Raw genomic sequence first — 144179 nt, forward strand, 5'->3', positions numbered from 1 at the left:
TTGACGGAATTAGGACAGAACAAAAAGAGATGCGCTTACACGTCCTCCGCGCGGAGATACTGAGGTAAGGAGAGGAGCTCTGAGGGCGAGACTTCGGGCGTCCTTGGGGACCGCTCCCGTCCGGGACCTTCTCTTTGGCAACACTCCAGAGTCCGAGGCCCCAGGGCTCCCCCCTGCGGGAAGGGGAAGACTCGCGTGGCCAGGGCGCGCACGCGTACATTCACGTGTACACACACACACATCCGCGCGCGCGCACACTCTACACACACACGGCCTGTTCCCTCCGCTCCCCCTTCCCCGGGGGGCGGGGCCTCTTTCTCTTTAAAGAGCAGACGGCCTCGGCGCAAACCCAGGCTCTCTAAGGCCCCGGGGGCCCGGACCCGAGTCGCGGGCAGCCAATGAGCGCGGCGGAGCGGCTCGAGCGCGGCTGACGCGGCACCAATGGGCGCCCGCGGGGGGCGGGGACAGCGGAGGAGACACTATTGTTGATGAGGAGGAGCGGCGGCGGCGGCGGCTGCACCACCACCTCGTTGCTGCCGGCCGCGGCCCGGGCGCCCCCTGCTCCCCGGATTCCGGCTTCGTCACCCCGTCGCGGGGAGCTTCCCTCCGGCCTCGAGAAGCCGAACCCTGCAGCCCAACAACAACAAGCCCCCCCCGTCTCGCCCCGTCACCAGGGAGGGGGGGACCATGTCCCAGCGGGTGAGGCGCAATGGGTCCCCCACGCCGGCCGGCTCCCTCGGGGGCGGTGCGGTCGCCACGGCCGGGGGAGCCGGGAGCCGCCTGCAACCCATGAGGGCGACGGTTCCGTTCCAGCTGAAGCAGCAGCAGCAACATGGCAGCCCCACGCGGAGCAGCGGCGGCGGCGGCGGCAACAACGGCGGCTGCTGTGGTGGCGCCTCAGGCCCCTCAGGCGGCGGCGGCGGCAGCGGGGGCAGCGGGGGCGGCGGGGGCCCGCGCACCGCCTCGCGCAGCACGAGCCCCACGCGCGGCGGCGGGAGTGCGGCCGCGCGCACCAGCCCCACAGTGGCCACGCAGACGGGCGCGTCCGCGACGTCCACGCGAGGCACCAGCCCCACGCGCGGCGCCGCGCCCGGGGCTCGCGGGAGCCCCCCGCGGCCACAGCCCCCGCCGCCGCTGCTGGGCACCGTGTCGTCGCCTTGCTCGTCGCCCACCCACCTGTGGACTGGCGAGGTGAGCGCGGCCCCACCCCCAGCCCGCGTCCGGCACCGGAGACGGTCCCCGGAGCAGAACCGTAGCTCGCCGGAGAGGAGGAGCCCAAGCGCCCCGGTTTGCAAAGCAGGTACGTGCTGGGGACCGCGCGGCGAGGGGAAGGCGGCGGGAAGGGGTCCTGGGCGCGCGCGGCTTTCGCGCGGGGACTGCGGCGCTACCGCGGAGCGGGGCGGCCGGGGGGCGGGGCCGGGGCGGGGCCGCGGGGCGGGGCGGGGCGGGGCCGCCCTCCACACACCCCGCTCCGTGGGCGTCTTATTCTTTGCTCTACCGACCTTGCTCCGGTCCGGGATGGGGCAGGTGCAGCCGCTAACCTGGTGGCTGTGCCGAGACGTGTTAATGATGAACCTGGGATTCTGGTCACCCGCTGGTTCCTGCTTACCCTCCCTTGGGAGTGAGGCTAGGCGTGGTTTGTCACTTGGGTAATGTTAGTATAGCACATGTCTGCTGCTAAGTATTTCTTTTTCTCAAAACAGTTTCAGATTGTAAAGACTGAATTCATTAGCATAGCAGATTTGGATTCCTGTAGAGACGTGAGTCTGGGAGCCTTGAGCATTTCCTAAGACTTGGTAAGAGTGGGTAGCAGGAAAGAAGTAAGTTACAGAAGATTCCTTTAGAAGGGTTATGGGCTTCCTCCTAGAGTCCGGATGTATTTCTGATATACAGATATTGTTTAGATGTAAAACCATTGATTTGTTTTATTAAAAAACGAATCTATCATTTATCCCTTTGTTATTATTTTAGGGATCCCTCAAAAAACCCTGTTGTTTTTCTATGTATTTGGGAGCTTTCTTGGAAAAGGTTCTGAATGAAGCTGTTGGGTTCCACTGGAGTCATTCATAAAGAGTAACTCAGAAAGAAATTCACATTGTGAAAGTGGAGAGATAAGATTTGTCATCGAATTGCCTTCGTATTAGAATATAGTGAGAAAAAGAAATAGGTGGTTTTTAGCTTATGCAGTTATACTACCTTTATTTTTCCCTAGAGAATTTCTTTAGACTCAGGCAGAATTACTGGAAGTTTCAGGAAACTTAACACAGTACATCTCAACCAAATAAGAGATTAAGTAGTTTTAAGGGTCCCTTCAGAAATGCAGGGAATGGGATGAATCTTTCTTACTATTTTATCAAAGATTTTAGACAATGGATACGTTTGGAGAGATCGCTCTGAAAAATGATCAATAGTCTTTTCTAATTAGAAAAAGAATACTGTTTTAAACCTTTTGAAAATGCAGGTTTTTTTTTTAACTTTTACATTGTTAAAAGCACTAGAATCTCCTCTCCTTCAAGTAAATAGTTGTCACTTTACTAAATTCCTACCATATGGTTGGTGATTTACCTACAAGATCTCATTTTAACTCTCATGACAGGTTTTGGAGAGGTTAAGTAACAAGTGGTAAAGTCGAATTTGAATTCTGCTGGATGGTACTCCAAAACCGTGTCTTTTATATCAAGGAGGTAGCCTCATGATGTATAAGAGAGAATCTGGATATATATGATGCAGCAAAATTACACATGCTTAGGTTTTGAAGCAAGTTTTAGATGTATTGGTGAACAGAATTACTTCAGTTTGCCCTCCATCTTCTGGAGCCGGCACAGTGTGGAAACTGGAAGCAGAGCAGCAACCTGAGGAGAGTCTGGTTAAATTAAGTATTGGTAAAAAGTGGAAGAAGATGTTCTTTTCTTCTGCTCTTTAGGACCCTGTTTTCCAGGATGTGCCCACTGTTCATATGTCCCAAAGCTGCCATGTCTCAGATCTGCCTTCCATTCATAAAAGTAACCCTTCTCAAAAGCTTCCCACCATCTCCCCACCAATACGAGAACAAAACAACCAGAAACCCCCCAGAAAATAAAAACTTTTTCCTCCAGTGCAGCACTCTCAACTAGATGTTGAAAGGAATAATGTTCATCGTTAAGTCATACTGAAGTGAATGTCCGATAGCTTCCTTCTTGGAATGTCTGGTTTCATTCTAGTGAACTTTCATGCAGAGTAGGACTTTTCAGATTTCGGATTTCACGTCTTTATAACACAAACACAAACACAAAATTTGCTGTTCAGACTAAATCTGGAGGGAGAGAAAGGGAAAAAGAATCTCTTTAATCATTGAAACTCCCTTTTTGCTTTGAGGGAAATTTTCTCCAATTTCCAGCCTCTGTGAAATCCTTACTGATAGAGGAGAAGGGCCTCTACTTCTGTAAACCTCATATGACTCAAATTCCAGGGATCATCTAGATAAGGCTGCCATCTTCAAGGTGTCTGTCACATGAATTGGATGCCCTAACCTTTATTAGGGAACCCAGTATCTGGAAGCCTCGGATTTGGAGGGCTCAGAATCTTCAGGGGCATCTTATTCTGCTAGACCCCTACCCAGTTGCTTTATTCCTCTAGGGTCAGAGATAATCATTGGTTAATCCAGAACTTCCTTCTTTTCACTACAAGAAGGTAACCCAGGCATCTAGCCCTGACACATTTTAAACTTCTCACCTTCAGCGCCTGCCATCTCCATGGCAAAGTGGTTTGCCATTAGGAACTGAGATGTGCTTAGAGAGGGTAACTAGGCAACAGTGTTAACTGCAGATAAAATAGGGAAGAAGGTGAGGTTTGTTTTTGTGCTTTCCCCTCCTTTTGTCTTAATAAAATGTCAAATAGATGTATTACAAATAGAGAGGTGGCATATTAGCATAGGCTTTGGATAGACAGTCTGGGTTTAAATTTGTTTTCTACCACTTAGAAGCCATGTGATATGGGGAAGTGGATAACTTTCTAACCCTTAACCTTTTTATCTGTAAAATAGGTGATCATGTTGATATATACTTCATATGGTGGTAAGGATTAAATGAAAGGAAATGGAAAAATACTCAGCACAGTACCTCAGTATAAAAGTTAGCTATTGTGTATCACATTAGTTTTGCTTCTAGTTCTAATGGATGTAACATAAATTGCCAACATAGGCTTAGTTTTCATGGTTGTATGAAATTTCAAATTGGAGAGAACACTGCCTGTCAGCATCCAGAACTGTAGCTCAACTGTGGTCTGGGTCCCCCCCCCCCCCCCGGGTTTATCTGTATCAGAATTACTTAGGGTCCTTGCTAAAAATGCAGGGTTTGAAAGTCCCCCATAACACCCCCTCCTGTGATTTTGCTGTAATCTAAATTTGAAAAGCGGGCACTAGAAGCTCCAAAGGAAAATAGTTTCATTACAGAAAAGAACGCTAGTATAGTATGTATAAAAATTAGTTTTGCAGTGTGGCTCTTACATATGTAGCAAGTTGTGTTTTTACTAATTTTTCCCTTACTTGGTATACATTATGTTATGTGTGAATTTGGTTGTTTATTGGGGTGGGGGAGTGGTAAGAGCAGCAACAAGAGATGGACTTTTCTGGACTAGTAATCGGGAAGTAGGTTACCAGGACTTGATCTCTATGGCATTTGGGTCTTCTGCTTTCTAGTACTCTATGATATACACAGCTTTAAGAATTCAGTGTTTCTCTAACATTTGGAGGATTGATTCTAACTTCATACCTTTGGGGGAATTGAATCATTTTGGGTTGTTATGTGTATTTAATAGTTGATGATGAGGCAAAGTGGAACCTTACTATTAGTTCAACATCTTGGCTGGTAGACTTTACATTTAATTCAGTTCTGTAAGCAGTGATGGAACTACTATGTGTGTTAGTAACTGTGCAGTACAAAGATGTAGAAGACACCGGGAACCCCAGAGACTCACAAATCAGCCATGTAAGACATGTACAAAAGTATATAATACGTTGAGCACTCTAGGCTCATAGAAGAGTAACTAATTCTGTAGGGAATGGGTATAGAAGTTCTGCCAGAGGAAGATGGCTTTAGATTTGGGTTAGAAAAGGAAAAACAGAACTTTATACTTGGATCATAGAGGTGTGAAAATAGGCATGACATATGCAGACTTATGTGTTATAGAGTATAGGATTTAGGAGAAAAGGGGGATGGAACAGTAGAAAGGAGAGTAGAAACCTAAGTTTTCAGGAAAGCTTTCAAGATAATGTATGAATTAGGATGTATTCCATGGTTCATGGCTCTGCAGTCAGACTTCTAGGGTTCAAATCTTGGCATTACTGCTTATTTAATTTCAGCAAATTCACTTCACCTTCAAAAAGACTGCTATCGGGGTGCCTAGGTGGCTCAGTCAGTTAAGCATCTGCTCTTGGTTTCAGCTCAGGTCATGATCTCAGGGTTGTGAGATTAAGCCCAGTGTCTGGCTCCATGCTGGGAGTGGAACCTGCTTAAGATTCTCTCACTCCCTCTCCCTCTGCTCCTCTCCCCCCTCCCTCTCCAAAAAAGGGGGGGATACTAATAGTGTTTATAGTAGAGGATTATTAGAAGGATAAACTCCTTTTAAGCTCTGTGGTAATAGAAATCTCTCAGTATTAGCTATTTTCATATCATCTTTATCATCCTCGTGATCCAAGGGTTTAGACATTTGGGGTAATTTGTTAGTGGTAGTAGCATTTGTATTCTTAGGATGTGTAGAGTTTATAGTTACTTAGATGAGTAGAACATGAATTTGAGATGAGAGAGACTTTAGGATAGTAACTAAGGCATCGAGCATGTGAACATGTGAATTTAGGAGCAGTGGAAATGGGGATGGCAAGGATAAAAGAGAGTAAGGAGGCTTTGATTTGGTAACCTGATAGAATAGAGATTGAGAAAGAGGCAGTTGAGGATAATTGGTTGGTTGGTGGTACTAATTGTGATAAGCAGCACCATAGGGAATACAGGTTTGTGAAAAGAAAATGAACAAAGTTTTAGACGTGCTTAGTTTGTGCTCTGAGGAAATCCAGGCAATTTCTTAGACTGTGGAAAATACAGTTTTAGAATTCAGGATGCAGTTTGATTTAGGGACAAAAAATTGGGACTCATTGATTTCAGTTCAGTAAACATTCATTTAATATGTTCTTCATGCTAGGCATTTGCATGTGGGCAATACTTGAAATGATCAGAATGGATAAGATGATGGGGAGAATGCTGAGGATAGAACTCTGGGAGAAAATCAAGCATTTTAAGGGTAGAAAAAAAAAAAAGCCAGTGAAGAAACCTGAGAATATGGAAGAAGGAGAACTAGTACAATAGTGTTGAGGAAGCCACAAGGAAGATTGGATTTCAAGGAGGGGATGATAAAGATTTTCAAATTCTGTGAAGAGAACAAGTAGGCTGACCCTGGAAAATAGACTTTTGAATTTGGCATTTGGGTCAGTTGATGATCTCTGAAAGACAGTAGTTTGTGGGGGACAGAAATTGGACTAAAGTAGTAGGTGAGGACGTAGAGGTAATAGAAATTACTTTTAAGGAGTACAAATTACTCTTATGTCACTGAAAGGAAGGAAAGTGACAAAACAGGATGAAAAGTCGAGCTAAGGTTCCTTTATTTATAGAATGGAGAAAACTTAAGCATGTTTTTTAGATATGGGGAAAGGATTCAGAGGAGAATGAGACCACAAGTATAAGAGAAAATGGAAATAGTAGATGGGCAAGGTCATGGAAAATGTGAGTGGCAGTGGGATCTAACACATGGAGAGTCTGGAAATCTCAGAAACGACTAAGGACACTTCTTTCTCCAAGGATGAGATGGTAGTAAGGGTGGGTTAAGATGATACATAACTTAGCAAGAGAAGGGAAGGAAGCAGTAGAAAGGAAGGAAGCTGAGAAAGTCAGCTACTTCTATCTCCACACTACTTAAAAAAATAGCATATTTGTCTTAAATACTTTATTTTTATTTTTTAAAGATATATTTTTAAAAGATTTTATTTATTTATTCATGAGAGACAGAGAGAGGCAGAGACACAGGCAGAGGGAGAAGCAGGCTCCGTACGTACGGAGAGCCTGATGTGGGACTTGATCCCAGGACTCCAGGATTACGCCGTGGGCCGAAGGCAGGCGCTAAACCGCTGAGCCACCCAGGGATCCCCAAATACTATATTTTTAAATTTAAATTTTGTTTTTATCAAAGTATATTTATGTAATTAAAAATATCAGCACTGGGGTACCTGGCCTGCTCAGTCAGTGGAGCGTGTGACTCTTGGGGTTGTGAGTTCAAGCCCCATGTTAGGTGTAGGGATTATTTTATTTATTTTTTTATTTTTTTATTTTTATTTTTTTTAATAATTTTTATTGGTGTTCAATTTACCAACATACAGAATAACACCCAGTGCTCATCCCGTCAAGTGTCCCCCTCCGTGCCCGTCACCCATTCACCCCCACCCCCCGCCCTCCTCCCCTTCCACCACCCCTAGTTCATTTCCCAGAGTTAGAAGTCTTTATGTTCTGTGTTGTAGGGATTATTTTAAAAACCTTTCAAAAATCAGATAACACTGATCTTATAATCAAATAAAGTGTTTTCCTGATACATCTCTCTCCTGTCTTGTGACTCTAGAGACACTTTCAATTCTTAGTGCTCGGGATCCCTGGGTGGTGCAGCGGTTTGGCGCCTGCCTTTGGCCCAGGGCGCGATCCTGGAGACCCGGGATCGAATCCCACGTCTGGCTCCCGGTGCATGGAGCCTGCTTCTTCCTCTGCCTGTGTCTCTGCCTCTCTCTCTTTCTCTCTCTGTGACTATCATAAATAAATAAAAATTTAAAAAAAAAAAAATTCTTAGTGCTCTTTATTTCTGGGGAAATTTTTTCTGTCATTTCTCCTTTCTGTTTGTTGTATATTTTTGGAATCCCTGCTCTGTGAGACCTCTTGAATTAAACTAATACTTTTCTTATTTCTGTCTTAGTTTACATCTTTGTTCTTCTTTCTAGCAGATTTATTTTATTCTCTTTCCTTTCAATTGATTTTTATTTTTTTTTATTTTTTTTTTAAAATTTTTATTTATTTATGATAGTCACAGAGAGAGAGAGGCAGAGACACAGGCAGAGGGAGAAGCAGGCTCCATACACCGGGGGCCCGACGTGGGATTCGATCCCGGGTCTCCAGGATCACGCCCTGGGCCAAAGGCAGGCGCCAAACCTCTGCGCCACCCAGGGATCCCCTCAATTGATTTTTAAATCTTGGTCATCATATTTTCATTTTTCTAGAGAATTTACTTTGCTCTCTGTCAACGTCTCCTAAAAATGTTTATAAAAGGTATAAATATCCTCAAAGTTGTTTTTCAGCCCTCTGCATTATCTTCAGAGCTCTTTTTGTCTTGAGCTTTGTCTGTCATGTTGAAAATTGTCATTAGCTTTCTGTTAATATTTAAAGAAGACCCAAAAATTCGTCTGGCTATTCGTCTGGCTAAGTCACTGATGGCAGACTAGAGGATCTTACAGGAGAATAATGACAAAAGGATTCTCTAATGCAGAGTTTTTTCCTGCCAGGTTTCCCAGAGAAGAGTCTTAGAGTATCATGCCTGAGGATATGTCTGGTGTCTTTAAGTCCAGAGCCTGCCTAGTTAATCTCTCTAGACCAGTTTTCCCCAGTCTTTTTGCTCTGGAGGTAATTTCTGTTTCTCAAGGAACCCCTGCTTTCAAGATCAATAAGATATGATGGTATGGTGGTAATTAATGTTCTTTTGAGTACAGACTGGTTTCTCTGTGGATCTATTTGACCAGTGTGTTACAAGCTTATTTATTTTGTATAATTTTCCCCTCTGCCTCTTGGGGGGAAAACATGGTTTAGCTTACCTTTCTTGAAATCAACCTTCCTTCCTTCCTCTTTCTCTCCTGCTTTCTTTCTTTTTCCTCCCTATTTCTTCCTTTTTTTCTCTCCCTGTTTCTTCATTCCTTTCTTTCCATTCTTTCCTCCATTCTCCCCTCCTTTCTTTTCTCCCCTCTTCCCTGTCCCCCCTCTCTTCCTTTCAAGCTCCATGCCCCATGTGGGGCTCGAACTCATGACCTGGAAATCAAGAGTTACATGCTCTACTGACAGCCTGCCAGGCGCCCCAGTCTCTTTTCTTTTCATATATATTTTTAAAATTTCTAAGCCAATCTCAGTACATTTTGCTTAAATAATTGGTTTAAACCAAATGAGATTTATTTTTTCTAAAGGTAGACTCAATAAATTTATTTTTATTTCTTTTTAAAGATTTTATTTATTTATTCATGAGAGACACACAGAGAGAGAGAGAGAGAGAGAAAGGCAGAGACACAGGCAGAGGGAGAAGCAGGCTCCCGGCAAGGAGCCCCATATGGGATTCGATCACGGATCCTGGGATCACACCCTGAGCTGCAGGCAGACACCCGACTGCTGAGCCACCCAGGTGTCCCTCAAAAGATTTAATTTAAATAAAATTAGTGAAGTTAGTTTTTTACAATATGAAAATTTATTGACAAAGTTGTATAATAAAGCTACAGAAACCATAAACCAAGATAATCTGAAAAAAAATTTAGCCTGAGACACAGTTTGTGTAATAGTTAGAAAAAATTCTTTCTGTAACATGATCTGTCTCAGATGTAAGTCATGCAAAATTGTACACTTCTGTTGGTTTCATGATCTCTTTTATAGACTTATACCTAAAAAGTGATTGTTTCAAAATTTTAAAAATTATCTCTTTAAGGCAATACATGTACTTGAGTGTTTTTATTTTATTTGAATAATTCTGGGTTGGACTTGAAATGAACACACCCACATTTGAAATGAAACAAAACATTTCTTTCCTTGCTCTATGCTTGTTAAACAAGAAAAAGTTTGTTTATTCATATAAGAAGTTGAAAATGCAGCAAATTATTCATTGCTTTCCTGTGAATGGCAAGACACTTTCTTTGCACAGAAATCTAGAACTTCTGTTGGGCAGTTCACGAAATCTTGGATTGAGTTTACAATCAGACTGCAACTAATTTATCACTTAATATATTTGCTCTGAAAACTTGGCTGAAACATCTTTTATGTGGTTGTCGTTTTTCCTGTATGTTGTCCTTGTGGGTTATACATTCCTATTCCTTCAGTCTTCTTAGAAATATAACAGCCTTTCTATCAAAGGCTTGCGTACAGTGGAGGTGAAATTACCTTTAGTGTATTCCAAAAAAAAGACATGGATTTTTTTAGTTGACCATTCTTTGTAAACTAGTATAAAATTCTTTAGGAAGTAAACTTAAATATTTTGTTTGGCGTTCTTGCTCTTAGAGAGCTGATTTTGTAGTTGTATGTTATAGTCTACCTACCAGCAAGTATTCCATCCCCTCCTGCAGATAATATATACACATGATAAAAAAGGTTATAAATGGTAAAAGAAAATAGTAAGAGGTCTTCTCTATAGTTGTCTTTAAGTTCATTATTCTCAGAGAAATTCAGTTAGCTGTTTTTCTTATATTATTCCAGATTTATTCAATGCATGTACAAATATGTATATATGTGACTAAACTTATAGGTTTATTTACTACACATATTTCATCAGGCTTTTTAAAAAATATTTAGATCATTTCCAATTTTTTGCTGTTCTTACTATATTGCTGTTCATATACTATGTTGAATATTCTTGTTTATACTTTGTGTACTTATGAATATCTGTAGGGTGAATTCTTAGAAATGAAATTTCTAAAAAAAAATGAAATTTCTTGTTCAGAGATACGCATTTTTCTATTGTCAAATGTATTTCAGGGTTTTATATTAGTTCATACTTGACTTCCAGGAGCCTATGTTCTTTTCCCCCATTTTGCTTTGGATTATTATTTTTCTTATTCCATTTTATCTCTACTATTAGTTGTATCTCGTTTTACTACGTTGTAAGTGGTTACACTCAAGCAGTGCTGTCCAAAAGAACTTCCTGCAGTGATGGCTATGTTCTGTATCTATGTTGTCTAATATTTCATGTTAGAATCTTCTATTAATATACTTCCATTTCCTGCCTCCCATCCTTTGTGCTCTCATTGTCAAATATTTTGCTTCTCTGTTGTAAATCCTATAATACATTGTTGCTATTTTTACTTTAGATGATTATCTTTTATAAGCAATTAAAAATAAAAAATCTTTTATATTTACTCCTTTTTACTGTCTTCAGCACTTCTAAATTGTGTGAAGTAGAGTGGTTGTAGTGTGAATGAAAAAAGGGCTTATTTGAGAAGCAAGTAATTGATGGGACTTGTTAACTGATTGCATTTGAGGGATGAGGGAAATGAGAGCATAATGATGGCTGAGATTTTTAACCTATTTGGGTTATTAAGTTAATGTTAATGGCAACTGGTTTCTTAAGTGCTACTTTATTCTGTATGCATACAGGATAGACCACAACTTTTGGAGTAGGGTGCACTAATATTTTTAATAATAACAGACTTTTTGGAAGATAAAGAATATTTTTTTTCTTACGCATGCCCTTCTAATTTACCATTCTTAAAAATCGTTATTTTTACTTGGTGTTATACTGGGATTTACTGAACTCTAGTAGTTTCTGGTAAACACCATTTCACATTAGTTATGTTTTCTCTTTGTGCATGTACTGATATTTCTAAAGATAAGGATAAATGATGTCTGTTTATATTATTTTAGAACTTGAGCTCACTCTGTGCAGAGCAGCTTAAAAGGTATTAAGAAGACATCCCTGGCCTTAATGGATTTTAGAATTAGAGAAGCAACATAGAATTTTATAATATTCACGATTTAATAGTAAAACAAGGAAACATATAACATTACTAAGAAGAGTAGTATTTAATGGCAAAAGCCTGATAATGGCTATATGGGACTCTATTGTGAGTCACTCTTTATGTACAAGGATTGCCAGGTGATTTGTAGGTAGACCATCTTCTCCAGAAAGCAGTTGCCATTCATGGTATGCCTAAGAATTCTTGTAATGTCTTCTTCTGGAAATTGATATAGTGTCATAGGAATGCACCTGATCTACTTCAAAAATGTTACGTTTTTTTTGTATAGGAAAGGCATAGGACCACAACTTTGGACAGTCTCCCTACCAATTTTTTTTAATACCGTGTGGCCCACTCGATGCTTCTGGTTATAATTAATTTGTTCCTTTCTCCCTTTAGTTGGGGGAATTGGGTTAGGTAGAACTTGCAAGATTTAAATGACATCCAGTAAAAATTTTCTTCAAATGAATGAATGAAAAAAAAATGAATGAATGGTTGGATTCTTGTCTTTGAAAAAATATTGTGAAGACCCACACCCCATCCTCTATTTGTCTTCTATTTTTCCCTGTTTGTTTGGAAGCCTTGGGTAGCATTGGGTTTTGCCTAGTTTGAGTACTATTTTTTTGTCTTATAAATGAATTTTTTGGATGAAGATTATACTGCTAGCTCACTACTAAGTATAGTATCTTTGAAAATCCTTGGAGTCCTCCTATTGGAAATTCCTTTAATACTCTAAAGTTGCATATTTCTAGTAACAGTTGATTAGATTATTCTGGTCCATCTACACATTCTTGACTGATACTTTTCAAATGAATAGCTTTTTTTCTAAGGATTTTATTTGTTTGTTAGAGAAAGAGGGCGAGCATGCATCAGCAGGCGGAACAACAGAGGGAGAGGGAGAAGCAGGCTTTCTGCTGAGTAGGACCCTGGGATCATGACTTGTGCCATAGGTAGATGCTTACCTGACTCAGCCACCCTGGTGCCCCCCCCCAATAGTATACTTTTAATTTTTTAATTGCTAACTGTGTTTAAAGCTTAGTTGGAGATTATGGAACAGTTTCCCTCTTTGTAAAGCTTTTTAAAATGTCGTGTTAAAAAAATAATAAAAATAAATAAAAAAATAAAAATGTCATGTTAAGCTCGGCCCTGGGCCGAAGGCAGGCGCTAAACCACTGAGCCACCCAGGGATCCCCTGCTGTGTGAATTATTTTTTAAATTTTTTTAAAAAATTTATTTATGATAGTCACAGAGAAAGAGAGAGAGGCAGAGACATAGGCAGAGGGAGAAGCAGGCTCCATGCCCTGGGAGCCCGACGTGGGATTCGATCCCGGGTCTCCAGGATCACGCCCTGGGCCAAAGGCAGGCGCCAAACCGCTGCGCCACCCAGGGATCCCTGCTGTGTGAATTTTGATAAATAACACAGTTGTATAACCACAACTATGATCAACATATAGAATATTTCTGTTACCCATAAATGTTTCTCACACTGTTTAAGCATTCTCCTCCTTTTACCTCTGGGCCATAGCAACCACTGATTTGTTTTTGGTTGCTGTAGTGTTATTCTTTCAGAACACCATATAAATGAGTTACACTGTACTTTGTCTCTTGAGTCCAGTTTCATTTACTTAGCATAATGCAATTGAGATTCATTAATGTTATTGCATATATCAGTAGTTCATTCCTTTTTATAGCTGAGTAGTATTCCATTATACCCCAGTTTGTTTATTCATTTACCAGTTGAAGGATACTTGGGGATTTTCATTCCTGATATTGGGAATTTGTGCCTTCTCCCTCTTTTTTTTTTTTTTTTTTTTGATAGTCAGCCTTAGGTTTATCATTTTTGTAGATCTTGTCAAAGAACCGTTTTTGGTTTCATTTACAATGTTATTTTTCTGTTTCATTGATTTTTGCTCCTGTCTTTATTATTTTCTTTGTTTTACTTACTTTGGGTTTAGTTTGCTCTTTTTCTAGTTGCTTCTCTGATGGAAGCTTAAATTATTTGAGACCTTCTTTTCTATTAGAAGCATTTAATGCACATTTTTCTCTGAGCAGTTGTTTAGCTGCATCCCGTAAAATTTGATTTTTTAAAAATTTTAGTTTTTATTTTTATGCTTTGTGAAATAGTACTGTGTAGAAAGCATCTTCCAACTAACATCTTTCATGAAGAAAGAAGTACTTTCAAATCCTTGTGTGGAGGGGTCCCTGGCTGGCGCAGCGGTTTGGCGCCTGCCTTTGGCCCAGGGCGCGATCCTGGAGACCTGGGATCGAATCCCACGTCGGGCTCCCGGTGCATGGAGCCTGCTTCTCCCTCCGCCTGTGTCTCTGCCTCTCTCTCTGTGTGACTATCATAAAAAAAAAAAAAAAAAAAATCCTTGTGTGGAAATATAAGGAAATTGCCATATTCTTAATTCTGTGAACCAACACTATGTAGAAAGTGTCTTTTTAAATTTTTTCTTTTTTTGGGGATTCCTGGGTGGCGCAGTGGTTTGGCGCCTGCCTTTGGCCCAGGGCGCGATCCTGGAGACCTGGGATCGAATCCCACGTCGGGCTCCCGGTGCATGGAGCCTGCTTCTCCCTCCGCCTGTGTCTCTGCCTCTCTCTCTCTGTGTGACTATCATAAAAAAAAAAAAAAAAAAAAAAAATCCTTGTGTGGAAATATAAGGAAATTGCCATATTCTTAATTCTGTGAACCAACACTATGTAGAAAGTGTCTTTTTAAATTTTTTCTTTTTTTGGGGATTCCTGGGTGGCGCAGTGGTTTGGTGCCTGCCTTTGGCCCAGGGCGCGATCCTGGAGACCTGGGATCGAGTCCCACATTGGGCTCCCGGTGCATGGAGCCTGCTTCTCCCTCTGCCTGTGTCTCTGCCTCTCTCTCTCTCTCTCTCTCTGTGACTATCATAAATAAATAAGTTAAAAAAAATAAAAAATAAATAAATTTTTTCTTTTTTTATTTAAATTTTAGTTAACACACAGTGAAAGTTTAATATTATATATTTAATATATATATTTCAGTTCAAAATATTTTCTACTTTCCCTGAAACTTTTTTGGCTCATGAGATATAGTTTGTTTGGGAATATTCTAGATAACTTTCTTTTATTGATTTTTAGTTTCTTTGTCAGAGAACATGTTTCTTATATATAATTTCATTTTTTCTAAATATATTAAGGTTTGTTTTATGCCCCTGCATATGATCTGCCTTGAAAAATGTTTCATCTGCCTTGACAAATGTGCCCATATGTATTCTTCTTCTTAGCTGTTGTTGGGAGTGGAATGTTCTATAAATTTAAATTAGGTAAAATAGATTGATAGTAGTTTTCAGCTCTTCTATATTCTTGCAGATTTCCTGTCTACTTGTTTTATCAATTACTGAGAGAGAAGTTGAATTCTTCAAATACAATAGTAGATTTTTCTTCCATTTTTGTTTGCTTTGGCTTCATGTATTTGACACTTTTTTTTAATTTACAGAAATATTTAGCATCATTATGTTTTTTTATATTGACCTTATCATTATGAGTTTTTTTTCCTTATCTCTGGTGATTTTCTTTGTTCTGCGATCTACTTTAATGTTTGTGTATGGTGTACTTTTTCCATCTTTCAATATTATTCTATATTATCCTATATTTCCATGCTATCTGTATTATATATGGTGCGTTTGTCTTATAGAAAGCATATAATTGGGTCTTGTTTTTTTAAATAGACTTTATGCCCATTGAGGGACTTGAACTCATGACCCTGAGATCACGGGGGGGGGTCCCCAGGATCTGGTTATTTTAATTTAGTCTGATGATATCTGTTTTTTAATGTGTTTCGATCATTTACATTTAGTGCAATTATTATGTTTGGCTGTTTTATTATTTGCTCTCTGTTTTCCCTTCTGTTTTTTTGTGTCACCTTCTCCTCTTACCTATCTTCCTTTGGATTACTTGACTATTGTTTAGTAATCCATTTTAAGTTATATATTGGCTTTTTGGCTATTGGTTTGTATAAATTTTTTTGTTGTTGGTAGCTGAGGGGATTACAATATAGATAACTTTTTATATACTTGAAGTAAAAGGCAGAGATTCTTTAATCAGCTGTGTCTCTTTAGACTCTTCTTTTATGTTATAGTCATGTCATATATATTACATCTTCATGCATCAAAAGCCCTATGCAGATCATGTATATAATCTTATGTATGTATCTGCACAATATACTCTTATAAAATTTTACATGATTGTTTCAGAAGAAAATAAAGGTTCTAATTGATTAAAATTAGATATAGTCAAAAGCAGATTGGGTCTTTATTATAAGCTCTGTATTAAAAGCAATTGAAATGGGAGAAAATTATTTTAGGAAAATAAATATGAAGATTGGAAAAATAATTTATGTTCTTTAGGAAAATAAATATGAAGATTGGAAAAATAATAAAAAATTAATAAAAAACTAAGTGAACTGACTCAGAGTTTGTATTGGAAAATACCTTATTTGTAAAAAATTATTGTTACATTTTTTTAATTGTATATACATTTATTTATTCATGATAGAGAGAGAGAGAGAGGGGCAGAGACACAGGCAGAGGGAGAAGCAGGCTCCATGCCGGGAGCCCAACACGGGACTCGATCCTGGGACTCCAGGATTGCGTCCTGGGCCAAAGGCAGGCACTAAACTGCTGAGCCACCCAGGGATCCCCTGTATATACATTTATATTCTGAAAAGTATCAGGCATTTTTACCTGCTAGCTGGGTCTCCACTGATGGGAAGGGGGAATGCAATATAGATAACTTTCACGTTCTACTTAAAACAGTTCTATTTTTTTTGAAGACTTTATTTATTTATTCATATTCATGTGTGCATAGAGAGAGAGAGGGAGGCAGAGACACAGGCAGAGGGAGAAACAGGCACCATGCAGAGAGCCTGGCATGGGACTTGATACAGGGTCTCCAGGATCACGCCCTGGGCTGCAGGCGGCACTAAACTGCGCCACCGGGGCTGCCCAAAACAGTTCTATTTTTTAAATACTTTGAAGTAGAATGTTTCATTTCTGTAGTAAAAGGTCTAATAAAAAAGTTGCCTGGGTGGCTCAGTTAAGCAGCCAACTCTTGCTTTCTGCTCTGGTCATGATCTCAGGGTCATAAGATCGAGCCCTGCATGGGGCTCTATGCTGGATGTGGAACCCGCTTAAGATTCTCTCTTCCTCTCTCCCCAACCCCCAAGCATAAAAGTGCTTTCTTTTAAAGAAAACAAAAGAAAACAAAACAAAACAAAAAAACCCATCTGTATTATGGCAGTGATTTACAATGGAATTGAATGTTTAAGAAAAAAAAAAGATTAAAAATAAGGCAATAATGTTAATTCCACATGCTCTGGGTCTCTATTTGGACTGTTCTGGTAAAGTTTTCTCTTTGAGCTGGCTTAGAGAAAGTTTCTTCTGTGTATGTGTTCTCTATTTTTGTAGAGTGATGTTCTGTTCTTGAATTCTCTGAAAAAGTAATTTACATCTAGAGGAACAGCTTTATCATGGTGCCCTTGGGTGGTACTTCTTGTATTATGTTTTAGACCAGTCTCAAGATGAACCTTAGCCATTGAGCCCCTCTATGACATTTAGGGATCTAAGTAAAAGTAAATAAATAATGGATTATCTAGTTGAAGAGGTATGCTGGCTGTTTATTTCTGTAGGTTTCCATCTTTCGGATACTGGTGGATGAGGATATGATGTAGTGAAATCACATTTGGCATGACTGAACCACAGAGAAGGTGATGCAATGAGGATGAGGAATAATACAGAGGATAGTGGATGAGTTAGAAGTAAAATCACAATCAGATCAGCATATATATTACTAGTCAAAATAACTAGGTTCTAAAGATTTTATTGAGAAGCACCTGTCACATCAATGGGCAGAACTGTACATGCATGAAGTTAGTTTATCTAGAGTATCTAAACATTTAGGAAGTACAATTTTTAAAATATTTTGTTTTATATTTTTAAAGAGAGATTAGTAATAATCCTCATCCGACATAAGGATCTGTTTATTAAAAAGAGGCATTGGGGATCTCTGGGTGACTCAGCGGTTTAGCCGCTGCTTTCAGCCCAGGGCGTGATCCTGGAGTCCCGGGAACGAGTCCTTCATCAGGCTCCCTGCATGGAGGCTGCTTCTCCCTCAGCCTGTGTCTCTGCCTCTCTCTCTCTCTCTCTCTCTCTCTCTCTCTCTCTCTCTGTCTCTCATGAATAAATAAATAAAATCTTAAAAAAAAAAAGAGACGTTATTTAGAGTGTAATACAAAACTTTGGATTTGGGATGCAGTTTTCTTTATTTTCTGTATAAGCAAAGAAAGAAGAAAAGAAGTATGTTTGAATTCATACCTCTTGCATTAGATGCATGCCTCCAAATTAGGCTGTATTTAGTCCCATTTCATAAATGAGCATTCTTGAGCCCGGAGAGTTAAGTCATGTAGTATTTCAGAGAGTCACTAAATGTGGGATTTCAACTCCTATTTCATTTCAAGATCATTTTTCCCCCCGAAGATTTTATTTATCTATTTCAGAGAGAGGGACCAAGAGAAGGCAAGCACAAGCGGGGGACAGGGAGAGGGGAGAGGGAGAGGGAGAAGCAGGGCTCTATCCCAGGAACCTGGGTTCATGACCTGAGCTGAAGGCAAATACTTAACTGAGCCACCCAGGCATCTCAAGGCCTGTGTTTTAAAATCTTGTCACAATTATTATGTAATATAATTTAGTTGACATTGACTAATTATTACAAATAGACACTATACTAGGGTGGATGTTTCAAAAGAACATAAAAATAAGGCATAATATATATGAGAAGTTCTCCATTCTTCTAGTTGGAGGAGTCTCTAGTAGTGAGTTCCTCTAAGATTGTCTGGCATGAGTAATCTTAGGGGAAACATAGAGAGTAAATACACCAATAGTGGATAGAATGGTTAGAGTGATCTGGAAAAATTGGTTGAACAAGTTGGAAAACAGGGCATTTCAAGTAGAAGTATTTTTCAGTGTTTTAAAATCACAACCAATATTTTGTAAACACAGAACTATAATGTTAGAAATCTTAAAACAGACATGATTTCAAAAATAAAGCAGTGGTGATTCAAGGAGAAAACATTGTCATTGATAAAGAAAAGTATGTCTTTTTAAATAATTATGATGTATCAGTGTGTTTACTTGCCAACAGGTTTGTCGTCCCACATAGTATGGAAATCAGTGAGATTTTTTACTTATGGAAATCTTTGCTTTTATTGCCAGAAGTGCAAGAAAAAGTACCAGCTTTGCAAAATAAATAATAAAGACAGAATAAAGTTTGCTTATTTTGGAAAGTAGGGGGAGGGGAGATGAACCAGAAGATATTTTCTGCCGAAATTATTCAGGTTGATTTTTTTGAAAGTTAATCTGTTAACTGAATCAAGCTTAAATTATAAAAACTATTCTTGGAGGTATTTTGGCCAAGAGGGAACAAAACTAAGAGAAATGTTCCTCACATTGTTTTAGATGGAATTTTCAGGCATGTCATTGTAAAAGTATTTCCTTAAATCATCCTTTAGAAAAAGTGGTAGATGACTTGCTTTTTTTCCTTTGGAATCCTTATTTTTCAGTGTTTTATGAGGTCAAAGATGAAGAAATGTTAAAAAGCACCAATTTGCTTTATCCATCTTTTTGGATTTTTCCTTTGTTTGAGGTATATTTTTCTAGACTTTTGGTTGCCAATAAGAACCCAACTTCTACTAAGTAGAATGGCAATAGAATTAATGAAATTCTGAATAACCAAGAACCTGCATAGATCTGTCCACAAGGATGAAATGTTTTCAGGATACTTTGTCATAATCTTTCATCTGTGTCTGTTAGCATCATTCTGTTCTACTGTCTCAAATTAACAAGTATTTATTGAGTTTCTGCTATGTGCTAGACAAAATTTTAGTTGCTGGAGAAACAATTGAAATAAATGAAATAAGACAGAGTAAGTCTGTGTCCTCAAGTTCATATTTTCTAGTGTAGTAACTTTCTCTCCGTAGCTAGGAACAAGGCCGCAGACCATTCCAGACTCATGTTTTCATCTGCAAGACCCATGAGACAGGGGGGCTTCTTCTCCACCAATTCTAGGTAAAAAAATTCCAAGGGACTGTGTTAGGTTTTTTTTTTTTTTTAAAGAGAATTTTTTTTAAGCTTTTATTTATTTATGATAGTCACACAGATAGAGACAGAGACATAGGCAGAGGGAGAAGCAGGCTCCATGCACCGGGAGCCCGACGTGGGATTCGATCCTGGGTCTCCAGGATCGTGCCCTGGGCCAAAGGCAGGCGCTAAACCGCTGCACCACCCAGGATCCCTGTGTTAGGTTTTGTGCTCACTCCAGCACCAGTTACTGCACCCAAAAGGAGAGGTACTATTGTTAACCAAGTCTGGGTCTTTTATACATGCTATTCAAGACCAGAGTCTGTTGCCAAAAGAAAGAAAAGGGTGGGGAGAGAGTATATACTAGACAGGCGAAGATGTTAGCTCTTCCTTGATGTTTGCATTTTGAAGTTTGAGTCCTTATATTCAGTGTTTCAAATAAACTTACCAACACTTTACTAGCTTTGAAAGCTTGAAAGTGTTGGTTTTTCTCCTCGTTTCTTTTTTTTTTTTCTCCTCGTTTCTAAATCAAGGGTAATTGTGATCTTCAATTTGATGTCCAGAGAGACAAGTAATTTAATGATTCAGTGTATTCCCACGTTATTTGCCATACTGACAAAAAGGTAGTTGTATAAAGATGTAGTTTTATTTATTTATTTATTTATTTATTTATTTATTTATTTATTTATTTATTTATTTATTTAAGATGTAGTTTTAGAAGTTAATGTTCCATGGTACTCTAGTTTAAGTTCTCCAGAAGGTGATCCTGAAATAAGGAAGGACTTGTTTGATTGAGGAAGTAGGGAAGACACAGGGGGACAAAAGCCAATAAGAATGCACTGAAAAGTAGTATACTATAGTGTGGAACTGGAGCTCACTTGATGAGCACCTCTGATAGATTATGTAGAAATACCTCATTGAAGGAGAAAGCTAGGATATTTATCCACCACTTCTTATTCCTTAGAGGTTGAGAGTTTGAAGGATGTTGACTCCCAGGCACTTTCTGCTTGCCCTCCTGCCAAGTTGAGTTTGCTCCGTCAGTTAGAGAATGCTCCCAGGCAGAGAGGTACAGAAGCTTGAGAAACTGGAAAACTGTCCATAGAAACTGTAGGTGCTCTCCTTTGTGACTGTGAATGAATTTGGGTAGGGCATTGATAGATTCAGGTATAATTTCTGAAAGATACTGTATATCCTCAAAGTAGGTAAATTTGTCCTTTGAGTTTTCACCAATATTCCCATGTATTGCTAGAACAACATAAATACCTACACTAACCAATGTTCCTCCCACCTCAGTTTCTCTTATACTATGTTATGGTAGTTAACACTGTCTGCTAAAACATAGACTAGAAATTTCAGTAACTTAACACAGCAGAGTCCTCTCAGGCTTTTGTATGTTGAGTGGCTCTCTCACATAGCTGCCCTCCAACCAATGACTCAGAGACCCGAGCTGAAACTTCACGAGTCCTTTCTGTGCACCACATAGACAGGGGAAAACTTAGAGATGGTACACTTATTCTTACATCAGCTTTGGTCATGTCACTTTATTCATAGCACATGGCAAAAACCAGTCATGTGGCTCCAGCCTAACTGGATGGGAGGCATTAACTGTCCCTGACCTATTTGACAATGAAGAATTGTCACTCAGCTGTCAGGAAAACAACCAGTAGAGGAGAGCATGTTGACTATGAGGCCTCAACTCAGGATACATTTTTGTGTTTCTTTTAGATGACTTCAACATTAAATCCATTTTTTTTTTTAAGATTTGAGAGAGCATATGTGAGAGAGCATGTGTGTGTGGGTGTGTGTTGATGTAAAAGAGAGAGAGAGGCAGAGGGAGAAAGAGAAGCAGGCTCCCCACTGAGTAGGGAGTCTGATGCAGGACTCTATCCCAGGACCCTGGGATCATGACCTGAGCCAAAGACAGATGCTTAACCAGCTGAGCCAGTGCTCAGTGCACACAGGTGCACTAAATCTTATTTTTATAGGAAACATGTGCTCTTCAAAATAGAAAATATTTATAATTACATTAAGAAAGTATAAACCGTTGGGGCACCTGGGTGGTTGAGTTGGTTCAGCACTGATTCTTGATCTCAGCTCAGGTCTTGATCTCCAAATTGTGAGTTCAAGCCCCACTTTGGGCTCCATGCTGGATATAGAGCCTACTTAAAAAAAAGTAAGAAAAAAAATGTAAGTATAAACTGTCCAGATTTTAGTAGGATTTTGGTTTCTGTAGGAGACTATAGTTATGAAAATAATAGGTATTTATTTTATATTCAGAATAAAATTATAATATTAAGTGTGCATTACTACCCTAGAATTTCTTTTCTTCCCCCCCCACCCCCTAAAATTTCTGATATCCCTTAGGTCAATCAACTTTCAAATAGGGAGACTATAAAGAAAGTTCAGGGACATTATGCCAGATATAAGGCTTACCAGGAGTGGGTAAACCTTTTATGGAAAGGGCCAGACAGTAATATTTTAAACTTGTATGCCATATAGTTTCTGCCACAAAAATCATCTCTGACATTGTAGCAAGAAAGCAGCCATAGGTGACATGTAAATAAATAAGTATGGCTATCTTCTAACAAAATTTTATTTATGGACACTGATATTTGAATTTCATATAATTTTCACATGTCATATTTGAATTTCATATAATTTTCACATGTCACAGAATACTCTTGGTATTTTTTCCAACCTTCTAGAAATGTAAATACCCATTCTTAGGTACGTGGCCTATGGTCATAGTTGGCTAACCCCTGCTGTATTCTATAACTGACAAAGGAGACATGAAATCCGTTCGTTCAAGGATCTTATAGGCTAGTGTGAGAGACAAACAGTTGAGTTCAGTAGACTGTGTCGCAGGTGCTAAAGTGTATACTCAGTGCTTCTACAAACACAGAAGAAAGTTGGGGAACGTTTCTTGGATATGGTACTTGAACTGGGTCTTAAAAGGGTGGGATTTGGGGATCCCTGGGTGGCGCAGCGGTTTGGCGCCTGCCTTTGGCCCAGGGCGCGATCCTGGAGACCCGGGATCGAATCCCATGTCGGGCCCGGTGCATGGAGCCTGCTTCTCCCTCTGCCTGTGTCTCTGCCTCTCTCTCTCTCTCTGTGACTATCATAAATAAAATTAAAAAAAAATTAAAAAAAAAGGGTGGGATTTCATTAGGATAATAAGTTAGCCATACTCTATCTCTGTGGCCTTACCATACTGACTATATTTTGATTTCTTGAGCAAAAATACTCTTTTCTGCCTCATATCCCTTGCACATTCTTTCCTTTTAGCTTGAAGAACTTTTCCTCCTTAGCTAACTCATGCTAATTCTTCAGGTCTGAGCTTGATGACACTTCTATTCCATAAGCTTTCAGAACAATCTGTTCTTCTTCCTTCTTAAGTCTCATTAGGTTCCTGATTACTTGTGTAGAACCTGCCTGTCCCAACAGACTGTAAATGAATATAGTGCCTGGCATGTGTTGGTTTCAAATATTTTTAATTTTTTAAAGATTTTATTTGTTTGTTTGTTTATTTATTTGAAAGAGTGAGTGGGAGAGAGCATGAGCGAGGTCATGGGGTAAGGGGCAGAGGGAGAAGCAGGCTTGCCATTGAGGAGGGAGTTGACATAGGGCTCCATCCCAGATCATGGGATCATTACCTGAACCAAAGGCAGCACTTAAAACCAACTGAGCCACCCAGGCGCCCCCAAATATTTTTAATTTTTTAAAATAATAATACATGATTAAAAGAAGCTCATGCTTCATGGAAGGATTTTAAAATGGAAAATAGATATTCTTCTCCATGGCTTCTTATTAACAGTTTTTTTATTTTCTTGAAGAATTTTTATATATTGATATACTCCTACACATATAACTATTTGTATACATATATATTAACTTTTGACAAATTTTGTAGAATGGTATCATACTGTATACAAAGTTACACATTTTTATTGTTAAAGTTGGAATGTTTTTTTATACATAGAACTACTTCTCTTTTGGAAGGATTATATGATTTTTAACTTTTTTTTTTGAGGTATAACTAACTTATATAGCGTAGACCTCACTCGTTTTATTGAAATCGTATTTCATATGTAGATGTACCATGATTTAATAAGTTTTATTGAATAAACTAGGAGATCGCAAGAGACATATATAAATATTTGAAATTATTTTCTTATGAAATATGTATGATTTACCAGAGATGATTCTAAATGCTGCACATAGATATTTTTTTAAGCAATCTTCACAACAAATCTTAAAAGGAGTATCTTAATTATCCCCATTTTATAGATGGGGAAACAAAGTACAGAGATTTAAGTAACCTGCAGAATTATACATCTGGTAAATGATAGGTCAAGGTTTTTTTTTTTAATATTTTATTTATTTATTCATGAGAGAGAGGTGAAGATACAGGCAGAGGGAGAAGCAGGCTCCATGCAGGGAGCCCGACGTGGGACTCGATCCCAGGTCTCCAGGATCACACCCCGGGCTGAAGGCAGTGTTAAACCACCAAGCCGCTTGGGCTGCCCCAGGTCAAGGTTTTTAATTCAAACTTTGGACAGAGCCTCTGTTTTAAACACTGTATTCTATTGACTCTTTCTAGGAGCAGTAGGAAAAATAGGGAATACAGGTTGGGATAGATTTGGAGGAGTGCTTAAATGCCAAACTAAGATTATAGATTTTTTTCAATGTGTATTGTGGAATCATCGAAAACTTTTAAGGGAATTGGTAACATAAATGGTAGCAGAGTGTAGGATGGAGGAAGGGAGAAGCTGTAGGCAGACTAGTTTGGTGGAAGTGTTAAAGCAAGAAGTGACAAAGGCTGAAATTAGGACTGTAGTATTGGGTATGGAAAGGAAAGAACGACTAGAAAGGTATTGTTTGATTGGGAGGGTAGAGGAGAGGAAATGGTTAAGTGATTTGGGGGAGGCCAAGAATACTTGTACCTCAGGGCTTTTCAGCTTGTTCTACAGTAGGATCCCTCCCCTGATGCCCTTGTCTTTTTCCCCTGTCTGTCCTAAAGTCTCTATTCACATATAACCTTACCAGAAAGGCTTTCCTTAACATCTGTATAAAATGGCAACCCCTCCCAGGGGCTCCTGGGTGGCATCTGTTAAGCATCTGATTTGATTCTTGGTTTCATCTCAGATTGTGATCTCAGGGTCCTGATCTCAGGATCATGAGATCCAGCCCCGCATCCAGCTCAGCATAGAGTCTGTTTCAGACTCTCTCCCTTGTTCTCTGCCTCTCCACACTGTGCTCTTTCTCTCTCATAAGTAAATAAATATTAATCTTTTAAATTTATTTTTAGTTTTTTAAAAGATTTTATTATTTATTAGAAAGAGAACATGAGTAGAGACAGAGGGAGAAGGAAAAGCAGACTCCCTGCTGAGCAAGGAGCCTGACGTGGGGCTCAATTCCAGGCCTCTTGAGTTCATTACCTGAGCCGAAAGCAGACCCTTAACCATCTGAGCCACCTAGGTGCCCCATCTATCTGTCTTTTTTAAAAATTGGCAACCCCTTACCTCATGCTCCCTAACTCCTTCACCCCACTTTTTTTTTCTATTGTTACTACCTAACCTATTTGTTGGTTTTATGGTGTACTTTCCCTGTTAGTATATATTTTCCAATAGCAGGGACCTTTCTCTTTTCTTCATTCCTGTATCTATAATAGATACTTAGTAAATGTTTATTGAATGAATTCTGTGGAAGGTAGGCAACATAGGATGAATAGAGAAGGCAGTAGAAATGATAGGTTCAGAATTGCTTGTAATTCATTGCAGATGGATCTGTTTATTTTAGTTTGGGGTGGAGTTTTTTTTGTTTGTTTTCAAGAGAAGTGAAAGACCACAGTGGGAGCCCAGAAAGGAGCTATGACATATTTATGAACTAAAGTAGCATGAATTTTGTTTACAGCTAGCTGGTACTGTATATGCTAGAGGGCTAAGTCCATGTTTCACCACAAAGCATTTCCTCTGTTTGTTTTGGACTTGATTTTAGTGTTAAAAAAGGTTGCAATACTGGCTTTAGAGTGATGAATTAAAGGCCAATTATTCCTTTGTACGGTTTTTAGTTTATTTCTTTCCCCTCATAAGGAACTTTTATTAAGGGATCATGTCTAACCTTTCGCTTCTTATACATGCCTCAGACTGTCCAGTGTGACTTCTGACTGTTGGCTTTATTGAAATGGCTTTTGACTTTTGAAGGGAGTACAGTATGCTCTACATACTAGTGTTTTATGTTTTTTTTTTCTTTTTTAATACTCACAGCAATCCAGAGGCAGGGTCTTTCTCAAACTTCTCTTTCTTTGCAGGTCCCTGGAATATTCTTGTTTCCCAGGGTTCCAGTCAATATTTCCTTCTCTTATGGATCATCAATTGTTTGTGTACCAATAGTTTTTTTACACAAATTATTTTCAAATTTATCCTTCTGGCATGGAACTCCATACATACTCTGTAGCCACACTAATGTGTAAAACATTCTATACCTATATAAAACTTAGTGCATTTCTCAACGAAATATCTTACAGTTGCCCAAGCATGAAACTTTTGGAAGTCATAATCATGCTAGATGCTATTCATTGTGTCTTGGCTTTGTGCATAAGCATTGTCATGTAGCCCTCATAACAACTCTATTTATTTTACAGATGCATTAAGAGAGATTCAGAACAGTTAAGTAACTTAACCAGGTGGCATTATAGCTGATGGAGTTGGATTTGAACAGGGTCTAGATAGTTTCAAATTCCACATTCTTTCCAATCTGCTGCACTTCTGTCTCATTCCCTTCATCATGAACACACTGCACATAGACACTCCTAAGTGGACTCAGAACTATTGATCTCTTGAATTGCTCAGAAATATTTTGTGTCTTGATTCTAGTTGTCTTACTCAACTTGGATTATTGCAATAGCCACTGGATAGATTTTCCTGACTTAGTTTATTCTTCATCTGTACTGCTGCCAAAAAATTTATTCTAAAATGCAAATCTGATTATGTCATTTCCCTTAAGAAATCCGAAATTTGGGGTGCCTGGGTGGCTCAGTCAGTTAAGCTTCAGACTCTAGATTTTGGCTCAGGTCATGATCTCAGGGTTGTGAGCCTGAGCCCTGTATCGGGCTCCACACTGGACATGGAGCCTGTATTAAGATTCCCCCTCCCCCACCCCACCCCATGTGCACTTGCAGGTGTATGCTCTCTCTCTTAAAGAAATCCAAAAATCTTTGACATGCATTCAAGGCCTTCTCTGGTCAATTCGTGGTCATATTTAATCATCCTTTTGTTTCAGCCATTATAAAATACGTGTAACTTCTAGAGCTATATTTCACCATTTCTTTTTCTTTTGGCACATCCATTCCTATTCCCTTACCATCAAAATCCCATTTTTAAGAGTTGGTTCAAGTGCTACCTCCTCTGCTCTTCTAGTCATTTCCTCTTCCCTTGGGTATCTCTCATTTGTGATTACTACTACTTTCATCATACCTCTGAGATGGCTCTCAATGGACCCACTTTCTGGTATTCCCCATGCCCTTGTGTAATACCCTCCCCTTGACTGTGAGCTGGACCTAGTGACTCCATTCTGATGAAAGAATACAGCAAAAATGGGATGCCATTGCTGAGATTAGGTTACTAAAAGATTGTCATTTGCATCTTGCCTTTCCTCACTTATTTGCTCTCTGTGAGTCCTTTCTGTTGAACTTGTTATATTTAAGTAGTCCTAGGGAGAGGCCCAAATGTTAAAGAAATTGAGGGCTCTGGCTGACAAAAGTCAGCAAGGGCTTGAAGTCTGCCATTAGCCCTATGAATGAGCTTGAAAGCAGATCCTTCTCCACTTGAGCCTTGATAACTGCAGTCCCAGCTGACATCTTGATTGCATGCTTGTGACAGACCCAAGTCAGAGACTTTCAGGTAAATCACACCTAGATTTCTGACCCATAGAATCTGTGAGATAATGAATGTTTGATGTGTTAAGCCAAAAGTTTTATAGTAACTTGTTTTGCAGCAATAGTTAATATGGATTTTGGTAACTGCAAAGTGGGGTGTTACCATAACAAATATATATAAACGAGGGAGTGACTTTGGAACCAGGCAGTGAGTGGAGGTTGTAGGAATTTTGTTGATCATGATAGAGAAATTTCTTTGAACAGATATTAAATTTGTGCTTTGAGGAAGCTGCAAGTGAGGGCTCAAAAGGAAATGAGAAATGTATTGTTGAAAACTGAAGGAAGGGTGTTTCTTGTTATACTGAGGCAGAAACTTAGCAACACTCTTGCCTTCAGTAGCATGGAAAAGTAGGAAATGTGCCTAATGAACTGGATGATCTAGCTGTGGAAATTTAGCAAAGTGTTGAAGGATTTCTAACCAATGTGGGGGACAGATTTCTTCTTTCTGCCTCTGATAAAATGTGAGGTGCCCTGTGAATTCTCGTCTTAGCACTGTGGCCATAACCACTCTTCTAGTATTTGTCATACTGTTTATGTACTTAATTATCTGTGTTTCTTAGTAGACTTTGAGTTCTGTGTCAGGCCTTCTAATACAGTAGGTCTTGCTCGGAGTCCAATTTTAAAGAGATTTACACTCATATCTTGGCTCTGCCTCTTACTTTGTAATGGTGACAAGTTTTCTAAACCTCAGTTACCTTATCTGGAGGATGGGATTAATGATGATAAACTCCTAAAGATGATGTCTTTTGACTTTTGTGCACACTGCCATGTCACCAGTACCTAGAAGAGTCTAGTAATAGGTGTTAATAAAGGTTTATTGAATTAATGAATTAAGTAGTCCCTGCCTCAAAGTGTTAAAATGAGAGAATGCATGGAAAGCAATTGCACAATGCTTGATATGTATTAATTGCTAAGTCAGTGTTGTATTTAGATATTTGTTTTCTCATTTTTATTTTCATCTTTTCCCTCATTATTTATATAGTTCTTTATGCATCAAAACCAATCCATGAATAAAACAACTCACTAAGCAGAAAATACATATATGGTTCTGGATAATAGCTCAGGAATAGCTTGAGTTTAAAGTATGATTATTTGGACATAAAGAGACTTCTTCTGGCCATGATGAGAAACTGTCTCTGGAGTTAACCTCCTATGGTAAACAATGAGAAAATTGGACAAAAGATATCAAACAGCTCTTTTTAGATATTGGATAACAAGCAGTGAGGGAATATGATTCCTGAGAAAAAGGGAACAAGTAAGATGAATGCTATAATTGCCCTGGATTTCTGCTAGAAGACACATTTCAAAGCATGCAGGGGGAGTCTTGGTCAGTCTGTGATGTCTGGTTGAATTGATGAGATAGAGATTGTAGTTCAGAGAGGTTGAAGTGGCTGAAAATTGCTAGACAGAACTTCAGAAAAAAGGGAGCCATGTAGAAAAAGTATTAGAGATCTGCATAGGGGTTTCCCTTAGCCTTTATTAAAAGAGTGTATAGAATGTGTGTATGTACAGTAAAATTCCATGAAGCTGAACAAGGATTGGGGAGCTGTAAGTTGAATAATTCCTAAAGCTGAGGAATTGCTTTTTTTTTTTTAAATCACCCGGGATGCTCAGTAAAAATCCCGAGAGGGCCATGCCTTAGTAGTAGGGCTAAACTAGCCAAGAGTAAAATCTTCCCCAATCTGTCCTAAAACTTAAAAACAGACTTCAAAGATCAAGCCAATCTGCAGGCCACTTGATTGACTTTCAGAACAAAGCCTAACAATCTTTAAAGGAGATAACAAATTCCAGACATTTAAAAGTATATCACTGAGTATAGCATCCAATTAAAAATGACTAGAATCAGGGAAACGGAAACCAGGAGAAAACTAAGACTAAGATAACACTGTGAAAACAAGATAACAAAGATGATAGCAGACAAAAACTTTAAAAAGATGGGCATTATAAATGTGCTCAAAGATTTAAAGGAAAACTGTAGTGAGAAGAAAAAGTAAATTTAAAAAAGAACTGAATGGAATTTGTATAGATGAGAACTACACTAAGTGAAATGAAAAAAAAATCACTGATTAGGATTAATAGCAGTTTTTTATCTAATGAAGGAAAGATCAGTGAACTTGAAGACAGCAGTAGAAACTATCCAAAAATTAAACAGAGAAAAGAAAGACATAAATGAATAAATGAACAAGAGCTTTTGTGACCTGTGGTATAATGTGGGTGTAATTTTACTCCAGAAGTAAGGGGGAGGGGGGAAAATTTAAAGAAGTAGTGACTGAAAATTTCCCAACTTTATAGACATTGTAAGCCTACTGATCCAGAGGGTTCAAAATCCTGAGCAGAATAAACACAAAGAAGACCATACTGAGGTACATCTTAATCAAATGGCTAAAAAAACAGTGATAGAGAAAAAAAATTTTAAGGAGCTAGAGGAAAATGATATTTTATGTACAAAGGGAAAAAAAGGATAGCAATTTTTTTGCTGGAAATAATATATGACAACAGAATGGAATGATACTTCTTTTTTTTTAAACTTGAACTTTAACCTTTATTTATTTTTTTATTTATTTACGATAGTCATACAGAGAGAGAGAGAGAGAGGCAGAGACACAGGCAGAGGGAGAAGCAGGCTCCATGCACCGGGAGCCTGACGTGGGATTCGATCCCGGGTCTCCAGGATCGCGCCCTGGGTCAAAGGCAGGCGCCAAACCGCTGCGCCACCCAGGGATCCCTAACTTGAACTTTAATTGACATACAGAATTATATTAGTTTCAAGTCTGCAACATAGCGATTCAAGAATTCTATACATTACACAGTGCTCACCATAAGTGTATACTTACCATTTGTCACCATATAATGTTATTACAATATTAATGACTGTATTCCCTGTGTTGCACTTTTCATCTCTGTGACTTATTTTATAACTGGAAGTTTATACCTCTTAATCCCATGGAAGACCCTCTTTAGAATGTTGAAAGAAAACTGTAAACCCAGATAGAATTTTTATACCCAGCAAAACTATCCATCAAAGTGAAAGCTATATACTTTTTCATATTTACAAAATCTGATAGAATTCTTTGCTAGCAAGCTTGCACTACAAGAAATATTAAAGGTAGAAAAAAAAGAAAAATGAAACAAAAAATATTAAAATATTAAAGGCAGTTCTTTACGTGGGAGGAAAAGGCTATCAGATAGAAAATTGGATCAAAGGGCGCCTAGGTGGCTCTGTTGGTTAAGTGTCTGCCTTTGGCTCAGATCATGATCTCAGGGCCCTGGAATGGAGCCCTGCATTGGGCTCCCCACTTAGCAGGAAGCCTGCTTCTCCCTCTCCCTGCTGCTCCCCTGCTTGTGCTCGCTTTTGCTCTCTTGTTCTGTCAAATAAATAAATATAATCTTAAAAAAATTGGATCTATTCAAAGGAATAAAGAGCACTGGAAATAGAAAGATAAAAGACTTTTTTTGTCATTTGATTTTTTTTTAGAGAATAATTATTTAAAGCTAAATAGTAATATTGGTATAAATAACATATACATAAAATATATGACAACAGTAGCACAAAGGACAGTAGGCAGCAATGAAAACGTACAGTCCTAAAAGTCTCAGGTTATATACAAAGTGATATAATTTGAAGGTAGAGTGTGTTGAACTACTAAAAATACTCATGCCAAAATTATTTAGGAAAAGAGGGAAAAACAACAGATGAGACAAATAGAAAATAAATTAGGTAACCATATCAATATTAAATGGTCTAAGCATTTATATTAAAACACAGAGATTATCAGACTGAGCTAACAAAGAGCAAGATTCAATTATATGCAACCAAAAGACTTTAAAAAGTGGGAAAAATACACACTGTACAGAATTGAACATAAGGTAGAGTATTGATTACTATTTAAAGTACACAAGAGGGCAGCCCCAGTGGCTCAGCGGTTTAGTGCCTGCCTTCGGCCCAGGACCTGATCCTGGAGTCCCAGGATCAAGTCCCGTGTCAGGCTCTGTGCATGGAGCCTGTTTCTCCCTCTGCCTGTGTCTCTACCTCTCTCTCTCTCTTTCTCTCTGTCTGTCTAATAAATAAGATCTTTTAAATAAATAAATAAATAAATAAATAAATAACAACAGACAAGAATAAGGAGAAAGATATTGCATAATGACAAAGGGATCAATTTATAAGAATTTTTTTTATGATAGGCACAGGAGAGAGAGAGAGAGAGAGAGAGAGAGAGAGAGAGGAGAGGCAGAGACACAGGCAGAGGGAGAAGCAGGCTCCATGCACTGGGAGCCCAATGCGGGACTCGATCCAGGGTCTCCAGGTTCGCGCCCTGGGCCAAAGGCAGGCGCCAAACCGCTGCGCCACCCAGGGATCCCAAGAATGCATTTTTTAAAGTGTGTGTTTCCATTAGTAAAGCTTCAGAATTCCTGAAGCAGTGATCAGCATTCCTTTCCTAGTAATTGATAGTACAAGTAGACAGAAAATCAGAAAGTAGTTAGAAGACAAGTAACATTACGAACAGACATAATCTAATTTGCATTTATGGAGCGCTCAACAGCAGCACAGTACACATTGTTTTCAACTGCACATGGAACATTCAGCAAGATAAACCATATGCTGAACCATGAGATAAGTCTCATTTACTTTAAAAGGAGTGAAATCATATAGAAATGTTTTCTGAGTGCCGCAGAGTTCTTTTTGTTTTTGTTTTTTTTTTTAAAACTTTTTTTTTAATTTTTATTTATTTATGATAGTCAGAGAGAGAGAGGCAGAGACACAGGCAGAGGGAGAAGCAGGCTCCATGCACCGGGAGCCCGATGTGGGATTCGATCCTGGGTCTCCAGGATCGCGCCCTGGGCCAAAGGCAGGCGCCAAACCGCTGTGCCACCCAGGGATCCCTGAGTGCCGCAGAGTTAAATGAGAAATCAGTAACAGAAAACTCTATGGAAAATATTTGGAAATTGAAAAAACATTTCTAAATAATACATGGGTCAAAGAAGAAACCACAAGGGAAGTTAGAAAGTATTTTGAATTGAATGGTAATGAAAGCAACATAAATTATTTGGGATACAGCTAAGACATACCTAGAAGGAAATGTATAGTTTTGAAAGATGCTTATATTAGGAAGAAAAATCCAAAATCAGTAATTTTCTAAGCATCTATCATAAGTTAGCAAAAGAAGAGCAAATTAAAAAGAAAGAAGGAAGGAAATAAAACAGAAATTGGTGACTTAGAATATTGATAAAGTAATAGAGAAAAATTAGTGGAATAAAAAACTGGTTCTTTGAAAGGATAAAGAAAAATGACTAACCTTTAGTTAGATTGATGAAGCGAAAAAAAGATACAAAATTACCAATGCCAGGAATGAAAGAGAGGGTATTATTACAGATCCTGCATAAACTAAAAGTATAATAAAGGACCATTGTGGACTTTATGCCAGTAAATTCAACAATTTAGATGAAGTAGATAAATTCCTTGCAAGAGACAAACTAACAAAGCTGACACAAGAAGAAATAGAAAATCTGAATATCCCTTTATCCCTATGTCAATTAGAGATTGACTTCATAATTAAACCTCATAAAGAAAACTGTCCAGATAAATTCAAACGTGAATTCTATAGAACTTTAAAGAAACAAATAATACCAATTGTCCCTAAGCACTTCCAGAAAATAGAAAATATTTCACTCTCATTTTATGAGATAATGTAACTCCAATATCAAAGCCATACAAAGCTATTTTAAGAAAACTAACATCCTTCATAAATGTAAACACAAGTTCTGGAATTTATGCCAAGTATACAGATTTGGTTTGATTGTAAAAAAAAAAAAGTATACAGTGAATCCTTACTATTCATAGATTCCATATTTGAAAATTTGTTCACTATTTAAAATTATTTGTAACTCCAGAATCAATACTTGTGACATTTGGTACATTCAGTGAAAAATTTGAGTCACCTGATGTATATATTCCTAGCTAAGATTGAACAAAACACTCTGCCTTCTTTCAGTTCTCATATTGTAAACAAGTATTCTTTTCACAGTCTACTTAGTATTACATTTTTCTCATTTTTTGCTTTTTCGTTGATTTTTTCTTTAAAATAGCCTCTAAAAAATAAATAATAAAAAATAAAATAAATAAAATAGCCTCCAAACTAGTGCTGGCATGCTGTCTAGTGTTCCTAAACAAGAATGTCATGTGCTTTATAGAGAAAATATGTGTGCTAGGTAAACTTTGTTTAGGCATGAATAATAGTGATGTTGGCCATGATTTCAATGTTTATGAATCAATCCTATATGTTAAATAAGGTGTCTTTAAACAGAAACACATGAAACAAAGCTGTTTATTAATTGATTGATGAAAATGTTGCGATCAGAAGCTCATAGATCTAACCTTGGATTTCCCCTGAAAACAGTGGTTCAGGGTTCACTATTTTATTTAATTTTTTAAAAAGATTTATTTATTTATTTATTCAGAGAGAGCGAAAGAGAGGCAGAGACACAGGCAGAGAGAGAAGCAGGCTCCATGCAGGGAGCCCGATGTGGGACTCGATCCCGGGTCTCCAGGATCACACCCGGGCTGCAGGCGGCACTAAACCGCTGCGCCACCGGGGCTGCCCAGGGTTCACTATTTTAATGTTCACTAGAGACTCTATAGAACATAAATACTATGAAAAAGGAGAATTGACTGTAATTTGCCGTTATCTGAGAGCAAAGTTGGAAAATCATGATGATTCAGCTTATGCAGAAAATGTATTTAACAAAATTAAACACCCCTTCTTGCTAAAAACTCTTAGGAAACTAGAGCTAGAGGATAACTTTATTAATGAAAGGCTATTATATATATATGTTTGTGTGTGTGTGTAAGCAAGCCTATAGCTAACATCTTTCTTTCCTCATAAGATCAGGAATGAACCAAGGATTTTAGCTTCAGTGACTCCTATTCTGGTCTTAAAATTTATATCAATACGTAAAATTTTATTTTTTACTATTAAAATTAAAAATTATATGAAATTGCAAGAAAATTTATATTGAAATGCAAGTAGACAAACTATTGAAAAATAACTAAAGTTGAAGAACTTATGCTATACTGCATATGGACAGGGGCTATAGATCAATGGAATAGAGTAGAATATCCAGAAATAGCCCACATTTCAGTAAATGTTCCTAAGTTAGTTCAGTGGGGGAAAGTATAGTATTTTCAAAAAATGTGGTCTGAAATAAATGTGTGTGTGTTTGGGGGGGAATAATCCTTGATCTGTTCCTCAGACTATACACAAAAAATATCTAAATGAATCAAAGATAAATGTCAAAGCTAAAATTGAAAAATGTCTAGAAGACAACTTAGGAGCGAATCTTGATCTTAAGGTTGGCAAAGAATTCTTAGGAACTAAACTGTTAGAGTTGATAAATTTATATTATATTGAAATTAAAAATTGCTTCAAAAAACATCATTAAGAAAATGAAAAGACACACCTCAAACTAGGAAAAAATTTCCACCTCCATATATTTGACAAAGGATTTATGTCCAGGATACAAGCATACCTTGGAGACATTGTGGGTTCTGTTGCAGACCACCACCACAAAGTGAATGTTGCAATAAAATGAGTCAGATTGTTTATTTCCCAGTGCATGTTAAAAGTTATGTTTATACTACAGTGTAGCCTATTAATAGCATTATGTCTAAAAAAAATCCCAAGGTATATATCTTAATTGAAAAATACTTCATTGCTAAAATATGCAAAGCATCATCTGAGCTTTCAGCAAGTCATCTTTTGCTGGTGGAGGGTCTTCCTCTGATGTTAATGGCTTCTGACTGATTAGAGTCTTGGTTGCTGAAGTTTGGAGTGGCTATGGAAATTTCTTAAAATTAGACAACAGTGAAGCTTGCCACATTGATTGATTTTTCCCTTCATGAATGATTTCTCTGTAGCATGTGATGCTTTTTGATAGCAGTTTTACCCCAGTAGAATTTTTTTTCCAGAATTCAAGTCAAACACTGCTGCTGTCTTATCAACTAAGTTAATGTAATATTCTAAATCTTTTGTTGTCATTTCAACTGTCTTCATAGCATCTTGACCAGAAGTAGATTTCATTTCAAGAAACTACTTTCTTTGCTCATCTGTAAGAAGCAACTCCTCATCTGTTCAAGTTTTATCATAAAATTGCAGCAAATCAGTCACATCTTCAGATTCGACTTCTAATTGTAGTTTTTCTGTTTCTACCATACCTGCAGTTACTTCCTCCACTAAAGTCTTGAACCTCTCAAAGTCATCCATGAAGGTTGGAATCCATGCATACTCCCCTTCATGTTGATATTTTGACTTCTTCCCATGAATCACGAGTGTTCTTAATGGCATCTAGAATAGTGAATCCTTACCAGAGGTTTTCAATATTACTTTGCCCACATCCATCAGAGGAATCACACAGCAATAGCCTTATGAAATGTATTTCTTAAATAAGACTTGAAAAGTCAGAATGACTCCTTGATTCATTCGCTGTGGAATGGATGTTATGTTAGCATGTGCAAAAATGACATTAATCTTGTATATCTCTTCAGAACACTTAGGTGACCAAGTGCATTGTCAGTGAGCAGTAATATTTGGGAAGGAGTCTTTTTTTTTCTGAGCAGTAGGTTTCAACAGTGGGCTTAAAATATTCAGTAGACCATGTTGTAAACAGATATGCTGTCATCCAGACTCTGTTGTTCCATTTATAGAGCATGGGCAGAATAGATTTAGCATGATTTTTAAGGACCCAGGGATTTTCAGAATGATCAGTGAGTGTTGCCTTCATCTTAGTTACCAGCTACATTAATCCCTAATAAAGAGTCAACATCTCATTTGAATATTTTTTTTAATTAATTAATTTATTTATTTATGATAGTCACAGCGAGAGAGAGAGAGGCAGAGACACAGGCAGAGGGAGAAGCAGGCTCCATGCACCGGGAGCCCGATGTGGGATTCGATCCTGAGTCTCCAGGATCGCGCCCTGGGCCAAAGGCAGGCGCCAAACCGCTGCGCCACCCAGGGATCCCTCATTTGAATATTTGAAGCCAGGCATTAACCCCTCTCTAACCAAGTCCTACATGGCATCTTTTTTCCTATATAAGACTGTTTCATCTATGTTGAAAATCTGTTTGGTATTATCTTAGATCTTCTGGATAGCTTGGTACAGCTTCTACATCAGTACTTGCTGCTTCGTCTTGTACTTATGTTATAGAGATGGCTTTTTTCTTTTTTTTCCCCCTAAACATTTTTTTTTTTTAAGTACGTTCCATGCTCAACATGGGGCTTGAACTCACAATCCTGAGATGAAGAGTTACTGACTGAGCCAGCCCCAAGGTGGTTTTTTTTTCTTAAACCTCATGCACCAACCTCTGCTAATTTCCAACTTTTCTTCTGCAGCTTCTTCACCTCTCTTAGCCTTCATAGAATTGAAGAGAGTGAGGGCTTTGCTCTGGATTAGGCTTCGACTTAAGGGAATGTTGTGACTGGTTTGATCGTCTCTCGAGACCACTAAAATGTGGTCCGTATCAGCAATAAAGCTGTTTGGCTTTCTTATCATTCAAATGTTCACGGGAGTGAACTTTTAATTTTCTTCAAGAAATTTTCCTTTGCATTCACAGCTTAGCTAACAGTTTGGCACAGGAGGTCTGGCTTTTGGCCTTCTTTTGGCTTTGGACACATCTTCCTCACTAAGCTTAATCTTTCTAACTTTTGATTGAAATTGAGAGCTGTAGGACTCTTCCTTTCATTTGATTACATAGAAGCCATTGTAGGGTTATTAATTGGTCTAAGTTCAACATTGTTATGTCTCAGGAAATAGGGAGGCTCAAGGTGAGGGAGATTTGAAAAGGCAGAAGCTGCTGGTCAATGGAGCGATCAGAACACATACAACATTTATGTTCACCGCCTTGTATAGGTGTGGTTTGTGGTGCCCCAAAGCAATTACAATAATAATATCAGGGATCACTGATCAGAGATGCTATAGCACATATAATGATGAAAAAGTTTGAAATACTGCAAGAATTACCAAAATGTAACACAAGAGACATGAAGTGAGCAAATGCTGTTAAAAAAAATGGCACAGATAGGGATCCCTGGGTGGCGCAGCGGTTTGGCGCCTGCCTTTGACCCAGGGCGCGATCCTGGAGACCCGGGTTCGAATCCCACGTCGGGCTCCTGGTGCATGGAGCCTGCTTCTCCCTCTGCCTATGTCTCTGCCTCTCTCTCTCTCTCTCTCCCTGTGACTATCATAAATAAATTAATTAATTAATTAATTAAAAAAAATGGCACAGATAGACTTGTTTAACTCAGGGTTGCCACAAACCTTCGGTTTGTAAAAAACACGTAGTAAAGCAAAACACAATAAAATTAGGTATGCTGGTATTTCTTTCCACAGACATTTTGAAGGAAGGGAAGTGTGTGTGTGTGTGTGTGTGTGTGTGTGTGTGTGTGTGTGTATGAGGAAGTTTAGACAGTGGATGAATAGGCATATACTTTTATAGGAATTTAATCAGACTGTGCATACTATTTAACACAAAATTGACTACATTTTCCTGAAATTTTTTTTAAAGATTTTATTTATTTATTCATCATAGACACACACACAGAGAGAGGCAGAGGGAGGAGTAGGTTCCATGCAGGGAGTCTGACGTGGGAATCGATCCTGGGACTCCAGGATCACGCCCTGGGCGGAAGGCAGGCGCTTAAACTGCTGAGCCACCCAGGCTGCCCCATTTTCCTGAAATTAATGAGAAAAGCTAAAATGAAACAGAAGGAACTCCTTTAATTTAAATGTTTCTTCAGAAAAAAGTTCTCTATAAAATTGAGAAAAGGAAGGAGTAATATTTTTAAAATACTGGTAATGTATAAAAGAATGAGTTGCCAGTAAATGAATATTTTATAAATAATAATTGAAATGCAAATAAAATGTTATTTTTCATTTTTTTAGATTGGCAGAAATTAATAAAATATACTGTAGAATGTGGGTAAATGAATACTCTTGTGAGGGCAAAATCCTTTCTGGTGGGAAGCAATGTGGCAGTACTTAAAATTTTAACCTAGGTATGTCCTTAGATATACAATTTGATACCTAGAAATTTTTTCACTGAGAGATAATTAAATGTAAAAAGACATATATCTGCCTCTGGAAATGTCCATCATTATGGGATTAAGTCAAGGTATATCTATTCAGTAGGATAGCATACATTTATTAAAAATTGAATGAATTTGATAAACCTATTAATGAATTATAGGTTTATATTTATTGCAATGGAAATAGGTCCTCAACAAGCCCATTTTATTTCTCAACAATAAGTAATAGCATCCCTAATGGAGCCTCATTTATATAAAATTGTGTGTGTGAGTGGTAGACAAATTTTGATATAAATACTCATTAAAATGGTTATCTCTGAATGGTAGCCTGTTGGGATTGCTTTTATTTGTACTGTTAGGTTTCTTTATGAGGAGTATTTATCATTTTTATACTTGAAAAAGGAGTTTTATAAACCCTCTTTTGGAACAAGTATGAATACAGCCTTTAAGCCAGTACCTGATTAAGTTCTATATATACCTAAATCTAACACAGTCTATAAAAGGGGTTAATGTAATACCTACGGGCTGTGGTTTGGGATGCTGTACTATTATCGTTGAAGTCACTCAGGAACCAGTAGAACTGGTCATAGATAGTTGGTGAGTTCTGAACTCCAGAGCCCAAGGCGCTGACTGCTATTTTTAGTGCCACACCCTGCTGCGGTTAACTTCTTTAAAGACTCGATTGTTAAAAACACAAAGTCAAGTTTGAACCTCTGTTTTGTTTTAATTTACTTTTTTCCCCCCAGCTTTACTGACATATAATTGACAAGGTGGTAAGATACTTAAAGTGCACACCATGATTTGAGATATATATATATATATATATATATATATATATATATATATAATATATATATGATATATATATCCATCACCTCAAATATTTATCTTTTTTAAGTTGTGCACTCAGCAAATTTTAACTGTACAGTGCATGGTTAATCAGCCATGCCACCGTGTCACAAGTTAGATCTTTAGACCTTACTTATTGATTGTATAGCTGAAAGTTTGTGCCCTTTTATCAGCCTCTTCCTATTTTCCCATGACCTGGCAGTAGCTTTTCTATGAGTTTCATTTTTTTTTAAAAGATGCCATATGTGATTAATAATAGGCAATATTTGATTTTATGGCTTTACTTTGGATTAACAAGAATATCACAATTTATTGCACACGCTTGCCCTTGTTGATGAAGAATAGTAACATTAAAAGTCTTTCTCTTCTCTGCATATATATCAGGTACTGTCTTTATCATTGGGATGGAGGGGAAGTAAAATTCCTGCCCTCCAATACCTCATTCTGTAGTGGAACATTTAAGAGACTATTTCTATGAACCATGCTATGGCAGCACACAGTAGGACTTTTTTATTTATTTATTTATTTATGATAGAGAGAGAGAGAGAGAGAGAGGCAGAGACACAGGCAGAGGGAGAAGCAGGCTCCATGCACCGGGAGCCCGATGTGGGATTCGATCCCGGGTCTCCAGGATCGCGCCCTGGGCCAAAGGCAGGCGCCAAACCGCTGCGCCACCCAGGAATCCCCACAGTAGGACTTTTGACTTAGAAGTTGATGTGTTTCTTGGGCTTGAGTATCAGCTGTTTAAGAAAGATTTTCCAGAGGAAATACATGAACTGAATTTTGAATTTCCGTTTAGACAGCTGAAGTTCGAACGTTTAAACATGAATTAGCCAAACCAAAGAAAGGGATCTCTAGGGATACCTAAGTAGAGACAAAGTTGTGGATGCATGCAAGGGCATAGCACTTGTTGGGAACTGCTGGTCATTCAACAGGTAGCAATTGAGGTGGTACAGGCAACAGAGTGAGGCTGGAGAGGCCAGATCAAGAAGGGTCTTGTTGGCTCTCAAAAAGTTTTTTTCGGGATCCCTGGGTGGCGCAGCGGTTTAGCGCCTGCCTTTGGCCCAGGGCGCGATCCTGGAGACCCAGGATCGAATCCCACATCGGGCTCCTGGTGCATGGAGCCTGCTTCTCCCTCACCCTGTGTCTCTGCCTCTCTCTCTCTCTCTGTCTCTCTCTCTCTCTCTCTCTCTTTCTCTGTGTGACTATCATAAATAAATAAAAATTAAAAAAAAGTTTTTTCTCTGGATTTCCTTATAAATACAGCCTTTGTTCAGGTGGGATGGGATTCTTTGAGTTGTCTTTGACTGTTGAGGCTCTCTCCCAACCCTTAAACTCCCTCATAATTAGGAACAAATACTGTCAATTTGGGGAACTTGGATTAAAATGGAATAATGACAAGCTAAATGTAGACTGTACTCTTTACAGCAGACTGTAACTTAGTCTTTTAAATATTTAAGGCTTTGCACTGGCTCACACACCTTTAGTAAATGTTTAAATGAATGGGTTACAGGAAGGGAGTTATAAAAAGAAAATGTTTAGTATTTTTACATGTGACCATGTATAATTTTTCTATTGCCCATTTCATTATAGAAGATTGTAATGGGCCTAGCTGAAAAGTCAACTCTTGGATAATTAAAAATTTTCAAAATGGAATCAGACCCAATAGTAAGGTCTGTTTGATTAGTGTACTGGTGGGTGACTGAATCAGCATCATAGTAGGAAAAAAGTACCAGACAACTTCCAGCAATTTTCATTTTGATGAATGAACCCCAGTTTACCGAATATATGTGTCTTTTCTCCCCCTAGCTGAGAACGATCTTCTCGTGGCTGCCCCATAGAGATTATTTTTTTAGTTTTAACTAAAAAATTGTGGACCATGGACATTTATTCCTTTTCACTTGTCATAATGTGAGACCATGCTTTCTTGAACTTATGGATATGTACTCTTTATTTTCTGTTTGTTATAAAAGGAAGGATACACAGAGATGGTTAGCATTTGCAACAATTAGGCATTGTTTTAGTGAAATAATTGTGCCATTTTGAAAGCAAATTATGTATCTGAGGCATATCTGTGAAGCAGCTTTATGATTATCAGCAACACAGCTGCTGTAACTATTATGTTAGTGGAATTGAATCTTTTGTTAATATGGGTCACATAACCAGCAGCTGAACTTTTATACTTGTAACTATGCAAGACCCTTACTAAGACATAATGTAATACAAATAGAAGAGATGTATCTCAAAGTGTTTTCAAATATAGGCTTAAGATTAGCAAGGTATTTGTTATCATATAGAACTAGAATGATAGCATTATAATGCAGTCTTATTTATGCATATATTTATATTTAATATTTTTAGTGTTTTCTTTCTATATTTAGTATTTTAAAGCTTTTTTTCCCCCTTTGCTGGCATTCTTGCGTCCTTTCTCTCTCTCTCTCGCTTTCTCTCGCTCTTTCACTCTTTCTTCCCTTTTAAAGCATAAATTAGCTAAGCCTATTTCCTTCCCCCATAAAAAGGAGATTAAAAGGTGTTTTTTCTATGTCCCATCTCACTTCCTATTACTTCTAATATTTTTAGTTTTTATTTTTTGCTTACATCTAAATACATATTCTGTAGCTTGAAATGGAAAAGACTTGCATATGTGGCTTCAATGATAGCTCCTGTAGCCTGGTTAATACAGTTATTGTAACAAAATCTCCCTGAGGTATGTGTCATATAGAGCTGATGAAAATGGAACTTTCCTGTAACTTTACCTTAACTGCCTTATATCATTTTGAGTATAGGTGGTGTAATAAGTATTTTGTACGTTATACCTATTTAATCTTAAAACCAAGATGAACATTTTTAAATGGGTATATATACATTTGTCTTATTTTCTGTTTTTCTGTAGAGTCGATTACAGTTGTAGCAAATAATACACATTTTTTATACTTTCTTTGCCCAGTCTCCCTCAGTGATAACATTTTGTAGAATTATGGTACAATATTACAACCAGGATATGGATGTTGTACAATCTGTTGCTCTTAATTCAGATTTTTCCAGTTTTACTTGAACTCATTTGTGCGTGTATATAATTCCGTACTGTTTAATCTTCTCTATGTGTTTGTATTTCTAGCACTGCATGCAGTCCAGCTTATCACAAGGGTCTTCTATGTTGCCCTGTTACCACACCTGCTTCTCTTCTGCTACTTCATTTTCCCTCTTCCATCTCTAACTCTGGGCAGCTATTAATCTTTCCTCCGTTTCTGAATTTTTTTCATTTCAATAATGTTACATAAATGAAATCATACAGTATGTACCCATTTAAGAATAACTATTTTCACTCTAATTCCTTGGAGATTCATCCAAGTTTGTGTGAATTAGTAGCTTGTTTGCTTGTTTTTTATATTTAAGTTAGAGAGTTTCCACATAGTTTAAAACTTAGTTTCTACTTTGTTTCCTTCCTAATCTATTTTAAAAATACATATATTTGTTTTAATCTAGGTGACAAGACACGACCACCATCCTCAAGCCCCTCTAGTATTATCCGCCGTACTTCCTCTCTGGATACACTTGCTGCTCCATACCTTTCTGGGCACTGGCCTCGTGATAGTCATGGGCAAGCTGCTCCTTGCATGAGGGACAAGGCTACACAAGTAGGTTTATTAAAATTCTTATCATGAAATGTTTTACTCTGAAACCATTTCTCATAATATTATTTGTTTTTACTCTGTGTTCAAATACTTAAAACATTAGTGTGTATTAGAATGACCTGAGAACCTTATCAAAAGTACAGATTCCCAGGCCTGACCTCCAGATACTTTGTAGTAGGCTTTGGTTGTGTTTTGGGAATGTGCACTTTTAAATAATATCCAAAGTAATTCCAATACATAAGGATAATTTATGGATGTACTTTTCCCATTTCCTCTTTATTTGTTTATTTAGAACATCAGAATATATTTAATATATTGAGTTTGTAACAGGATTACTTTACTTTCTATCTAACCTTATATTTTTATGCCAAAAATCTTCCCATGTTGGGAGATTGGGATTGTATTACATTGCAGATAGATTCTGTAAATGTAAGTATCCTGACAAAGAGACCCTGGAAGCAAAATTTTGTACTTTTGGATTAATGAAATTTTTTAGTTTTAAGAATCTTAAGAGGGGCACCAGCTAGCTCATTTGGAAGAGCATACAACTCTTGATCTTTGGGGTTGTAAGTTTAGCCCCACCTTGGACATAGAGATTACTAAAAATAAAAGGTTCTTATGAGATTGCTTACATCTACTTCCTGATTTTACAAATGAGGAAGCTGAGGTCCAAGATCAAAAAGTCAAGTGATAACTGCGTCTTAGTTTGGTATAGTTTCTTTCATAGCACTTACTATAATTTAAAGTTAGTTAAATATTTGTCTAATCATTAATATTTCCCATACTCACTAGATGTTGTCTAGCTTGTCCATTTCTGTATTTTTATCTCTAGGATTTAGTACTGTACCTGAGAGAATAAACACTCAAGGATTATTTGCAAAGGAATGAATAAGCAGAACAGTTAAAGCTTTATTGCTGATGAAGAATGAGAATCAGTTAAAGAGTTAAAAGATTCTTTATACTGATTGTTGAAAATTAGCTAAGGTATTATCTTGCTTTAAACTTCAAATTTATATCACTCATGATTTCTTGATCCTAGCACTTTATGAAGAGAATGTCCTTTTACAGAACCAAGTAAATACACTTTGCACTGGTTTTTGGATTTGCATTTTGGTTTCCAAAATTCCACATGTTCTTGTTGTGTTGTTTTTTTTTTTCTATTCTGATATTCTTGAAACTGAGTCCCACTGTTAGGGTAGATGTTTGGGATTTGAGATTACCTTGATGTTTATACTCCAGTAGCAAATACAGAAATGAAAACAGATTCAAAATTAATGAATCTTTTGAGAGACTGACTTTAACCAAATAGTTGTACAAAATTCTCCATTTATTCAAAATCTCTAAGTTTGTGAGATTAGGGCATGTAGTATGGGAAATAAGTCCCTACTTCCTTTCTGCTTAATCCACATGCCATGTTTAAATTACTGTGGATATATTTCCTTGTACATTTCTGCAACCCTTGTTATCTCTGCAGTTTCAGGTTCAGTGGGCTCAGATATTTTGTCTTACCAGTAAGAATAAACAATCTTATAAGTCACTAGGATCCCACCTAGCTCTGACTACATTGAATTAAAGTATAAACCCTATACTCGCTTCACCTTTTTCTAAATGTCCCCCAAATTGGGAATAATAAGGGTATAAATATAAAGAAAACTTGTAATTACCATATTGTTAATCTTGCTTGTAAAGCTCACATTAGAATCTCCTAAGGTACAATACGGCAATAGCTGGGCACTCTGATCTCTCATTTACACTGTGGGCTCCCATCTTTGGCAAGTAACTATAGCACTAATGTGATTAATCACAAGTTCTCAAATTCCCTATTGGTAGGTGTTGGATTCACTAATGTATGTATGTATGCTAGTTAATTAAGTCAGCTTTTTAAAGATTCCTTTTTTTTTTAAAGATAGCATGAGCAGGGAAGGGAGTAGAAGAGAGAGAAAGAGAAAAAGGGAGAGAGAGAATCCCAAGCAAAATCCATGCTGAACACAGAGCCTGCTACAGCGCTAGATCTCATGACGTGGAGATCATGACCTGAGCCAAAACCAAAAGTCGGTGCTTAACTGACTTAGCCACCCAGGTGGCTCTTAGATCAGCTTTTAAAAATTTTGGTAAAATATATATAACATAAAATTTACAATTTTTAAGTATAAAGTAGCATTAATTATATTCACAATGCTGTGCAACCATTGCCATTATCTGCTTCCAAAACTTTTCATCACCCCAAACAAAAACTTTAACTCCCCATTCTTTCTTCAGCCTCTGTAACCACTGTTCAACTTTGTTTCTGTGAATTTGCCTGTTCTAGATATTTTATATAAGAAGAAACATACAATATGTGTAAATCTTTTTCTTTTAAGAGTTTAAGATTTTTTTTTTTGAGATTTTTTTAAGAGAGAGAAGAGTACAAATGAGGGGAGAGGGAGAAGCAGGTTCCCCATTGATCAGGGAGCTACATGTGGGGCTTGATCCCAGGACTCCAGGATTATGACCCGAGCTAAAGGCAGCCACTTAACAAGCACTCAGGTGCCCCCCCCCAATATTTGTTAGCATTATGTGTTCAAAGTTCATCCATGTTGAACCATTTCCTTTTTCATGGCTGTATGATATTCCACTATATGGGTAAACACGTTTATCCATTTATCTCTTTGTGGACATTTGAGTTGTTAACAAATTTTGGCTATTGTTAATAATGCTGAAATGAACATTGGTTTATAGGTATCTATTTGAATCTCAGCTTTCAATTCCTTTTAGTACATATGTAAGAGTGAAATTGCCTGACAGTCATATATTTAGCTTTTAGAGGAACTGCCAGACTTTTTTTCACAGCAGGCTATACCAGTTTATATCCCCTCTGGCAATGTATAAGGGCTCTAGTTTCTATCCTCACCAAAACTTATTATTTTCATTTTTTTCTTCAGTATAGCTATCCTAATAGGTACGAAATTGTATCTTATGGGTTTTATTTATATTTTACTAATGACTAATGATGTTGAGCATCTTTTCATGTGCTTTTTTTGTGTATCTTTGGAGTTCAGACACTTCTGTGCCTTTGTTTCCTCTTTGTAAAATGGGAAAATAATAGTACCTATCTTTTAAGATTATTATGAGGATTAAACTAGGAAATATATGTAAAACACTTAGAAAAGTGTCTGGCACATAGTGCATTTAATAAATGCTCATCATTAAAATTACTACCGTTGATTATTGTCAGAACAAGGATGCACATAGGTTTCATATGTTAGGCAGTTTGTCAATTGCTGTTAGATTCTGGGAGCGTTATGTTGGCAAAGATTCAGGCTAACAGTTACTGGGACTGATTAGCAATTTTTGTCCTTGTTGAGAGGCCTTGGGCTCTCATAAATCACCCCTGATAAAAATCACCCCTGGTCCAGATAGTGCTAGAACAGACAGTATGATGAAAGTAATTTATTTTATATTATAGATGGGTGCTTCCGGGAAGTTCCTGTTAGACTTTTGACAGAACCTATCATGTTACCACTCTGAGCCCTGGTTCTTCATTAAAAAAAAAAAAAAAAAAATGGGGATGCCTGGATGGCTCAGTGGTTGAGCATCCGCCTTTGGCTCCAGGCATGATCTCAGAATCGAGTCCTGCATCCGGCTCCCTGTGAGGAGCCTGCTTCTCCCTCTGCCTATGTCTCTGCCTCTCTCTGTGTGTCTCTTAGGAATAAATAAGTGAAATCTTAAAAAAAAAAAAAAAAAAAAAGTATGATTCTAAGGTCTGTCTCAGCATCTCCAGGATGAGTGGGAATGGAAAGAGGAGGTTCTGGAAAATACAGAGAAAGGCACCCATCAAAAACATTGAGTATGACAGCAAGTTTTTAAAGATGTCAATCTCTCCTTCTTCCTTACCTCTACCCCATTATTTGCATTGGTCATAAGAGTGAGTGGATGAAAAAAAAAAAGTGAGCGAGCGGATGATTAAAATTTTATTGTACATGATTATTTGACACAAAGAGAGTAAAAATATGGCATCATTTCTTTTTTCCTCTATCTTTGGCAGACATTGCTCATTCTCTATGAACTCAAATAGCCTGAGAGTCTCTCAAGTTCAGTGCTTTAGCTTGCCATTGCCAATGGAGCAGGACTGGTCCATGAGACGGTCTACAAAACTTATCTACCATTTCTGCTTTAGAGTCTGATAACGCTGCCTAATACCATGCTGCCCCAAACTTCTCCCTTCTGTCCCCCCACTTCCTATGTTCTTTTAAAGATCCTAAAACTGACCATTTATCAGCTTGCCTTCCAAATTTAGACTATATTCCCAGCATTAGCTGTTTTGCAGTTATATTAATCTAATTTAACACTCCTAATGTTCCAGAGGGGATGCCTTTTGAATTTTCTGACTACAGCAGTTTGTGGGCATAAAATGAAATGTATATGTGTGGCTGGATTATTTGACATTCTTTTGACTCAAAAGTTATTCTCTTCCCAATTTTCCTAACCACCTAGCCTTCTTTACTTACCGGGGGCATGTGTGAGTTTGTGAATTTGTGACTCATGTGATTGGTGTCTGGTTTTCTTTATCATTTCTTTTGTTTGTTTCATAAACCAGTCATCTTTTGTTTTTACAAATCTAACATTATTTTCTCTTGGAACTCCTACATTTCAGAGACTATTTTCCTCCTAAATTCCTCTGAATTTTGATTCAGAGCTTACTTTTTTTTCCATTTTATGCACTGGCTTGAAATTGTAAGCCAAGTTCAGAAACTATAAGATGATCTGTTATTAAAACCGAACAAAATTAAATACTTGGTAAATTAGAGACTAAAATAATGTTGATTTATTGAAGGTAGTTGTTTATAAGTCCATAAACTTGTTTAGAGGTTGTTTCCTTTTTTTTGAAAGAATGATCTGGAACTTATAGCAAGAAAAGAAATAACTATTTTGTATGTTTGATGTAAGCAACACTACAGTGTATGTGTTAGGAGATGAAAGTACTGAACAGGTAAATCAGTTTCTTAAAAAATTACTTTTTGAGGAACTCTTGCTATTTTGTATAAAACCTTGGTCCACTGGTTAAAATTGGTAATATTAAGAGGGAAGGAAAGGGTTAAGATCTTTTTTTTTTTTCCCAGACCTAAATTTAACAACCTCTAGATAAGTTCTATAGTTGGCTTCTCAGTAGCTTTGCCTTTCTTGGTTAAGCCTAGGATTCTGAAACAATCTAAATTTCCAAATGTTTTACCACTTGACTGATGTTGTCCTTTCTTCACAGTTTAGATCAGATTTCTTTAGGTCAGTGATTCTTTACATTGTTTTTTAAACAGGCTGGGCTATAGCATAATAAAGTAGAGCATATCATGAAATCCTTTAAAACAACTAGTTTCTTGACTGTAACTTTTCTTTTCTTTTCTTCTTTTCTTTTCTTTTCTTTTCTTTTCTTTTCTTTTCTTTTCTTTTCTTTTCTTTTCTTTCTCAATAATTTAGAAAGTACACTCCTACTCTCAATAATGAACTTGCAGTGCCCTGTGTACTCTATTCACTAACGCTTCTCGGGTTTTCTGTTTTGCCTGGAATGCTTTTCCACCATTTGCTTGGATAATTTATATGCTAATACTCATAGCAGCCTCCCCACCCCCCATTCCATAAAATCTTGCCTGTCTCTTTCCCTGTCTTTGTAGTTTGGGTTAGATGCCTTTCTTAGGGGGACCTCTGTCATCAATCATACCATGATTGGCTATTACCGTTTCTCTTTTAGAAAAAACTTTTTGAGAGTAAGGACTGTTTTTTCCTTAATCCCAGTACCTAGTCCAGTGCCTGACACATTAATAGTAGATGCTTGATAGTTTTCTAGTATAGAGTGCAAGACTGAACAAAATTAAAATATACTTGATTAAAACTCAATTTTACTTTTTTTAAAAAAAGATTTTATTTATTTATTCATGAGACACACACACACACAGAGGCAGAGACATAGGCAGAAGGAGAAGCAGGCTCCATGCAGGGAGCCTGACGTGGGACTCAATCCCAGGACTCCAGGATCACACCCTGGGCCAAAGGCAGGCGCTAAACCACTGAGCCACCCAGGGATCCCCCAATTATACTTTTTTATTAACATCTAAGGGTGTCTTATAATAAAGCACGGCTTCTTAGTAGAACAAAGAAAGCAATTATCTTTTGAGTTAGGAGTTTAAGTAAAGTTAGTTACTTTTTAAAGTATTTTTTCCTGTTTGAACATCTTATAACTGAAGTTAGTAAAGCTTGTCTATTGCTCTTCATGCTTGCTTTTATTTTTCTTGCTTAGTACTCTTGTCCTTATTATCTTAATTTATTCTTAACAAACCTATAGGAAACTTTTATATCCCTTTGATTTCCGAGTTAATTTTATACTTAATATATTTAGATTTCCCTAATTTAAAAATCTTTTTATTTACAAAAAGTCTCATATATGGAAAAATTGCAAGAGGCATGCCTGGGTGGGTTAGTCAGTGGATCATCTGTCTTTGGCACAGGTCATGATCCCGGGATCCTGGGATCAAGCCCCATGTTGGGCGTCTGATCAGCGGAGAGCCTGCTTCTCTTTCTCCCTTTGCCTGCCACTCCCCCTGCTTGTGCGTGCACGCTCTCCCCCCCCCAACCCCCATCAAATAAAATATATAAAAAAAAGAAAAATTGCAAGAATAGATTAAACACCAGTAAACTCTTCACCTATATTCACCAGTAAACATTTTTATATATTATTTTTTGGTGTAGATATAATTGCTTTTATTACTATTTGCTAATTGTTAGTAAGTTGCAGACATTCTAACCCTTTTCAGATACTTCGACATGTATATGAACAAGGACTTAAAAACAATTACCAATGGATAATTACCAAATCTTTCAAGTTTCCTCAATAATGTTCTCTGTGGGGGATCCCTGGGTGTCGCAGTGGTTTGGCGCCTGCCTTTGGCCCAGGGCGTGATCCTGGAGACCCGGGATCGAATCCCACGTCGGGCTCCCGGTGCATGGAGCCTGCTTCTCCCTCTGCCTGTGTCTCTGCCTCTCTCTCTCTCTCTCTGTGTGACTATCATAAATAAATAAAGAAAAAAAATATTTAAAAAAAAATAATGTTCTCTGTGGTAATTTATTCTGCAAGCCAGGATCCAGTCAAGAAACAGACATGGCATTTAGATGTTATGTTTCTTTAGTGTCCTTTAATCTGAAACAATTCCTTAGCCTTTTATATTTTTCCTATTTTTCCTAACTTTGATATTTTTTGAGAGAGCAAGCTGGTATTTTTATTGAATATTCTTGAGACTGTCTTTTCACAATTAAATTCAAGTTATTACATTTTTGGCAAGAATACCATATATATGTTGTGTACATATTCTTCCACAACCTCCTTTTTCCTTAAGGACGTTACTTATCCATATAGAAAGATTCTCCCTTAAAAGTCCTCTCCCCATCCCCGTGTATAAGGAGGTATTATTTTGAATAGGCTACATGTTTATCCTTATGGTGCAGCATCTAAGAGGTACAGAGTATATACAGTTAAGGAAGGATCTTCTTCCCATGAGGCAACCACTGTTATATTTCTTCTGTTATAGGAGCCTTGAGTTTTTAACAATATCTCATAGAGATTATTATGAATTTCCTTATTTTTTATAGCCAAATAAGTATTCTGTTGAAAAGACACATCATTACTTTATTTAACAAATCCTCTATTTACATTGTCTGATCTTTTACTTATAAAAAATGGTGCTATTGGGAATAATATGCTATCTCATTTTGTGCATAAAGATATGTATTTTGTACATTTGCATGATAAATTACAAAGGAAGGGTGAATGGAACAGTATGCATTTATAACTTCAACATAAGTTGTTTAGTCCCCTTCCATAAAGTCTGTACTAATTTACACTTCCACCAGCAGTGTTAGAGGGAGTATGATATCAAATCACACAATCTTAGTGAACTTTTAACTTGGATTTCTCTTATGGGTGAGATTGAGCATATTTTCATGTACTAAGAACTCATTTTATTTTTTCTGATACAATGTCTTTAAAGTCTGGATTTTGTATAACCACTAAGTATTAAAAAAAAACACTAAGTATTTACCATTTTTGAGGCTATACTTTGCAGATATGTAAAGCAAGCCTAGATATAGTAGAAGTGAAGACTGTGGGCAGCCCCAGCAGCGCAGCGGTTTAGCGCTGCCTGCAGCCCGGGGCGTGATCCTGGGGACCTGGGATCAAGTCCCATGTCGGGCTCCCTGTGTGTAGCCTGCTTCTCCCTCTGCCTGTGTCTCTGCCTCTCTCTATATATGTCTCTCATGCATAAGTAAATAAAATCTAAAAAAAAAAAAAAAAAAAAAGTGAAGACTGTGAACTCCAGAGTCTTAGGTTTATATTTTGGCTTTGCCACTTCTTAGCTGTGAAACAATAAGCAACTTATCAAGCTTCCTTACCTGTAAAAATTGTAGAGCTTCACATATATTTTCAGTCAGATAATACAGTGAAGACCTTTCACTGTACTTTCATAAAGCAAAGTGTGTAGCACATAATAAGATCACAGAAATGTTAGCTGTTATTAGTATGTGTTTGCTCAATAAATGCTATGGCTATAATTATGTAAAAATAATAACCAAACATTCATTAATAATAGAAATGAAGGAAATAGGCTAAAATAAAGTAACTGGTGCTGGAAGAATTTTGGGTCATTGTGTTATTTTAAATATTCTAGTACTTAATTTTCTTTGATAGGAATGTATTGTATAATAGAAAAGCATATACTTTTTAGAAATGAAACTTTTTCAGGTTTATTGAGATAAAATTGACATATACAGCATTGTAAAAGTTTTTGTACAGCATGTCTGGGAATACATACATTATGAAATGATTACCACAGTGAGTTTAGGTAACATCCATTATCTCATATAGTTAAAAAAAATTTTTTTTCTTGTCATGAGAACTTTTAGGATCTACTCTTTTAGCAGTTTTCAAATATACCATATAGCAGTATTAAGTATGGTCATCATATTATACATCCCCAGTACTTGTTTATCTTATAACTAGAAGTTTGTACCTTTAGACTACCTTCATCCAATTCCCCCTCCAGTGCCTCACCAGTGCCTGCCTCTGATAACCACAAATCTGATCTCTTTTTCTCTGAGTTTTTTAGACTCTACATGTGATCATACGGTATTTTTCTTTGTCTGCCTGACTTGTGTGATTGAGCATGATGTCCTCAAGATGCATCCATCTTGTTGCAAATGTAGTATACATTTATTGTTAAATGGTTAACATATCCTTTCCGTCTTTTTCCCATTATAGACAGAGAGTGCATGGGCCGAAGAATACTCTGAAAAGAAGAAAGGGTCTCACAAGCGTTCAGCGTCATGGGGCAGTACAGATCAACTTAAGGAGGTCAGGAAAATGGTTCCAAGGAAGGGGGTGTTGAAGTTTGATACCTTTCTTGGCTAGTTCCCTAAATCCTTCTTGGGCAGCAAGGATTTGTCAGTTTCCATTGTTTTGTGTTGGTTTTGTTTTTATCTTTTTGATTTGTTTACTTGAGAAATAATAGAAAAATAGCTATTACATTGATTGGATAAAGATTTGAATATGAGAAATGTACACATTACCTACCAGATTTATATGTCTTTTTCCTGTCTTTTTGTTTTATTAGAGTCCATGCCTGTTAACATAACCTGTGCATGAGATGTATAAAACTGTGATAATGTAACAAATTCACATTTATTACTTCTGCATATAATGGTAGTGTTTCTGAGATTCAGTAACACAATATAACCAAATTGATTATGGCCCTATGCTGATAACCCTTTTCTGTGCCTATAATTAGGACATTTGTACTTTTACATGTAACCTAGAAATAAAGATTTACTGAAGGAATACTATAGGATATTGATTGAAAGTGTTTGTTATGTAAAGATTGTGTGTGAATGCATTACATGGCTTGAATTGATGTCTAAATACTGTTTAATTTTTGGAGCTTTTGAAGGTTAGGTGTTTAAAGAAATCTAAGATGTGATTCATTTTTAGACAATGAGAATAAAGATCATTATTTTTAAATTCTTTGTGAAAGCTATAATGTAATTTATTCTAAGTGTTGAAAATTTCATTGATTTAGTACTTGGGAAGCTTAAAGGCTCTTAACAGTGTTAGAACGTAATTTTGTTTCTCCCTAAAAGAAAGATACATATGTATACACATATGTATGTGTATATATGTAAAGTTTGTTCAATAAATCATTTTGTGATAGGATTTTAAGTCAAAAGATTTATTAAGGCTAAATTGTACTGGTTTTATTTTTCCAGCAAGGATATGTTTTATGTATCTTGGAAAACTCTGATGCACTTTTTTTTTTTCCCCTTTGCAGATTGCAAAATTACGCCAGCAGTTGCAAAGAAGTAAACACAGCAGTCGACATCATCGAGATAAAGAAAGACAATCCCCATTCCATGGCAACCATGCAGCTATTAACCAGTGTCAGGTAGGAGCACAAATACCACAAAATCCAAACAAGGGATTTGTTGTTTTCCGGGTGATATGTTATTTTATAGGTAACTATTCAAGACAGAAATGTCCAAAAGCATTTTTGAAATCGTGACTACATACTGAATCAGCCTTAAAACAAAACAAAACAAAACAAAACAAAAAACGCAGAATACTAAGTTGACAAATGATACTTTCCTTTAGTAATCTGTGATTTGACTTTTGGAAGGCATAGCTAATTACATATTTTTATTTACCATATTTTGTCTTTATTGATTCAATATATTGAGACCGAATAATAGAGAGATCAGCATTGGCTATAGAATCAGACCCTGGATGAGCAATCTGTTCTTTCTAAGTCTCAATTTCCTCATCTGAAGATTGAGAATAATAATGATACGTCTAATAAGATATTTTATTTTTTTTATTTTTTATTTTTTTTTTAAGATTTTATTTACTTATTCATGAGAATACACAGAGAGGAGAAGGAGGCAGAGACACAGGCAGAAAGAGAAGCAGGTTCCACGCAGGGAGCCCGAGGTGGGACTCGATCACCCCCTGGGCCGAAGGCTGCGCTAAAACCGCTGAGCCACCCGGGCTGCCCTCTAATAAGATATTTTAATGGGGGAAAACCTTTAACTGCTTTGATTCCTTTATTAGAACCCTATGAACTGCTCTTGATGGCTCACCCAGGGAACATTTCTCTAACTGATTTGCAATTGAATGGGGTCTCTTGGCAAAAGAGCAAAAAAAATTTGCCAACCCTTTCTATAGGTTGATAGCTTCTGATAACCAACTATGTCTGGATTTTTCCAAGAGAAAGTGTAAGTAGAGGTATATTTTTTTGATATACCTTAAATATTGATATATGGGTCAAATTTGATTTCATAAATTTATGGTTTGGTTATGGTTTCTAATAGCTTTTGTCCATTTATAAGGAATTTTAATTATAAAATGTGAATACACACTAATACATTTAAAAACCTAAACAAACTAGATTTTCATTTGGAAAAATAGAAAATGAAAAGTGACAAAAAATGAAAAATTTGAATAGACTAATAACTGTCAAAACTAGAACACTAATTAAAAACCAAACTCCTAGGGGCTCCTTGGTGGCTCAGTCATTTAAGCATCGGCCTTTGGCTCAGATCATGATCTCCGGGTCCTGGAATCAAGCCTTGCATCGGGCTCTCTGCTCAGTGGGGAGTCTGCTTCTCCCTCTGCCTCTGTCCCTGCTTGTGCTCTGTCACTCGCTCTCTGTCAAATAAATAAAATCTTAAAAAAAAATTTTTAACCCCCCCAAAACCCAAATTCCTTCACTTTCAAAAGATTCAGATGGCAGTATAGGTGAATTTGCCAACCTTATACTCCCTCTAATTTATCCATTAATAATTTGTATGTACTTTTAAGAGACAAGGCCACTTTGTATCTCCCAACTCCTTTTTATTACCAAGTAGAATACAAATTAGATTTAACTTTATTGAATTAAGTGACTTAATTCAATAAAGTTTAGGAGTTTATAGGAGTTAATAAGTTTTAGGAGTTAATAAGTTTCTGAAGTGAGTTTTTCTTTAAGATTTTGTTTATTTATTCATGAGAGACACACAGAGAGAGGTAAAGACATAGACAGAGGGAGAAGCAGGCTCCCTATGGGGAGCCTGATGCAGGACTCGATTCCATGACCCCGGGATCATGCCCTGAGCTGAAGGCAGATGCTCAACCACTGAGCCACCCAGATGTCCCTGAAGTGAATTTTTTTTTTAAGTTGTGTTAAAATGAGCAATTAAAGTAGTAAAATTATCCAAAATTTTCCTTTTTTTCCCTTCTTATAAGTTGAATTTGCTTAATAACATTATTGGAGTTTGCATAAAATTCATGTTTCTTTTTTTTAAGTTTTATTTTTTTTAAAGATTTTATTTATTCATGAGAGACATACACACACACAGAGAGAGAGGTAGAGACACAGGCAGAGGGAGAAGCAGGCTCCATGCAGGGAACCCGACGTGGGACTTGATCCTGGGTCTCCAGGATTGGGCCTTGGGCTGAAGGCAGCGCTAAACCTCTGAGCCACCAGGGCTGCCCAAAATTCATGTTTAAAATACACCTCCCAGAGAAGGTAAGGGCTAGAAAATAGAGTAACTTAAAAAATCAATTTATGTAACTTGAGTTTGTATACTTGACACACCAAACATCTTGAATACTTGACTTGTTTTTTGAGTGCTAATAGCCAACCAAAGATCAAGCACATGTTCATCATGAAAGCTATGACAGTAGTATTCATGTTTAATTGAAACTTTCAGGACTACCCGGATGGCTCAGCAGTTTAGTGCCGCCTTCGTTTCAGGGCCTGATCCTGGAGACCCAGGATTGAGTCCCATGTCGGGCTCCCTGCATTGGAGCCCACTTCTCATTCTGCCTGTGTCTCTGCCTCTCTCTCTCTGTGTCTCTCATGAATAAATAAATTTTAAAAAATTTCAGACCATGGAATGTGAAAATATTATTAAGTTATGGGTATGTCTTTGTTTTAGTTCATTCTCTTTCTAGTGGAGAAAACTACCACTTTGAGATTTGTGTATTTTTGAGGTCATTCCTCTATTCATGGAACATTTATTAAATATCTGCCATATGGTTCATGCTATAGTACTCATTAGGGGATGCAGCGATAAGTATTGGGGCTTGCCCCTCACCAAGTCTCAGCTAGATATAAATAAACAGTCATTACATAGTGTAATGAATGTGTTGATAGTGTTTGGGAGAATTTACACTGTTATAGAAGGAGTATTACCTTGAAGCTCTGGAGCCATCTATAGAGGCTTGTCAGAGAAAGTGGTGTTTAAGTGGATCCCTGAAAGCTGATTTAGCCAGTCTTCTAGAGGTGGAAGATAACGTAGGAGTTATAGTAAGAAATTAGGCTAGAGAGTTAAATAGCAGCCAAATCTAAATGTCTTCCTGTCTTAGTTGTTAAGAAGTTAGGACTTTGTCCTAGAGGCACCAGAGAACTATCTTTTTAAATGCAGGGGATTGATTCTAGTAGTGGTCATTGTGAGTCCAGACTAGAGAATGAATTTGGAAGAGGACAAGATTAGAGGCAGGAAAACCATTTAAGAAGAGGGTTTATAATCGAAGTAAATGATGGTGGCCTAAAATAGATAGAAGCTATGGTGCTGGAGAGAATGTTAAACCTGAGTGATATTTACAAAGCAATAATTAATAGTTGAAGTATAGTAAGTGCTTACAATATGGCAAACACTCTACTCAGCTTTTGTATGTATTATTAACAATCATTTTTGAGGTGGGGGTTGTTACTGTCCTCACAGACAAGGAAATTAAGGCCAAGAGAATTTAGGAACCTTGTTCTAGGTCATATGAGACAAAGCTAGTATTCTAACCCAGGCATTTTGACTTCAGAGTCTGAGTCTTTAAAATCTGTATTAGCTGATGATTGATGAGAAGGGAATGATGGAGGGATGCCTGGGTGGCTCAGTGGTTAAGCATCTCCTTTGGCTCAGGATATGATCCTGGAGTCCTAGAATTGAGTCCCACATCAGGCTTCCTGCATGGAACCTGCTTCTTCCTCTGCCTGTGTCTCTGCCTCTCTCTCTCTGTCTCACATGAATAAATAAAATCTTTAAAAAAAAAAAGAGAGAAGGGAATGTTGGAGAGGTAGGAGTAAAAGGGTAATGCCAATTCTTGCCTTTAAAACATGAGTTAAGGGCAGTTCGGGTGGCTCAGCGGTTTAGTGCCGACTTCAGCCCAGGGCATGATCCTGGAGACCTTGGACTGAGTCCCATGTCAGCCTCCCTGCATGGAGCCTGCTTCTCCCTCTGCCTGTGTCTCTGCCTCTCTCTCTCTCTCTCTGTGTGTCTCTCATGAATAAATAAAATCTTTAAAAAAAAAACGAGTTAAAAAATGCATCTACCTACTTCATACCATGTACAAAAATGACTTAAAATGGATCAAAGACCTAAATGTAAGAGCTAATACTGAAATCTCTTAAATGGAAGCATAGGCATAAATGTGGAGTTGGATTAGGCAATGGTTTGTTAGGCATGACACCAAAAGTACAAAGAAAAAGTAGATAAATTGGATTTTATCAGAATTAAAACCTTGTGCTTCAAAGGGCACTACCAAAAAAGTGAAAATGTAACCAACAAAATAGATATTTGCAAATCGTATTATTTGATAAAACACTTGTATTTAGGGATGCCTGAGTGGCTCAGTGGTTGAGTGTCTGCCTTCGACTCAGAGTGTGATCCCGACTCAGAGTGTGATCCCAGAAGCCGGGATTGAGTCCCACATCAGTCTTTCAGCAGGGAGCGTGCTTCTCTCTGCCTGTGTCTCTTTCTCTCTCTCTGTCTCTCATGAATAAATAAATCTTTAAAAAAACCCAACAATACCTGTATTTAGAATATATAAAGAATTCTTATGGCTCAGTAATAAAAAGATAACCCAATTTTAAAACGGGCAAAGGATCTAAATAGAGAGTTCTCTGAAGAAGATATACAGCTAGCCAACTAAGCACGTAAATAGATCTCCACTGTCATTCCCTGTTCAATAGGGAAATGCAATTAAGAATTTTAGTGAGAGGGCAGCCCCAGTGGCGCAGGGGTTTAGCACCGCCTGCAGCCCAGGGCGTGGTCCTGGGGACCCTGGATCGAGTCCGACGTCAGGCTCTCTGCATGGAGCCTGCTTCTCCTTCTGCCTGCGTCTCTGCCTCTCATTCTCTCTCTGTGCCTTTATGAATAAATAAATAAAATCTTTAAAAAAGAATTTTAGTGAGATAATACTTTATACTTACTAGGATGGCTAAAATTAAAAAGACTGCTGAGTATTAGGATGTGGAGACATTAGAACCTTTGTATATTGCTGATAGGAACGTAAAGTGGTGCATCCACTTTGGAAAATAGTCTGGCTGCTTCTCAAAAAGGCTAAACCTAGGTTTATTATATGATTCAGCACTTCCTCTCCAAGGTATGTACCCAAGAGAATTGAAGACATATGTTCACATAAAAACTTATATACAAGGGTGCCTGGGTGGCTTAGTTGGTTGAGCGTCTGACTCTTGGTTTCAGCTCAGGTCATGATCTCATGGGTCATGGGATGGAGCCCTGCATCAGGTTCCATGCTTCTGCTTGAGATTCTTTCTCTCTCTCCCCCTCTGGCTCTCCTACCGCTTGCACATGCTGTCTCTCTTTCAGTCTCTCTCTGTGTAAAGTAAATCTTTAAAAACAAAACAAAACAAAAACTTGTACATAATGTTCATAGCAGCATAGCTCATAATATTTGGAAACAGCCCAGATGTTTAGCAACCAATGAATGGATAAATATAATGTATATCCAAAGAGTGGGATATTACCCAGTCATAAAAAGAGAGTACTGATGCATGCCACAGTATGGGAAATCTTGAAAACATTATGCTAGGTGAAAGGAGCCAGACACAAAAGAACACATATGATTCCTCTTAAATGTCCAGAATAGGCAAACCTGAGGAGACAGATTATAGATTGGTGGTTGCCTGTTGCTGGGAGGCTTGAGGGGAAATGAAATGATTGCTAATGGGTGAGGGATTTTTTTTTTTTTTTAGTGTTTTCTAAAATGAATTGTAATGGTTGTACAACTCTGTTCAGTAATCATTAAAAAAGCAAAAGTTTATACTTTAAATGAGTGAATGGTATGGTATTGTGATTTATTTTTCAGTAAGCTCTTATAAAAAATATCTACCAATCAACATTAAAAACAAATACATAAAATACAAATATACTTGTTTGGAAATAATAGATGGTAAAAACTAAAAATTAAGCTGGAATGTCATGTAGCAGTAAAGAGAGTGTATACAGGTGCTCTGAGATCAGACTGTTTAGGTTAGATTTGGGTCCTGCCACTTGCTAATAACTACATGAAGTTTCTCAGCTTCTCTGCATTATAGTATTATCTGTTTCTTGTATTGTCCTAAGGATTAAATGGGATAGAATATTACGAACTCTTCATACAATTCTTGGTACATAATAATTGATCAGTAAATCTTAGGCCATTTAAAATAGGACCTAATATAAAAGAAGCAATGAAAAAAAAAAAGAAGAAGCAATTAACCAGTTGGGTTTTTTACCAGGCTTTTCTGTCAATTTTTTTACTGAACTTATTTTTTTTTAAAGATTTTATTTTATTTTTTTTATTTATTTAGAGAGAGAGAGAGAGAGAGAGGCAGAGACACAGACAGAGGGAGAAGCAGGCTCTGTGCAGGGAGCCTGATGTGGGACTCGATCCCGGGTCTCCAGGATCACACCCCAGGCTGCAGGCAGCACTAAACCGCTGAGCCACTGGGGCTGCCCTGAACTTATCTTTTAAAGCTTTATTTTTAAAAAAATTTGGGCTATATTTTATTTTGTTTTTATATTTATATTTATTTTTTTAAAGTAATCTCTACACCTAGCATGGGGCTTAAACTCATGACTGCAAAATCAAGAGCTGCATGCTTTATTGACTGAGCCAGTCAAGCTCCCCTAAACTTGTATTATTAAAAGTATTTTTATGCTTGTCACAGAAATTTTAGAAACAAAAAATACCAAATAGAAAAATTCTATCTTAATAAAGGTGTTATTTTTTAAAAAATAAAATAGAAAAAAATCATCCATAGTGTCATCCTCTTAAAGACATTTTCTTCTGTATTTTTTTCTTTGCATTCCATGTCGAGATCATACCATCTTTCCTTTATATTTGTTTTTTGGTATTTAGCATGGAAAAATGTTAGTTATTACAGATGCTTCAGGAACATTTTTAATATTTCAGATTCTGTAGAGCATTTCCCAAATTTCGGCCATTTAATTGGGTCCAGTGTCTGTGTGCTTAAAGCTTTTTCATGTATTTTTACTTTTCTAGGGCATAGATTTCCCATTATTTGATTCAGAAGTTTGAATATTTTGGGGGAGGGATCTTTGATTTTTCTTTTGACAGGCTTTCCAAGTTATTACAATTTTTTGTTTGTATTTCATGATATGTAAATTACTTTTACTGGGGAAATTCCTTTAGTTTTTATTTTATTTTATTTTATTTTTATTTTATTTTATTTTATTTATTTATTTTATTTTATTTTATTTTATTTACTCATGAGAGAAACACACACAAAGAGAGAGGCGGAGACACAGGCTGAAGGAGAAGCAGGCTCCATGCTGGGAACCCGATGCGGGCCTAGATCCTGGGACTCCAGGATCACGATCCTGGCTGAAGGCAGACACTAAACCGCTGAGCCACCCAGGGATCCCCTCCTTTATTATTTCTTAACAATCAAAGGACAGTATTGCTTTTCTGATAATAGTATAGATGATAACCACTAGTTAACAAAAGGTCTTTTTCTTGTGCTTACAATGGATTTATTATAGTTAGAAAAGAATTCTCACATACTTTTTTGAGTGGTTCTTTTCCTGGAAATTCAAGGGGCAATTATTCAAGAGGAATGAATGCTGCAAAGTTTCTTAGAAGACAGTCTTTCACATTTCATTGGTTTCCAAAACTGACAAATCCCTCAGATGCTTAAAATGTCATATTCTTAAGGAGCATTTCAAGAATACTTTCATTAGAAAATATAGCCAAAACATTTCAGAATTGTTTGGGGATGAAAATCAGATGTTAGTAACAGGAGAGTAGGAGATGCCAGCATCTTCACAACCACATAAATTAATTTATAATATATATAAATTATATATAATTTTTATCTGAGGAATGAGCATTGTACTTTAAAAATGAAAATTGCTGCTCTGCACTGGAATCTTCATATGCCAGTCTGGGATGTGATTGCTATTCTTAAATTTTTAAAGATTTTGCCACTTAGAAATCAAGAGTAGGTATTTCTGCCGCGTCCTTTATTAAATAGCCTAGCTGCAGTTTAGAACTAAGAGGTGGATTCCAGATGAGAGACAGTGATTGCTGAAGGACAGAACTAAAGTCATAGTGACAGGACAGAAGGGATCAGGGCCTTGTGGAAGCCCCAGTTCAAGTCCTTAAGATAGGAAAGCTTTTTTTTCTGATGTGTTCTAATGTTTTTCCCTCCTCCTCCTTTTTCTTTTCTTTTTTTCTTTTTTTCTATTCTTTTTTTTTTCTTGCTAGTTTGGGATTATTTATTTATTTATTTATTTTAATAAATTAATTTTTATTGGTGTTCAATTTACCAACATACAGAATAACACCTAGTGCTCATCCCGTCAAGTGTCAGTTTTCCCCTCCCTTTTGTTATGTTGGGCTCATATTTGTTATGTTCTGGCACATATTTCTCTCATAGATCTCTGTTGAATTGCTGAACAGATCTTTTTCTATCCTACTTGCCTCTCAAGGCATATTTTTATTTCTTTGAAAATTGAAATCTGTATTTCTTCTCTCTATTCATCTACTGCTTCAGTGGATATTCCTAGCTTTTCTAACTCTGTGTTGTAACCGTCTTATCCCCCACACTTTGAAACAGGTATTAAGTTTTAATATAGATTGGTCTTAGAAGATACAGTATTGGCCAAACCTTTTGCTTTTCTTTCTTTGTTGGCTAACTCTGTTTTTAGACAGAATTTGATATTGTTCTTTTTTTTTTTAAAGATTTTATTTATTAGAGAACGAGTGGGGTGGGTGGGAGAGGGAGAGCGAGCGAGAAGGAGACTTTCTGCTGAACGGGGAGCCCAATGAAGGGCTCAGTTCCCGAACCCTGAGATGACCCAAGCTGAAGGCAGATGCTTTAACTGACTGAGCCACCCCACCTCAGGCAGAATTTGATGTTTAAACTGTAATGTATATAGATGTATGGAGAATGTAAATGGAAAAATAAAACTTTAAAATGGTGATTCATCTAATTAAAACCCTTAATTGATTGGAAAATATTCTGATTTGAAGAAAAAGAAACAAAAGCTGAGAAAATAGGAGATCTTGTTCTTGATGTTTCCAAAGGACAGGGAGATTTTACCTTAGTACAGTGAACTTTTAATCTTTCAGAGCTGTCTAAAGATGATCTCTCAGTTAATATGATAACTCACTTATATTTGCGTATATTGATTTATATTTAGAAGTACAGATTTTATTACAGAAACATATAGGTATAGAAAAATAAATTATATGCCACATGCATGTAAAATTCCTTAGGAGTCCTTGAAATGAAGCATGGAAGTTTAAGTATAAGGATTTTTTTTTAAATTTTATTTATTTATGATAGAGAGAGAGAGAGAGGAGAGGCAGAGACACAGGCAGAGGGAGAAGCAGGCTCCATGCACCGGGAGCCCGACGTGGGATTTGATCTGGGGTCTCCAGGATCACACCCTGGGCCAAAGGCAGGCGCCAAACCGCTGCGCCACCCAGGGATCCCAAGGATTTTTTTTTTTAAAGATATTTTAGAGTATGGTTTATGTGAGGAATAAAACCAGAGGCCTATTACCTTCTGTTTCTGGAACAATAATAGTATGTTTAAGTGAGGAAAATCTTTCCCAAGCAGTTTTAGTGGATTATTTTTCCTATAATCCTGTAACTAGTTAAATTAATTATAGTTGAACCTTTGCTTCATTTACCTAAAATGCTGTGTGAACCTTAGGCAGTTTTTTTCTTTTCCTTCTTTTTTTTTTCCTTTGCTTTAAATAGATTAAACTATTGGTAAATACTTGCTATTTAGACTATATTTGAGAAAAACTTAACAGCTATGTAGAGCATGACTTCTTAGCTACTTTGACGAGCAATAACCAGGTGTACAGTTGGTTGTGACACTGGTAGGTTTCTATGTATGTGCATATCCCAACATAACAGCCAGAAACCTTAAGCTTTCTGTTCTTAAGATATTTATGGTTCTGCAATCCAAGAAGGGGGACGCCTGGGTGGCTCAGTGGTTTCAGCATCTGCCTTGGCTCAGGGCGTGATCCTGGAGTCCCGAATCGAGTCCCACATCGGGCTCCCTGCATGGAGCCTGCTTCTCCCTCTGCCTGTTTCTCTGCTTCTCTCTGTGTGTCACTTATGAATAAATAAACAAAATCTTAAAAAAAAAATCCAAGAGGGTCAACATTTTATAAAAATCTTGTCAGAGCATCTTCTCTTTCTATTCTCCTTCTTCAATTCTGTAATTTAACAGTTTTAAACCAAATACATATCTGGGAGTGCCCTGAAAATGGCATCCAGGGATCCCTGGGTGGTGCAGCGGTTTAGCGCCTGCCTTTGGCCCAGGGCGCGATCCTGGAGACCCGGGATCGAGTCCCACATCGGGCTCCCGGTGCATGGAGCCTGCTTCTCCCTCTGCCTGTGTCTCTGCCTCTCTCTCTGTGTGTGTGTGACTATCATAAATAAATAAAAATTAAAAAAAAAAAAAAGAAAATGGCATCCAGTGCAAGCTATTTGCTTTGTTTGTGACACTGAGAAAAGAAAATTAAGCTTAAGAGTTAAAAAAAAATCTATTTGTGAATATATACTAACCCCTGAGATCTTTCTTGGTCTGTACCAGTTTTCTGCCGTTATTTGTTGACGCAGGAAGTGTTTAGTTATAGGTAGGATGAGTCTGTGATAGAAACGCTCTAATACACTCTCCACTCCAGACTAGTTGAGCTATAGATTTCTTTAACCTCTAACTGTCTGAGTCGGAATCCGTTTCCTGTCACCTCACTATTTCCTTTCTTATATTAGATCAGGTCCCCATTCTTATGTTACCTTAATTATTTCCTTATAGCCCCCATCTCCAAGTAATAGCCACATTGGGGTTAGAGCTTCACCACAGGAATTTTAAAAGGAGGATGTAGACTTTCAGTTCATAGCACTAGCCTTGTTGAACAAGCATCATGTCTGATCCAGACTCTATTTTAGGCAGTGGCAGTAAGGAGATGCCTAAGAGGCAACTTTGCTTACTCTTGGGCCCCCAACTCTCACTTTCTCTGCACGGAACATGGGAAACACTGCAACCCACCTCAGAGAGAGTGGTCCTGACAATGAAATGAGAGGACATGTGGTGTCTGGCCCACAGTGGATGGATGCTCAGTAACAGTAGCTACAACTTTTATTTTGTGTTCTCCCTATTATGTATTTTATTCTTAAAATACTTTGTCCTTTCGCAGTCTTTTTCAAGTATCATTATCTTCTAGTAGTATCTTCTGACGTCCCCCCTTTCTAGTCCCTCTGTTCCCCAATCTTCTCTCCATACCCTCAAGTTTCTCATATTATCTATACCCTTTTCACTTCCATCCCTTCTTTGTCTGCTCCAGTTTGAAGCATCCTCTTGGCATTTTTCTCACAAATTTTCCAAGGACAGAGACTTGCCTTTTCCAGGGATTGTTGTGTTCTGCTTATTTTTAGAAAAAAATTTTTTATAAAGGTGAGCAGGAATGAAAGAGGAGAAATGCAGGTTTAACACTAAGTTAGTTTTATATCAGACAATAGGCTTATACCCATTGAATGGGAACTAGTGATGATTGGAGGCCCTATTACCTTTGTCTCCTTGCCCATCTTCCCCTGAAAGAGGTTTTTCAAAGAAACCTCCCTAAATGTAGGATGGGTTAATTATATTTCTTTACTAGATAGCAGGACAATATGCAGAATGATCTTCTGGCACACTGTTGCTGTTAACTTTAGCAGATACCTCTGTAATTTTTGTTTCATATTTTACTTCAAGTATCTTGTCAGGAAACTATGTAATATCCTTTAATTATGTAATCAGTTATTTCTTTTCAAAAATAATACTGTGCCAGTGGCAAAAGAGAAAAATGAGGGATCCCTGGGTGGCTCAGTGGTTTGGCTCCTGCCTTAGGCGCAGGGCGCGATCCTGGAGACCCAGTATCGAATCCCACGTCGGGCTCCCGGTGCATGGAGCCTGCTTCTCCCTCTGCCTGTATCTCTGCCCCTCTCTCTCTCTCTCTCTCTCTGTGTGTGACTATCATAAATAACTAAAAATTAAAAAAAAGAGAGAAAAATGAATTATATCATTTTCTTTCCTTAACAAAACATATTAAAATCATCACAGTGGAAGAATAAATAAATTTCACAGGCAGGTTCTTCTCATTTCTGCTTTCTCGCCGTTGTATGTGGACTTTGGAACTGATTTTGTTTTTTCCAAACAAAATATATATGTCTTTGATAAATCACCTTTTGAAAATTTTCTTTCCTGGAGTTTAGGTAATTGGGGCACTAGAAGACTTTTAAGTTACGTTCTAAAAATCTGAACTCTGTTACAGTCTAGAAGAATTTCTGGGATTGATGTTCTTTTAATATTTTCCTTTATCCCTCCTCTCTTTACAGTCTTCATAGTTGTGAATAAACTTCTGAAATTCTACCTTGATAGTCTGAAGTTTTTACTTTAAATTATGTTTTGTGTATACCGAGGAGTGTTTGATTACTCATGCTTTTTGTGAGGCTTATAAACTAAATTTATATATTTCAGAGTTATTCAGGTCAGCAGGAATTATGCTTCAAACCAGAAAATTAAAAGGTAACATATTAAAGCTCTCTTTTCTCTCCTCTACTGTTTTTTTTTTCTTCAGGCTCCTGTTCCAAAGAGTGCACTTATTCCAGTAATTCCCATCACTAAATCAACAGGCTCCCGGTTCCGGAATAGTGTGGAAGGATTGAATCAGGAGATTGAAATAATAATTAAAGAGACTGGAGAAAAGGAAGAACAACTTATAGTAAGTAATCTTGTATCTTAAAATTGTCCTTTCACGTTAAGTGTTCTAATTAAAGTTATAATTTCATTTTCCATATTTACTTAGGTTTCTTCCTTCTCGTTGAGAGAGAATGAAAATTTGTCTCTTTTGGAAAACTTTGACCTTGACAAGTGAATGAAAAGTTTTCATTTCTTTGCATCTCATAGAGACAACTGATACGACTTAAGTTTAGATCCTTGAACAGAAACTTTTTGTTTATCCATATTTAAAAATCATTAGACAGGTGATAACACTTCTCATTTACTGTAACTCCATGTAACAAAATTTAGATTGCACATTTGTTGGGGAGGGAGGGATGTGACTTCAAATACTTTCTAAACATGAATCTACTTGTTCCCTATTGTTTGATTGTGAAGTACTATTTGGTTGACTTTATGATCATGAAGTGCAGTTCTGCTTACCTATAATGCACATAAGACATAAGAATGATTCATACATAAGACACAGTGAGAAAATTTCCTATTTATATTTAAAAGCATGTCACAGAGTATATTTAAGCTTTCATTCTTCAGTGAAAGAGGAATTGGGGAGTTTGAAGTAGTATTTTATTGATGCTTAAGATCCTCTCTGTGAAGATTAAAGGTTGGTTTAGCTTGGAGGAGACACAACTTCCCACACCCTCTTGTCCGTATACTGCATGATGGGAGTAACCCCCTGAAATAATAAAGATAAATGAACCAAAGGTGTATGGGGAGCTGGTTTTCCTATTAAGTGAGCCACACAAGATTTCCTTTAAATGTTCTCCTTGATTTCCCCCTATAAAAACCATTGCTACCATTAACGTTTCCCTTATTTAGGAAGGTATCTTTGGAAAAACTTTCTCAGGGAGATGTAGGCAGGGGAGAAGGTAACAGGACTTGTCATCAGGTATCACTGGTTCATATAATGGATGACCTTCTCTTCTAATATGGAACCTAGTGTTATGCCTAGATTCCTCCTTTCTCTTTTACCATGGCAGTACTTGACAATTTTAAAAATATTTAGAACATGATAACTAATTCATTGAAATTTATCATTCAGCAAGCATTGACCACTTGTCCTGTGACTAACCCTAGGAATACAGTCTTTGCATTTGCTGCTCAGTGTTCAGTAGGGCAGTCACATTAGACAGGAATGTCACTGATGGTGCAACACAAAGGCTTTTTTCTCGTTAGACCTAATAAGTGGGGCATTTCTGACCTGTGAGTCATCTGGAACAATAGGGGAAGGTTGATATTAGGTGCGTTTCTGGTGAATTTCAAAATTGATGATAAATACACATGTTTTAAAAATTTTATAACAGCCACAAGATATTCCAGATGGCCATCGTGCACCTCCCCCGCTGGTACAGAGAAGTAGCAGCACACGCAGCATTGACACGCAGACCCCCGGGGGTGCCGACAGGGGAAGCAATGACAGCAGCCGCTCTCAGTCTGTGTCGCCCACGTCCTTCCTTACCATCTCAAATGAAGGTAGCGAAGAGAGCCCTTGTTCAGCTGATGACCTGCTTGTTGACCCCAGGGATAAAGGTACAATGCAGGAGGGACTTGTTACCAGATAAAGGAGTACCACCTACTGTATCATTCATTCTGTTCATTTTGTAATAGAACAGACACACTTAAGGCCACTAACGTAATTACTTTGACATGCATTCTTAACATAGATTTTTAAAAATTTAAGTGCAGAACATTTTTACTATAGTGCTCAAGTGATAGTCTAGTTGGGTGGGTCTAGTTGGGTCGACTTTTGTTTGTAATTTTTCTTTTTCTTCACTTGTTAATGCAAGTTCCTTATTAGTGAGAGACATACTTTTGGTATAAATGAACATTTGTCTTGAAAAGCACTTTGTTCTCTCTTGCCTTTTATTAATTTTTTTAAAAGATTTTATTTATTTATTCATGAGAGACACACAGAAAGAGAGAGAGAGGCAGAGACACAGGCAGAGGGAGAAGCACGCTCCGTGCAGGAAACTTGATGTGGGATTCCATCCCAGATCTCCAGGATCATGCCCTGGGCTGAAGGTGGCGCTAAACCACTCAGCTACCCAGGCTGCCCCTCTCTTGCTTTTTAAAACAAACATGACCTGTCATCTGTCTATATTGGGGCAATATTTTGTTAGCCTAACCCAAGGTACTGTGTGTACTTGAGGGCAATAATATATTTGTAAATTCTGCAGTTGAGTTCAGTAATCATTTATTTCAAACCTCCTACAAGTGCGTTGAATGTCCTAAAAAATTACAATTGACCATCGCCATCAATCACCTAAATTACTGAGACTGTAACAAGTGCAGAGAATCTTAAGAGTTCCTGAAGATGTCAGTTAAAGCTATCTATGGCAGTTGTAAATGTTATTATTTGGACCTTTTTTTTTTTTTTACCAGCTTCTAAATTAAGTAAAATATGGATACTCCAGGCCAGCACCCTCCACCAATTATATCACAACCCCCCGCGGGTTGAGATACAAGTTCCAAAAGTTTTTGATGCTCCCAATGTGCACCCAAGTCTGACACTCACAGAATTAAATCCTTTGGTTGGGTTGTGTGTTTCTTATCAGGAATTTGCATAATTAACTACTATTTAGACTTATGTTCGAATTAAAAGGAATAGTAAATGCAGAACATTTAGCACGGCTCCTGGTACTTAGTACTCAATCAAATGTAACACATACACACCTCCTTTAAAAAACATGGTTATTAAAATTTGCTGTACTTTCTATTTTTCAGTAATGAGTTGAAACTCCATGAATTTTGTGTAATAGTTTATTTGTCTTTAAGAGATGTGACTGCTTAGTTTTTTGAAATTTCTAAGAAAATAAGGCCACAGCGCTACTGCCTACAAAAAACTTATGACTTAGTTGACATAGTCACACTGAAAATTTAGAACACTTAGATATCAGGAATTTTAATGTAGTGGAACTGAGAATATCAACACTGAACAGAAATACCAGAGCGAAGAAGTATTTTGTTTGTTAGGGTTAATTTGAAGAGATTTCAAAAGTTTGAGCTAGACTTTGAAGGAAATTTTGGCAGATGAATAGAGATGGACCTCTTCAGGTATGGAGAAGTTCATAGGCAAAAGGAAGTCTTTGGCGTACTGTGCATAGAAGACTCCTGATGACCTGGAGCAGAGATTGTTACCAGAGAAGCAGAGAAATCAAATTGAGAAATTCTGAAGGGCAGGCCAAGAGTGAATGTTAGGCAGCCAGGGAAGAACCAGCTTAGTTAAGTGTACTAGAAAAAAGGAACTGGCATTGGAGTCTGTTTGCTGGGTATATAACAGAAAAAAGTGAGCAAGATATCAGTGTGAAGGGCCATGTATTAAGTGATACAGCCTGAGCTATAGTAATTGTAAGTGGAAAAAAAATTTGTTTATGCATTTAGTTAGCAAACATTAATTTTCTCCTCTTTAACAGGTTTTGTGTTAGATCTTGGGAGGTGATGTTGATGTATGAACACTCTTCTTACCCTCAAGTAGTTCATAGTGTGGAGGGAGGCCATGAGCAATTAAATATAGTATGACTGCATTTATAGAGTAGTATTTCTTAGTAATCCAGCATGCTATTTTTTGCAGAGAATGGGAACAACTCTCCTTTGCCCAAATATGCAACCTCACCAAAACCTAACAACAGTTATATGTTCAAAAGGGAACCTCCTGAGGGCTGTGAAAGGGTCAAAGTCTTTGAGGAATGCTCGTAAGTATCCCTCCAAATAACTTCTATTATGAAAATTTTCAAGTAAGTTGAATAGTACGGTGATCACCCATATATTCTCAACCTGGATTCTGGAGTAAATATTTTGTTAACATGTGCTTTGTCTGGCATAGTGATGGGTAGTTTTTGCTGAAGTTTCTGGAAATAAGTTGCAGACATCATGACACTTAATTAGAATTTAACATTTGTTTCCTAAAAGTAAGCATAGTACTCTTCTATAACCATAATATCATTATCACACCAAATAAAATTAACAGCAATGCTAATATCAACTAATATCCAGTTGCTTTTTATATTTCCTCACTTGTCCCCAATGTGTCATCTGTGGCTATTACTTTTGAATCTGTGTACAGTCAATATCACACATTGAATTTAGCAGTATTTTTATTCAAGGTAGACCACAGATCTCATCTAGTGTGGTTTCTTTTTTTCAAGAATTGAATTCCCCTCAGTTTTAATGTATTTTTGGTCTCTAGTTCTTTAAACAGTATTAGAAGTATTTTGTCTGTCAGTATAGGAAATAGAATTCTATTACTTTGTAGAATAATGTTACTGTGATGAAGATAATGTAAGAAGTAGGATTTTAAACAGTGTCTAGTACTGTTGGTATATGATCTCTATGCTCATATTTCTGTTGGCTGGTCATCTGGTGAAGTACTATAGTTTTAGACTCAAAATTTGCTTAAGATTAGCCTTAGTATTTTCAGTAGCCATGGCTCCTTGCTTTATAAGTGATGGCTTCAGGATTGTAGACATGTATGATACAGCAAAGTAGGTGTAATGAGCATTATTTGGGGATATGATGGTAGTACTGGGCCCTCACCTTCCAATATCACTATGGCTGCACGTCTAAGAGTCATCCTTCTTGCATTTCCTCTCCTGTGAAACCTGGAACACAATGTGAAGGTTGTCCAACCTTGACTGACTCATGAAATTGATCTTCTTCCTCCATTATGAATATCTTGGAGTCATTTTGAAATATGGTATCCTTTTGTTCTTCCATGTGCTCCTCCTGTCAGTGCTTCTTTTAACCTAAATATTGAATAATTTTGCTGCACAAAGAACATTGTTTTTAAATTCCCTCAATTTCTATACTAGGAAATCCCAGCTGTCAGTCTCCTATCTGCTTTTATGACAGTAATTGAAAACTGTGTTAGCAACTGCTTCCTCCCACCTTCCCATGCTTACTATGTTAGTCTAAAAGCCTGAGTGGTGCTAGCTGAGAATTTAAGCAGAATTTCTCTAGCTCTGCTTCATGGACTCCCTAAATCATAATCGTCTAAGATATGAGTTGAAACTGCAGATTCCCAGGCCCCATCTCAAGCCTAATGCATAAATATGGAGGTAGGACCTGGACTGTGGATCTTTAACAAATACCTCACATTTTTTATGCCCAATTTGCAGGTGCTGGCCTAGGCTTTTCCATGAGAGTTCTTAAGATATGGAATCATTCTATTGAGTAAAAATCAAATGGTCCAAATGGACCTTTTTGGAGTTGAGCTTTTTTATTTACTCATTGCCCAAATACAGGGATGCCTGGGTGGCTCAGTCAGTTAAGCACCCGATTCTTGATTTTGGCTTAGGTAATCTTTTCTAGGGATTAAGCCCTGAGTCGGGCTCATACTCAGCATGAAGTCTGCTTGGGATTTTCTCTCCGTCTGCCCCTTCTCCCACCCTTGCTCATTCTCTCTCTCTCTCTCTCTCTCTCTCTCTCTCTCTCTTTTCTCTTCTCCCTCTGAATAAATAAAATCTTTTTTAAAATTGCCCAAATGCAGAGAAATTGTTGATTGGTTCAAAAGCAGTTTGCATTCTTTTTATAAGTGACTTGAGTGAATATTTGTTGTGTAGGTTGGTGTCCTATGGTATCTGCCGTAAACTCTTGCATTTGGAAAATGTCTCAGGACTTAATACCTGAGCCTACATTATTTGTATCTAAAGGGAGGGAAGAATGGTTAGGAGTGTGTGTGTGTGTGTGTGTGTGTGTGTGTGTGTGTGTGTGTATGGATGTTAGATCAAAGAAATAGAAGGTAAACCGTAACATATTACATGTTTTATGGCACATCCATCTATTATTAGAAGGTAGACTTAACTCTTTTTAAAATGTACATAGTTTGTTATAAATTATTCTGATATAAAAGATGTGTAGCATACAAAAACTTATTCTATTTTAAGCATTTTCATTATGTTTCAAAAACAAATTAACAGCAGTAACCAAAGACTGGATTCCTTAGAGGTAATTTTAACTTTCTACCAATAAAACAAATTACTCAAAGTCTAAAAAAATTAGTCTTTTTTGCCCTACCTCTGTCCAAATGAGAGCAAAACCCATTAGGCACAGCAGCAACAAACAAAGATAGATTACTGGTCCTAATTTAAAAATTTTAAGCTTATTTAATCATTCTTTGAAGAATACTTTTCTCTTTAACTCTTAACTTCTGGTTTAAAGGAAATAACTCTGATCTGAACTGAGGATTGGAGTGGGGTGAAGGCTCTGGTTTCTAGAAATATCTGTTTATTTACCTGAAAGGAAATAGATGCTTGAATTAAGACCCAGAATTTAAACCACATTTTGTACTTCTTTCAGTCTCTGTGTTCTTTGTGAAACGATACATACCATAGCCATGCCATCTGCACTTAGTCTTTTTTTAAAAGGAAGTCAAATATGCTATTTCTTCCTCCAAACTAATGAATTCCTTGGCTTTTAGTTACCTTAGATTCCTAGATATTATGGCCTCTTTGCAGTATAGAGGTACTATTAAAAATACAACATGGCCCTCCTTCTTTCTCTCTTCTTTCGATTAGAAGTAAGTTGGACCCACCATTGTCTTTGCTGATAATTTATGCCTGCATTAAAAAAATTACACAGGCCTTTTTAAAAAGGCAGGAAAGAATTCCTTGCATCAGTATAAGAATACCAAGAGTTACTATTCAGCCCATCCATCAGTTTTTCAGAAAGCTCTCAAACAGTCATATCCATTTTTGAGAAAAAATCCTTTTGGAATAACTTTTTAAGGAAAAGTACAAATTTAAAATTAGTTAAGAGATTTTTTTCTATTTATGGTTATTAAGTTTTGAAGAAAGCTTTGAATTAGTATTAGTACTTGTAGCTTCTATTTGCCTAGGTATTTATGGGTCATACACCAATGGATAATACATTTCTTAGGTAGTATTCTTCTAGAAAAATGTTAGAGGTCAGGAGTGATTCCTCTTGCTAGGTTGGGGTGGATCTGGAAGAGAGAAGACAAAGGAAGGTGTTTTGTTTTTTTGTGGGTTTTTTTTTGTTTGTTTGTGGTGGAGGAGGTTGGTGCTTTTAACTGGTAAGGTTTTGTTTCTTGATTTTGGTGCTATTTGGATAAGTTATTACTGTTTATATTGTTTTCTGTGTGATCTAGTTTAATGAAAGCAGTAAAGAAGTTAAGTAATTTTAAACAAGATAGCCTCAAAGAAATTAATTAACTAAAAATCTAGGCCTCATTTGGAGGAGGGTATAAAAATTGATTGACCTTTTTTCCCTAAGATAAGAATGAAAGTTACTTCTAATAATTCCACCTTCAAAAGAAAATTCAAGTATTATTTAATTATAGAATCCTAAACTCAACATCCTGTCCTCTTCAAGGAATTGTAAACCATACTCTTGTATAGTAAAAATAGAGAATCGTGTACCCTTCTTATCACTAATCTATCCAAATACACTTGTCGCTCTAAAATTACTGGACGTTTCCATCGTATATTAGAACAGTGCAAAGTAAACCATCAGTTAAATAATTTCTTTGTTCTTAAATTATTGTATTTGTCAAAGCTGTTCTTGGGTAGTAGGCACCATTAATAAAATCTGCCCACCAAAAGCATTGTCTACTTGGAGCTTTTTTTCCCCCACCCATTCCACAGGTCTGTTTATTAATTTCTGATATCTTAATTTCAGATATTACTTCCCTTGTAAGCCTTCTTTCTAGCAAATTTTCCCTCTTCCTCTGTGCCACAGGTTATCCACTCCCCTGTGCTACCTCTAAACCTTATATAAGCCCTTTTTATCACATCTATCAGACCTTTACAGGAGCTCCTGACCTTTTTTGTGCTGTGTGGCAAAGATTAGGGATGCTTGAAGTAATTCATAACTTGGGTGATTAATGTTTGAAGTGCAGAAAACATTACAAATGGGATTTGTTCCATTCCCAGTATCTTCCTCCCCCCATGAACTACATGGTTAATCTATCTTCTTGTAGATTGTTTCATTTTTGGTTCCCCAGAATCTGTTGCAGACTTGGCACACTTAAATTTTAATTTTTTGAATTTCATTAGGAGAGCTGAGCACCATACTTTTATCATATGATCATATTACCTTTTCCCACTTGAATCTTGATTTACTTAGGCTCTCCCACCTTAATTTCTTTTTAATTTTGTGGCACTTCCATGTTACTTTAACAATTTAATTCTTTAATATCTTTATTTTCAAAGAATACCATTATTTTTATTTTGATTTTACATTTCTATTATGTTTCTCAGAAAACCATCATGGTTAACTAAAAAAAAAAAAAGTTTCAGTCAAAGAGATTTTTAAGCACACTTGAAGAGATAACTCATGCCTACCAAAGTTTTGTCGTGCAGTCATGGAATTTAGCAAAAGACTTGCCTTCTCCCTTCAAAATAGTACAGGCTTTGGAAAAACTGTAGTAAGTGGAACATATTTTTGTCTTTAAACATGTAGAATTTCTTTTGCTTTAGGAAGTTATTTATAATGGGTGTCTTAGACCTCAGTGAGATGCAATGGTCACCAGCCTGAGTCACCTGTATGGTGCATGAGGCTCTCCAGGGAATTGAAAGCAGCAAAGACGTATGATATCCTTTCGGCATTCTAAGATACATATTTGAATTAGGTGTCTAATTCCACTTTGGCCCACAGCATTTGAAGCTTTTGATATAATCTGAGTTTTATATTCATGTATCTCTAAGTTATCTGTTTAGAAAAAAAATAATAAAAGAACTTAACTTCCATTGTTCTGTGACTTAAAACTTCTGGGTTGTCTGTTCTGTGCCTAGGCCAAAACAGCTTCACGAAATCCCAGCCTTTTACTGTCCTGACAAAAACAAGGTGAATTTCATTCCTAAAAGCGGCTCTGCCTTCTGCCTCGTCAGCATCCTCAAGCCACTCCTTCCCACACCAGATCTTACCCTCAAGGGCTCTGGTCACAGTCTGACAGTTACCACTGGCATGACAACCACTCTGTTGCAGCCTATTGCTGTGGCCTCCCTGTCCACAAACACAGAGCAAGACCGAGTCTCTCGAGGAACGAGTACAGTCATGCCATCGGCCTCTCTACTCCCACCACCAGAACCAATTGAGGAAGCTGAAGGATAGGTCACAGGGCTGTGTGGCCATTTTTCTGGGCAACTGAGAACCTCCTCAGATCATTTCATTGTGATGGCATCGCGAGCTCCCAGTTGGCTGTGGTATGCTCCAGCTTTCCAGGGTGACATGTCACAGTATGACTTCTGGAAGAAGGCAGCGCCCTCTGATGGCTTTGCTCCCTCATTGCTTAGCCTGCTTTTTCTTAAAGCACTGGTTGAAACAAGAAAGGTCTCACTCTTTACTTTTGGAGGGCCAATATCATTGTTTTTTTGTTTTCAAATTAAACTTCTTTTTTTTAAAAAAAAAAAAAAACTAATCTCTGCAAACCTAATTCCTGAAGGGAGACATGAATGATGCTGCAAGAACCATCTTTTATATGAAAATGACTATTTTATAATACCAATGTTACATTTTCTGAAACGTAGCAAACAGGATGTTCAAAGATTCTTTGGTGGCCTCTTGTTTCTTGTTTCCCTTTCTAGATGTGTGCTTTTCTCAGCTGTTTTCAGCTTTGGGACCAAAGGGATTGTTGACATTTTCCCAGCAATCTTAATCTCATGACTATGTTCTTCTCCCAAACAAGAATTGATAGGTAAATGCATTGGACAAATATATAATGAGATAAAAAGCAATATTAAATATTAGTACATTATGTGATTTATGTTTTTTGGTGTCAGAAGTTTGTGCTTTGGGTGAAATACTTGTAAAACTGCTGTTTTCTTCACTACACCTGTACACATTTCACCATGTGGTCAGAAAAGTTATAGTCTGGAAACAAGTGCTTTAATATGTTCTCACCCATCATTGGAACTTGGTTTAAAAGTCAGTGAGCCAAAAGGAAATTACCCAGTGTTGATTGCTAGCTAGGAGTAAGGAGCCCCCTTGATTTTTTACAAAATACTTGCCACATGATCTCCCTTTATCATCACTGTATCATAGTTCCAAGAGGTCCTAAAATAACTGTGCATGGATTTCCTCCTTTGCTTTTGTGATGTTGTTGTCTTGTGGATTTGGTCAGGGTTAGTAGTTTGCCAGGAGTGTAATCCATTGAATAGCAATCCGTAGTCACAGAGTCTTGCGACTGACATTTTCTTTATGGTGGTTGGCACTGAGATATGTTGCTTATAGATTTTGCTAGTTTTCCCTCCAGCATTCCACACAGTGGGGAAGACCGGCCAGTAGAGCTTTGGAGCATATTAAACAACAGGAATCTTTGAAAAATCCATACAGTTTTGGATTTAGGCTCATCTTAATACAGTCACTGCCAGTATCACATGACAACAGTATTTCATGTTTGTGTATATGGTAGTGAAAATAAGGAGCAGCTCTTTTTTAAAATGAGTTTCAGCAAACAGTAATTGATAAAAAGCATCCTTCTAAGATCTTCATATACTACCTATGATGCAATAATTTATTCCTATACATATAGGGAGAAATTTAAATAAAAGGGATACAGTTTAGAAGGTTAATACGTCAGTTTGTTCAGACATATACCATCAGAGGAAACCTAGTGGTAGCAATAAATCTTCTGAAAGGACTTCTTTATACTCATGCACCTTTAAAACATCTAACTAATTAAAATTATGCCCTGTGAAGTTTAAGATGGAGATGTATTTAGGCAAATTAGGTAAATTCAGACCTTAGAATAAGTTTGTTAGGTTTCAGTTGGTAGCACTGATGAATTTTGGTAATTTCTCCATCCAAAACTAGCTTACGTGGATTTACAGTACATTGTGGCTTCTAAATCACTAAAACTCAGTTATTCAGGGTCTAAATTTTCTGGTTGGTTGGTTTTTTGAGAAGAACCTTGATTCTTTGCCTTATTTGTTGTTATGTGTCTTGACTTTACCATTTCACCACTGAGAACTGCTCTATCAAAAGTACAGAAGAAAAGGTAAAACTCATCAGGTGAGTTGGTATGAATGGTAGGAGGAGGAAGTTTAAAACAAGTTTCTAAAAAAAACCCTCAGTTTTTGGATTACTTGAATTCCATTAAATCTGTGGGTTTTTTCTTTACCTTACACTTACTTTCTTCTGTCGATTCCTGTAAATGACAAGGGTATTTTGTAACTAAAATGCCACTTTATAAACCGTTTTTCCTTTTACTCTGTTGTGCATATTTGTATAATTCACATCTTTCTGTAGAGTGTCCTATATCCTTAATCTAAAGTAATTTAAAACTAGAATGGGAGAACAAGTTTAAAAGTTATAATTTACATAGTCTTATAAGTGGAACTTTTAAACGTTTGGTTGTAAGGAGAATGTGAATTTGCAGGTAAATTAATTGTATGGCAACCAAACACATCCCTCGGGTTTGGGAGAAATAGAGCCTGAGATTTGAAAGACAAAAAGGTACAAGGTACAAACAACTCTAACTGCCAGTGCCAAAGGGCTAATTTTTAAGCATATGAGCTTTATTGCAGTCTTGAAAAAATATTAACCATAGGTCCATTCAGCTCTTTTGCTTAACCCTTAGTTCACAGATGGCTGATTAAAAAAAAAAATGGATCTACTTTCAAGAGAATATTTTCTAAAATTACATTCCATTATTATCTTGCTATTCTGTAGAAAATTGTACAGAAGATAAATTAGAATAGCTTCAATGGGAATATAATTTAAATTTTTTAAAGTTTTAAATAAATTTACTTCCATTGCAGTAAAAGAAATAGGTGGCATGTATATTTTGGCAAAAGGAGCTATTCTCTGATTATTTACTTTGTCTTAAGTTTAAGTTATTTCTCTTGACTTCTTCCTTGTGATGATGAAAACATAGAAATTTATTGTTTCTGATCATGACTAAGTCTATTACTTGTCATGGCTTTTGTTAGCAATTATATTTTTAAAATATCCGTTCTGCCTCTTTGGTTAATATGATGAGCATGGATGCCAAAATTATTTTGAACTAGAGTCTTCATTTTGTTTAAAATATTTCTTACACTTATGATAAGCCAAATCAGCCTTTTAGAAGGTGCTATTGCTGACTGTGGAATAACTGGCAACAAGAAAGGCTTTTTTTTTCCTTTTTTTTTTTTTTTCTTTTTAATGGCTGGCTTTTACCGGAAAAGAGATATTTTAAAAAAAAATGGCAGAATTTATAGCCTTCTGTATGTCCAAGATTAGGACTGGGTTGTCAAGATTTTCTTCTGTTAAAGGAAATAAAACTCGCCATTACTGAATTCAGTTTACTATTCTAACTTAAGATTCGTTCCTTAATGCTTGGAATTTTGATGTCTCAAAACTGGACCAGTGGAAGTGCTGAATTTGCATTAAAAAAGCTAAGAATACTTCGCACTTTAAGGTTTAAGTTTTACTCTGCTTAAATTAATGATAAGCAGAGCAGCCCTGAACAATATTTTGTTTATACAATCCTGTTGAAGAATATAATTTATGTTTTTTTGAAGTCTGTATCTTTCATCTGTTTAAGCTGTGTAAATCTTTTTAAAATGCAATTTTTTAAATTTTGTTTTTCTAACAAAAATCTCCCCCAAAAAACAGCATTTCCAATGGTGATAAATATTGTTATTATGTACTTATGTATTCCCTGTATCTGACACTTACTGCTGCCTCACAAGAAAATAGAACTTTTATGTTAAAAATAAAGTCTGTTCTTGAGAGTTTTTTTTTTCCATGTGCTTTTATGAATGTTGTTGCCTCATTTCGGATTTTCTTTTCAGACACTTCTCACCTGAAATAATTTAAAGATAGTATATTCTTTTTCACAAATGTATAGAAAAATGGGTGTGTTAAGTAGCAAGATCTATAATATTGTCAGTTGTTACTTCCTTGCTGTCTCTTTACTTGCTCTAGAATGCAAAATACCTGATCTTTGTGGTAAGTGATAAGCACACTGAAAGATAATATATGTTTAGAAGTAATTCATTACTTCATAGTTAGAGGTTTAGCTAGGACAGTCACCTAATGTTATCCTGAAGTACAAATAGAGGATTTTTTCCCTGTGTTTTGGTAATTCGTTTTTTCTAAATCAGCCATGTTCTTCCATATATACAGTGGTTTATATGTGCAAGGTAGTTGTTTAGGCTCAGGGGTTGTCTGTATTCACAGAACAGAGCTAGTTAGATATGCCCCCAATGAAGGCTGCATGCAGTATATATATAACATATAGAAAGCAGGGACACCATTTTAAGTGAAGTAAAAAGTCATTACAGAGATCAGTTATAAAAAGTAGTCATCAAATTACACTGTAAAAAATTCTGAAAATTATTTTGGGGGGGAGGTTAACTAGAATTTGGGGATAGCTAATGAATATATATTTACCTTATAACCTAGCATTAAATGCAAAGAAAATCTGAAATTGGTTCTAAATCTTCCATTTTTTCCCTCTGTCTTTCCCCTCTGTCTTTAAAGAGGTTGAGAGGAGAAAAAAAATTTTTTTAAAGATTTATTTACTTGAGAGCAAGAGAGAGCAAGGGAGCATGAGGGAGGAGGGGCAGAGGGAGAGGGAAAGTCTTAAGCAGACTCCACACTGAGCGTGGAGCCCAGTGTGGGGCTCAACTTGGGACTCAGTCTTACAACTCTGGGATAATGACCTGATCCGAAACCAAGAGTTGGTCTCTTAACCCATCTGCACCACCCACGTGCCCCGAGAAGAGAAAATTTAGATCTCAAGTTGGGTGTTCTTCTATTCTTCCATTTTTTATTTTGATTCATTAAATATACCACACACACACCCAGCACTTTTTAGGTCTATAATGATCTTTTCCCTTTAAATTGCTTTTAAGTAGTTGGGTATGAGATTCAGTATCCTCTTCATAGCAATTCCCTGCTAATGTATATCAATACCAGTTTTTTTTCCTTGCTAAGATGAGGTATGCTTTAAAAATATTTTATACTTCTACTAGAGCATAGTATGATAATACAAATAGCCTTTGTATCTCTTTGGTTTAATGTTTTTCAAACTGAGTCTTGAAATTAATTTAATAGGTCTAGCCAATGTTTTGTTTTTTAATGAAGCTGAATAGAAAAATAAGTATTCATACATAAGGAGAATATCTGTGTAAAACTTTTGCTAGACATAGATACACATTAGGTTATAAAGTAAAATGAATTTCATAGTATGAGTCAGAATCAAAATGATGAAAAGTACTACTCTAGATACAACTTTTGTGTGTATGTCTTTGGGTTGGTCAGTATCTTCACACAGAGATGAGAGTAGAGTCTTTAAGACATTGTTTCTAATTCCCTTTAATAAGTATCTCCAAATTACTGGTTTTGTAAAAATAAAATACTAGTTTGTTCTGCAGTTCACATCTTCCTCAAACTGAGAATTCATCTCTGTATACTCCTTATTTGATTTTGGAAACTAGTGTGAATTAGTCTCGCTAAATCATTATGTTTAACAGAAGACTGTCATGGAGGCTTTGTTGGTTAAAAACCAGGAATGTAACCATTTATCTTCGTTCTGTGCCTTACACAGTTGTTTTTGAGATCCTTAGGATAATTCAGAGAAGATGCAGAAAAAGCCCTGGTTTTAGGGCCACAGTTTGGGGTACCAGTTCTGGTTCAGCAGCTTAATGTTCATGGGATCTTGAGCAAAGAAGACTTTTGAGCTTCAGTCTTCTTATGAGATGAGGGATATAGTGCTGTCCATTAAGTGGTTACTGAATGTGAAAATAACTTCTAAAACTGGAAACAAATACTTACCTCCTTTATATTTTGTTAAGTTTATTCATTCCTTAAGAAAGCCAAAAGTTTTCAGTCATAGGAAATGGTCCCATGTAACTCATTTTAGCTTGTAAAGTTATAATACAGTTAACCCTTGAACAACATAGGTTTTTTTCAATAGATATTGGAAAATTTTTTAAAGATTTTTGATAATTTGAAAAAACAGATGAACTGTGTAGCTTTGAATTCTAAAAAATAGGTACCATGAATATGTAAAATATATGTAGATAGTATTATATCTTAAAATCTATGTAGATGTATTATATCTTACCATTTACTACCATAAAATATACACAAATCTATCACAAGTTAAAACTTATCAAAACTTAGTTGCACACATAACCATACATGGAGCCATTTGTAGTCAAGAGAAATGTAAACAAACGTAAAGATGCAGTATAAGATCACAATTGCGTAAGATTTACTGTAGTACCTACTGTATTACTGTAATAATCTCATTTATACCTGTGACTATTGCGATAAGCTCAAGTGTTGCAAATATCCTCTTAAAATGCTGTGTAACACTAATCATCATGAGCGATTCATCTCTCCAGTAAACTGCGTATGGCAGTAAAAAGTGATCTTGTAGTTCTCATGTATTTTTCATGTTTAGTGCAATACTGTAAAGCTTGAATAACACCATGGAACCCATATGAGGTGCCATTAGAGATGCTGGAAGTTCTCCCAAGAAGCAGAGAAAAATGGAATTGCTTGTTAACATACTATAGATTGAGATCTGAAGTGCAGTAGCAACCATTTCAAGATAAATTAATCCAGTTAAGGACCATTTGTCATATGACAAAGCAAAAGGAAAATGAAGGATTTAAAGCAGGAGAATTTAATGCCAGTAAAGGATGGTTTGATAATTTTAGAAAGTGTTTGGTTTAAAAAAATGGCAAGAAAACAGAACATCTTCTGATGACCAAGAGGCAGAAGATGAGTTCCCAGATATCATTAAGAAAATAATCGAGGGGAAAGGATATCTGCCTGAATGGGTTTTTAGTGTAGATGAAATGCCCTATTCTGGAGGGAAAAATGCCAAAAGGACATTTAATAGGAAGAAAAGTGAGCATCAGGATTTAAGCCAGGATTTGCACATTTGTGCAAATGTAGTTGGATTTATGATCAGGACTGCCCTTTTCTATAAAACTGTTAATCCCCAAGTCTTGAAGGGAAAAGATAAATACTAGCAGCCAGTCTTTTGCTTGTACAAGAAGGTCTGGACAGTGAGAACTCTTTTTCTAGATTGGTTCCATTAATGCTTTGTCCCTGAAGTCAGGAAGTACCTAGCCAATGAGAGACTGCCTTTAAAAATTCTTTTGATATTGGACAATGCCCCTGGCCTACCTAAAGCCCCATGAGTTCAACACCAAAGACCTCAAAGTGGTCTACTTGCCCCCAGACACAATGTCTCTAATTCAGCCTGCAGGTCAGAGGTCATAGAGACTTTTAAGTTTCATTACACACTGTACTTAATGGAAAGCATTGTCAATGCTATGGAAGAGAGAACCCTGATAAAACATCATGGAAGTCTTGAAAGTCTCATCACTGAAGATGGGTGGCATCACTGTTACAGAAAAAGCTGTGAAAGCCATGAAATCCAAAAGAATAAATTGCTACTGGAAAAAATTGTGTCCAGATGTTGTGCATGACTTCACTGGACTTATGACAGTCCATCAAGAAATGAGAGATTCTGGATGTGCCAAAAAAAAAAGGATGTGTGTGTGTGTGTGTGTGTGTATGTGTGTGAAGAGTTTCAACATATGGATCTTGAAATTCAAGAGCTAACAGACACCACACCAGAGGAATTAACAAAAGATTTGATGGAGATGGCTGTTTCTGAACCAGTGCAGCCCATGAAGGAGAAGATGTAGAAGAAGCAGTGAGAGAAAACAAATTGACATTAGACAATCTGGCAGAGGGGTTCCAGATATTCAAGACTACTTTTCACTTGTTTCATAACATGGACTCTTCTATGATACAATTATTGAAACTACAGCAAATGGTGGAAGGAGATTTGATACCATATAGGAATATTTTTAGAGGAATGAAAAAGCAAAAGAGTCAGAAATTACAATGTCTTTCCATAAAGTTAAACGCAGAGTGTGCCTGCCTCTCTGTTTCACCTCCTCTTCCACCCCAGAGACCATGAGATCAACCTTTCTCCTCTCCTCCTCAGCCTGCTCAATGTGAGGATGAGGATAAAGACCTTTATGATGCTTCCACTTAATGAATAGTAACCAATCATTATGCCATGCTGTTAATAAACTTAACTGTTGTATATGTTGTGTCTTTGTGTGAAAATCTATAGCTGTAAGGCAAGAACTGTGTGAGATGTTTTTGTGTCATCATATTTTAAGTATTCATTGTGAAGAACATCACGTGCAAGACTTCAAGTGGATAGCCTATCCTTACGGAGGCATAAGGTAAGTGATACTTAATATAAAATTAATGGATTAGTTTTATGATATTTCTTTCAAAGAATTACATTACCATACAGTATGCTTCTCATAATTGAAGCAACTGTATTAGCTTATCATTACAGGTAAGTGGTATTTTTTTAAAAGTACTGTTTCTAATACTGTATTATGAATGACACTATTAATGTATGCCATAAAAATATAACCATTCATTAGTGTATAAGCTAGGCTACTATGAAGCAATTGTATGCATTATACTAGGCTGTAAAGCAGTTATACTGATGCTGCTTCATTATGAATGTATGAATTCTTATGTTTGTGAATAAATATGAATTTCCTTTTCACATTATCTTCATTTTTTATGTCTAGTGTTAGTAATACATAGTATCTACAGTGTCTTGTATAAAACTATTGATGTAGGTACTGACAGATGATTAAACTTGTAAACACATGACATCAATAAATTACAGTACTATTCGAGTCCCAGTGGAGTCGCAAAAAAATAAAAAATAAAAACAGTACTATAAAGTATCTTATGACTTAATATCTTAATTTCTCTAGCTTTGTTGTAAGAATACAGTATATAGTATACAAAATGTGTTACTGGTAAACCTTCTGGTCAATAGTAGGCTATTAGTAATTCAGTTTTGGGGGAGTCAGGAGTTACACACAGACTTCCAACTGTGTGTATTGTGGGGATTGGCTAACCACCCTGCACTGTTCGAGGAACAGCTGTTTAGTCCAGGATATTGAGCTGAAATCCTGAGAAAAGTAGGTAACACTATTGATAGCCTATCAAGTACCTTATATGATAACTAAACGTTTACCCTAATCTTTACAGTAACCATTTAAAGCCAAACATGGCTATTTTTACTATCTTATAGATGACCAAATTGGAATTAGATGAACTCTTCATTGGTCATCCGGGAAATGTCGAAGTCTGGCTTTGAACCAGGTCTGACTAGGGCTCAACACAAAGCCTTACTGCTACTTCCTCCATAAGAGTGACCTTAATTTATGTGTTCAGTATCATTGTGGATTACCTGCCATTGAGCCATTGCCTTGTTTTCATTTGCCATCCTCTTCCTTCAGCTGCTGGCAGCTTGGTTCAGAGTGTGAAGAGAAAGTATTCTAGTCAGACACCAATTTCTTACCAAAGAAGTTACTGACACAAATCTTCAAGCTGTTAGTTTTATGTTGCACAGCTGCAGAAATTCCAGAGAAATATTTTAACTTGGGGAGCACAACTTTTAGGCAGAAGCTGACTTCAATCACATTTTTGGTGGATTTTTTTTAACCTGACATTTTGAGGAAAAGATTTCCAATCTGTTCATTCATTCAATTTTTCATCAAGATATGTGTATTCCTTAATCCCCATACCCGATTTCCCCCGTTCCTCCACCCACCTCCCTTCTGGTAACCATCAGTTCTCTAAACTTAAGACTTTGTTTTGTGGTTTGTCTTTTTTCCCCTTTTCATTTGTTTCTTAAATTCCATATGAGAGAGATCGTACAGTATTTGTGTTTCTCTGGCTGACTTAATTCCCTTAGCATAATAACTCTCTAGCTCCACCCATGTTGTTGCAAATGGCATGCTTTCATTATTTTGTATGGCTGAATAATATTCCATTGTGTACACACACATACATGTCACGTTGTCTTTATCCATTCATCTCTCTGGATACTTGGGTTGCTTCCATAGTTGGGCTATTATAAATAATACTGTTATAAATATTGGGGTGTATGTATCCCTTTGATTTAGTGTTTTTGTATTTTTAGGGTAAATGCACAGTGATTACTTGTAGAGTAGTTCTATTTTTAATTTTTTGAGGAACCTCCATACTGTCTTCGACAGTGGCTGTACCAGTTTGCATTGTCACCAGCAGTGCACAAGAGTTCCTTTTTTCCCCCCACATCCTCCTCAACAATTGTTTCTTGTGTTTTTTATTTTAGCCATTCTGATATCTCATTGTGTGAGGTGATACCTCATTGTGGTTTGGATTTGCATTTCCCTGATGATAAGTGATGTTGAGCCTTTTCTTCATGTGTCTGTTGGCCCTTTGGATTTTTTTTTTTTTTTTGAGAAATGTTATGTTTTCTCATTTTTAAATTGGATTGTCTTTTGGGTATTGAGTTGTACAAATTCTTCATATATTTTGGATACTAACCCTTTATTATATATGACATTTGCAAATATCTGCTCCCATTCAGTAGGTTGCCTTTTAATTTTGCTGACTGTGTCCTTTGCTGTGTAGAAATTTCTATTTTGATATAGTCCCAATAGTTTTTTGCTTTTATTTCCCTTGCCTCAGGAGACATATCTAGAAAAATGTTCTAAGACCAATGTCATCGAGACATTGGCCTGTGTTCTTTTCAAGTATACGTATGGCTTCAGGTCTCACATTTAGGTCTTTAATCCATTTTGAGTTTATTTTTGTGTATGGTGTAAGAAAGTGGTCCTGTTTTCTTTTTTTGCATGTTGCTGCAGGTTTTCCCAGAACCATTTGTTAAAGAGACTGTCCTTTTCCCATTGTATATTCATTTCTCCTTTATCGAAGATTGACTAAATAATTGTGGGTTTATTTCTAGGTTTTCTGTCCTATTCCATTAATCTATTTTTTTTAATGGCAGTACCATACTGTTTTAATTACTACTACTTTGGGGGATCCCTGGGTGGCGCAGCGGTTTAGCGCCTGCCTTTGGCCCAGGGCGCGATCCTGGAGACCCGGGATCGAATCCCACGTCCGGCTCCCGGTGCATGGAGCCTGCTTCTCCCTCTGCCTGTGTCTCTGCCTCCCTTTCTCTCTCTGTGACTATCATAAATAAATAAAAATTAAAAAATAGTTCTTAAAAAAAATAATTACTACTACTTTGTAATGTAACTTGAAATTCGGAATTCTGATACCTCCAGTTTTTTCTTTTTCAAGATTGTTTTGGCTATTCAAGGCCTTTTGTGGTTCCATACAGATTATAGGATTATTTGTTAGTTCTTTGAAAAATGCTGTTTGTATTTTGATAGGGATTGCATTAAATCTGTAGCTTGCTTTGGCTAGTATAGATGCTTTAATAATATTTATTCTTTCAACCCATGAACATGGAATTTCTTTCATCAGTGTTTTACAGTTTTCAGAGTACAAGTCTTTCACTTCTTTGGCTAAGTTTATTCCTAGATATAAACTTGTTTTTGGTGTAGTTGTATGTGGGATTGCTTTCTTAATTTTACTTTTTGCTGCTTTATTATTATTGTGTAGAAATGCAACAGATTTCTGTACATTGATTTTATATCCTATGACTACCAAATTCATTTATCAATTGTTAGTTTTTTGATGGAATCTTCAGGGTTTTTTATATATATAATATCGTGTCATCTGCAAATAATGAAGGTTTACTTCTTCCTTACCAATTTGGATGCCTTTTATTTCTTTTTTGTTGTCTGATAGGTGTGGCTAGGACTTCCAGCACTATGTTTAGTAAAAGTTGTGAGAGTGGACATCCTTGTATTGTTCCTGACCTTAGGGTAAAAGCTCTCGGTTTTTCAACATTAAGTATGATTTTAACTGGCTTTTTCATATTATGGCCTTTACTATACTGAAGTATGTTCCCTCTACACTTACTTTGTTGAGAGTTTTCACATTGAATGGATGTTTTACTTTGTCAAATGCTTTTCCTGCATATGTTGAAATGATTATATCATTTTTGTTCTTTCTCTTGTTTATGTATCATGTTGAGTGATTGGCAAATATTGAACCACCCTTGCAACCCAGGAATTAATCCCACTTGATCATGGTGTATGATTTTTTTAATGCATTGTTGGTTTGCTACTATTTTATTGAGGATTTTTGTGTCTATTATCGGCCTGTCCTCTTTATGTCTTTGTCTAGTTTTGGTATCAGGCTGATACTGTCCTCATGGAATGAATTTGGAAGTTTTCCATCCTCTTGTATTTTTTGGACTAGTTTGAGAAGAATAAGTATTAACTCTTCTTTAAATGTTTGGTAGAATTTGCCAGTGAAGGTGTCTGGTCCTAGACCGTTGTTTTTTGGGAGACTTCAGATTACTGATTCAGTTTCCTTGGTGGTAATTGGTCTGTTCAAATTTTGTTTCTTCCTGCCTTATTTTTAGTTAAGTATATGTTTCTAGAATTTATCTACCACTTCTAGGTTATCCCAATTCGTTGGTATATAGGTTTTCATAATATTCTGTTACAATTGTTTGTATATCTGTGGTGTTGGTTGTTATTTCTCCTCTTTCATTAATGATTTTATCTGGGTTCTCTCTCTCTATTCTGATAAGTCCTGCTAGAGTTTATCAATTTTGTGATCTTTTCGAAGAAACAGCTCCTGTTTTCATTGATCTGTTCTATTGTTTTTTTAGTTTCTATATCATTTATTGCTGCTCTAATCTTACTTTTTGCTGGTTTTAGGTTTTATTATTTTTGTAGCTCCTTTAGGTGTAAGGTTAGGTTGTTTTGAGATTTTTCTTCTTGAGGTAGGCCTATATTACTTTAAACTTCACTTTTAGAACCACTTTTGCTGCATCCCAAAGATTTTGGATCATTATGTTTTCATTTTCATTTGTTTCCATGTTACTTTTTACTTCTTCTTTCATTTCCTGGTTGACCCACTCATTTTTTAGTAGCATGTTATTTAATCTCCACGCATTTGTGCTCTTTCCAGATTTTTCTTGTGGTTGATTTCTGGCTTCAATAACATGTGATCAGTTCTGGAGAATGTTCCATGTGCAATTGAAAAAGATGTGTATTCTTCTGTTCAGTATGGAATGTTCTGAATAAATCTGTTAAATCCATCCAGTCTAGTGTGTCATTCACAGCCACTGTTTCCTTGTTGATTTTCTGTTTGGATGCTCTGTCCATCGATGTGAGTGGGTTGTTAAAGTATTCTATTATATTACTTCCAATTATTTCCTTCATGTTTATTATTAACTTTTAGTATTTGTGTGCTCCCACGATGGGTGCATAAATATTTACAGTTATTATATCTTCTTGTTGGATTGTCCCCTTTATTCTTACATAGTGTCCTTGGTCTTTTATTACAGTCTTTGTTTTAAAGTCCAGCTTATCTGGGGGTGCCTGGCTGGCTCAGTTGGAAGAGCAAGTGATTCTTGATCCTGGGTGCTGTGAGTTCAAGCCCCATATTGGGTGATAAACTTAAAAAAATTAAGTCTAGTTTGTTTGATACAAGTATTACTACCCCAGCTTTCTTTTGACATTTATTTGCATGATAAATATCTCTCCATCGCCTCACTTTCAAAATGTGTCTTTCAGCTGAGATGAGTCTCTTGTAGGCAATATATAGAAGATCTGGTCAAAAGTAATATTCTAATCTTAATTTGGTATGCTCATTTCAGACAGAAGACAAAGTGAAATCACCTGGATCACAATTTATGTATCAGGCCAAAGGTACTATAAAATAACTATGATATTAATAGTGGTTATTCTGAATGGCAGAGCTGTGGGTGACTTTTTCCTAAATGAGAGAGTATTACTTTGAAATGGGAAAAAGGAAACTTTTTCCTTTGATGTAAAAACACGCACTTCAAAATCTTAGTTATTAACACCACCCAGATCTCCTTTTTGTATTTACTCTGGTTGTTGATCAGTTATTTATACCACTGAAGGAAGAACCATGTTTTGACTTTAAATGCCAAGAAGAGTTAATTCAGCTTCTTACTTTTTTTAAATGGTACATAAAAAGGGAGGAGGTATTTTGTGGTTGGCATATTGATGTGACCTATCCTGTTCAATAGGTTTTCACTGCCATATTTAAATAACTTACCATTTATATTTTATGTGCATTACTTTCAATGCTGCTGAATTAACATTTAAAGTTTGTATTTCCTTCCTAGTTTATCTGGGAGTGCTTCATTGCTCAAGGTCAGAAAACATGGGGCTCTGCCGATACTATGAAGACAGATATAAACTAGATTGATTTTGGCTTTCTTCTTTTTATTCATGCCTTCAGCAAATCAGGTTAAATACTATGCTTATATTTCATGGGTTATTATTTCTAGGCTCAAAATTTTGACATTTGATGGTTTGTATTTTGTTACTGATTGTATTTACACAAAAAACACACTCTGTTATTTCTCATATCTTATAATGTCCCATCTGTATGAAGTTAAAAAGAATCAGTCTCACAAAGATATTAATTGTCTTGGTTTTATTTTCATTCTGTGTTATCTATATATCAATTCAAACTACCTTTTTACTACTATGGTCCTGAGGTGTAAAACTCAAATTTTTGAATAAGTTAACAATAATTGATTTATATTTAATACTTTAGGAAAACAACTTTTCTGTTTTATGCTGTTTTATGATCTTTATTAAAAGAAGCTCAGAAAAATAGAGCACAAACTTCCCTTGTTCTTATGCTGTAAGACCTCTACATTTCTGGACAGTCTATAAAGATAGTTATGTGAAATAAATATCCATAGTTGAAATACAAACACTGAATTTCATTGTGCAAATACTGAAACCTATTTTTTTTTAAATACAGTTTGTTTCTAACCATATCAGAGCTGTTTTACAGTTAATGTAGGATTTCAAAAAATACAAAGTTACACCAATCTGATCTTAATATGCCCTGGTATTCCTGTCTCACTTGTAAAGTTGTAAGAAAGATTAGACAAATTTTAGTTTTTCTGGGGCTTTTCTAAGGTTAAATGCATTCTTTTTTGGTATTAAAAAACAGGAGATGTTTTCCCCCATTTAATATAAAAACATCCATTTACTTTGAAAGAGTTCTCAGTCTACCTCTGGTTAAGGTTATTTCTTATTGAGTGTTTGATCTAGATTTAGACAAATAGCAAGTGATCACCTTTCTGTTCTATGTTTATCGGGTCCTTCCTTTACTCCTTCCTGAGTGAGTGGTTCATTTCCTTTATTAACAATCTAGGAATAAATAGCCAGATTTCTGTTTCTGGCCTCTCAGTGAATGAACTTCAAATAATTAATCTTAAAAAACTATGATTACCTTCATTTTAATAACAAAGTTTTCAATGTGCTCTTCAAAAACGGAGTTGTGAGATTTGTTGATATTATAACTGAACTTGCTAAGGCAGTTAATGTTGCTTTTGGATTAAATGGGCAACTACATACTCTGAGAGAAGAAATGTTAAGATACTCTAAGAACTGAGTAACAAAAACCTATTGTGCATTTCTATTTTTTTGAGGACTTTTGTTTTTTGGAAATTGAGTGCAATGTGAATACATTGATAATCTGGGATTCAGGCATCTGGCTTGGAGAGATCAGTAGTTTTCCTGTTAAGGTGTCTTTGTTTATTTGAGGTAACAGGGACTTTGCATGCATGTGAAGGGAAATAGGCAAATATTTTTTAACTAATACATTAGTGAAATAGAATCAGTGAAAGAAAAATGGCACAAGCTCAAGATACAAAGCATTTTTTTGAAGTATTCAAAGTTGAGTGCACAGAGTCACCAAACATTTATAATTTAGATTGTGATTATGAATCACAAACCTTGGTGATTGAATCTTCTGGAGAATTTCACTGAATAAAAAGGAAGTGGTAGAAATGCTTCTGACTAAAAGGATAACCAAATAAAGATATAGCAATAAGCATGAATAGACTATATAACATTTCTGTCCGTATTTCTGACCCTCAGATAAGGTCTTTCCAGCCTATGTCATACTACACCATACTAGAGATTTTCTGGAGAGCCAGTGGGCAGTTCATGATGTAGCTAGGCCTGAATGTGGTACATGGAGGCGGACTGCACTTTACCCACTCTGGTCCATTTCTTAAAAGTGTTCTATTTTACAGTGACTCAGATATTACAAGCCATTCTCTTGTAAACAATAAATAAACCTGTTTAAAACTAGGAGCACACGGAAACAGCTGTGAACAACTTAGTTAAAATGTTCCCTTATGGAGATGCAAGGAACTGGATGACAAAAATAAGACACCCGAAGCACTGCCTCAAATCTGAAGGATGGGCAAGAAAAAAGAACAGGAAATTGAGTGATATGCATATACAGTGTCTATGGGTTCATTGGCCTACACTAACTTCGTCCAGTAAGGGTTTTTCCTCAGTAATCAAATAGAGCCTCAGATTATGTCACCCACAGAAAGGGAGGGAAAAGTGGAAAAATAAGACCCTTTCTGATATGTAGAGTCTTCTGTGACTACCAGAAAAGTAATCTGGATTAAATCACATCAAGAAATAGGTTATGATTGTACAAATATGTACAAGGATAAGCTTAGAATTTTTCCCTCATTCAGACAGAAGTTTCAGGGTAATTTCAGGAATACTATTGCCAGTTGCTTAGGGATTATTCTCCCCTTTTCTTTTCAGAAAGAATATGAATACTGTACATTATGGTAGCAATGTGTGAAAAACCAGGCCTAAAGACACCTGTACAATGTCTTGAATATTACTGGACATTCTTGTGGTTTAGGAAATGGGTTTGAGTTTCTACAGAGGATGGATTTAGCAAACAAATCATCCTGCTACTTTCCCATGAAAATTCAATATGGGATTGGAGGGGGGGTGTCCATGATTTTGTATGAAGGAAAAGAACTAAGTAATATTACATTTTAGCCTCCAAGTGGAGAAAAGCACCAAGTTTCTCTGTGATTTCATTAAAGCAAACTGAGTTCTCAAATCTTACTCTATTTTTCTAACTAAAGACAAAACTGATCTGGTTCTAGTGCTATTTTCCACAACAGAAAATTCCCCCTACTATGGTTTTATTTAAAAACCAATCCTAAATCACAACCCAATTTACATGCTGTCTTTATCCACATACAGAATTCTCACAGCCAGCAAGGCAATTTACACGTAAAAGGCTTTCCAAATAAATAAGCCCAATTCCTTATTTACAGAAGTATTCCTACCTATTATTTTGAAATAACTTTTGGTATCTATTTCAGACTCAATAGTTCATAATATTTTCCACTTATTATCAACAATTGCAAATCCAAGATATTAAAGAAATACTTAATCTATTCAAATGTAATCCTTACCATCTCCTTAAAGTTGGCTGAAAAGTGTTATATTCATAAACACGATGCTTTTGTGTATGGGTTACAATATAAACTCCTTTCCACAAAGGCAATATGTTGTAAAATTGATGTCTCAAGGCCACTGAAGTGACGACATAATTTCAGTCAAGCATTAAGAAGTTCATCATCTGAGTGTCCAATAGCATCTGGGTTTGAAAGTGGATCCAAGTCTGCAAATAGATTGAACCAGGCTGACATGTCTTGGTTACCATTGTTGGGAGCTATTAAAGAAGAAAAAACACATTGAAGATTTTTAACGTGATTTTAAAAACCACATTACCATTTACGTGATTTTTAAAGTAGATGCTTTTTTTAAAATTTTTTTTTAATTTTTTATTATAGTCATACAGAGAGAGAGAGAGAGGCAGAGACATAGGCAGAGGGAGAAGCAGGCTCCATGCACCGGGAGCCCGACGTGGGATTCGATCCCGGGTCTCCAGGATCACGCCCTGGGCCAAAGGCAGGCGCCAAACCACTGCGCCACCCAGGGATCCCCTAGATGCTTTTTTTTAATAAAAAAAAATTAAGACAACTGATAATTTTGAAAAGCTAATAATGCAGAGATCTTGTGCTTTTCTGAGTTCGTTAAATGTAAGTGATGTTACTCTGAGAAATTATTAAAAGTGAAAAGGCAGGCAGCAATAAAGTCTTAGAAACATAATTTTTAGAAATCTCTCAGGTAAGGTTCAAAAATAAAAGTAACCTTTGTTTCTACAAAGTAGGAATATTACATTTGTGTTTAAAATCTACATTTATTATAAAATATTAAACATGGAGGAAGAAAACCCTTCTGATTCTATCATATTAACATACCCAGCAGTTCTCATTTTGGTTTATAGTTGTTTTCCTTTGTCTTTTCCATGTACATTTTACAAATTTTTGATAGATATTTTATGGAGTAGACTGTGTCTCAGATACAACTTTCTGTTAACCAACTCCCTCTCACCTCCCTGCAGAGACTGGAAAATCACATATCAATAGTCTCCAGGTTGTGCTGTGGCAGATATTTCAAGGATATACATTTAGGCTGAAGGCTGAGACTAGTAAAAAAATACACAGTGGCACAGTGAGTCATCTCAGAAGGCTAGGCTCTTGAGTGTTGAGACCCAGTGGACAATCTAAAGACCTGCATATGAGACAGGACAGACAGTGGGCAGGCAAGCCATACTCAGAAGAGTCTAAGGCAACCCTCTTTTATAACCATGGTTTCCCACTTTCTGCAGATCAGAGGGCTGTAGTTTGGACTGTGGGAATTCCAAGCCTCAAAGATCAGGAAAAGTGAAAGGCTTCCATGTATTTCTAGGAACCCAAAATTAGTGATACCTACATAAGTTCTGGCCTTGAGTCTTCAGCACACTACCTATTAATATAATAATGGGGACGTCATATAACCCCACAAGCTCTTATTTCCTCATCTGTAAAGTAATAATCATTAAACCAAGATACCTGAGAATAAACAGGGGCCTATTGATGATTATTAGGCTGGAGGCACCTGAGTGGCTCAAATTTTTTTTTTTGACTTTATTAAAAAAAACCCTTTATAAAAAAAAAAAAAGACCCTTTATAGTCATTTCATGTCGGTTGGAAATCACAGAAGTTAGGCAGAAAAACAACCCAGGGGACAGATACAAAGGGAAAGGCATGGCATTTCCCCAACAGGTCTCTGCTCCGCAGGTGGCAGGTGGGGCCAGGGCAGGCCTGGGGCATCTATGCATGACCGGTGGGCCTGGCCACCAGGGCTCAGCTATCCTCCTCGTCCAGGGACTCTGAGTCCATCCGCACTCTTGCACGCTCCTGCCGCTCCTTCTGGGTGCATCCAGCTCGGGGCCCTCACGCACATTGTCATTGTGTAATGGCTGTTCAGAGGAGCCACAGCCTGGCCCCTCCTCGGAGTTCTGTCCTCTCTCCTGCTCCATGCTCTCCCCTTTCTGGGACGTGGCCTCACCGTTCACCGGGGCTGAGAGATCAGCATTCGCCTCATCCTCTACGCTCTCCATGGGCGCCTCCTCTCCAGCCAGTGCCTCCTCGGCCTTCTCCACCCCAGCTCTGGTCGCCATCTGGATGGCCTCAATCCCTTCTTGATTTTTGGCTGAGGTCATGATCTCAGGCTTGTGATCTCAAGCCCTGCATCAGGCTCCATGCTCGAAGTCTGCTTCCTTTCCTTTTTTTTTTTTTTTAAAGATTTTATTTATTTATTCATGAGAGATACACATAGAGGCAGAGACACAGGCAGAGGGAGAAGCAGGCCCCATGCAGGAAGCCCAACATGGGACTCGATCCCTGGTCTCCAGGATCAGGTCCTGGGCTTGGGCTGAAGGTGGCACTGAACCGCTGAGCTACCCAGGCTGCCCTCCTTTCCTCTTCCTCTTCTTCACCACCACTCACCCCCCAATCTACTATGCTCGCTCACTCTCTGTCTCTCTCAAAATAAATTAAAATCTCTTGGGCAGCCTGGGTGGTTCAGAGGTTTAGCGCCGCCTTCGGTCCAGGGACTGATCCTGGAGTCCCGGGATCAAGTCTCATGTCAGGCTCCCTGCATGGAGCCTGCTTCTCCCTCTGCCTGTGTCTCTGCCTCTCTCTTTCTGTGTCTCTCATGAATAAATAAATTAAAATCTTTTAAAAAAAAAACAAAATAAAATCTTTTAAAAAGATTATGCTGGAATAAGCAAGAAAAATCCCAAATGACATAACTTTACTCCTAAAGGAGCTAGAAAATGAACAATCAAAACCCAAAACCAGTAGAAGGAAATAATAAAGATTAGACTAGAAATTAACAAAACAAGAAACAACAACAACAACAACAAAAAAAAAACAATAAAACATGCCAATCAAACCAGGAGCTGGTTCTTTGGAAAGACCACAAAAGTGATGATAAGCCTTTAGCCAGACTTATTAAAGGACTCAAAATCAGATATGAAAGAGGAGAAATAACAAACACCACAGAAAGGATTGTAAGAGAACATTATAAAAAGTATATGCCAACAAACTGGGCAACATAGAAGAAATGAATACATTTGTAGAAACATATAATCTTCCAAAACTAAATCAGGAAAAAATAGGAAATTTGAACAGACCAATTACTAGCAAAGAAATTGAATCAAAAATTTTAAAAATTCCAACAAACAAAAAGCCCAGGATCATCTGGGCCCATTTGCCTTCACTGGCAAATTCTACCAAACATTTAAAGAAGAATTAATACCTATTCTTCTGAACCCGTTCCAAAAAAATACAAGAGGAAAGAAATCTTCCAAATTCATTATATGAAGCCAGTATTACTCTGATACCAAAATCAGATAGACACCACAAAAGAAAAAAAAAAACAACAAACCCTACAGGCCAATATCTCTGATGAACACAGATGCAAAAATTCTCAACAAAATAGTAGCAAATCAAATTCAACAATACATTAAAAAATCATGATCAAATGTGATTTATTCCTGGGATGCAAGGGTGATTCAATATTTGCAAGTTAACCGAGATAGATACATTACATCACGAGAAAAGATAAAAATCACATCATTCCAATGGATGCAGAAAAAGCACTTGGGACACCTGGGTGGCTCAGTGGTTGAGTGTCTGCCTTCAGCCTAGGGCATGATCCTGGGAGTCTTGGAATCTAGTCCCACATCGGGCTTCCTGCATGGAGCCTGCTTCTCTCTCTCTGCTTGTGTCTCTGCCTCTCTCTGTGTGTCTCTCATGAATAAATAAATGTATATATGAAAAAAAAAACACCTGACAAAGTATAAAATTCAGGATAAAAACCTTCAACAAAACAGGTCTAGATAGAAGGAAACATACCTCAAAATAATGAAAGCCTTCTATAAAAACCCACAGCTAACATACTAAATGGGAAAAAACAAAGGTTTTCCTCTAAGGTCAGGAACAAGACAAGGATGTCCACTCACAACTTTTATTCTACATAGTGCTGGAAGTCCTAGCCTCACCTATCAGACAAAAAAAGAAATAAAAGGCATCCAAATTGATAAGGAAGTAGTAAAATTTTCACTATTTGTAGATGACATTATACTATATATAGAAAACCTGAAAGACTCTATACCAAAAAACTGATAGAACTGATAAATTCAGTAAGGTTGTAGGATATAAAATCAATGTACAGAAATCTGATGCATTTCTATAGCTAATAATGAAGCAGTAAAAAGTGAAATTAAGTAAACAGTCCCATTTACAATTGTATCAAAAATAAAATACTCAAGAATAAACTTAACCAAGGAGGTCAAAGACCTGTACTCTGAAAACTATACAACACTGGTGAAAGAAACTGAAGATGACACAAAGAAATGGAAAGATATTCCATGCTCATGGATTGGGAGAACAAATACTGTTAAAAATCCATACTACCCAAAGCAACCTACAGATTTAATGCAATCCCCATGAAAATACCAATGGCATTTATCTGCATGGAACCACCAAAAACAATCCTGAACAGCCAAAGCAATCCTGAAAAAGAATAAAACTGAAGGACACAATCCCAGATTTCAAGATATATTACAAAGCTAGTAATCAAAACAGTAATCAAAGTTATCGAAACAGTACTGGCACAACAATAGAGACATAGATCAATGTAACAGAAGAGAGAACCCAGAAATAAACCCACAATCATATGGTCCATTATGACAAAGGAGGCAAGAATATGCAATGGGAAAAAGTCCAACAAAAAGTGTTAGGAAAATGGGCCACTTTTCTTACACCATACACAAAAATCAACTCAAAGGGGATTAAAAACCTAAAGCAATAAAAATCCTAGAAGAGCAGAGCACAGGCAGTAATTTCTGTGACATACTTCACATAGCAACTTCACTCTAGATAGGTCTCCTGAGGCAAGAGAAACAAAAGCAAATATAAACTATTGGGACTGCCTCAAAATATAAAGCTTCTGCACAGCAAAGGAACCAATCAATAAAAAGACAACCTATTGAATGGGAGAAGATATTTGTCAATGACATATCCAAAATATATACAAATATATACAAATCAACACCCAAGAATCCAATTAAAGTGGGCAGAAGATTTGAACTGACATTTCTCCACAGACATACAGATGGCCAACAGACACATGAAGAGACGTTCAATATTACTCATCATCAGGGAAATGCAAATCAAAACCACAATGGGGGATGCCTGGGTGGCTCAGTGGTTGAGCCTCTGCCTTTGGCTCAGGGTGTGATCCTGGGTCCAGGGATCAAGTCCTGCATCGGGCTCCCTTTGAGGAGCCTGCTTCTCCCTCTGTCTCTGCCTCTCCCTGTGTGTCTCTCATGAATAAATAAAATCTTAAAAAAAAAAAAAACCACAATGAGGTTTCACCTCAGAGCTGTCAGAATGGCTAGACTCAAAAACACAAGTGTTGGCAAGGCTGTAGAGAAAAAGGAACTCCTGTGCACTATTGGTGGGCATGCAAACTGGTATAGCCACCGTGGAAAACTGTGTGGAGGTTCCTCAAAAAATTAAAAATAGAATTAGCATATGATCCAGTAATTCCACTACCAGATATTTATCCAAAAAGGTACAAAAGCACTAAGCCAAAAAAAGATATATGTACCTCTATGTTTACTGCAGCATTATTTGCAATAGTCAAAGTACGGAGACAGTCCAAGTGTCCATCAGTAGATGAGTAGATAAAGAAGAGGTAGTTTATATGTATACTATGGAATGTTAGCCATAGGTAGAGGGAAACCTTGCCATCTGCAACAATACTGATGGATCTACAGGGCATAATGCTAAGTGAAATAAGTCAGAGAAAGGTAAATACCGTATAATTTTACTCATTGTTGAATTTAAGAAATAAAACCAGCAACGGAAAGAAGAGATAGACAAAATAATAGACTCTTAAATTTGGAGAACTCGTGGTTACCTGTGGGAGATTGTTGGGGGATGGGAGAAATAGATGAAGGGGATTAAAAGTACACTTATTGTTGATAAGCACTGGATGTTGTATGGAAATAATGAATTATTGTAATGCACACCTGCAACTAATATAACACTGTTGACTATACTAGAATTTTTTAAGTAACTGAAAAAATAATTATACTGCAAGAATAGGTGTCAACCAGGATATGTCATTCCTGTAGTCATTCCAGTAATATCTGACCTTCTTGGTGTAGCTGTGGAGAGGTTTTGGTAAGTATATGAAAATTCTACAGCATTTTACAAACATGGGATGGTTTTACATTGATTTGTCACAGTGGAAAATGAAAGGGGCTCTCCTTATGTATACTTTTCTTGCCTCCAGAAATTCTTATGGAATAAATAGCAAATGAGTTATACTGAAATGATAATATATATATATATATATAATATATATAAAAAGAGTCCAAATAACTGTCAATAGTTTTCATAAGATAAAAGCAACTGTAAACAATGTCAATTCAAGACATAAAACAAGGGGATCCCTGGGTGGCTCAGTGGTTTAGTGCCTGCCTTTGGCCCAGGGTGTGATCCTGGAGTCCTGGAGTCCTGAGATCAGGTCCGATATCGGGCTCCCTGCATGGGGCCTGCTTCTCCCTCTGCCTGTCTCTCTGCCTCTCTGTGTCTCTCATGAATAAATAAATAAAATCTTAAAAAAAAAAAGACATAAAACAAGACTACTCCTTAGAAGCTACCCTTGTGACCCCCTTCCAGTCACTGTTCACACCCCACCCTCCAACCTAGCAAACATTGAGATAAATTCCATCTTAAGATGGCTATTAGCAGCAGTGTTGTGACAACATTCTTGTGTATACATTTTGGTCAACAAATGGATGCACTTCTGCACTCAGAAGTGGAAATGCTTGGTCTTGCGTATTATATGTATGTATATCCAATTTTAGTAGAAACTGCTAAACGGTTTTCCAAATGGTAATGTGAATTTGCACTCCCACGGGCAGTGTCGGTTCCTCCACATCCTTGTCATCACATGGGATTTTCTATTTTTCATTTAAGCCATTTTGGTTGGTGAATAATGGAATTGCATTTTGGTTTTAAGTTGCATTTCTTTAAGGATTAGTGAAGTTGGGTAATGAATTTGGGGGGAGGATAATGAATTTTAAAGCTGTTGAGAATTTCAATTTTTATTAAAACTTTCAGGCTTAATTTCATTACCTTGAAGCCTCAATGATTATAGGCAAATAGGAGCTTTCCCAATATTTCTCAATACTTCTTTCCCAAGTTCACTTATGAAATTTACTTTATAGTCTCTATTTAAAATGATTACACACAAATTTAGTTTTAGTGGGTTTTAAAAATGAAAATTATAATTAGGCTGAATCCCAAAGGGATGGCTGTATTATAACCAGATGGTGTGAATCTGTGGTTAGGAATTGATGGATTTTCCAATTGATTTTTCCCAAAGTACTGGTAAGAATAGGATTCTAAGAGTATGATACATATCAACAAATAAATTAAAAATGAGGGACAAGAGAAAGCTGTTTCATACAGTAGAATGTTAAATAATAAATGTAGAAAGAATGAGGAAAGAGAACACCATTTGGCAACCACCACAGTAATATTTAATGCAAAGAATTATCAATGAATGCTAAATTAGTGGGTGAAACTTTGATAGAAACAAGCCATTTACACAGTTTCAAAATACTTTCCCACAAGATATTACAAAGGGAAAAATAAAATAGTAATTTTATAGTGCAGTCACCTGGGGGTTACCATCTTAATCAACTGATCAAAATTAACATTGTAAGCCATGGGACAATTCAGAATCATGTACCTCCTGATGTTAATTAAGAAGGCACATCATCTCCTATTCTGCTAGTCCTGCCAAAATGCATAACCTGATCTAATGAAAAAGCATCAGATAAACCCAACTTAAGGAATATTCTACAAAATAAATGGCCTCTTTGGTATAAAGAAGATAATGAAAGACAAAGATTAAGGTACTGTTCCAGATTAAAAGCAATTAAAGAGATGTGACGCTAGATGCAATGTGGGATCCTGGATTTGATCCTACACTAGGAAAAAAACCCTCTTTCTCTTTTGTTATAAAAAACATTAGTGGGACAATTGGCAAAATCTGAGTAAGGTCTATAAATTAGATAATAGCACTATGATGATGTTAATTTCCTGATTTTGATCACTGAATTGCAGTTATGTAAAAGAATATCCTTATTTTTAGGAATCCTTGTTTTAGATTATGAAATATTTAGGTTTAAAGGAGCCTTAGGTCTGCTACTTACTAGTCTCAGAGTAATTATAGTTCAGAAGAAATTATATATATTATACAGACACAGAGAATAAAGTAAACATGGTTCACATTTTGGGAAATCTAGGTGAATACACAGAAATATTTTGTGTTATATTTGTAAGCCTTCCTGTAGGTCTCAAATTATTTGAAACTTTAAAAATGTTGATACCACAATATTATAAATAGAAAAAGTATCAGTTCATATAGATAATACAAAAATGGGGAAGAAGAGAGTTCTTTTGTTTACAGCAGAGTACTGAGGTCTGGCTGAAGTGAACTGTATGGAATGTGAATTATACGTCAATAAGGCTACTTAATATTGTAGTATTTTAAACTTAAGCTAAGTAGGTTTAAAAAAAAAGGTAGTAATGTAGTATATCCACACGATGGAATATTATTAAACCTTAGAAAGAGAGAAAATACTAAATGAAATAAGCCAGTCATGAAAAGATAAATACTGTATGATTCTACTTATATGAGGTACCTAGAGTAGTCAAATTCATAGAAACAGAAACTATAATGGTGGTTAGCAGGGGAAGGGGAAAAAGGATTTGTTAAATGAGTATAAAGTTTCAGATTTGCAAATGAAAATGCTCTGGAGATCTGTTTCACAACACTATGTATATACTTAACATTACTGAACTGTTCACTTGAAAATGGTTAAGGTGGTAATTTTTTTTTAAATATTTTATTTATTTATTCATAAGAGGCAGACAGAGAGAGAGAGAGGCAGAGGCACAGGCAGAGGGAGAAGCAGGCTCCATGCAGGGAGCCCGACATGGGACTTGATCCTGGGTCTCCAGGATCATTCCCTGGGCCGAAGGCGGTGCTAAACTGCTGAGCCACCCAGGCTGCCCAAGGTGGTAAATTTTGTCAAGTGTTTTCTACTACAGTAAAAATGTGAAGGGAGTGCTGTGGTTAGAAAATCATCATTTTTCACCATCCCTTATAGTGAAGACTGAATTAGACAAAAAGTAACAATGCATGCTAACTCTAAGTAGAAATTTTGATGATGGGATCCCTGGGTGGTGCAGCGGTTTGGCGCCTGCCTTTGGCCCAGGGCGCGATCCTGGAGACCCGGGATCGAATCCCACATCGGGTTCCCGGTGCATGGAGCCTGCAAAAAAAAAAAAAAAAGAAAAGAAAAAGAAAAAAAAGAAATTTTGATGACAAGGGACGTCTGGGTGGTTTAGCGGTTGAACGTCTGCCTTTGGCTAGGGTGTGACCCTGGGATCGTGGGATCGAATCCCACATAGGGCTCCCCATGGGGAGCCTGCTTTTCCCTCTGCCTATGTTTCTGTGTCTCTCTCATGAATAAATAAATAAATAAATTCTTTTTTAAAAAAGAAAAAAAAAAGGGGGCAGCCTGGGTGGCTCAGCGGTTTAGCACCGCCTTCAGCCCAAGGTATGATCCTGGTGACCTGGGATCGAGTAGCATGTCGGGGTCCCTGCATGGAGCCTGCTTCTCCCTCTGCCTATGTCTCTGTCTCAATGTCTTTTAAGGGACATCCTTAACCATATACAGTAATTAGACATGGATCTTCAAAAAAAATTGTTCTCCTTGGGGCAGCCTGGGTGGCTCAGCAGTTTAGCGCCTGCCTTTGGCCCAGGACGTGATCCTGGAGTCCCAGGATTGAGTCCCACATCAGGCTCCCTGCATGGAGCCTGCTTCTCCCTCTGCCTGTGTCTCTGCCTCTCTCTGTGTCTCTCATGAATAAATAAATAAAAATTTTAAAAAAGAAATGATTAAAAAAAGAAATTCTGATGATGAGCTGGACTTGTGCACAATCACAAAGTGTTTCATCACAGATTGCTTAGTAATTGCAAGAGAGGACAAAAAATATAAAATAGTAATTATTTAGGAGAAAAATTGAACAAGACTTTGAAAGGGTGGCTAAAATTAACATCATCAATGAGGAAGAAATGGACAGGATCAACTTTCAGATGTGAAACCCTAAGACAGGAGTGTCACCTGTGCAGTACTCCAGGCAAGAATGAAGAACCTGCATTTAATCACAATAAAATTCAGATAAAACTGAAATAAAGAATATTCCATGAAAAATAAAGAACATTGGAACAGAGGGACTATATTCTATTATAATGCCCATGTTAAAAAAATCAAAGAAAAGCTATGTAAATGCTTCAGATTAAAAGAGGCTAAAGAGACATGGCAACTTGAATACATGACCCTAGACTCAATGTCCAGAGGAGGAAAGTGCTATAAGAGATACTACTGGGTCAACTCACAAAATTAGAATACAAATATATGATAGATAATGGAAAAAGTGTTACGTTAATATTAAATTTCCTGAGGTTTACAACTGTACTGTGGTTATGCAAGAGAATATACCAGTGCTTATGAAATACAAACTGAAGTATTTTGGGGTAAATGATCATGATGTATGTAACTCACCCTCAAGTGGTTCAGAATAAAATGACACATGCATTAGACACACACATACATACATATATAAGACTATATAAAGCAAAATACTAACAGTAAATGAATCTAGATAAAGGGCATACACATATTTGTGCTATTTTCACTTATGCAACGCTTCTGTACATTTGAAATTCTTTCTAATTAAAATTTTTAATAATCAACATCAGTGACTAAGATTATTATGTATCTAAAACCCTGACAGTGTCAACTTGCTATGCATATCCTACATGGTAATTACAATATGGCCCAGTTTTGCAGATAACAATATGGTGAGTACTCAATAAATGTTAGCAATTACTATATGCCAGGCTCTTTGCTAAATGCCTAATGTACTGTTTGTCAACAGACATCTTGTAATCAAAGAATACCTTCTATCCCTAATGGTATTATCCATTACCAACAAATCTTAACACAAAACATAAAAAATTAAAGTACAAAATTTAGTTTACTATGACAAGCCCACAGTTTTATCCAGTTTTTTCCATGATGAGGGGTAGCCAAGTATAACTTATTTATTTTTTATTTTTTTTAAGATTTTTTTATTTATTTATATTTATTTATTCATAGAGACACAGCTAGAGAGAGAGAGGCAAAGACACAGGTGGGAGGGAGGGAGGGAGAAGCAGGCTCCATGCAAGGAGCCCGACATGGGACTCGATCCTGGGTCTCCAAGATCACGCCCTGGGCTGCAGGCGGTGCTAAACCGCTGCGCCACCAGGGCTGCCCAACTTATTTATTTAAAGATTTATTTATTTTAGACAGAGAATGAGTGCATGTGGGGGAGAGACAGAAGGAGAAGAAGAGAGAATCTCCAGCAGACTCCACTGAGAGCAGAGCCTGACATAGGCCTCAATCTTACAATCCTGAGATCACAACGTGAGCCAAAATCCAGAATTGGACGCTTAACCAACTGAGCCAGTCAGATGCCCCTAAAACTTTAATTTTAATTCATTATTAACAAAATATTTTTCTGAACAATATGAGGCCAAGACTATAACATAATCCTTTTCTAAATTTATCTGAATTCAACTGATTGTTAATATGATGGCAAAGAATATAAATAAATAACTTACACTTTGTTAATTTCTTTGTACTCTGTGAAGGCACTGGCTGGTCATCAGTGTGTGGAAGAGGAACTTCTAATCCCCCTTGGGAGGCCCAGCCTGTGGGAGGGAAGTATCCATTGTCAGTTAGTCAAGTAAAAAATAGCATCAAAAAAAATAAGAAAAGGCAAAAATATCTAATGAATCCTCAGATCTTTCTATCAGGATGCGATTCTACAATATAAGACATAGAAGACACTTAAAATATATCTGCAATTAAGTATTTTAGTCAGATCATCTAAGTTTAGACTTCCCTACAGTTTTCAAAATGGTTTTGAAATAAATATACAAGTTTTCTTTTTAAACAATGCACACAGATAAGGTATAGAAAGAGAATTTCTAAGAAGCTGGGCAAGAGGAAATAGATCTGACAATTAGAATATTGAAAACTTTAAGCATGTTTATACCCTTGGATTTAGTAATCCTATTCCTAGAAATTTATCTTAAGGAAATAATTTAAGTGAAGAAAAAAAATACATGTATGATTGTTTATTGCAGCATTATCTATAAAATGAAAAAATCTTAACAGGAATGAATTAAGCAGATTATGGGAGATAAATGTGACAAAATACTATGCAGTCATTAAAAAGTATCATTATGAATACTCTATTACTAAGACCGTGAAATGTTTGCTGTAACATGAGAAATTATTTAGGCTGTAATTCAAATACAGCACCAGAAAAAAACTTAGATTATCCTGCCTGCTACCTTTCTTGTACAGAAGAGATTATTTGAAGCCTATGTTCTTACTTAGGGTTTCTAGAACATAGATCTTTTAACTCCACACAGCTCACTTTCCTGGTTTACATTGCAGGAAAATGAGGAGTAGCCATAAAGAAAAGGCTAGTGAAACAGGAAGAGTCCTGTACTAGGAGGCAGAAGACCAGATTTTGGTTCCTTCTTAATTGTTTAAACTGCCTGGTGATCTTAAGCAAGGCACTCGTTACACACTAAGTACTAAGTGCCTCAGCCATTGCATGGGAATATCCTGTCAGCCAGCAGGCAGGGACCAGAAGAGATGCTCTGAGTGGTGAAGAAATATTGTTGATGATATACTGCCAGAAAATAACAAAAAAATCCAGTGCTGCTAGAGATGTGGGAAGTTAAGGAGAAAGGACAGTAGGATTTCATATGGAGAATGAATCTGTGCGTAAATCTTTGTAACTTTTAGGCCACTGATATGGCATATGAGAATAGTTGTTTTTTAAAATTTTATAGCAAAACATTTGAATTATCCTAGATAGAGTGCCTCTTTATCGAATAACACTGTCCATTCTTACTTTTAGGTTATTTAACAAATTATTAGAGTGATTATTTAACCGCTATTTTACCTATTGAACTAACTTTATGCTGCTGCCATAGAAAGCACAAAGATAAATCACCTCATAGGCTGTGCCCTTGAGGGGCTTACAGATTGGATAAAGTATGATGGTCTTGCAGATTTAATATGAACATAAGTATTTTAATATCAAGTACAAGGTATCAATACACTTTTAGGTGCTGTCAACCATTTTCTCAGGGTTAAAATCTACTAGGAGATGGAAGACAGGGACAGAAGGCAAGATGAACTACAATTACAATTAGCCATGAAATTAGCTAAAATTAGTCATGAAAACAGAGAGAGTACTATGGGAGGCCACAGGGAGAAAAACCAACTGCATCAGGCAGTACTATTCAAGACTTGGCCACCATGCAGAAAACACTGGCCTAGGAATCTAACACACAGGCTCAAGTCTACCTCCATTACTGAACATCACGTAAGGCAAACGTAAGTGGCAAAACAATGATGTCTCAGAGGGATCTGAAAATAGTCAATATAGTTATAGAAAATGGTTAAGTATTTTGAAGTAAGTTAAGAGGTAAGAGTGGAAATGGAGGAACAAGTTATATCCTGGAGCCATGGTCCCTCATTTTTTTAAAATGTAAGCAGAGTGCTAACATCAGAATCTGCCGCTTGGATAAAGAACTCTGGGGAAAGCATGGAAGAGGTGGCCTGGGGCTTGGGAGGCCTGGTAGGAGGACTCTTGCAGCAGCCCAGGAAACCAAATAAAGCTCCAAATGCCTCTGGTAATAGAGTTAGAGAGGAGGAGTGTGAAATTAGAAATGTTTTAGAAACAGAATCGACAGATCTTAGTAATCAATATGGAAGTGGGGAGCAAAATGACTCCCAAGGTGCGGGGTTGGATGCAGGCTGGTGGGACAGTAGGTCAGTAGAGGTAGTCCCTGACATAGAAACAAAGCACCTTTGGAAAACACCCTGCCCAGGTTTCTACCACAATCCTCCAGTCCTGCTGCCTTGCCCAGGAGGCTGTCGTGAAACTATCGTTGTCTACTCTGAACTCATGGGAAGAGAACACACCAAGCTTTGCTAGATGGAAGAAATAGTATCACCTGCCCTACGTAGAGGTAACTCAGCAAGTCAAGAGTTTAAAATAAGACCCTGATTTTCTATGTAGAGAAGACTTCTGGGAAAGTCAAAGAGTGGGGTTTGGTGGAGGCAGCAAGAAAGCAGCCCTTGTTTCACCCTTGCCAATACATCAACAGTAGTAATATTTTTTGGTGGGCGAGACAGATTTTATCTAGTAGTATTGAAGTTAAAATCAATATCCTGGTTAATTTTAGCATCCACATACACATAGTTTTGCTTCACAAAGATAAAATAATTCTGGCTGTCCAAATGTTTCATAAGTACTTACTGTTGAAAGCTCCAGCAGCATGAAGGCCAAGGTCAAAGAGCTGTGAAGGAAGGAATCCTGAAGAATGAGCAAGAGGCTCAGACCCCACGGCAGGCTCCTGCGACATGAAGCTTGTGCCGGGGCTCCCAAAGGCAGTCTGGCATTCTTGGGTAAATTCACCAGTACTTGAAGAACCAGGACTTAGGAGGTTGTTGAGAAATGAGAATTCCTTCTCAAAATCATCTTCCAGTGAATCTATGGGTAAATCTTTTGCAACTGTTGAGTGAAAATAAAAATAGAATGGCTTTTTTTCTTTTTAAAGAAATGAGAGTAGGACATAGGGCAAATCAAAGTTGTTTCACTGTTCTCACACCTTAACATAATTTTTAAAAATTTTAACATTTTATTTTTATATTTTATTCATTCATTTATTTTTATAATAGAACTTAGTTTCTTTTTCAGATTTATTTATTTGTGATAGACACACAGAGGGAGAGAGAGAGAGAGGGAGAGGCAGAGACACAGGCAGAGGGAGAAGCAGGCTCCATGCTGGAAGCCCGACGTAGGACTCGATCCAGCAATTCCAGGATCGCGCCCCAGGCCACAGGAGGCTGGCCAAACCGCTAAGCCACCCAGGGATCCCAGATTTTATTTATTTTTTTGAAAGAGAGCAAGTGAGAGAGAGAACACAAGCAGGGGGAGTGGCAGAGGGAGAAGCAGCCTCCCAGCTGAGCAGGGAGCCAGATGTGGGGCTTGATCCCAGAACCCCGGGATCATGACCTGAAAGCTGAAGGCAAATGCTTATTAACTGAGCCAACAGTTGCCCCTAAACATAATTTATAGTGAACAATTAAATTGATTGGAAGTTTATGAGAAATTATTTCTAATTGAGTAGGCCATAGATCAAAATGACCACATTTCACCCTGAAGACAGAACAGTTATGAATATCTAAGTGTGAAATAATGAAACACCCACCTATGAAAGGCAGAAAATACAGGGAATGCAAAGACAAACAGAAACTAATGATAGTAGACTTTAATATACCACTCTCAGTAAAGAATAGTAGCTTTTAATATATCACTCTCAGTAAAAACTAGGCCAAAAAGACAAAAGATCTAAAAGATCTAAAAAGCATAAAGGGCAGCTCCAGTGGCGCAGCAGTTTGGCACGGCCTGCAGCCCAGGGCATGATCCTGGAGACCCGGAATGGAGTCCCATGTCAGGCTCCCTGCATGGAGCCTGCTTCTCCCTCTGCCTGTGTCTCTGCCACCCCCCCCCCCCCCCCGTCTCTGTGTCTCATGAATAAATAAATAAAATCTTAAAAAAAAAAAAAGCATAATCAACAAGAGTTATTTTGAATATATACAAAACCTATTAGAAAACATACTTTTTCTCAAGCATACATTGAAAATTCACAAAAATTATACTAACATACACACATAAAAATCAGTGAGTTTCTTAAAGTAGAAACATTACAGACAACATGCTCTGATTATGCCATAAAATGAAATAATTTAAAAATGAAAAAAAAAGGTTTTTCAACTGTTGTTGAAAGAGGAATGGAATTTTTGAAATATAATGATAAAGAAGGCATTTCATAGTATAATCCATGGGATACTTAAATAGCAATAAACAGAAAAAAAAATCCTAAACACCTTTATTGATAAAAATGAAAAAGGCTTCCAGCATGATAGAGTGAGGACATCTATGGACATGCACACCAGTTTTTAAATAATTGATGAAAATTGTTTAAAAAACAACCATAAGTCCTAGAAATTGTTCCAAGGACACACATGAGGAAACATTTGTTCAAGACAATCTATTAAAATTCAGATTCTGGTATTTGAACTAGGAATCACTCCCTTCCTACTCCCCTCCCAATTCAGCACAATGGAAATTCCCCTCTAGCCCTGTGTGCTGAAAAGGCTGAAAACATAAGGCTCTCTTCTTCTCCCAGCTCTCAGCCAGTTCTGTTCCCAGGAAGGGCAGGATGTCAGTATTTCCTGTCCTGTCCTCAGTTACTTGTTGGCTAAGTCTGGGCAGTGCAGTCAAAAGGTGCAAGTTCCCATTTCCCAACCAGATCACAAGACCACAGTCATAAAATGGAGACTCTGATTCGGGTGTGGCGTGCTGAGAATACAGGGGCCCTGGGTCACTTGATTCTGCTCATAACTTGGTAGTTTCATTCAGTAAGAGGCAAGCCAAAAGACCTAAGACTATCACCTTCCTCACTTCACACTCCACTCTTAGAGCAAGGATCTTACACAGAAATATGTCACCGTTTCCACCTAGAGATAAAACCCTGACTCAGAGATTTGGCTTAGAGGGAGAAGCTGATTATCAAGTAGATAGCTGCAAATACTTCCCAAAGAATTGACTTCATTTGCAACAGTGTGTGGGGAAATTCCTAACTCACAAAAAAATTCCTAAACAAAGCGCTGCAGAAGGGGAGCCGGATGGGGGGATGGGGGGATTGGGTGATGCGCACTAAGGAGAGCACTAGATGGGATGAGCACTGAATATTATACGATATATTGGCAATTTGAATTTAAATAAAGTATTTAAATTTTTTTAAAAAGAGAATTTCAAGCCTAAGGATGCTCTTTAAAACAGGGAAGGTTGTGGTGAAGAGCAACTGGGAAGAGACCAGTAGAGTCATTGGACATATAAGTTAAATTGTGGGCCAACTAGTTTGGCTGAAAAAGCCAGTGGTGGTGGGGGGGGAACCCCGGGTGGCTCAGTGATTTAGCACCACCTTCAGCCCAGGGTGTGATCCTGGAGACGGAGATTGAGTCCCACATCAGGCTCCCTGCATGGAGCTTGCTTCTTCCTCTACCTGTGTCTCTGCCTCTCTGCCCTCCCCCCACCCCTTTCGCTGTGTCTCTCATGAATAAAAAAATAAAATCTTAAAAAAAAAAAAAAAAGCCAGTAGGGAAGAAGAGCCTGCTTCGATAGGGAAAGAACAAATCTCAAACACTGACCTTGGGAAATGTCCTCTCAAAGGAGTCCAAATTTTATTGGTTTTGTCTATAGAACAATTTACAATCCAGAGCATTCTTAAAAATAATGAAGAAATCTGCTGAAATTAGTGGAATTTAACTGGGTGTGATCAGGGAAAGAGACTGTCAGAGAGAGCCCTTCCAAAACAACTGTCATCCCAGGGTGACTGTGGGTATACATAAGTCTGTATCCCATAAGGAGTTATACTGTTGGGGGCTGAAGGAAGGGTAGGGTAGGGAATAGACTCCACTGAAATAATCCAGCCTGTCAGTAAACAAATAAAGCAAACAAATAATAATAGCAAGCCCCAGAGGGGAGGACCAGTAACCAAAGTTGCTAAAATGTATAATCTAGGGATCCCTGGGTGGCTCAGCGGTTCAGCATCTGCCTTCCGCCCGGGGCGTGATCCTGGAGACTTGGAATCGAGTCCTAAGTCAGGCTCTCTGCATGGAGCCTGCTTCTTCCTCTGCCTGTGTCTCTGCCTCTCTCTCCACCTCTCTGTGTATCTCATGAATAAATAAATAAAATATTAAAAAAAATAATAAATAAAATGTATCATCTAAAATGTACAGTTTCCAACAAAAACATGGTAGGCCAAAACAAACAAACAACAAACAGGAATGTATGAAATACCATGGCAAGAAGGCAGGCAACACAAACTGCCTGTGAGAGAAAACTGAATTATTAGATTTAACAGACAAAACCTTGAAAGTAACACTTACAAATATATTCAAAGAACTAAAAGATAGTATGATTAAAGTAAACGAAGTGAGTTGATAGGTATGTTAATTAAACTACATGGAGAGAATCCTTTCACAAAGTATACATATATCAGCACACTTTAGCAATCTTACAATTTCATTTATCAATTATGCCTCAATAAACCTGAAAAATTGTTAAAGCAATCTTAAAAAAGCAAAGGAAGGTGTGATGATAATGTTGCATCAAATAGAGAATATCAACAGAGTTCAAAATTATTAAAAAAGAACCATATGGAAATTCTGAAGTTGGAAAGTATAATTACAAATGAAAAATTCACTAGAGAGGATCACCAGTAGATCTGAACTAGTGTAAGAGAGAATTAGCTAACTTTAAGATAGACTGACCGAGATTATACAACCTAAAGAACTGAGAGAAGAAAAAAGAATAATAAAAAAAATGCACGGTATCTCAGTGAAATGGTGGGCCAACATCAAAAGTACCAGTATACGCACAATTAACAGTCTCAAAAGGGTCGGAGGGGGAGAATGTGAAGAAATAATGGATAATCTCCAAATTTGTTGAAAACTTCAATATACTCTCAATGTATAGAGATCCATATCTACATACACCACAGGCAAACCACTAAAAGCAGAGATAAAAAGCAAATCTTCACATTCATAGATTGGAAGAGTCAATAATGTCCAGATAGCAATTAACTCCAAAACTGATGTATGAATTCAATACAATACCTATCAAAATCCCAGTAGCTTTTTTGGATAGAAGTTGACAAGATGATTGTAAAATTTATATGGAAATGTAAAGGAGTTAGAAGAGCTAAAACAATTTTGGAAAAAGAACAATGCTGTGGGATTTACACTACCTATTTTTAAAATTCAGTATAAAGCGACAGAAATCAAGATAGTATGGTACTGGCTAAAGATAGGTATACAGATCAGTGGAATAGAAACTAAAATCCAGAAACATAACCTTAATTTTTTTATTTTTTTCTGGTCACTTGATTTTAACAAAAATGCCAAGAAAATTCAAAGGAGAAAGGAATGTCCTTTCAATAAATGGCACTGGATGTGCATATGCAAGAGACAAAAACAAAAATTAAAACTAAAAAAACTTACCTACCTCACACCATACATACCAATTAACTCAAAATGATCATAGTCCTACATAAAAAGCTAAAATTAAAAACTTCAGGAGATCCCTTGGTAGCTCAGCGGTTTATCACCTGCCTTTGGCTCAGGGTATGATCCTGGAGTCCAGGGACCGAGTCCCACATTGAGCTTCCCTGCATGGAGCCTGCTTCTCCCTCTGCCTGTGTCTCTACTTCTCTCTCTCTCTCTCTCTCATGAATAAATAAATAAATTAATTAATAAATTATTTAATTAATTAATTAAAAACTTCACAAATACATAGAAAATCTTTGAGACCTATAGGTAGGGAGAGTTTCTAGATTTGATACCAAAAGAACAATCCATAGAAGAAAAAAACAATGGTAAGTTGAACTTCATAAAATTTTTAAAATTCTGTGTTTCAAGAGGCAAAAATCAAGAAAATAAGATGACTAGGATAAAATATTTATAATTCATGTCTGACAAAGAACTTGTACCAAGAATAAAGAAATCTTACAATCTAATTATAAGATCAATAACCCAATTAAAAAATAGACAAATCATAGATTTGTCAACAAAGAAGATATATGAATAGCCAATAAACACAGGAAATAATACTCAACATCATAAATCACTGGAGAAATCCAAATTAAAGCCACAAATTACAAGCACTAAAATATACATGTTAAAAAGACAATACCAAATGCTGACAAAGATGTGGAAGACTAGACACCTCATTCTTTGCTAATGGGAATGAAATGGTAGTAAAGCCACTTTGAAAAACAATTTGGCAGTTCCTTAAAAAGTAAACTCAAATTTACCCTATATATAACTTAGCAATTCCACTCCTAGGAATCTAACCAAGAAAAGTGAAATCTTATGTCCATATTGGAGAAGTATTTGAATGTTCATAACAACATTATAATAGCCAAAACCCAAAAACAATCCAAACATCCATCTACCGTAAATGGATAAATATAATGTGGTATATCCATACAATGGAATACACATTCATGAATAAAAAGTAATGAACCACAGTTAGCAAAATGTGCTGTATACATACAATGTAATATTATTCAGCCCTGTAAAGGAAGAAAATTCTGCAATATGTCACAATATGGATGAACCTTGAGGATGTTATACTAAGCAAAATAAGCCAGTCACAAAAAGACAAATACTTTATGATTTCATAGAGATGAGGTAATTGGCGTAGTCAAAATCATAGAGATAGAAGAATGTTGGGTGTCAGGGACTGGGCAGAGGTGGGGGAATGGGGAATTACTGTTTAATGGATACAGACTTTCAGTTTTATAATGAAAAGAGTTACAAAGTTGGATGGTGGTGATGGTTGCATAATATTATGTATTTAATACCACTGAATTATATGCTTGAAACAGGATGCCAAATTTTACATGTATTTTACAATGAAAAATTTAAGAAAAAAGACTAATGAACTGCTTTCTGCAACAACATGGATGAATCTAGAAAAACATTAGGTTTAATGGAAGACCTATAAAATCAAACACAAAATACTACCTTTTGTATAATTTCAGTCCACGAAAGGGAAATTTATAGAGACAGAAATCAGATTAGTAATCTTCTAGGCCTGAGAGTGAGAGTGAGTACTGTAAACAAGTATGAGAGATTTTGGTGATAGATGCACAACTCTATACATTTACTAAAAATCACTGAATTTTACATTTGTTAATTTACAATTGGTAATTTTTTAAACCTATTTCAATAAAGCTGCTAAAAAGCAGAGATTTTATATAAATCTATGCAAATAAATCTGATAATCTAGACAAAATGAATAATTTGAGAAAAATAAAATTTACTAAAATTGATCCCAGTATATATAATAAGTTTAAATAGACCAATTTTCATAGAGAAGAAAACACAAAAAGTACCAGGTCTAAACGTTTTCACAGAGAAATCAATAGCAATGCAAAAATAGTAAATAAAACATCATCAAATTAATGCACAATGACAAAGCTGGGTTTATAACTGGAATGCAAAAATGGTGTGATTATCAGGAGACCTAATAATATAGTTCATCATATTAATACATTTAAGAAGAAAAATGAAATAATTGCCTTTGGCTCAGGTCATGATCCTGGGGTCCTGAGGTCAAGCTAAAAAAAAATCAGCAAGGTAGCAGCATAGTATAGTAACATGCAAAATATCAATAGCATTTATATACACAAAATAATAACCAGTTAAAAATAGAATGGAGGGGGATCCCTGGCTCAGCGGGTTGGCACCTGTCTTTGGCCCAGGGCATGATCCTGGGGTCCCGCGATTGGATCCTGCATTGGGCTCCCTGCATGGAGCCTGCTTTTCCCTCTGCCTGTTTCTCTGCCTCTCTCTCTGTCTCTCATGAATGGATAAATAAAATCTTAAAAAAAAAAAAAAAAAATATATATATATATATATATATATATATATATACTGGAAAAGGGGCACCTGGCTGGCTCAGTTGGTACACAGCATGCAACTCTTGATCTCATGGTCGTGAGCTGGACCCCCATGTTGGGCATAACATAAAGATTACTTAAGAAAAATATACACACACATATATATATTACACATATATATGTATATGAAAAGAAATACATATATTAAAAGAAAATATTTATAATGGCAACAAAAATATAAAAAGAAATAACAAAAACTGCTCAAAACCTATATGAAAAAAACTATATAAAAGATACACAAGGATGGGCAGTCCCAGTGGCCCAGTGGTTTAGCGCCACCTTCAGCCCAGGGTGTGATCCTGGAGACCTGGGATTGAGTCCCACGTCAGGCTCTCTGCATGGAGCCTGCTTCTCCCTCTGCCTCTCTCTTTCTCTCTATATATCTCTCTTCAATAAATAAATAAAATCTTAAAAAAAAAAAGATACACAAGGAAATTTTAATAGAAAAATGTCCCTTGTTTCTAGTTAGGATGTCTCAGCACCATCAAACTGTCAGTTTTCTCACTTAATGTTATCACAATAAGAAGAACAACGAGGGGCACCTGGGTGGCTCAATCATGTAAGCATATGTCTTCAGCTTGGGTCATGATCCCAGGGGATCATGTAGCAGATCATGATCTGCTCAGCCGGGAACCTGTTTCTCTCTCTGCCCCTCCCCCTGCTCATGTTCACCCTCTCTCTAATAAATAAAATCTTTAAAAAAAAAAAAAAGAGGAACAATGAGCCTTTCTATAGAGCTAGACAATATTATAGAAAGTTTATATTAAAAAATAAGCGTGCAAGAATAGCTAAGAAAATATTGAAAAAAAAAAGGATACTAGCCCTACCAGATATAAAACACAAAAGAAACTTTCTATAATTAAAACCATGTGGAACTGGTGCATGCAAACATCAATGAAATATAAAGAAAATCCAGAAAGAGACCCAAGTACATATAGAAACCTTATATATGTTTGGAAGCTATCTCAAATTGCTGTGGCAAAGGTAGCATTTTAAAAAAATGATATAAAAGCACAGCCACTTGTGAAATGATAACATTTAATCCACTGCTAATACCATATGGCTAAATAAACTCCAAGTGAATTGGGGATCTAATGTAAAAAATAAAAGTATACAAATGCTAGAAGACAGTATAAATGAACTCTTCTAATCTGGGTTCTCATAAGACAAAAAAAAAGATCCAATAAAAGAAAAGATTCATAAATTTGGCTACATAAAATTATTTTTTAAATTTACATAGCAAGAAACAACTACATGAAAAGTCAGACAAATGATAATTGATTGGGAAAAATATTCAAGGTAGCATTTACTGACGGTCTACAATTGCTGGAGAGTGAAAGTACAGCACACAGTGAGACAGACACCATCCTACCAGTCCTCACAGTTATACAGAAATGTTTGGACAAAGGTCTGCACATACAAAACAAATAATGACTTCATTTCCATTGTGATGTGCTACAAAATAGAAGTACAGGGCTGCATCCCTGTGTAGAGACCTATACAGGTTTTGTTAAGGAAATAATTATTAAATTAAAACTAAAGAATTTTAAATAACAAATTATCTGTATATATGATGAAATTATAATTTCTTACCATTTTCAGAGTTAGAAAACTGAGGTGCTCCAAACTCTCTTATTTGAAAATGTCTTTCCTTGTGATCTTCAGCTGCTGAAACACAAGCACATAAAGGATAAACTGAACAAGGAGAAATTTAGCAAGCTTATTTACTGTTACATTTTATAATGATTCAGCCTAAGTGTTCAATTGGCCAAATCTGTTAATAACACACATAAAGGCAAAAAAAAAAATACACATAAAGGCGAGATGTAAAAAATTTAAAGAACCATATATAAAAATCACATTTGTGTGTGTAAACATGTATATTTGTGTGCATAGATGGTCCCCTACTTACACAGAGGTCCCCTACACTGGTTTGACTTACAAATTTTTACTTTATAATGATGCAAAAGAGATACACATTCAGCAGAAACTGTACCTCAAATTTTGATGTAGATTTTCTCCTGGGCTAGTGATATGCAATACAATATTCTTCTGTGATGCTGGGCAGCAGCAACAAGCCACAGCTCTTTCTCAGCCATGTGATCATAGATAAGCAACCTTCTGTACCCATAAAACCATTCTGTTTTCAGTTTCAGTGCAGTATTCAATAGATTACATGAGATATTTAATACTTAATTATAAGATAGGCTTTGTGTTAGATCATTTGCCCACCTGCAGACTAATGTAAGTGTTCTGAGCACATTTAAGGTAGGCCAAGATAAGTTCTGATGTTCAGTATGTTAGATATATCAAATGAATTTCAAATTATGATATTTGCTTTTTTTGGTATAGAAGGAATATATATTTTTTATTTTTTGATTTAAAAAATTTATTTTAATTCCAGTATAGTTTACATACAGTGTTATATAGTTTATATTAGTTTCAGATGTTCAACTTATTATTTTCAATTTAGGATGGGTTTATCAGGAGTAACCCCATCTAAAGTTGAGAAAGATACAATATACATAATTTATATATATACGTATGTATACACACACAAATAACTTTATAATACCCACAGATATTCAGGGCCTTTGTTAACATCTATATCCCCTTGAAAGTTAAAAGTTTTCACATTCCATGTAAATTGGTACATTGGTACAACTGCTATGGAAAATAGTATGGAGGTTCCCCCCCACCCCTGATTAAAAATAGAACCACCAAATGATCCAGCAATGCCACTTCTGGGTATTTTATCTGAAAAAAACAAAAACAAAAACAAAAACAAAAAACAAAAACAAAGAAACCCAAAACCACTACCTCAAAGATGTAACCCCACGTTCATTGTATTATTTATAATAACCAAGACTCAGAAACAACTTAAGTGTCCATCAATGGATAAATGGTAAGGAAAATGCAATACACACACACACACACACACTAGAATACTAATCAGCCATCAAAAAAATGAAATCTTGCTGTTTTTTATTTTCAATAACATGGATGGACCTTACAGACATTATGCCATGTGAAATAAGACAGAGAAAGACAAATACTGTATTATCTTGCTTCTATGTTGGGTTTAAAGAACAAAAAGACATAAAAACCCAGCTCACAGATAGACCAGACTTGGTGGTTGCCAGAGGTGGTGGGGGTGCAAAATAGGTAAAGGGGTTCAAAAGGTACACATTTCTGGTTATAAAATAAATAATAGCTATGTAATGTGTAGCCCGGTGATTAGTTAATAATATTGTATTATATACTGGAATGTTGCTGAAGGAGTAAATCTTAAAAAATTCTCATCATGAGAAAAAAAAATGTTCTAACTATATATGGTGATGGATGTGAACTAGACTTATCGTGGTGATCTTTTCACACTATAATGCAACTATCAAGTCATTATGTTCTAAATCTGAAATTAGCATGTCATTTATACCTCAATTAAATAAAGGTTTTCACATTCAAAAGCCTATCCTTTCCTGGTGGACCTGTGTCTAATTCTGTATTCTCTGGAAGTTCATTTTATGTTTTTTTCTGATCTCCATGTCTCTGCACATCAGATATTTATGTGCATAGCTGTAAACAGAACAAAAAGTGAGAATAACAGTGATTTCATATGAAGTGAAAAATCCAACATATATGCTTTTTAAAGACAGCATACTTCCCAAAGCTCCCCAGGCAAAATGTTATTTTTGTTTTTCGCTTGTTCTTTTTTAAGATTTTATTTATTTGAGAGAATGAGCATGAGAGAGAATGTTTATGAGAGACAGAAAGAGTGAGCACAAGCAGGGAGGAGGAGTACAGGGAGAAGCAGACTCCCTGCCAAGCATGGGGACTTGATCTTAGAACCCTAGGGATCATGACCTAAGCCGAAGGCAGATGCTTAACCAACTGAGCCACATAGGTACCCAAAAGGTTGTTTTATATTTATTTTTTTTAATTTATTTATTTATGATAGTCACAGAGAGAGAGAGAGAGAGGCACAGAGACAGAGGCAGAGGGAGAAGCAGGCTCCATGCACCGGGAGCCCGACGTGGGATTCGATCCCGGATCTCCAGGATCGCACCCTGGGCCAAAGGCAGGCGCCAAACCGCTGCGCCACCCAGGGATCCCAAAAGGTTGTTTTTTAAAAAAACTATGTCCAAGTTTGGGGTGTATACTGAGACAAATTATGCCCTATTATTAATGTGGGAGCCATTTTCCCACATAATTCACCTGTACCTCAGTATAAATACACAGACCAGGAAAAAAATTTAATAACCAAAGAAAAACAAACAAAAAAAAAAGCCCAAGATTTTCACATCTTCAACTATTATCAAGAACATTTTTAAAAAAAGATAACGAAATGTATATGTTTCCTACATACAACATGAACAGTGTTGCCATACAGTGAGATGAACGGGTGTAATATGTCTAAAGACAAGGCAGTAATATCCTTACTACACTCTTCTTAAAATTTGATGCTCAATTTGGGATACTACAAAAGAAAATAGAAAAGTTAAATCAACTATAATAATCTAAAGAAAGGTATAAGGAACTCAGTGTTATTTAGCTTTAAGATAAGGAGGCAAAAGATAAATTAGGTTGTAAGTTCAAATAGTATAAAGATGGTGAAAAACTACAAAAAAGAAAAAAGAAAAAACAAACTCTATCACTAAAGACTTCAGTTGAACTTTGGAAAAATGTAGAAATGGGAAGAGATTCTCTCTGGCTAGAAGGAAGTGAAGAGGAGAATCAGGGTTGGAGGGCAGGAAAGGAATGGGTGACAGTAACACCATGGAAATTTTGGCAAGCTCTAGAAAGAGTTTGTGAAATACAGAGGTATTAAAGATCTTTAAGGAAGTGTTGCTGTTTAAGACACAGGGTAACTTCCTTCCCCTCTCTTCCCCAGAAATCTTTTTTTTTTAATTTTATTTATTTATGATAGGCACACAGTGAGAGTGAGAGAGAGAGAGAGAGAGAGAGAGAGAGAGAGATAGGCAGAGACATAGGCAGAGGGAGAAGCAGGCTCCATGCACCGGGAGCCCGACGTGGGATTCGATCCCGGGTCTCCAGGATGGCGCCCTTGGGCCAAAGGCAGGCGCCAAACCTTGTGCCACCCAGGGATCCCCCCCAGAAATCTTTAATAATGATCTGCTTTACTCCACATTGCTTTTGGTATGATTTATGTGGGGTTTGGTTTTATTTTTTTTTTTTTTAAGATTTATTATTTCTTTGAGAGAGAGTGAGGACAGCATGTGAGGAGGGGCAGAGGGAGAAGGAGAGAAGCAGACTCCACTATGCATGAAGCCTGACTCAGGGCTCAATCCCACGACTCTGAGAACACAACCTAAGCCAAAATCAAGAGTTGGACACCTAACCAACTGAGCCACCCAGGTGTCCCTGGTTTTATTTCATTTTAATGCTACAGATGTGTATGAGATTGGGATCTACGTAGGTATATCAGAAAGAAAGGCTGGCTCAAATGGCATAGTTTATTTCATTATATAAAATACCACTTCAATAAATATCTCAGGAAATAAATGCTTGAAGGCATTCCAAATTACTTACACAAGATAGTTCTAAAAGTAAAATTATTGAATTGAATTCTAGGATGTATGTATTTTTCAGAAACATTATCCCAGTTTCCTCTCCTACAAGTAAGTAGTGATGGTATTTTCTTGGTCTCAGGAACACAGAATATTTTTTTTAAGATATTTTCTTTTTTTTTTTAAATTTATTTATGATAGTCACAGAGGGAGAGAGAGAGAGAGGCAGAGACACAGGCAGAGGGAGAAGCAGGCTCCATGCACCGGGAGCCCGACGTTGGATTCGATCCCGGGTCTCCAGGATCGTGCCCTGGGCCAAAGGCAGGCGCCAAACCGCTGCGCCACCCAGGGATCCCAACACAGAATATTTTTAAAATGTTCCTATTATTATGACCAATGAATGCTACTTGGAAATATAAGAGACTATATACTCAGAAGCACCCTGTCTTACAAAAAAAAAAAAAAAATACTTGGGCAACCCCGGTGGCTCAGCGGTTTAACACCGCCTACAGCCTAGGGCATGATCCTGGAGACCCAGGATGAAGTCCCATGTCGGGCTCCCTGCATGGAGCCTGCTTCTCCCTCTGCCTGTGTCTCTGCCTCTCTCTCTCTCTCTGTGTCTCTCATGAATAAATAAATAAAATCTTAAAAAAAAATACTTGCTGAAACTATAAAACAAACTTTTTTTAAAAAGATTTTATTTATTTATTCATGAGAGAGAGAGAGAGAGAGAGAGAGAGAGAGGGAGAAAGGCAGAGGCACAGGCAGAGGGAGAAGCAGGCACCATGCAGGGAGCCCGATGTGGGACTTGATCCCAGGTCTCCAGGATCATGCCCTGGGCTGAAGGCAGGCTCCAAACCACTGAGCCACTTGGGATCCCTAAAACAAACTTTTAATGCATTGATGGACTTGTTAGGAACAAATGAAGTGAGCTGAAACAAGAGATGTGTGCAACAAAGCAAAGAAGGGCAGATGCCATACCTACACTGCTCTCTGGAGACAAAGCCCTCAGCAAACACAAAGAAACTAAGATGACCCCAGGATTCTCATGTTAAGCAAAGGCCCAGGAACGGAAGTCATAGTGGTCATGAGGCAGAATGTTCCCTGGCTCTATAAAGAAGTAATATCAACTTATCTAGAGAAAAGTCTTTTAAGCCCCACAGTTAAAGAGCAAACAAATACTAGCTTACAATCAGAAATCACTAAACAAACAAGTTGATGAGTTACACAAGAAAATTGAGAGAAACCAATAAATAACAAAGTCACCTCTTCAAATATGTATATTTTTAGGTAAAGATATGAGTCAAAAGGTGAGAAAGAACTAAGGATTTAAGGATTATAAAAACCAATGAGGCATAGATTTGTAAAAAAAAAAAAACAACAAAAAACAAATAGGACTCTTAGAAATAAAAAGCATGGTTGTTGGGGAGGTGGGAAATTCATATAGATTAAACAGTAGGTTTAATGTAAGAAGAGAAAATTAGTGAAAAATAGGTCTGAAGAACCTACATAGAATGCTGCACAGAAGGAAGGGAGATGGAAAATATGAAAGAGAAGATAAAATATATGGAAGATGAATGAAAATGTCCAACATAAGCTTAATGGAGTTCCACAGAAGAAAATAGAGAAAATGGAGGTGAAGCAATATTGTAAAAGATAATGGTGGAAGTATGCATAAATATCATATAAACAAAAAAGGAAATAATGATTGAGTATTTTCCAGAACTTGTAAAAGACACAGGTACAGGAAATACAACTTATATTATGAAAGATGAAAAAACAAAAACCCTTTCACATTTAAACACATTGTACTGAGACAGCAGGGAATACCAAAAACAAACAGCATATCCTAAAACCAGCCAGAAATAAAAACCAAATTCACTATAAAGGAACAATAATTAGACCAACAAGATTTTTCAACACCCAGGGAAAATAGAAAACAATAGAACAATATTTACAAAGTGGTGAAAGAAAATACCAACCAAACTGAAGTTGTTACTGAGCAAACTGCCTTTCAAAAATGAGAAATTGGGGTGCCTGGGCAGCTTAGTCAGTTAAACATCTGCCTTCAGTTCAAGTCATGATCCTGGGATTCTGAGATCAAGCCCTGCATCAGTCTCCCTGCTAAGCTCCCTCCCTCTCTGCCCCTCTCTCTCTCTGGGTCAAATAAAATCTTCAAAAATGAGAAATAACAATTATTTTCAGATAAACATAAGCCAAATGGCTAAATTTACCATCATGGCATCTCACTAACTTCCAAACTAAAAGCTCTAACTACAGAAAAGGAAAATGAGATCACAATGAAGATCTGAAATATATAAAGAAATAGTAACAAAGGAAAATACCAGTAAAATGTAAGTAACATTTCTTCATAAAACAAAAATATTTTTTATTATTTGTATAGAAGATCACAAAAAGAGAAATAAAACACTGAAGAATAATAGTTGATGAAATGGAATGGGAGTAACTCGGTTTAGTTTTTTAAGATCTTTGTAATGTTTTAGGAATACTGAGATAGTCACAAACCTAGCCTTTATTTAAAGTATTTATGAGGGCAGCCCAGGTGGCTTAGCAGTTTAGCACTGCCTTCGGCCCACAGTGTGATCATGGAGACCCGGGATCAAGTCCCACGTCGGGCTCCTGCATGGAGCCTGCTTCTCCCTCTGTCTGTGTCTCTGCCTGTCTCTCTCTCTGTGTCTCTCATGAATAAATAAATAAAATCTTTTTAAAAAATGAAATAAGGGGATCCCTGGGTGGCTCAGCGGTTTGGTGCCTGCCTTCGGCCCAGGGCGTGATCCTGGAGTCCCGGGATCGAGTCCGTCGGCTCCCGGCGTGGAGCCTGCTTCTCCCTCTGCCTATGTCTCTGCCTCTCTCTCTCTGTCTATCATGAATAAATAAATAAAACCTTTAAAAAAATGAAATAAAGTATTTAGGATAAAATTCAAGTGAAACCACCAAAACCAGAAATAAAACGTAGAACTTCCAAGCTAGTACATAGGGAAAGAAAAGGACTAAGAAATCTTTAAAAACAAATGAAAAAACCTTAATCAATCCAAAATAAGGCAAAACAGGGGACAAAAGAATGGGGTAGAAGAACAAAACAAAGAGAAAACAGAAAGTACAGGTCCAAATATAAATCATGACAGTCAATGTAAATGGATTGAACTCATCAAGTAAAAGAAAGACAAACTTACATATGGGGTCTTTAAAAAAAATCCATCTTAATCTTATTTATAAGAGACATAACCTAAATGTTGCGTGCTCTGCAGCAACACGATCAGGGTCCTGAGGGATATAAGAACATGGAAAAGTAGGGACGCCTGGGTGGCTCAGCGGTTGAGCATCTGCCTTCAGCCCAAGGCGTGATCCTGGAGTCCAGGGATCGAGTCCCACATCGGGCTCCCTGCATGGAGCCTGCTTCTCCCTCTCTCTCTCTCTTTCTCTCTCTCTCTCTGTCTCTCATGAATAAATAAATAAAATATTAAAAAAAAAGAACATGGAAAAGTTGAAAAGTGCAGAAAAAGGTATGTAAAGCAAATACTAACAAAAACAAAACTATTTAAGCTAAGCTAATATCATACAGAGAAAACTATAAGATAAGAATTAATAATAGGGACAGGAGGGGTCATTATATTGATGACAGATTAATTTGCTAAACAGATATAAGAATTCTAAACTGGGGCACCTGGGTGGCTCAGTCAGTTGAGTGTCCAACTCTCAGTTTCAGCTCAGGTCACAGTCTCAAGGTCATAAGATTGGGGCCTGCCTCAGGCTCTGTGCTTGGAAAGGAGTCTGCTTGAGGTTCTCTCCCTCTCCTTCTCTCCCTCCCCATTTATGCTCCCCCTTCTAAAATAAATAAATAAAATGTTTTTCTAAAAAAGTCCAAACTTATATGCAACCATCACTCCAAAATCCTCAGAGTATATAAATTGAAAAACTACAGGAAGGATGAAAATCCACTTCAATAGCAGAGATTTCAAAACACATTTCTCAATTATTGATACATCAAGTAAATTAAAAATTAATAAAGATATAAAAGATTTAAAGCCAACATGCACATGAGAAAATGCTCTGCATCACTTGCCATCAGGGAAATACAAATCAAAACCACAATGAGATACCACCTCACACCAGTGAGAATGGGGAAAATTAATAAGGCAGGAAACAACAAATGTTGGAGAGGATGTGGAGAAAAGGGAACCCTCTTACACTGTTGGTGGGAATGTGAACTGGTGCAGCCACTCTGGAAAACTGTGTGGAGGTTCCTCAAAGAATTAAAAATAGACCTGCCCTACGACCCAGCAATTGCACTGTTAGGGATTTACCCCGAAGATTCAGATGCAATGAAACGCCGGGGCACCTGCACCCCGATGTTTCTAGCAGCCATGTCCACAATAGCCAAACTGTGGAAGGAGCCTCGGTGCCCATCGAAAGATGAATGGATAAAGAAGATGTGGTTTATGTATACAATGGAATATTACTCAGCCATTAGAAACAACAAATACCCACCATTTGCTTCAACGTGGATGGAACTGGAGGGTATTATGCTGAGTGAAGTAAGTCAATCGGAGAAGGACAAACAGTGTATGTTCTCACTCATTTGGGGAATATGAATAATAGTGAAGGGGAATATAAGGGAAGGGAGAAGAAATGTGTGGGAGATATCAGAAAGGGACACAGAACATAAAAACTCCTAACTCTGGGAAATGAACTAGGGGTGGTGGAAGGGGAGGAGGGCGGGGGGTGGGGGTGAATGGGTGACGGGCACGGAGGGGGACACTTGACGGGATGAGCACTGGGTGTTATTCTGTATGTTGGTAAATTGAACACCAATAAAAATTAATTTATAAAAAAAAAAAGATTTAAAGCAGCACAAATAATTAGCTTGATGTAATAGACATATAGGCTTCTGCTTTCAACAGTTAGAGAACACATATTCTTCTCAAGCACATGGAATATTTAGAAAATTTGTCTACTTCTTAGTCCATAGAGAGTGTCCCAATAATTCAGAGAATCAGTATAGCAAGGATACATTCTCTGACTATAATGAAATTAAATTAAGAAATCAGTGACAAAAAGATTAATTTCAGTACCTCCTTAATTTGGCAATTTCAGAAACATAATTTAAAAATCACTCATGGCCACAGATGACAGAAGATATAATGAGAAGTTTAAAACAATTTAAACCAGATTATAATGAAAATACTATATATTAAAGTCTGTGGACATCTATATAATGGATTAAGCAATAAAAAGGAACTATCAACACAAGTTGATGGATGAATGAACCTCAAAACTGTTATATGAAGTGAAAAAAGTAATGTCCAGAAAAGGACTAGGAGTGAAAATTGGAATTACAGCAAGTGGGTGTGAGGGATCCTATTACTGAAGGGATGAAAAGGTTCTGAAATTGACTTACAGAGATGGTTGCAACACTCCAAAGTAACTAAAAATTACTGACTTGTACAACTGAATGAGTTTTATGATATATAAAATATACCCCAATAAAGTTTTTTTAAAAAAACTTGTGAGGGCAGCCCTTGTGGCACAGCAGTTCAGCGCCGCCTGCGGCCCAGGGTGTGATCCTGGAGACCCGGGATCGAGTACCGCATCGGGCTCCCCGCATGGAGCCTGCTTCTCCCTCTGCCTGTGTCTCTCCCTCTCTCTATGAATAAATAAATAAATCTTAAAAAAATAAAAAACTTGTGAGATACAGAAAAAGGGCAATTTTAGCCTTAAAAAACTAAAAATAATAGAGGAAAAAAAATTAATGAAACAGAAACAAAGATTCAAGAGACAAGTTTAACAAAACCAAAAGTTGATTTGTTGACGGAAAAATAAATCTTTAGCAGGATTACTTAAGAAAAAAAGAGGAAAGGAACAAATGTCTGGAATTTAAAAGTGGACATAATGAGATGTGTGGGTGGCTCAGTCAGTTGAGCATCCAACTCTTGATTTTGGCACGGACATGATCTCAGGGTCATGAGATCAAGCCCATTAGGGTCCATGCTCAGTGCAGAGTCTGCTCAGGATTCTTCCTCTCCCTCTGCTCTTCCTCCAACTTGTGTCCTTTCTGTATCTCTCTCTCTTAGATAGATAGATAGATAGATAGATAGATAGATAGATAGATAGATGATAGATAGATAGATAAAATATGTTTTTTTTTTTAAAAAGTGGACATAACGACTGATACAGCAGGTTTTAAAAGATTGAATAAGGGTAGCCTGGGTGGCTCAGCAGTTTGATGCTGTCTTCAGCCCAGGACGTGATCCTGGAGACCTGGGATGGAGTCCCACATCGAGCTCCCTACATGGAGCCTGCTTCTCCCTCTGCCTGCTTCTCTAACTCTCTCTCACTCTCTCTCACATGAATAAATAAATAAAATCTTTAAAAAAATAAAAATAAAAGATTGAATAATGTTACAAATGGCTGTGAAACTACAATAATGTACATTATATTTTATCTGGGACTTTAAAAAAATATTCTCTACTTGGGTACAGGATTATATACCTGAAAGAAGCTAACCATTTGAACATATATATATATATATGTTCAAATGATTTATTCATGAGAGATACAGAGAGAGATGCAGAGACACAGGCAGAGAGAGAAGCAGGCTCCCCATGGGGAGCCTGATGCCAGACTCAATCCTGGGACCCTGAGATCACACCCTGAGCCAAAGGCAGACACTCAACCACTAAGCCACCCAGGTGTCCTTGAACATATTTTGAAGCTATGTTATATATACAAGTCTATGATTATTACGGTTTATCAGTATTACCTGTATTTATGTGTTCATTTATTTTTTTTAAGTTTTTAACTTTTTTAAAAAAAGATTTTATTTATTTATTCATGAGAATACACAGAGAGGAGAGAGAGAGAGAGGCAGAGACACAGGCAGAGGGAGAAGCAGGCTCCATGCAGGGAGGCTGACATGGGATTTGATCCCGGGTCTCCAGGATCAGGCCCTGAGCTGTAGGTGGTGCTAAACCACTGAGCCACCAGGGCTGCCCTTATGTGTTCATTTAAAAATGCCTCTTGCATTTACTGCACACCTATCATATGCTATGTAGTTTATAAATATTATCTCTAGTCTTAATATCTTTTTAAGATAGGAATATATGACTCATATTTCAGATGAGAAAAATAAGAGAGGTATAAATGACTTGTTTTTAAAAGCTGGCATTCAAACTGATTTTTCTGGCTCTGAAGCCACACTGATTGAATATATACTGATTGTATACATAATATGTATTTATAAAAAAAATAAGAACATGTGTTTAAGTGTGAGGAAAAGCCTGAAACTTAGTCATACAACCCTGTGAAAGAAATATCTACTTTAAAGGTCTAATTTTAGAGAAAATCAAAATTTCCTAAAAAAAGTAAATAGACTTTCTAATTAGGTACTGCTAGAAAGCTAACTCTTTACTTAGTATAGCCTCCTGTTCCACCTGACCAGGAAGCCTGGACTGAGACCCTGGGAAGTTGCAGAGCATATCCTGCCTCCAACCCAGAAAGAGAAGTCAGCAGCCCCTCCCAAGTAGGAAGCATAACCTCTTGCCTAGCTCACCAGGAGGCCCTAGTAGTGAGCATCACAACCCAGCTTACAGTGCTGCCTAGCAGCAACTCCAGCCTGTAGCCCTGCCTGGCACTGAAGCCAAGCTGGTGGCCATGCCCCACTGCTAAGCACAGCCTGCAGTTTCACCCAAACAGGGAACCCATTCACTCCCAACTGTGAGGCACAGCCTCAAGCCCTGCCCAATCATGCAGTAAAGCATGAGGCCCACTCAACTAGGCAGTGTAGCCAGCAACCTTGCCTAATAAGAGCATAGCCACCATCCTACCTGATTTAGAACCCAGCCTCTGCAGTCCTACCTAATTGCAAAGCACAGGCTGAGACCATATCAGATCATGAAGCCCTGCCTATGACCCTGCCTGAGAAAAAGAGGGTAGGCAGCGGCACCATTTGGCTAAGGAGCATACTCAGTAATCCTGCCTGATCCAAGATGACAGTGAAACCCAGCTACTGACCCTGCCTAACCTCAGAGCACAGCCCTTTACCAGAGATTCCAATCATAGCACACTTAAAGACAAAATGCAGTCAAAGGGCTTCTCCCAACCTCAGAGCATGAGCAGCAGCTCTGCCTACTGACAGACAACTTATAGTAATTATAGTCAAAAGTCAAAGACAGAATTTTAAAAGCAGCAAGAAAAAAGTGATTTGTCACATATCAAGGAGCCCCTGTAAGACTGTGAGCAGATTTCTCAGGAGAAACTGTGCAGGCCAGGAGAAAGTCGTATGACATATTCAAAATACTGAAAGAAAAACAACAACAACAACAAAGCCTCAAGAATATTATACCCAGCAAAGCTGTCCTTCAGAAATGAAAGAGAGATAAAGCCCTTCCCAAACAAACAAAAGTTGAGAAAGTCCACCACCAGACCTCCCTTACAAGGAAGGCTAAAAGGACATTCTGTAGGCTGAAATGAAAGGATGTTAAATAACCTTGTAAAACTGCATGAATTTGTACATCTCATCAGTAAAGGGAAATATATAGTCAAAGATTCTATAATATTGGAAGAGTGGTGCATAAATCACTTTCAACTCTAGTTTAAAAATTAAAAAAACAAACATTTATTTAAAATAACCATAACTACAATAATTTGTTATTAGATACACAATAAAAAAGATGTAATTAAAGCATAAAATATGTAAATAAAAATCTGTAATTAAAATGTGAGAGGGGGGATTCCTGGGTGGCACAGCGGTTTGGTGCCTGCCTTTGGCCCAGGGCGTGATCCTGGAGACCCGGGATCGAGTCCCATGTCGGGCTCCCGGTGCATGGAGCCTGCTTCTCTCTCTGCCTGTGTCTCTGCCTCTCTCTCTCTCTCTCTCTCTCTGTGTGACTATCATAAATAAATAAAAATTTAAAAAAATCCATATTTTAAAAAATAAAATAAAAATAAAAATAAAATAAAATGTGAAAGGAAGAGAAGTGTAGTTTCCATACACTATTGAAGTTATTAGCTTAAAATAGTATGTTATAAATATACATCATGCATGTATACAGAATGGAATTAGTCAACCATAAGAAAGAATGAAATCTTGTGCTCACTTCGGCAGCACATATACTAAAATTGGAACAATGAATAAATAAATCTTTAAAAAAGATAAAGAATGAAATCTTGCTATTCATGACAACATGATGGACCTATGAGGTATTACACTAAGTGAAATGAATCAGACAGAGAAAGACAAATATCAGGATTCCCTTTACGTGTGGACTCAAAAAAAAAAAAAAAAAACAAAAAACGGCAAAACAAAACAACAACAAAAAGAAACAGACACATAAATATAGAGAACTTGGGGATCCCTGGGTGGCTCAGCAGTTTAGCACCTGCCTTTGGCCCAGTGCATGATCCTGGAGTCCAGGGATCGAGTCCCACATCGGGCTCCTTGCATGGAGCCTGCTTCTCCCTCTGTCTGTGTCTCTGCCTCTCTCTGTGTGTCTCTCATGAATAAATAAATAAAATCTTTAAAAAAGTAAAATAAAAAAAATTAATAAAAATAAATAAATACAGAGAACTAGAGGCTGCCAGAGCGGAGTGGGGGTGGAGGTATAGGCAACATAAGTAACAGGGATTAAGAGGTACAAACTTCTAGTCATAAAATAGATAAATCATGAGAATGGAAAGTACAGTACAGGGAATACAGACAATAATATTATAATAATTTTGCATGGTGACTACACTTACTCATGGTGAACATTGTATAATGTCCATAACTGTTGAACCTCTGTGTTGTGTACCTGAAACTAATATAGATTTTCATTTATTTATTTGACAGAGCAAGAGAGAATAAGCAGGGGGAGTGGCAGGCAGAGGCAGAGGGAGAAGCAGACTCCCACTGAGCAGGGATTTCCCTGATATGAGGCTCTATCAGAGGACCCTGGGATCATAATCTGAGCCAAAGGCAGAGGCTTAACAGACTGAGCCACCCAGGCGCCCCTCAATACCTGAAACTAATATTTGTCATCTATATTTCAATTTTTAAAATGTTTAAAAAAAACTAGGGATAAACTCCTTGACATTGGTGTTGGTGATAATTTTTTGCATAGGACAACAAAAACACAAGAAACAAAAGCAAAAATAAAGAAGGCTACATCAAAGTAAAAATCCTCTGCACAGCAAAAAAATAACAATAGAACAATCAACAATCAAAAAACTCAATCATATCTGCCTACAGAATGGTAAAATTTTTGCAAACTGTCTATCTAATAAGAGGTTCTAATCCAAAATATGTAAGGAACTTATAACTCAATAGCAAAAACAGAATAACCTGATGAAAACATGGGTAAAGAACCTATATACACATTTTTCCAACCAAAGAAGACATACACAGTGAACACATACATAGAAAGGTGCTCAACAACACTACTCATCAGGGAAATATGAATCAAAACCGCAGCGAGCTATCACCTCACACTTGTTAGAATGTTAGTATCAAAAAGACAAGAGAAAACAAATATGGTATAGGATGTGGATGAATGGGAACACTTGTGCACTGTTGGTGGGAATGTAAATTGGTATAGCTATTATGGAAAGCGGTATAGAGGTTCCTCAAAAAATAAAAAAACAGAACTACCATATGTTCCCACACTTCCACTTCTGGGTATATATCCAAAGGAAATAAAATTACTATCTTGAAGAAGTATCTGCATCCCCATGTTCATTGCAGTATTATTTATAATAGCCAAGACATGGAAACAACCTAAGGTAACCATCACAAATAAATGGATAAAGAAAATATTAGATATATGCATATATATAGTAGAATAGAATCAAGTATTATTTACTCATAAAAAAGAAAGAAATTCTACCATTTACAATAACATAGATGAATCTGGAGGGCATTATGCTAAGTGAAATATGTTAGAGAAAGACAAATACTGTATAATTTCACTTATATGTGAGATCTTAAAAAGCCAAACTCAGAAACAGAGAGTAGATTGTTGGTTAATAGGGCCTATGAGGGGAAAAATGGTGAAATGTGGTCAAACAGTATAAACTTCCAGCTAAAGATGATTAAGTTCTGGGGATCTAATGTACAGCATGGTGACCACAATTAATAATACTATATTACACACTTGACTGTTGCTAAGAGAATAAATCTTAAATGTTCTTGTCGCCAAAGGATATAATATATAGTAACTATGTGAGGTGATGGAGGTGTTAACTAATTTTACAGTAATAATCATTTAGCAATACATACATATATCAAATCATCACACCATATGCCTTAAACTTACACAGTGTTATATGTCAATTTTAACTCAATAAAGCTGGGGAAAAAAGCAAGCTAACTCAAAAGTTTTTATATAGAAGGGATTTGTAAATTGACAATGTTTTTTAAATGAGTAGATATTAATACAATCTGTTTTAAAAAGATTGTGACAAACTGTTTTGACATTTCAAATGTGATCATTTCACATTTTAATGAATTTACCATCTTACCTGGTTCATTTCCCAAGCTCACTTCCTCATCTGACAAAACTAACCTAAAGTAAAAACCAAAAAATGCAAAAATTTTGGTTAAAATATACTTGGGACTCACAATCTACAGTTGTATATGGTTAAAATTTTTTTTAACTGAGATGACATGTAAAATATTGTCCTGTAGATTGATCTAAAATCTGAGACAAATGTCATTTCTTCTCTAGATCTACAGACTATGAAAATAATCCTTCATCTCTTATTCTTTCAACAACATTTACTGAGTACTGATGAAGCATGAGGCACTGTATTCAGTATTATAGACACTGTGCTGAGTACCACCTCAAAGACAACATCTGTCACCAAAGTCAGAGTGTGGGGTTTAGTTTTCAAGCACTGCAGGATTTGCTCAAGAATACTTGGGATCTAAATAGAAGGAATGAAGAATTGCAGAAAAAGTGGACTATTCTATTTTGAACAGTAAAGTTATATTTGCAAAAAAGATATATTTGCCTAAATATTCTCAGTAAATACTAATTTTGGATATTTATATCATCCATCTGTGATTATAAATTAGACGAAGAAACTGAACATAGATTTAGGCACTATTCTTGAGGTATAACCTCACAATTCTGTAGTAGAGATTGTTTTTAATAAATCTTTAAAGATATGTAGAAAGCAATATAGGTATCCCCTGCTATTCAAAAATTTGCATTATGCTTCTATAGAAGACCTACATTAGTACCTATCTTTACTAACTGGAAGAAATCCAAAGACAATTTTCACTTTTACAAAAAAGGCAAAAAGCAAATACAGTATTGAGTGTTTGTTTTGCAAAAAGCCCTTATAGAGGCAGCATGTACTCAGAGCAGTGGCCCCACCAAGCCCCTTCCCTGGGAACTACACTCAGCATCTCAGCATTAAGCCATTATAGCTCTGAACTGTGTCTGTGTGCATCTTTGCTTCATCTCCATTTATTCTGTGCTACATTAGCAAGATGTGTGCCAAGATGTCTGAAAAGCTTAAGAGAGGTTGTTTTTTAGGTCTAGGAATACTCAAAAATTTTTTCCACAAAAAGTAATGGTAATTACTTCTTTGCCTTACACTGTACTGGCTTATGAAATGTTTCATTGGGACACTCTACTTTCAGATAGCAGAGGAAACCTACAGAGAATTTGTTTGCAAAAAAACCACAAAAATAAACTTGTAGAGCAAAGAGATACTAATGACTTGGAATGAAATTTCCAGTAACAGTATATACACATGGGTTTTTAAATAACTTGGAAGGAAGAAAAAGTGAAATGCTTTGGAATCAGTTAACTCAAAAGGTAGTTTTCATAATGCTGAAGATGATTTTGAATAAAACTTTCATGAAATGTGATAATGGAAAAAAATACTAAATTAATATATTTTATATAACATAGTATTTTAAATGTCAATGTATAACTTATAAGTTTCAATTATAACTATACATTTAATTAATCTACATCCTAAATTGTTTATATATTCAAGTTAGCAAAAAAATTTGTTTAGATTTCCCCAAAGAGAAAAGAGGGACATGCTTATATCCTGGATCACCTTCCACTCAACAATATATGGTTTGTCACTGTTTGGGTCTTATTTCTGGGTTTGTTACTACTACACTCAGTGCAACCTAGTTAACATGAGAAGTGGCAGCTCTGAAATGAAATCAAAGGTGAGATGCAATAAAAGGGAAATAGGCAACCTAAAGGATGTGCATGACAAGAAGCCCCATTTTCAGGTAACCAGCCCCAGTCTCATTTGTGTTGCTCTGGAGACAGACTTTTAATAGCTTCTGTTTCATAGCTGCTGGCACTTGTCCCTTTCTCTTTTAAGCTGGCCCTTTTGGAATTCACTGGATAGAGGCTCTTAATACAAAGCTATCTCCCAAACTACAGAATTTGGAGTTATCAATCCAATCTGTTCTGTACTCTTGCCATCAACTTTGCCTGCCATGTTGAAAATGGGGGGAGAAATAGGGCTTCAAAACAAATGTTTAATATTAATTGGAAAAATGGGGCACCTGGCTAGCTCAGTCAGTAGAGCACCTGATTCTTGATCTCTCTTGGTTGTGAGTTCAAGCCCCATGTTGAGGGGAGAGCTTCCTTAAAAAAAATAATAACCTGGCAGCCCTGGTGGCTTAGGGGTTTGGCGCCACCTTCAGCCTGGGGTGTGATCCTGGAGACCCGGGATCAAGTTTCACGTCAGGCTCCCTGCATGGAGTCTGCTTCTCCCTCTGCCTGTGTCTCTGCCTCTCTCTCTCTCATGAATAAATAAATAAAATAAAAAATAAAATCTTAAAAAAAAGAACCTTAAAAACATTAATTGGAAAATGACATAGAAATAAATATTCAGTAAGTCAGAAGAGAAAAAACTTTTTCCAAATATATCATGTATCAGTATCCACAGTTTCCAAAAACATCATATATCATGTATCAGTATCCATAGCATCACACTTCTGCCTGCTTACTTATTGAGGTTTTCAGTGAGAGAATTGCTTTCTATTTGCTCTTTGTGGTCTTCAGTAAGCTTGCTTGGAGTGTCTTGCAGTTGCTAAGGACAAGAAATTCAATGTTAAGTAGATGGAATCTACTTTTCTCTCTTTGTGCAAACAAAATGAGAATAAAAATTCTAAAGAACAACATAAAATAGGGATAATTCTATAGTTGAAAGTGAGAAATATGGGAAATGTAAGCTAATGTAATCTGAATTGAGCCCCATGTCCCTGTTTCTCCTGGCCGCCTATGGCAACCACACAGACTGTGACATGGGCTAGCCACAGGGTTTCCAAGTCTGTGATATGCCAAAGAAGACTTACACTGTGTTTCTGACTTTGACTGCAATGCTCTAAATATGGCTAAAGATTTTCAACTTCATCTGAACAGAAATTAGATGTTAAATTTGCCTAAAAACAGAGTATGCTATCCAGTGAAGCATTAATATAGAAAAAAAAAACATACACACAACAAAAAACATAGACTAATACAAGGGTATCTATTAGACTGGAAGATGCTATGTCAGAACATGACTTAAAAATCCATACCATGCCCCAGAAATATACAGGAGCAAGATATGAATCTATCAGATACCACATCTAGCTTGAGTAATCTCAACAGTAACATTTTCAAGCTCTATTGAAAAAACAAAAAAGGCAGAATAACTTCAAAGGCACTGAAACATAGCTTACTCAAATTGAAGAAATGATTTACCATGGTGTTTTGCTAGATGAGCCATATGCAAAGAAGGCTGACAGGAAGACATACAAATGTTAAAAGCCCAAGAATACCTTTTACATGTAGGCAACAGAAAGAGCTGATCTAATAAAATACAGTACTTTCTTCAGCTGCAGTCACCCATAACTTCTGCATCATGAATTACACTACCACATTTGTATAAAAGTAAAGAAAGGAAATTTCTTTAACTTCTAAAATTGTCAGGTAGGTACTCTAGTTGTTTTTCAAAACCAATGACCATTTTCCATTGCTTGTGCCTCTTAAGTTTTTCTTTTCCATAACTTTTTCTTACCTCGTTTACATTTTAATTTTCTTTTCTCTTGCTTGCTCTTTTATCCCCCCCTGACCCCGGCCCAGTATCTTGAGGCTACCAGCAGGATTCTTATGTATTTGTTTAATATTGCTGGGAGCACTTGGAATCAGGGAAGAACAGAAAAACGACTGGCTGAAGGAGTGCAGACAAATGTTTTCCAATGTTTTGTAAATTCAAAGTTAGGCTTAAAACAAAACAGTTCCAATGTTATCCAAATGAAGTATAATATATCTCTAAAAGAAATGGAAAGAAGTATACCTTAAGAGCTACAAAATCGTATGGAAGAAAGCCAGTACAGGCCCCATGGATCTGGGACATCAATCGAGCAGTTTTTTCCCAGAATCCAAGCAGTGTCCTCTGCAGAAAAAAAAAAAAAGGTGGTCACTACAGTTACAATTTTTTTCACTGCTATTTTTCCTCACTAGTGTAGCAGATGAATGGTTGCTGAATAATAAGCAGCAGGAAGTAAAATAAATTTCTAGGAACCAGGAAGCAGTGTAAATAGTAATTCTGCATAAGAAGTAGCATCTGTATCAGCACATATATGTGCTTCTGTACACAGCACTGGAATGTACACTGGAGTCAGCTAGAGTAATGCTAATAGATGAGAACATCTTCTGAAGAGTCCAAAAGTGAAATGTTAAAAGCACAAAAATACCATATTTGTACAAGGGGTATATGTGTAAATCTTTATGTTGGTAAGCATATATAAACCTTTACTAACTAGAAAAAAAATTATATAAGCCACTAAATTTGGTCTTTCAGTTATGGCACAAGAAAGACCAAAAAAAAGTGTTCTCATGCCAAATCAAGTAATTGGACATTCTCCTGGTGCTTAAAAGTTCCTATCCAAAATGAGGGGGCTGAGTGGAGAGAATAAAGGAGAATTGGACTAATAGCTATTGTGTTTCAGGTGTATGCTACATGGACTGCCAGATACTTTTATTTTCAAGTGCATACTTTCCTGACTCCTGAATTCCACAGTACTGAGCTGAAGGAGGTAGATTTCCTACAAGCCCCAGTGAATGTCCACTCCCTTTAGTTTATTATTCTTATCTTATGTAAATAGAGTTTATTCTATTTTGCTATTCACAAATATCTGTTAAAATTAGTCACTGCTACTAATTAACATCTGACTTATTCATTGCATGCTATATATGTGTGATTTGGGGTAATAAAAGCATAGGTGAGACTGCTGAGGTGAAAGTGGTGGGAGACAGCAACTTGACAGAATGAAAAGAACACGTGACCCAGCATGAGCAAACTTAGGTTTTTAGCCCAACATTGCCACTTACTTTAATTCTAGGGATCACTTTCCTCAGTTATAAAATGACAGAAGTTTTAAACTATTGGGCCACAGCATCTTTGCTTCAAATGAAACTGTATGTAGTTCAAGGTGGAGTAGTTCTGGGTGAACCAGGGTTAATGAGCTGTGAATCCTGCTATGTGAACCTAGATAGTCCCTAAGTCTCCCTCTCCTAGAACACCAAAGAGAACAACATGAAGATACAGGAGTAGATAATCCCTAAGGCCTTTTTCAGCCTAGAATTCTATGATTCTCTATCATAACCTTGGTGAGTCACTTTTCAAAGTCAAAGGAATCTGATTAATAAAGCAATTTTTTATACCCTTTAGACAACTTTTAAAAAGGAATCTCACCACTCATCAAGGACATGCTGACCATGGAGGTGGGTACCTGGTAGGTAGTAAGTGAGTGAGATAACATATTGCAGCGACTAGCTCCAAGTAAATCCACTTTCTGACAAACATCCATCTTTAACTTGTCAAAAGAAGCTTTGCTATTTCTCACTTGGATCTGTACCTGCAACCACAATAATAGTTGTTATTATTACTGATAATACAGATATAAACATACCACACAGGCTCATGATACATATTTTCAGATACATGAAATTGTAATAAGGAAGACTAATTCCCTTTCCTTGTATTATTATTTCAAAATTAATGGTAGAGATTTTGGCTATTTTTAGTAATTGCAGTAGGTTCTTTCTAGTAAATATCTTTATGCTGAGAAAGTATGCAGTGATAAATGGAAAGTATAGTTAAGAAGAAATAACCCCAAAGATTCCGAATAAAAAGAAACATCCAAAACTACTGATGGATAATATGTAGCTAATAGAAGAATGAACAGAAAAAGGACAAGTTAAAGTGTTGAGAAGCATTAAAAATAATTCTGAGTCATGGAGATAAATTTATAAATTTAAATATAGGCCTGTCATATTTCTTATACACAAGTATGAATACTCAACCTTTAATACACTTATTAATTCATTCAACATATATTTATAAGGTATCTATTTGGTGCCAGGCACTGGGATATTGTGGTGAACAAAACAATGTTCTTTCCTACCATCCCTGAATGGGGAGGCACAGGAAAAACAGTAGCAAATAAATATATAAGACCCTCTCAAGTTGCAAAGAGAACATACAAGTGAAAAGAAATGATAACTTTTGGTAAGATGATCAGGGAGGCCGTTGGTGAGCTCATGCAAGATGTGTGAACTGGGACAGAAAGATGATTAAGTGAGCCAGGCCAAGATTCTGAGAAGAGCATCCCAGGCTCGGGGAAAATCAAAGACAAAAGTCCTGGGTGTGGGAGGTGGGTGAAGAGCTTAATATGTTTGCAGAACAATATGGAAGAGGCTAGAGCATATTCCTTCCTGGGGCATGGAAAGGGCTAGAGTATAGAAAGTGCAAGATGCGGCTGCACAGGTGCCAGGAACCAGACTGTGCAGGGCTATTTGGGTCCAGATTAAGTTTAAAATCATTCTTCTTTATTAAAGCATAGGGGAAATTCAGATAACATAAACTTAACCATTAAAGAATATATAATTCAGTGACATTACTGTATTCACAATGTTGTCTAACAACTCCCTTGGATTGTATTCTAATTGTCAAGAATTATAAAGTGGAAAGAATAACAGGTTGCTGTGACCTATACAGCTGGTATAGAGTAAGGAATCCATCAATATTAACTATGATTTGTATTATATGTACTCATACATATGAAATAAAAGAGTGAATTTTATTATTCATATATGGTAAATTTAGGGGATACAATTCATAAGTAGTTTATTTAGCAAAAACATAAGTCCTTACATACTTTAAAAGTCTGTGGTCAAACTATGTATTGTAGAAGAAGAAAAATCGGATATCTTCACTTTTTCTTATAATAAGTTATTTATCTGAATTTTTACTTATTTATTTATTCCTCACTAACAAACTATTTCCCTCCTGCAAACAAATCCCAAAAGTACAGGGAAGCAACATCTAAAGGGCAGGGATACCTATTATGAAAAGGATAAAAAAAATTGGGATCCCTGGGTGGCGCAGCGGTTTGGCGCCTGCCTTTGGCCCAGGGCGCGATCCTGGAGACCCGGGATCGAATCCCACGTCAGGCTCCCGGTGCATGGAGCCTGCTTCTCCCTCTGCCTATGTCTCTGCCTCTCTCTCTCTCTCTCTCTCTCTCTCTCTCTCTGACTATCATAAAAAAAAAAAAAAAAAAAAAAAAAAGGATAAAAAAAATTAATGGAAAACGTTGATGGAGTAGGGATGTCAAAGAGTTAAAAAAAAGTGTAAAAAGTTTTTGTACTTCAAAGATCTCCAAGGAACCAAGAATTTATAATATAACGTGTTTTGAAAATAGCTTGATATTTTATGGTCTTGATTAAATTATTCTATATAAGTTCAATGGGTATGTGTATCAAGAAAAGGAAAAGGTTGTATTTATTTTCATACTTTTCTGAACTTTTCCATTTGTTTTAGGGTGTCTGGGTCCAGTTCTTGGGATACATCTTTCATCCACAGCAGGGCTCCTCTGTATTCTGTGCGTGCTTGCTCCATCCGATTAATTGTCATCAAGGTATCAGATACTGCCCTCTGACTGAAAGTTGCTACTTCTTGCTTAAGACGAGACAGAGGCGTATACAGGGCCAATCTAATGATGGAGAGGTAAAAATCAGAGGGATGTACATCCCATGAACAAAACAAATAAAAACAAAGGTTTAAAACCATAAAGCATATCAGCATATCTGCTGTCAAGATGAGTCCATAAAACAGGAAATTATTAAGGTGCCTAAGGAACTTTAGAAAGCAAATAAAGATCATACAGCCAACCTTGAATTGTTAATAATAACGTGTCTGTATTTCTCCCTTTTCTTATTCTAAGAAATACATAATTTTGCAACATTTTGGATATTAATCCATGTATAAATAACCTGCCAAGTAAATCTGCATTTAGAAAAGAGTTTGATGGGTAAAAGAGATCCTGTATTCACAAAGCATAATCCTAGATAAATAGAAAGCCTTTCATGTGACAAATTAGGTATAGAAAAGCAGATAAAATGCTAGAAGAACTAATGAGTATTGAGTTCTTAGCAGCTGAAGATGAGGACAAAAAAAACCAAGGATTTAAGAAACACAAATCAAACCCAGCTCCTCTGGTCTGCTTTTTGACTTAGTGGCACTGAAGGGCCTTGTATTGATTGTCCCTTTGTAATTTCCTTAATGATGGGCTTTTGCATTGATGTGGTGTTACAGAATAAAGCCACTTAAGTTATACATCATCATTATAGGTCTGATAAGACCTGTTTTTATTTTTCTTCTGAAACCGCAAAGATTTTGGCTGTATTTAGTAAATGTAGGAGAGGGATCCCTGGATGGCTCAGTGGTTTAGTGCCTGCCTTTGGCCCAGGGCATAATCCTGGAGTCCTGGGATCGAGTCCCGCATCCGGCTCCCTGCATGGAGCCTGCTTCTCTGTCTGCCTGTGTCTCTGCCTCTCTCTCTCTCTCTCTCTCTCTCTCAATCTCTCTCTAATAAATAAATAAAATATTTTTTAAAAAGTTAATGTAGGAGATTCTTTGCAGTAGGTATCTGCATGTTAAAAATCTGTAAAGTGATAAATGCCAAATAATTAAGAAGAAAAAATGCCCTCTGCTTAAAATGAGGAAAAATTCTAATGTATTCCTAGATAGTATAGTATCCAAAGAAAAGAGAGAATAATTAAAATATTCATATTATATATGTGTGTGCCTCTGTTACATTAAACCATAATAAATTTAAAAATAGGGCAGCCTCAGTGGCACAGTGGTTTGGCGCTGCCTGCAGCCCAGGGTGTGATCCTGGAGACCCGGGATCGAGTCCCATGTCGGGCTCCCTGCATGGAGCCTGCTTCTCCCTCTGCCTGTGTCTCTGCCTCTCAGTCTCTCTCTCTCTCTCTGAATAAAATAAATAAATCTTTAAAAACATTTTAAATAGGCTTAAAGCCTATTTATAGGAATTAAGCAACCTAGAATGTCAATTTTTAAGTAATTCTTAATCTTTTTTTTTTTTTTTTAAGATTTCATCTATTTACTCATGAGAGACACAGAGAGAGAGAGCGCACGCGAGAGGCAGAGACACAAGCAGAGGGAGAAGCAGGCCCCATGCAGGGAGCCTGACGCGGGACTCGATCCCGGGTCTCCAGGATCACACCCTGGGCTGCAAGCGGCGCTAAACCGCTGTGCCACCAGGGCTGCCCTAAGTAATTCTTTTACATACAAAATAAGTTAGGCATCAAAACAATTATATGCTGTAATATATTTCTCTTTTAACCCTTTACTAGAATAAGTAATCTTTATAAATATGCAAATTTAAATACATAGGTCAAAACTATATGTTGACTACAGATTAAAGGATGATGTAAAACACAGTAAACCTTTGCTTGGCTGAAGAACAGAGTGCCTTGCCAGTAGCATCCATCATTTTACCAGCTTGTGTCATATCCCGTTCTGCTTGAAACTTTAAAAAGAGCCCTAGTTCGTTTTCTTCCTCTGATATAACTAGAAAAAAAATTACAGTATAGTTAACTGTTTCATTTCACCATTTGTTTAAAACACACAACTAAAATTCTCACAGCAATAATTCACTATACACAAGAATTACTTGGGGGAAGGAAAGGCTTATTTTAAAAATGCAAATTCCTGGAGCTCCATTTCCAGAGATTCTGATTTCATAGGTCTGAGGATCTGCTTCCCCCTACCCACAAGTATTCCAGATGGTTCTAACGTAGTGAATTCATGGACCTTGCTTCAGGAAAGACTGATCTTTAGTGGAAAAAAAAATTCCAAAATGACAAAACCACAAATGATACATTTCCAAATGTGCAGACATGCATTTTATCATTGCCTCTTACAAAGTATTTGTTTCCTATTTAAACTAAACTTAATCTTGACTTCCACCGTGGCTTCAGTGGCCTATGCTTAGTATTTCAGGCTCACAGACATCTACAATTTTACTGCTGAAACCCTATAAGTTGTCATGTAGTACACTACTACTCAGAGTGCGGTCTACTGACCAATTCCAGTCCAGAAGCATTTGTCACTGGCCTGTGACAAGTACCAAAACTAAACAAAGCTGTTTAGAAACTTTTACTAATTTGACTATATCTGTTGAATCTAATAATAAAAAAGTGTGCTTATATTTTACATATCTTTAATTTCATTTTTCTAGAAATTCATTTTTATTGTATATTACAAAAGTGTCAGTTTATAACAGATTGAAAGTAAAACACAAAACAAAGTGGTCTTTGACAACAAAGTTTTAGAAGTCTGACCCTCTAATCACAATAAGACCAGTAAGTGTGTGGGGAGGAGCCCATAAAGTGTTCAAATTATAAGCTTAAAGTGAAAGATGACTATAGTCATCCCTAATTTCACCCTGGTTTATTGCTTGGAAAAAGTGATTTAAAAACTGAAAAGGGAAGGGGTGCCTGGCTGGCTCAGTCAGTATAACATGTGACTCCTGATCTTGAGGTTTTGAGTTCAAGCCCCACACTGGGCATAGAGCCTTCTTTTAAAAAAACACACACAAAACAAACTGAAAGAGAAGTCCCTCAATACCTCTGAGGCAGCAGCAGAACTCAAGCCCACTCACTTGTTAGCTCCCCATTCCCACTGCTATCTGCTGTCACCTCTTTGTCATAAAGAACCATTCACAAAATAGGTTCAGTAAACTACAGTTTTTACATTAAATCTTTCATTCTAAAAAACACAAGTAAATTATTTATTTTCAAAGGAAAGGGAATTATTGGATAATATCTATTTTATAGATATTATTAGGATTTCATACCATTGAGTCTTAGCTGGTATTTCTCAACTATCTTCAGAAGTTCAGTGCATGTCTCTTGAATGGAGTGAAAAACCTTTGAAATATAAATTTTATTAGGACAATTTAAAGAACCATAAACAAATATAACATATCTGTAATAAGCACTTTGAAAGTAGAACTTTTTTTTATAGGTGCTAGGTCTATTTTCCTTGACTTTGATGTACTTCAGTGTTGATTTTATTTTTGATGTAAAAAATTTAGATTCCCACATCAGGGCTGAAAAAAATGGTGCTAAATACATGGGACCTAATAAAATTTGTAACTGTGAAGTCTGTCCTCCTCTCAGCTCCAAACTACCTAAATAGCAAAAATGTAAATCCAATATAAACTGTTTCAAATACTGCCAATTGAGAAGAGTACAGATAACTTTAGAAAATGTTAACTTTCAATCTGGCTTTTCTACAATATTATCCTAAGCAAAACAGGTCAGTGAATAACCATAAAAATTAAATAATAGGGCAGCCCAGGTGGCTCAGCGGTTTAGTGCCGCCTTCAGCCCAGGGCATGATCCTAGAGACCCGGGATCGAGTCCCATGTTGGGCTCCTGCATGGAGCCGGCTTCTCCCTCTGCCTAGGTCTCTGCCCCCCCCTTCTCTCTCTCTCTCTCTCTCTCTCTCTCTCTCTGTCTCTCTGTCTCTCATGAATAAATAAAATCTTTAAAAAAATTAAATAATGTATTACAATATCAAAAATAAATTACTTTTGGATTGTTTTTGTTTAGAATTTTCCCTTCATTACTACTGTTGCTAATAGCTAACAAAAAATAAAACATCCAGTAGACACCCATTTCAAAGCAAGCACATGAAAGTTTAAGATTAGGAATACATTATACACATGAGGTAACTCTTCTCACACATCTATAAATTTAAGTTTTTCCCAGGGAGATGAGGTGGCATAAATAGGTTTTAGGGGACAGCCTTCTTCCCATGAAGTACCATGCTGAAAAACTGTTGTAAGACTTTAGTTCACAAAGACCTTGGCACAGCACAGTATTAGGCCCTAATCCTTTGAGTATCAAAAAAATTTCTGATGTCACCGTTTAGCCTGAATTGCCTCTCTGAAACAATTTTGTTATTATTTTGATATGTGATCAGACCTAAGGAAGATCAGTGATAGACTAAAATCTAAATGGAGGAGCAACCATTAACTTTCCACCTAAGTTTAAGTATGTTTGAAATGAATGTGGTATATGGACTTACCGACTTAAAAAGCTGTTTTAAATTCATATGGAATACTAGAAAAGGATATAAACATGAGTGTTCTACTATGATGAAATGATCATGGTTGGTTTTTTTCCCATAGGGCTTTGAAAGATTTATATATACAATTGCTTTTTATTTTTACAATGAAAGTTTTTTAAATGTGAGGGAGGTATAACTTGACAAAATTGTAATATATTTAAAGTGAACAACATGATGATTTCAGTATACACACAATGAAAAATTATCTCACTCTTAGAAAATATACTACAATTGTGGGAGAAAGTACTTGGGTGATTTCAAATATTTGTCTAATGTACAGGAATATAAAATATTCTTGGATTCCCTGACAATGTATAAACAAGACAGGAAAATCTACTTCTGTGGGAATGTATGTGGAAATAGTGAACAGTAAAAAAAAAAAGGAAATAGTGAACAGTTCCTTTAGCCTTAAAACATTTATTACTTATAATCAAGTCACTTAATTTTTTCCATGTTTGTCATTGAATCCTAAGAATACTACTTTTCTTTTTTTTTTTTTTTTAAGATTTTTTTTTTTATTATTTATTTATGATAGTCAGAGAGAGAGAGAGAGAGAGAGAGAGAGAGAGAGGCAGAGACACAGGCAGAGGGAGAAGCAGGCTCCATGCACCGGGAGCCTGATGTGGGATTCGATCCCGGGTCTCCAGGATCGCGCCCTGGGCCAAAGGCAGGCGCTAAACCGCTGCGCCACCCAGGGATCCCAGAATACTACTTTTCAATGCAAATAGTAAAAGCTTGTTAATTTGTTATTTCCACATTTGTAATGGCCATAAGTTTACATTTTGTAGGATAAAAATACTTGGTAGATTATGACCTATTTTGAGA

At 36.9% G+C, this 144179-nt stretch overlaps 2 protein-coding genes across 3 annotated transcripts in view; one reads left to right on the plus strand and one right to left on the minus strand.

The window, feature by feature from the left end:
* The first annotated feature begins 585 nt into the window (after window positions 1-585).
* Window positions 586-79122, plus strand: FAM117B (family with sequence similarity 117 member B). The gene is made up of 8 exons (XM_055345533.1): window positions 586-1300; window positions 43210-43361; window positions 52636-52728; window positions 53699-53812; window positions 66288-66431; window positions 67753-67978; window positions 70020-70140; window positions 75196-79122. Exons 1-8 carry the CDS (start codon window positions 688-690, stop codon window positions 75512-75514), a joined length of 1782 nt encoding a protein of 593 aa, XP_055201508.1. The 5' UTR covers window positions 586-687; the 3' UTR covers window positions 75515-79122.
* Window positions 79123-89786: 10664 nt separating this feature from the next.
* The window catches only part of ICA1L (islet cell autoantigen 1 like), an 82263-nt gene continuing 27870 nt past the window's right edge, over window positions 89787-144179 (minus strand). For both annotated transcript variants that reach the window (XM_055345161.1, XM_055345160.1), the window contains exons 3-13: window positions 142075-142147; window positions 140663-140786; window positions 138705-138903; window positions 136642-136767; window positions 135204-135302; window positions 133870-133952; window positions 131400-131443; window positions 115951-116025; window positions 107079-107333; window positions 104353-104442; window positions 89787-92869 (exon numbers count right to left, since the gene is read on the minus strand). In XM_055345161.1, coding sequence (XP_055201136.1) covers window positions 92754-92869; window positions 104353-104442; window positions 107079-107333; window positions 115951-116025; window positions 131400-131443; window positions 133870-133952; window positions 135204-135302; window positions 136642-136767; window positions 138705-138903; window positions 140663-140786; window positions 142075-142147 — 1284 coding nt within the window. In that variant the 3' untranslated portion in view covers window positions 89787-92753. The remainder of the gene's footprint in view (window positions 92870-104352; window positions 104443-107078; window positions 107334-115950; window positions 116026-131399; window positions 131444-133869; window positions 133953-135203; window positions 135303-136641; window positions 136768-138704; window positions 138904-140662; window positions 140787-142074; window positions 142148-144179) is intronic.

This window comes from Nyctereutes procyonoides, unplaced genomic scaffold (genome assembly GCF_905146905.1).
Source record: "Nyctereutes procyonoides isolate TBG_1078 unplaced genomic scaffold, NYPRO_anot_genome, whole genome shotgun sequence".
In the NCBI taxonomy this organism is placed as follows: domain Eukaryota; kingdom Metazoa; phylum Chordata; class Mammalia; order Carnivora; family Canidae; genus Nyctereutes; species Nyctereutes procyonoides.

Coding starts and splice junctions, on each gene's coding strand:
- FAM117B (XM_055345533.1), top strand. CDS start 688: ATGTCCCAGCGGGTGAGGCGCAATGGGTCCCCCACGCCGGCCGGCTCC. Junction 52,729..53,698: donor GTACAGATCAACTTAAGGAG/GTCAGGAAAATG, acceptor TCCCCTTTGCAG/ATTGCAAAATTACGCCAGCA. Junction 53,813..66,287: donor CAGCTATTAACCAGTGTCAG/GTAGGAGCACAA, acceptor TTTTTTCTTCAG/GCTCCTGTTCCAAAGAGTGC.